Source organism: Channa argus, chromosome 22 (genome assembly GCF_033026475.1).
Source record: "Channa argus isolate prfri chromosome 22, Channa argus male v1.0, whole genome shotgun sequence".
Classification (NCBI taxonomy): Eukaryota; Metazoa; Chordata; class Actinopteri; order Anabantiformes; family Channidae; genus Channa; species Channa argus.
Genome location: NC_090218.1, coordinates 11,102,909 through 11,247,087, shown reverse-complemented (window position 1 = coordinate 11,247,087; position 144,179 = coordinate 11,102,909). Strand labels below are relative to the sequence as shown.

The following is a 144,179-nucleotide window of genomic DNA, read 5'->3' as shown; positions in this document are numbered from 1 at the left end:
CACTTCTCTTCTTGCCATGAATTATAAAATGACATTAATCAATTATGAATGTGTGATGCAGACTCATGTCCTCTTATCTACATTATAATAGGATCATTAAGGCGAATTGTGGAACATTCATAGAGCAGAATGTACTGACTTCCCCTTGTGACTCTTGGAGTGAATATTAGTTTATCATTCTGTACACCTTCACTTAATAACAGTCATTGCACTAATATTTCCATAAAAGGTTCAGCAGGGCACCCTGGAGTTAAGTTGCCATGGAGATAATGAGTGCTGTGTGGTTTTCTTTGCACATGAAGTTAGAGAAGTGTTTTAACGGCGCTTCCATCTGATGGGAAATGGTCTGCACTTCTATGCTGCGTATTTCTACCTTTTAATTTACAGTCGCTTCTTATTCACCAATTCACACACACAGATCAACACAGCGAACAACACCTCGCACTAGAGGCGAACCCTTGGAAAAGTCCTGTGTGGACTCTGTTTACCCTCCTGCTCACCCCCTCCCCCATTCTGCCCACTCTTAAACCCAGTTCTCCCATCAACCCCCACACCTGCACTGGCCTTGCCTGTCTCTCTCCCTCTCTCTCTCTCTCTCTCTTGCTCTTTCTCTTCCTCCCTCTGCGGTTCTACTTCCTGTTCCTGGCTTTTATTTTGGTAGTTCCTCTCTCTCTCAGTTCCTGTTTCCATAGTTCTCTCTGGCAACTTCACCACTCATCGTCAGCCCTGATTCCTTTCAGCTGTGCCCCTGCCCATTTAAACCCCCTGCATTAGTCAATCCCTGCCAGCTTGTCACTGTCTGTATCCCCTAATATGCCCTGTGTCCTGCTTTTCATCTGTCCCTGTTGTTGGACTGTTGTTTACCTGTGTGGTTTGGTTTCTGGTTTAACACGCTGTTCTGTCCCTGTATCCACAGTGTGTTTGGACGGTGTTGTGTTCTCTGGTTTTGTGGTTCACTGTATGTCCCTTCATTCTATGATATATTTTAGCACTTTCATGTTTTACTTCGGACTCCAGCTCCCAGTTTGTTTCCACCAGATTTATTTATATTTGTTCCTGGTTCCAGGATGATTTCCCAGTCTTGTTTATGTTAAGTTCCACTCAACCTTTGTAATATTTCTGTTGTCTGGTTTGGTTCTACTTTTACCAGGCCCGTTCCACTTTACGGTCTCGGCACAAAGTCAATGTGTTATTTCGTGTCTGGTTATTTAGTTCACCTAGTTCTGTCATCTTGCTCCTATTACTGTTTTTCCCTGTCCTACTTGTGTTCAGTCATTTTGTCAATGTGTAGATTTTGCTTTTTTTAGTTCTAGTTTGAGTAGTAAATGTACATAAATGCCATTAAACTTCCCTACATTAAAAGATCTCTCTACTTTTAGCTAAAAAATGTGCCACTTGGAGGAACCTTCAGTTCAGTTTGTAGTTATGGTCAACCTGCTTTTTCAGAGCTTCTCCAGATGACATCATCTGAACTCCTGATTTCATGAAAAACACGTCTGGGTGATGTCCTCTGATTTTTTCAGCTAGAAGCAGAGAAATATTTCAATAAAGGGAAGTCAGAGTTACCTTTAAAATTATTCATGTACATTTACACCCTAAACTAAAGCCGTAGAAAGCAAGTTGAAAATTGGTGAAGTGGCACATTAACTGTTTCGGATAAAAAAAAATTGTGTTTCTGTAACAGCTATTTTGGTGTCTTTGTAGAAGTGGACAACTGATATTTCGCCTGGTTGCAATTACGACATTGAAGCTAATGTGGGTTGTGTGCAAGGGTGGAGACAAATGCCATTTGTGGGCATTTAGGTTGATGAGTTGTTGAGTTATTATGAGTGAGACAAAATGGCTACTAGGGGGCAGTGTTGGTCCCAAACCCTGACTGACTTGCTCTTGCGCTTAAACAAAATGACATAATGCTTGACAATGACCTACTGAGCCTCCCAGCTTGTGCAGCTGTTCTGTCAGGTGGTGCATTGTGAGAGCAACAGCGAGTAGACTGAGAGCGTGATCTGTGAAGTGTAGGAATATATATATATATATATATATATATATATATTGCTGCTCTCGCTGGCTGCAGGTCCTCATTAATCATTAGGAATCACTGGTGAACTACTGATCCCACTATATTTTGGATCAGAGCTGTTTTGTCCCTGGTTCTGTTCCAACCAGGTGTGACTGTCCCTTGGCTGTATCCTGTACTTTATTTTTATCCAGCTAAATAATTTCACTGTATGCTCACTTGTCTCAGGTATGAATCCAATTTTGCACCTGTGAGCAAGAAGCAGTTTGCAATAAACTGCAATTTAAATCCTCTGCTTTCCGTCTGAATTCTTGTTAATCCTCAGACAACAGAAAATTATTAAGCCATTTGTCCACAGCTGTGGTGCTGCAGCTTCTGTCTGTTTACTGTTTGCTTATTATTAAGCAGCACAATAAGAAGTCTCAGTACATCAGAACATATCCAGTGGTGATCTTGCACATAAACTATGTACACGATCACATCACAGATGGCGGATTATTCATTTTAATTATTTCAAGCATTAGCAGAGATAAAATCCTCCCTGGGCAGAATGCGAGAAGCTCTGTTTAGTTAGAACAAACTGAATGTTTTTTTAGAGGGAAAATGGCTGAAAACGCTAAGTGCTCAGCCTAAAAAGACAAGTGAATGAAGGACAATATCTGGGAACCAGCAGGCATTTTCCCGTTTAACCAATATCACTGTTTAGCTGGTTTTTAGTCCATGTTTTAGTGCAGATTTTCTATGTTCAACAACGTTCAATGATATCAAATTCATTAATTGAATCCGAAAATGCACCTGTGTTTTGTTCAAATCTAATTGTTTGACATCACAAGAAATTGTTATGTTTTCAGTGCAAAGAGACGTTGTCCCGTTGCCCTTGAGTCTTTGGTCATCTAATCTCTGCAGACACACGAGATCCACTGAAAGTCAACGCACAAAAGAGTACAGTCGCTCCAAAGACACAGTGACAGGGTCCCAAAGCTTGTTTCACTTCATCATGAACTTTAAAGACCAGGAGCTGTTTGCTCTGAGCATAATGTTCATTTCTGGCTTTGTGCAGGCGTCTCTGATACTTTGTACATCAGCGTATGTACGTACGTATTCAGATGGCACTCAGTGTTTTGAAGGACTCTGACCTCACAAGGGTTGACGGTTGTTAAGCTTATGTTCAAATAGACAGTATTGAAATGACAAGTAGCAATGGATTCAGAGTGAACATGTTTTCTATAGGGACATTGTAGCACAACATCCACTTTTTGATTTGCAGCACTTCATTTATGAAAAAAAAAACGATGCCACAACTATATAACACGCTTCCATTTGTCACATATGTTCAGTTGCAGAAGAGCAAGTTTTGGGTTGACACAACACAGGTATTGGGGCTCTGTTTGCTACTGTTCGCTAGCACCCAGACGTCAAGCAGAACAAAAAGAAAAAAGCCTCTGAACCTTGAGGAGATTCAGTATCTTTTGGTCAGGGACTTTTCTGCAGGGCACACCCAGAAGAACACGACCCTGGACCTTTTTCTGACACGCACGGCATTAATATGGACGAGAGGAAATTCTCCACTCATTTAAAAAGTCAAATGTTAAACGCACGGTTCGGCTGCACTGACTGGCTAATGAGTACACCAGCTGCAACAAGTAGGGCAATGCAAAAATTGGAAACCCTGCAGCTAGAAATTTGTAGATGTTGCCTGTGAAGTCACGGATGAAGTATAAAAAAAAAAACAAAACAACTGGTACCGTACACTGGAGTGAAAGCTGAGCTGCCTCGAGGCCACAGCTACTTCTAAGGAAAACAGCATGCAGACACCCCACATATTCTTGGTTTATGTGGAAATGGATGTTTGTTAAATCAAGAGTGATTAATATTTCATGATAGCACGAGGTGCATCCAGGGATTGTGTGCGAGAGACACAGCGGATGTAAAGAATAGACGTGAATGACAATCAGCTGCACATATTAATACTGTCGTCTTACACAAAGGTCGAGTACAGTTCATCATCCTCAGCAGCTGTTGTTTCCTGGGTTTGTACCACAAACTCTTTCCCAGACGTCACTGCTCCATACGCTTTAGTCTGTACAGGGGGCGACAGCTGGCTCCCAAACGGTGTCATTTCACTTTCTCCTCTTGGATAAAGTGTTGTTTAGCAGATGTGAATAGAAGTGGAGCTGAACACCAGCACTTGTGTCCAGACGCAAAACTTGCTACGATCCTGGTCCTTCAATACATTTTGTCTACATGTCAACAGCTTCACTCCCTTTTTCCAGTCTTCAGTCTGTCTTTAATCTTTCCTGTCTCTTTACCCTCCTCATTAGTGCTGATTGTTTTTCACACAGTTCTCCCCACAGTTCCCTCCCAGCTCGTCTCTGGATGCTTCCGGACATTGTGCTTTCCTGTTTGGACTCCTGACTTCTCTGCTCTGCCTGATTTTTTTGTCTGCACTTTGGTTATTGGTTTATCCCTGTTCACCCGCCTCTGTGTTAGCATTTGATTTGGTTTATCATTTTGCCCTGAGCCTGCTTGGTTTTGTCCGTGCATCCCGTATTTGTTAGTTATTTCCTTGTGTAGATTGTTGGTTGCACCCTCACCTCAATAAAACCCATTTCACCGTTACACCTCCGCTTGCCTTCTCCTCACTTGGGTCTTTTATACACAATATGTCAAAAAACTAGACCCAACTTTAATGTCTTCCGCTGTGTGGCGTTGTGCTGTGTTACCAACTAACAATCACAGTGGCTGAAAACCAGCAGCTGAGATGGTGACAGACAATAACCAACACATGAAATGCAGTTCAAGGTTTAAGCTGAGGTATTCAGCCTGACTCGTCAGTGATTATGAGTAAATACACACAACTGTCGGATGCATAATCCCCAAATCCAATTAGGACTAATTCCCATCTCTTAAAACGAAGGAGCTCTCATTTAAGAGGTTTTTTAATTTTTTTTTTTATTTGATCATTTCGAGCACTAAGGGCCTGTGGAGAGGATCAAAAGTTCTCCTCACTTCCACAAATCCACTTGCTGAGCGTACTCAAGATGCATGCAAATGTATTCAGAGCTAGTGTGAGGGGAATGATTCATTAAGCTGATATTAGTGTGGCAGTTCTGTCTCACAGGTGGTGAAAATGGAACCTGACCATTTGTCTCTAATCACTGCATCAGTTCGACGCAGAACCTAATGGAAGGTGCTGTCAGACCTAATGGCAGAAGGTGCATTCTGTGATAAAACAGGGTAATTCCACTTCACAATAATCACAGGGGTCCTATCAAGCCGATAACTGCATTTACAGCAAATGTCTCTCAGCACAGACTGGGCAATTTTCTCCTCTGCAATCGCCAGAAACCCATTTGACGCAGGCAGAGGAGGGAATTGGTGGGTGCTGAAAGTGAAATTTCCCAAGAGGGCTGGGACATATTGTGAAAATCAGCCATATTGGAATGTGTCCAACACATTGTCACTCGCAGAAAGGTGAATCTGGGAACAATACTGTGTGTGCTCAGTGGAGCAAATGTGCTCCAACGTTGAAAGGGGCAACTCGATGGTAGTTTCTGGAACAATCTGTTGGACTGAGGCTACAGATATTATTAGATTACAGAACTGCAGCGTGGGTTCGTGTTCAAAGAGAATCTGTTTGTCCTGATTTGGATTTATTCTTTCAATATTTGCTTGCTCGGAGAAAATAGCATGTGGTCAATGCGTGATGGAAACACGGGTTTCTGCTGGCAGTGACAGGGATTCTGCACTTTACGGGATCAACAACATCCACTGGAAGTGTTACTCTCAGACCTACACATGCTGACACTTTATTACGCTGTTCAAATTCACTGACCCGACAGATTTGGCACTTCGAAACCCGATGGCTGTAAGCAGCTAGTTTAGCCTTTTATCGATTACTAGAAGTAATCGGTGCACGCTCAGAAAAAAAGTCAAATTATTGCACCTTTAAATAGTGCACCTACTTACTTTGAGGACTAATAATTAGCCCTGGAGCGTCTTGTTAATGTAAATTGTACCTTGGAGGAGAGAAGTGGACTCCTGGAGGAGGAGGAACAAGCCGTTTATATCACCCAGGAAACTGGCGGTACCAAGCCCAAGGGTCCGGACACACCAAGCCACATCAAACACACCAACTGTAGCTCAGTTGGTAAGGCAGTTGTCCACAGGGTCAGTGGTTTGATCCCCGGTCCCGGTCTCGTCCCATCTGAGTCTCCGACCGAACACTGGGTTTCTTTTCTAAACACATCTTTTCATGTGTCAAACCACCAGTTTGACGAGCAGCTCTGTTTAAATCTCTAGCTGAGTTAACTGTGATGTGTGTCTGGCAGCCGACCTCCACATAAAGCAAAGCCCTCATTATTTTCCAGTTCAACCCAAAGGAATCTCAGTTTTAGCCTGTTGTGGTTGCAATCTATGTATCAGATGGTCAGCAACTGTGTTCTGGGCTTTAAGTTTTATCTGCAGTCAAGATAATGTTGCTTTGAATAAAAAAAGCTAATTGTCATTATTTCCCCATATGCTCCTTCAGTGCAACATGGTTGATAAAGCTGCTGTTTGCAGAGCTAAAAATGTATTGTGTGCTAATTTGCTGGTATTTTTACAAAGCCACTGATCAATAATGTAGAAGTTATTTCTGCTTCATAATTCAGAAAGTGTACGTAAGTAAACAGACAAGCATTAATATATTTTCTCATTCTGAAGCTTTTTTAATAACTTTATATTAGCAAATGTACCCAGCACCTAATATTTAATATATTCAGGTAAATATTAACTCACTCTAAATGAATATTTCTGTCATATAACAAAATAGTTAAATTATTTATTAGGAAAGACATGATAGATGTCTTATAAACTCATCATGTGTTTCAAAGCTGCTGCCATCATTTTCTTTTCAATTCAGTAGATGATTAACAGCTTTTTTACACTTCTTTTACCAAAGCTACTCCACAGAGGCTATATGACTCTATTTTTAATACCCAGACAAACTGACATCGTAAAAGTTACTGCTAAAATAGGGGTGAGAATATGTACATCCAAAATCTGTCTACTGTTGTGCTATTTATGCAGAAATTTTGGATTAAAGTGCACAGGGCCAAGAGCCTCCTATACATCACTGTTCAGCTGGCGTCACATGATGTCGCTTTCGAGGTGGTTTGGAGGTAATGATGTCATTTATTTGAATTAGAATAAGAAATGAGGTGAGGCGCTGGTTTGTGGCAGCCTGTCAAAATGATGTCACATGTTTGTGTACACAGTGTAATTGGCTTATGATGTTCATTCATTCTGCTGCATTGGAAAGAAACAAAAACACAATTGGTGACTGGCAGGCAGGTTTCCAGAAAGGGGGGGGGGGTCTCAGGGGGCTCAAGCCTTAGCGGTTAGGGAATTGGTATTTTTGTTGAGTGATGGAAATCCTCTGGTTTCTGCTGCCTGAGTTATTCACTGAGCACGTCATCACATCATCCTGATGAATTCATGGACGAGTTTCATCCAGCATAGTGGCTCTGACGCTCACTAGTTCTCTGCCTTCTTGAAGCTTCCTCGTCTTGATGTCAGTGGCCTCTATCTCCTCTTTGGGCCAGATTTTTATTCCAGCAGGGTACCTGATGACTGGGAGGCTGTAGGTGTTAATCCTTCACCATTCAGCTGACTCAGGACTTCCCTCAGTCCTTGTAGGTCCTTAGTAGTAGCTGCTTTCCTTGTGGCCTCTTAACCAGTTGCCTGTGGGATCCTAAGGAACTTGTAGCTACCCTCAGCATCTTCTACCTTGCCCTGTGGTAGTACAATCTCCTCAGTCCTGACTCCCTTTCCTCTCCTTGTTATCATCCGACCACTTTTATTCAGCCTTTTCTAGGGAGCTGTTTCTCAAGTTAACAATAAAATACTAGTAGGTTAAATAAATTGTCTTGTAATCGCGGACGGTTACTATAAACCTACCCTGTACTGACCAATGCCACTTTTTAAAGGGCGGCTTCACCTATTTTACGCCCTGCACCCTTTGGCTCTGTCTTCGGAAGTATTTGTATATGAATAGTATTAAACTCCTCTCTGCACTTCTAAAACTATTGCTTACCTTTTTGTCCAAAAACTCCCCCAGATGACATCATCCTTAGGTTTTAAAGTTCTAATGATGTCGTCTGGTTGCACCATAAATCAGTAAACATGTTACAAGTTAGGTGTTCTTGTTCTGTTTTAATGTGCATTCATTTTGTTTCATTCACTCATCCATTCATTTCTCTCCGTTACTACCACTCGTGAGCTGATTGCTTAGTAGCCTTTAGTCTTCCTCCTTGTGAGCGAGTCTTAGTTTTTCCCTACTACCTTTTGTAGTGAGACAATTTATGTTCTTAGTTATTGTTTTGTTCTCTGTTCTTTTGTATAGAGAGCTGCTGTTTCATAATCATCCTTGGTGATTGCACTCTGGACATGTGTTGGCTCGTGCATTTTTGTCTGCTTGTTGTGCTTTTGTGAGGAGATGGAATTTGTGCTTGACCTGCTTTACCAAAATGACTTCAGATGACATGATCTTAAGTGAAAAATTCCTCCAGAGGATGTCATCCAAAGAAATATTTCAGCTAGAAGAAGGAAATATAATTTAATAGCGGGAACTTTAACACCGTTTGTATACATGTACTACCCAAAGTAGAAGTTGCCCCTTAAGTTTGATCCCTGCCCCAGAGAAACATTGGTGGATGACGTACTCAAAAACTGTGCTTAAGTAAAAGCACAATTAATCATATAATAATGTACTCTCCTAAAAGTATAAGTACCCACTGAAAATTCAGTTTAAGTAATAGTGAGTACTTGATTTATATTTTACTTAAAGCATTAAAATTAAAAGTAATTAACTTTTTTTTCTCTGTCCTTATTTTCTTCTGTGGGTCAGTGCCGCTTCATCTCTGGTGGGACATTAACTCATTAATTGTAATAGACATAAATGATGGATTAAAGATCAGATGCTTTTTTAGTTTATTTCTAAACTAGTTTAGAAAGAAGAGGTAGGCAACGGCAAGTTCAGGAAGCTAAAGAGCAAAATTACTGCATATAAGTTCACTTTTATTAATACTGATGTGCCATGGAAGGAGAAAATGTTATGAAGTGTAACGTGACGTGATTGTAACGTGCAACGCAGCTTTGATTAGAAATGTAGTGGAGTGAAAAGTCAAAGTAGCCAGAATTAAATCTACTTAATTAAAGTACAGATAGGTAAAACATGGATAAAAGTAATGTGACAAAGACTTCTTCTTTTCCTTTCAGCTGTTTCGCTTCACTGCGAATCATGTGTCTCCATCTAACTCTGTCCTCTGCATCCTCTTCTCTCACACCAACTAACTTCATGTCCTCTCTCACTACATCCATAAATCTCCTCTTTGCTCTTCCTCTAGACCTCCTGCCTGGCAGCTCCAACCTCAGCATCCTTCTACCCATATATTCACAGTTTCTCCTCTGACTTTATCTCCAATACATCTAACATGATCTGTCCCTCTGATGTCCTCATTCCTGATCCTGTCCATCCTCGTCCCTCCCAAAGAGAACCTCAACATCTTAAGCTCTGCTACCTCCAGCTCTGACTCCTGTCTTTTCTTCAGTGCCACTGTCTCTAAGCTGAACAACATCGCTGATACTCTTTAAATCACAACACACCTGACACTTTTCTCCACCCGTTCCAACCTGCCTGCACTCGCCTCTTCACCTCTTTTCCACACTCTCCGTTGCTCTGAACCGTTGACCCTAAGTACTTAAAGTCCTGCACCTTCTTCACCTCTGCTCCCTGTAACCTCACTGTCCCCCTGGCTCCCTCTCATTGACACACATGTGTTCTGTCTTTCTGCAGCTAAGCTTCATTCCTCTGTTTCCCACAGCTCTGCACATGTCCCTTGTTCTTAAAAACGGGCACCAACTTCTCCTCCAGTCCTCAGCATCCTCTCACTCTCCAAGATCTTGTTAAACAAACTAGTCAGAAACTCTACTGCCACCTCTCCTAGACACTTCCATACCTCCACAGGTTTGTCATCAGGACCAACTGCCTTTCTACTCTTCATCCTCTTCAACGTCCTCCTCACTTCACTCTTACTAATCTTTGCTACTTCCTGCTCCAAACCAGTCACCTCTTCTACTCTTCTCTCTTCAGTCCTCTCAGTGTCCCACTTCTTCTTAGCTAACCTCTTTCTCTGTATACACTCCTGAACTTCCTCGTTCCACCACCAAGTCTCCTTGTCCACTTTCCTCTTTCCAGATGACACACCGAGTACCCTCCTACCTGTCTCCCTGATCAAATTAGCTGTAGTGGTCCAGTCTTCTGGAAGCACCTCCTGACCACCCAGAGTCTGTCTCAGTTTCTCCCTGAAACGTACACAACATTCTTTCTTTTTTAACTTCCACCACTTTGTCCTCTGCTCTGCCTTTGTCGTCTTCATCTTCCACCACTAGTATCATTTTACACACCACCATCCTGTGTTGTCTGGCTACACTCTCCCCTACCAACACTTTGCTGTCACTGATCTCTTTCAGATTACACTGTTGGCATAAGATGCAGTCCATTGAAATCTGCACCAATCACCACTCTCTCACCTCGGCAGGTGCTTTGCATCACTTCATCTAACTCACTTCAGAATTTCTCCTTCTCTTCTAACTCACATCTCACATCCAACCTGTGGGGCACAACCACTCACAACATTGAACATCACACTTTTTCCTACATTGTTAGCTTTCCTCTTCTCTCTCTGCCTGCAAACACACCTTCCTCCTCTCCTTCTTCGACTAACAGTGGCCCAATATCCCCAGGAACCCTGTAAGTAAACAGCACCGGTGGGGGTTGTTGTTAACCCGGGCCCAGACCGATCCGGTATGGAATCATTTTCGGTGTGAAAGTCATGATGCACATTTTTAATTTGGCACGTGTTTTACGTCGGACGCCCTTCCTGACACAACCCTCTGCATTTATCCAGACTTTTGACTGGCACTAGAAGACACTGGCTTGTGTCCCCTTGCGGTTGCATTACAAGTAATGTAACAAAGTACTTTGTTACTTTCCACCACTGCTGAAAAGCGGCCTGCACATTTCTGTATATCAGTAAGAGGATGATCCATTATATCCTCAGTTCATGTTGATTTCTTTCCTGGTTTATAGAGTAGTTTATTGATGCACAGGCAAACAATGCTGAACATTTTATGAGTAAAATAATAATTTTAGTTCAGTTATGTGGAAGATTTGTCTTAATATCTATACATGCTAAAGTACACATAGGTGTTCATGTACATTTTGCTCTGAGCAACCTTTACTTGAATGCAACTTAGTTCTAGAAAGTTATTTTATATTTTTTTTCTCTGTGTTTTCTTTTTTTGCACATATTGTTAAGTTGCCGCCATATTTGTTTTGGCACAAGAACAATTTTCTGCTCACGTGGGAATTGGGGGCGTGTCTATCTCCCGGACTTCCAGTCGTTAAGTGTGTTTCCCCCCGGTTTACTCAGTCTTAACGTCCCAGACTGTCAAAAACTTCACAATTCAAACAAAGAGACTAAGATGTTCACGATGACAACACAATGTTTACCATTTTCTCCATCTTGTATAGAAAGCATGAAACACACACTAAGCACTCACTGATATGAATGACAGTGGTTTAGACATTTCAGATATTATCCATTAATGAAGCATCGCCGCACAAAATGTTGTTTTATAAGATAAAGCACGTAAATAATACAACGATTCAGAATCAGTTCTTCTAAAACCCATGTCCCACATGGAATTTACATTAAGACAAATCCAAACAGTGTTTAGGTGATTAAGTTACAGCTTACTCTTCTTTTTAGAAACTTCATTTAGTTGCAGAAATAGATTTCACTGAAAAGTGAATCTAAAAGTCAAAGTGAAGTCAAATGAATATTATTAAATAAAGCTCCAGATCAGCAGTGGCCATCTGGCTCTTGCAGAGGTCCACAGGCCATTGTCTGGATCCGAACCGTGACTCAGCAGGAAGGAGGCAAACAGAGGTCACCCAAGCTCCAGGCAAGGTCACCTACATGACCGGAGAAGTTGGCTCGATTCTTCAAGCAGAGTGCAATCTCTCACACACACACACACACACACACACACACACACACACACACACACACACACACACACACACACACACAAATACACGCACACACACACAGATGGCTAAATGCTCCCCTTCAGCATTTGTCCATCCATCTGTGGATTATTCTTATCATTTCCAAGAAGGTGATGATATTGATTTTTGGGGAGACTTTGGCTGAGAGTGTTTGTGTTTTGAGCGATGCCGCATCTCAGTATGCAGCACATCACCTGTCGGTCAGTGTCAGCCGTCACAAACAGCCACTGTAGAGTCAAACCCTCCTCCAGCTTACAAATAAAAGACGCCGTATTTAACATGTAACTTGATGCACTTTACTTCATATGCAGACAAAGAACAAGAACCTAACAGGACAGATTGAATAAATAAAACATTCATAGTTAAAAATGCTGCTACAAGATTTTTCAACTTGTCAAAAAGGTCAGTTTTCAAAGGAAATTAAAGAGTTATGATCAGTCAGGATTTTACTTCAGACTCCTGTTGGTCTCTGTTCTTTCAGATGACCGTTTGCTGGAATAGGACCCCCCCACCCCCCCACGCACACACGTCTCTCAGCTGAATAGATCACAAAATAGTTAGAATCATTACATTCTAGCTACATAGGTAGGTTGAAGGTCTATGCATGGAATTGCTTGGTTTGGCCTATTAATAATCATAGTAATAAAAATGCAAAATACCTGTTGTGTTTCATCAATCTCCAGTCAGGGGCCTATATGTATAGAGCTGTGACACTGAAATTAAACTCTGGCCTACTGTGGAAATGTCCTTTGCTTTTTGGACTTGTGGATTCACTCATGCAAGAGAAAAAAATTTCTGCAGACGTCATTCAGACAGGGGTCATTGACTGCGTTGGAGCATCTAATTTTGCATAACAAAATAAAATTTAAAAGTGATTATTTCACCACCAAGGTCTCAGATAAACGTTTTTTTTAAGAATACACCCAAACCGTTGCCCAAGTACTAACACAGCTTTAATTCTTTGCTCAAAGAAGCAAATCCACCATGAAAATAGTCTGTGATTTTTAGTAAGTTAGCATATTTGACCATTAAGCATTTGTAGAATTTTATCTGTGCAGAATTCTGTTTTCGCTTTGCTGAATCTTAATAATGACAGATTTAATTACATTTGTGCTGCATGAGCAGCCTGCACCTGAATTTATTTTCTACTCACATAAAAGTTGTTTTATCCAAACTGCTACACATTTCCCCTCCAACTGTTGATTTTTTTAATATACTAATGGTGGTCTATGTGTTTCCTGGTGGTCTCCTGCTGTCTGTACGATCCTGACATCCTCATCTGCTTCAGGCTGTTTTCTTGGTGTTCTCCACTCAAAAATCCCTTTATTTTTCTAAACCAGAAAAGAAAGAAAAAGTATTTCTTCATCAAAAAACTGAAGAAACAGTCAAAACTGTTTTGTTCTTTTCCCCATGAAACATTAGTGTAGTAAATTCGAACTTTCCACTTCCTGTTTAATTCTACTTCTTCAGTAAATACTGGTTTGCTAAATGCTACACTGCCCCTTGCCGGCACATACACTCCCCTGCAAAAGTATTGGAGCAGTGAGGCCAATTTCTTTATTTTTGCTGTAGACTGAACACATTTGGATTTGTGATTACTGGTCAAGAGAACGGAAAGGAAAATGGTAGAATTTGTATCTAAAGCTTCCACAAGAATCTTTTCAAGCGTGCACGTTCACGTGAGTGAGCTTCAGATATCGTGAGTAGGCTGGTTACTTCTGAAAGTTGCCCCTCTGCCTGCACTTGATTGGAAACGAATAGAGGAAAAGCACCATCATAGACACTCTATCAAGCCCATTACATTAAAGGCACTTTACACTTTTGCCTGCCTCAATAAATGAAAACCTTTTTGATCCACAATTTCCCAATGGCCCTCGTGTCTTCAATGCATCCGGTACGGCAGAAAGACATGAATGCATTTTCAGTAATAAGCCTTTCTAAGTGAGTGAGGAAGGAGTTTTATAGAAGAGCAGGCATCCACTGAATAAGTCTGTTACTCAAAAATAAGGGGGGAAAAAGAGGTATTTCATAGCTTAAGTGCAAGCTGTTGGACTGAGATAGGGAATTACAATTGACTTTGAATATTAAATATTCAGCATGTCTCATATATCTTTGTTAATTTGTTTTTAATTTCCTCTGCAATTTTTAATTAATGTCCAATCGATGTCTGAGCATTTCAGGCTCTATCGGTTCTGACTTTGGCCACTCTTATCCTATGAAGCCGTCCTGCCGCACCGCTAACACTCAAAGCTGCTGTGTGGTTTAGTGGGGACATGTATTTGGTGCAACAGTAAAGTATTGGACTCTGTGAAGCTGGTGTCACTGTGAGGACGGAGATGCTAGTTAACCTGCCGTGATGAACTGCTTCAATGCCATTTGTCCAGCAGCAGAGTGTGAAGCTCTGCTTGAGTGGAGGGAGACGGAAAAAAAAAACTCCTCCAGACAGCACTAAATAGTGGAGAAGGTCAGATTTATTTCAAACATACATCACTGTTAGTAGCACCCAACAAGACAGTGGAGCTCAAACGCCCTGAGGCCTTTCTGCAGTGAGAGGATTTTCACTAATTACAGCACCAAGGTGATTGTGCACCAATAAATGTGTAATTCATGGATAACAGAATTATGCTTTTTCAGTGCTTTAATGTTGCACTCAACACTCTGGTGTTAAGAAGGAAGCAAAGAAAATCAAAGCCGATGAGAAAAGGAACAGGAAAAAGCTGGTGTCTGAAAACTGAAAATATGTTGTATAACTATTATGGACAGTGAGAGAATGAACAGCCTCTGCTGATCGTGTACTTAGAGTCTGCTCCTGTGCGGCTCTTTCTGTTTAGCTTTGTCCAGCCACTGGTAGGATTCTTCGATATCAGCCACATCTTCTATCTGACGCTGGTACATACCGTGCAGGGGTTTGTCCTTCCATGAGGATTCCTGCTCTTCTTTCCTTTGCTCGTCTAGTTTCTGCTGCCTGAGGTCTTCACAGAGCAGGTCATCACATGGGGCCACCTTCCTGCTGTATTCATGGATCTTGGTTGTTTCATCCTGGATAGTGACAAGTCCTCGGCCTCCTTCCTTCTGCTTAGTGTACAGTCTCAGGATGCTCGATTTGGGGTGAAACCCTCCTTGCATTGTAAGGAGCTTCCTTGCTGCTCTTTTGGCCAGCTAATTGTGCCAGAGCGCTTAGGTGTTGATTGCTTGGACTTCCCATTCCACTGACTTCTCAACGATTTGTCTTACTCTTTGTAGGTAATTTGTAGTAGCTGCATCCTTGTGGCCTCTTCATGGTTAAATGATCCTGGTGCCGGGGATGGAACCAAAGGGATTGGTGGACGACCGCTTTAACTTCCTGCACCACAGTTGCACAAACCATTTATATATATATATATATATTTACACACTCACAGACGCATATATAAGTTCAGGAATGCCACTACTTGATGCCACCGGAATAAATTTCCATTCCAGCATCAGCCTGTAATGACAAAGGGCTGAACATTGTGGTGCCTTTGGGAATAAGAACAGACTGGAACATTGGGAGTGAGGCTGCTGAGCGTGCAGATTCAGGCAGCACATTCCAGCAACATGGAACCAATGATCTAAAGCTGTAAAGGGCAAATCTGCACAGTCAGGAAATGGAGATAGTCACAAGCAAAGTTTAGAAGAGTGTTGATTGAATTTGTGGCAACAGTCAGTGCTGATTCTAATTTGATGCTCATGTGTATCGTTGGTTTGACTGGAAAGACCAGAGTTTCTGTCTTGGACAGAGTGAGTTAAACATGACTTTCTTTTATCCATAACAGGCAGATTTATGTGGTGTGGAGCTTTCCATGGAAAGGATGGGAAGAGCTGTGTGTTGTTGTCATAGAAGTGATGAATTTATATAAGTGAATGGGAAAGTAGTAACTGATTATGATGATGATTATTATTATTATTATTATTATTATTAATATTATTAATATTTTTACTATTGCTATTATTAGTAGTAGTAGCTTTCCTTTTCCCCCTCACTATCCCTCCTCACTTCTCCAACCCGATGCACCTTCACAAGAAAACGTACACTGTACATAGTTAACACGTCTTAACACGGTTGTTATGTTTTGTATCGTGTGATTTGTACTGTTTTTTGTTTTGTTTATGAAGTGAATTAAAAAAAAAAAAAAGTGAAGGGGACGATCAGTCTCATCATCTTCAAACATCTCTGCTTGCATTGTTACATACACTGTACATCTCATGCTTGTTGCTCACATGAAAATCCAACCTTGTCTTTATCTATTTAAGGCATCGGTGCCCAGACACATACAGTAGCTCCGCACATGGATAATGTCTCTGAAATGATGGATGAGCGGAAGGCAAATGTGTGACTTTATGGACTTGCTGCAGTTGAGAGACACTGGCCTGAGGACAGGCCGGTCTGCAGATGCAGCTAATAAACCACACTGAAACCAATCTTTTCACTTGCAGTACAACTGCAGCACTACTTGTTTTATTTGACCTCCTTCGTCAGAGTGATTGATTTGCCCCACAAAGCTTGTTACTTCGGGCGGAGAGGATGAATACTCAACTGCTCCTTTTACTCTGAACTGTAGGTTTAGAGCTTTGAAGAAACCCCGGATCATGTGTATATCAAGATCATTTTTTAACTAGTTCCAACATGGGGATGGATTTTAATCCTTTAAAGTACAGGATTCATCACAATCCTTCACGGATTTATAATTGTTACACAGATTAGTAATTGTTGAAACAGTTGCAGATGTAGAAACATTGTCATTGTGGTTTGATGTGGTGTAATAAAAAAATGCATCTGCTTATGATAAATTGGATAAAACTGGATAAAAATTCACCTCAAACAACTGGATAAAAATTGGATATATATTGGACAAGATGGTGGCTTACGGATTCAGACAATCAAACTTGAAGCGTGTTACTAATTATCATTTATAATTGCTGCCCTGTGCTTTGGACTGGTTGTGGTGATATTTGTCACTTTATTTTCCAGTTACAGCATTAGAACCTGAACATGGGGCTTGACATGGGGTTTGTTGGGTGTGGGGGGGGGGGAGCTGGAGGACAAACCCTACATCAGCTGGGGACGGGTCAAGCAAACAGTAATTTTGTCTGCATCTACTAAAATAGGAGCTGAGAATAGCGAAAGAAGTGGATGGATGTAGAAAAACGGTCTCACATTAAAATCATTTTCCCTTTTTTCCTGTTTTTTTACACAGACTAGAAATGTCTTTCAAACTAGCTGTGAAAAGACCTTTATTCTGGGTATTTCATGCAGCCTGGCACATGTTAGTGATGGATGGTGTTGTGCAAGCACTCAGAGGACTTTCTGTGCAATGAACGCTGGACGAGTTATGCACCGATTTCAAAGTCATGTTGGAAGCTGTTTTTTTCACAAACAGCTGATTAAACAATAACACAGCCTGTGAGCGTCCACGACAGAAGCTCTACGAAGCAATCGGTGGCTCTTTCTGTTTACTGGGCTGGGTGTCATCTCCACAGCGTTTCTCCGACCGCAATGAAAAAAAAAGCTCCTGTATTTTCGTGAGCAACGTGGCATTTTTTTCCTATGATTCTCTTCAGATTTCCCATGAGACCAGCTCCCTGGTCACAGGGACAAGCAGCCTCTAATTTATCAATTTGTGATGCACTTTTTTCATGGCATTTTAATGCACGTGGTGGAATACATCAATTAGGGCAAAGGAGAGACAACAAATCATTAAGGGTAACTGCCTGTGTTCATTTACCCTTCACTGTCGATCTGTGTAACAGCCACAAACAATAATCCAGTGGTAACAAATTAGAATAAAAAAAAAATAAATAAACTGTTTGGCAACTCTAGGAACAAATACACATTTCCTCGGTGACAATTTGTCATTTAATTAGCAAGCACACAATACCAGCAGTGAGTCATTCGTCGCGGTTGTGCAATCCATCATGAAAATATGCCAACGGTATTGTATATCCATAATCATTCTCTGCAGAGAGACGAGAAAAACAATAACCCCCCCCCCACACACACACACACACACACACGCTTCTCTGTCTCTTCACACACTCAAGGCAAGGTAAAGGTTGGTCCGCTGTTTCCTGTTGCCATTTAGAGACATTGGGCTCCCACTACGAACCTCCAGCAAGGCAGACAGAAGTGAACTTTGTTTCAGCGCTTCTTTCCATCACTCCTGTCACAATCTGCCTTCTTATCTAATAAAGTCGGACTGACATTAACAACAACCTTTAATAACAGCGGTGACCTTTTAGCTGGGAAGTGTGTGTGCGTGTGAGATGGGAAATAGGAGATCATGAGCTCAAGAGGATCTTTCCCTGGCACGAACAATGCATAGCTCTACGAAGAGAGATGAAAACATCAGCTGTGGCTCACTGTAGACGGGTTTTTGATCTATAAGACGCTGACAGCTGTTTACTTATGCACAAATGAAGCTTTCGCAGACGTTGAGTAAGGCAGAGCGTGCACCCTCACATCTGCTCCAGCACGTTCGCTTTCCCACAATTTCAAAAACCGTTTTCATTTATTTTGGTTTTCGTCGCCTGTAGCTGATAATTGTTCACCCGGCACTTTTCAGATGTACCTTTGCACAACCCTCCACATCTGCACCTTATCTCAATGACTTATGCAGATGAGCATCATACTGCATGACACACGTTCGCTTGATTTTGTGTTTAAAGACAATTTTTTTTCTGTATGTGCCAGCTCTTCACAGCAATTCAAGGTTCACACACCAGCAAAATGCAGCAACCAGGAGACACATCAAAAGCATCTATAATGTACAGTAGGTGGGGGGACAATGGACGCCACAACTGCCTCTCATTTAAGCCGCATGTGTCCTCACCTTTTGTTTACTGAAGAAATCTGATTTTGTCATTGCCCTCCCCTCAGGCAGCTGCTATACGAAGTGATTAGCACCATGCTGTTATCCGCAATGACTGACCTCAGGGAGAGAAGGAACCGACATTAGCAAGCAATACAGGCTGGAGACAGAGGAGAAAATTGGAAAATTGAGCTGAGCTGCAGGTTCTGCAGATGGAAAAGATAGTGCAGCAGTGTAGTTTCATATCAGCATGTATCAGTTAATTAAAATACTTTTTAGTAAACTCAATCAAATTGCGTCGCCTTGATCTGCGTAACTGGAGGTTGTGCTTTACAGGATCCAGTTTCAGCCCCTGCTTTGCAGAACAGCCAAGAGATATTTTTGCTGCCCTCAATTCAAACAGCTCTTTAATGATTATTAAAGCTTTGATGGAGTCATTAGGACCCGGCTGACTGAAAGACAAAGACAGTAAGCGGGAGATGTAAACACTGATAAAGAGAGATGGTCAAATGGAGCAATGTGCTCCCCTGCACTCATATTAGGAGCCAAGAGAGTTTCCGCGAACATTTATTAGGGTTGTTTATAGCCACCTTAAAGCAACTGTGGACAAAGCAGCTATCAGTTATCATCAGAGTGACGCAGCAGTTGCAGATTATATCTCCTGATGAAACTAACTTCATTATGGGGGACTTCAATCGTTTTTCGAAGCCGTACAAGACTGCGCCTTTGTTATTGGTCCATCAGAGGAACCTACAATACACATCTTATTCCAAGGCTCTCTAGGCAACCCTGATCATAACACCGTCCACTTAGTTCCAGTCGACCCTGAACAACGATGAAAACGGAGCACAAGGCATCATGGTGTGGTCAGAGGACGAGGATCTACACACCTGCAAATATCAGAATTTTCACAGGATTTTGAACAACTCAAGAGCAGTAGCATCCTACATTGCCTTTATAAGTCTTGGTATTGCGAGCTTTTTTTTCCATAAAGGGAAGTTCAGAAAAGAAAAATAAGTAACGTATCCCTGGAATGCAGAATAGGAGATAATGGATTGTCATTAGGATTCAGTTTTAGCTGTGGAAAAAGACTGTATCACCAATTTGATGGTGGAGCTGTGAATGTTTCAGTCCTATCAAAGAGATGAAGAGTCCAGTCTCCAAGTCCATTCAGCTGACTTTTAATGTTACCATTTATTATCATGCCCATAATTATGCTTCAGCAGTCCACCTCCTATCTATTTATTTTTTTAAGCAAAACCGTCTCCCTATCCCTAACCATAACCAAATGGTTTTTGTGCCTAAACATCCATTTATTTATTATCTCATCTGCTTTTTCTGTTAAGGGTCATAAGGGGAGTGGAGCTGCTTCCAGCTGCCATTTGGTGAAAAGTGAAGTACATCCTGAAAAGTCATTCATCTATTTTAACCTTCACCTTTTTGTTTGCCTACATTTTGCATTTTATTTGTAACCATGAAATTACCATCTGTTCTTGCTGGAAATGGGAATGTGGATGAGGGACCTACTGACCAATATGTATGAGCTGATAAGAACAAATTTTGAATAGAATGATGACATTTAAACCAGGTGGAGCTTTGCGGTAAAGTCCTAAAAAGCTGTGCTAAACGAATCTATTGTGGTTTTAGACGCTTTTATTCTGTTCTCAGGGCCTCTCAAATCTTGTTTCGAGGAAATTGGAAGCTAAGAAAGAAATGATGCATTAAGCTCCACGTCATAGATTATACAGGTTGTTTGTTCTTGAATAAATAAATCAATTAACCAGCGGAGTTTCAGTAAACGGTGCTTTGTCTCGTACATTCTCAGCCAGCACGGGGTGTCCAGGATATTACTAAGACGGGTTTGGGCTTAACCTTCTGGATGATTTTTTCATCGTCAGTGTTCGGCACAATAAAGAATCAAGTCATTTTCAGTGGTCGATGAATGTGTCATCTGGTGTGTGTCAGAGAATACAAAGATTTGTTGACTTCTACAGTAGAAAAATGCTTTTCTTACTCCTCCTATGATTAAAGGGGAGGCCATGTCTGCAAATCCTTGGATCATAAACTACATTTTATGCCGACGTGGATTTTATTTTAAAAATGTCAAAAGGCTCAGGTTGTTTTTCTTTGGTGTCCTCATAAGTTTTAGGTTTTAAAAGTCTCTTTTGAATGGGTTGTGTCATTTCTAAAATGTCATTGGATGAAAATTTAAATGATATTTGCCACCACTTTCAGGTCAGAGCCACACAGAATACACAAGTTATCTTATTCCCTGTATCCTTTACAGTCACTTTAATTTGCTTTTATCAGGATGGAGCTTTTATTTCCCTGGAGATGATCCAGCAAATATGAAGCCCTTCACCAGCTTCTTAAATAAGAAGTGATTTTTGAGTTGTTAACACAGGTGCTTCCACTTTTCAGGATGCTTTTCTCTCACCGCATCATTGAAGATTTTGGTTTCGTGTAGTAATGACAAGATTAGGCTTGTGTTAATCTGTGTGCTGTACTGGTGCAACTGTGGCACAGGGGGTAATCCATCAATCCCACAGTTGCTGGTTCGATCCCCGGCCCCTCTGGTCACATGTCGAAGTGTCACTGACACTGAACCCCAACTTAGTTGCTGCCAGTGAGCGTTGGCCAGCTGTAGAGCAGCTCCCCCATCGCTGTGTGATTGTGTGAGATTGTGAGTGTGAATGTGTGAATGAGAAGCCGCGTAAAGTGCTTTGCAAAGTGCAGAGCATTTACCATTTACAGGTGTACTACTGTCTGCGAGCCAAATTACCTTTTGAGGCCATACTTTTTCATAGAAGACTGAAGTGACAGTCTGAAGGCCCAGGTGATCCAGGTCAGGACACCTGGACAGCCCCACCCACTGATTACCTGTATGTGCAAGAGAAAAACAACTGGGCAGAACAATTTACTCAACAGATGTTCAGACTTCAATAGAACCTGGTAAGGATCAAGGCAACACTGTGGTCTAGATTATCGAAGCAAAGTTAAAGTCACCTTAGATGTTTTTTTAGCTTTATTAACCATGGTCTGTTAACAACACATAATATTCTTATCAAGCCCCATTTCCATTAGATTAATACACTTGTTTTGCTGGAGGCACTAAATAAAGTGAATCGTTGATCTACCTCTATAATCTGTCTGACAGGAAAAAGCCTGAATTATTTAAATCGTCTGACAAAACTACACTAAATACTGAAAATGTAGCTTTCACTTCAATAATCAAGTTTCAGTATGATGTGCAAGACATATCTGATGCTAGTTGTTTGCACCATTTGCAGATGATTTTTAAAAACACGGATGCAAGAAACTATCCATGAGAAAGTACTGAGTCATACAGGCCATTGGATCAGCTAGAGGAGGAAGTGGGACCACAGAGGGCCATAAGTTATAGAACAAGTATTAGCCTGTAAAAAATGTGATTTGTTGCAGGTAGCACGTGTGTCATTAGATGTAGTTGGGGATTTGAGAACTGCTTGTACATAGGGACTTTAAATCGTTGTTCCTGGCAGCACCTGCCTCTGATGGAGTAAATATTAGACAGTAAATGAATCACTGTGGAAGGACTGACGGTGGGGAGAATCTTGTTGAATTAGAGCCCTCAGAGGAACTGTGCAGCCTGCAATCTTCCAGAACAATTGCAAAAGGCTGTAAATTACATGCAAAAGTAAAGACAGTGTATGACAGGACAGATAAGAGTGACGCAGTGAGAGGAGGAGGAGATATAATTCTGGTGGTGATGGTTCAGCTGCCCGGCTTGTTCAAGTGTCAAATCCAGAAAAGAAAGTGACAGCAAAGTCCTGCTTGCTGGAGTAGAGCTCAGTCTGCTGGAGTCTGCAAACATTAATGGCTCAGCTGGTTTGTGATGTCCCCCCGCAGCCTAATGGCTCTGCTTAATGTATAAGATGTAAAGAAACCGCCTACCACCCACCGAAGGCAAAGACTCAAATGTGCTGCCCTCCCCATCAAAGTGCATTCATTTCAACTGAGGGATTCCATTACTGCTGCATCTTAGTATTGCTAATGCAATGAAAAGCATATGCATGCAAACGTTTTTCTGTTCAAGGGCTTTTTTAAGCTCGTGTGAGCTGGATGCTGTTTGGGCCCCAGGTTTGACAATCTGTTTAAAACTATCTTTGTGCCAAGCTGTTTTAAAAAGCACTTTGTTTGGATAAGGTGGTAATTAACCAGCGACCTCCAAAATGCTCAGTGGGAGAGCGTGAGCAGAGGACTGAAAGCCAAGTCAGTCTCACAAAACAAACACTATGCAATTTCCCGTTTATAACCTTTTCTACCAGAGCTTTTCATTATTTATTATTCCCTTACAAACTACAAAGCCAGGTCTGCACTCTCAGATGTACACACCGCAGAGGCAGGAGCTTCCAAACAGTTTAGGGTAAAAAAAACTAAACACCATTTCAGTCTGGACAGACAGGTTGGGGCGCGCTCACAGATTTACCTGCAATGTAGAGATAGACAACCATTCAGGTTCTTACGGACAATTTAGAGTCGCAATTATCTGCGTCTTTGGAAGAAAAGTCATGCGGGATGAGGAGGAACCGCACAGAAAGGCTACAGTCGGTAGGTGGATTCACACCAAGGACCTTCACATCTGTTTCACTGAGATAACCTTCTAACAAATATCATTCCAATAACGGTTGTAACCTCAGGCTGTCACAAGGAGGTGGACCATGCAGGAGACATCTGTATGATGTACTGTCTCCTTCTACCGAGCTTCCACATGCATCCACTTGGACTCAGGGATGAACTGATTAGAATATGAGGTCGTTGAAAGCATCCAGCGCCAAAGCAGTAACTCACAGCACATGTAGTCTGTCTTGATAATAATAAAGAAAAATTGGATGGATTAAACAAAACCACGATCTTTCTTTAACAATAATCAAAGTGCTTTGATTGTCTGAACTTAACAACAAGCATTTTTGGGTCTTTTGGTGTCCGCTGTGCATTTTGTACAGATTCCTCCAAGTACATAGGAACATTGGCCCTTTATGTCCTGACACTTTTCATCGATTACTCGATCTGCTGCCAGGATTTTCAACTTAGATACAGTTAAAGAGTTGCCCCCATTTTCCCCTTTTGTTTTAATTCAATTTCCTTTTCAGCCATGATGCGTCCAACATTTCCGACAACACCATCCTGCGTGGTTTAGGTTATGGGATCTAAACTTTGAATGCTTCGGTGTTATATTTAATTCAACTAATTAGAACATGAAAACATTAGCTTCAGTCTTTGTTTCAATCGTTTTTTGTCATTTTTGTTTCAAGCAGTGACGCTACACACTCGCCCCTGTGTGTTTCACTGGTTAACAGCAGCCACATAATATTCACAGTTCTAAGAAAGAAACGAGAAAAAGCTGGCAGGGAGGTGATCCAAAAGAGTATTAAGTGCTCATGAATAACTGCCTGTGCCAACGGGCAGAGATTACCAGATAATGTTTTCGTGTACCAGCAGGGAGATGCTCACTTTCACTGAGAGCAGGGCTCTGGCTCGACAAAGTGCTGCTGCTGTAGCTTTGAGGCAAAGTTTCAACCAGCTCTGCTGAAAAAAAACCTTTTTAGCCGTTCTACTGAGACTTGACAAGTAACCCTCCACTCTTTAGTGTTTCTCCTCCACAGAAAAACAGTGGAAAACTGTCTTCAACATGTGTTCATACTGTAGAGGGCAGAAAATAAAGAATCAGGGCAGTGGGCAGCGGAGGCCTGGGCTCGTTGCAGCACCGCCCTGAGATTTCCCAGACGTCTCAAGGTTTTCACCCACACAAGAAGCTGTTGTTCCCATGAAACCCCGCAACTCAAAATGTGCCAAATAAAAGCACTTCAGCAGAGACGCCAGGAACAGCTCCAGGCTCTAAACAAAGCAGTGAGTTTAGTGTGAAGGAGAAGAAACATCAGCATGACAAACAATATGTCAAAGGACAAGGTTGAGGGTTTTTTTTTTTCTGGCATTTGTACACAGACCATAAAATGCTGTTCAAAGATCTTGAAAAGTGCACTTTTTTAAGGGTTTCCTGTTCCGATCCTCCCTTTATATTTTTAGACGGCATTTTAAGCCCTTCATAGGATCTCAGAGTTCCATGGCAGGAGATGACTGCAGACTGCAGTACATTATGAATCCATTATTATGGTTTTTACAAAGCTTTTAGCAGCAGCATACAGAGCCCAGTGAAGAAACCATCAGGGGACACTTCCTGCCGTTGGGTTGTACTCTTGTGTTAAGGTCATATATTTACGTTTTCATGGATCGGTGGACTGAAAACCCTCTTTACCCTTTCCTTTCAGCTCCATCACCTTTTCATCACTTGAGCGTTCTTTCATCCGTCATTTTTCAGAATCATAGCTTTTGTTTTTTATCTGCCTCAACGCGTGTTTTTGCACAGTACGGATTGCACTCGGCCAGGAAGCTGTTTGGTTCATTTTGACAATAAAGAAACGGAAAATGTGAGCACAATGGTGAAACGTTTGCATGTCGGCATCAGTTCCAGTTCTCGGTTACGAATTCATGCGTACGTAAAGGAATCTTCGGCCACCAGTGTGCACTGTTTCATGACGGTACAATCAAAGTCATATGATGCCAAACAGTAATTATCACTCTGTGGACAAACTGCACAGTTTCCACACTGTTTGGCTGCTCAGTGATCACACTCTCAGATCTGCTCTGTCAGACTCTCTCTCCAGTCTCTGGGGATTAACACTGACAGCTCAACAGGACGTGGAACAGATAAAGCAGGGTGGTCCGGCTCATGCAGTGGCTGTAGTTTGGCTGTAGCTAAATGCAGGGGTTGTTCTGCAGTCGTCTCACACCTTCTTTATAAAAAAAAAAAAAAAAAAAAAAAAGCTGGACCTTTCTATGTGGAGCATGTTCTCCCTTTGCTTGTGTGGGTTTCCTCCCACAGTCTAAAGCAACACATGAAATTACATCCGTTGGGGGATCATACTGATGCCACAGGCAACCTATAGCGTTACTATTGGACCCTCTAGTAGCGACAGTATTTTTATATTCACACAAAAGCTGAGTTAGGTACAACAACCTCAATGTGAGATTAAGTTACAAGATAAATGACATAAATACAAACGCTTGAGTCTGCTGAGCCTTACTCATCTGAGCATCCCAGCATTTAGTATTCAGAACTGCATATGCTTCTCTGGACTCATTTGGATTACCTCTTCATCAGAATCACATCGAACATGATGGGATTTTATGTTTCCTACTTTTGTCTCGTATATCATCTAAACCAGCACACTACAAGCTTTTATCCGTCTCCTTTATTATGTTCCTTAGTTCCTAAGGGGCCCTTCAAATCCAATCCAATCAAAGTGTATTTATATAGCTCTTTCCAACAAAGTCCAAAGTGGTTTACAGTAAGAAATAAAAGATTGTAATTAAACATAATAATCTACAGAACCATAAATAAATGCTTGAAATATTAAAAGGAAATAAAAATCCATATAAAATCGATTGAACTAAATCGATGAAATAATTGAGCTACTCGGTCTAAATACAAAAAAACGTGCCATTAAAATACTGTAAGGCAGAAAAGAAGACACATTAAAACATAAATAAATGAATGCATTGATTCTTACCGGCCTGTAGCCAATAACATATGGCAAGCGCCAAAGATTGTGCTGCAGCGATCTGAGAAAGGAGGACGAGATCCAAAGACTGTATTTACATTGTTTGATGGAATATTCAGAGATTAAGTTGTGTTTGGCGATTGTACACCATTGGAACAGACACTGTTCTAAAACTGCCAGCCATCGACAGAGGCGCCATTTTGTCACTTCCTAACCTGTAGCTGTGGTCTCTCTCTAATAATCCCAGTCGCAAACAAGCTAACACACCTCACATTAGTGTTTAAGGATGAGAACCACACACACAAAAATTTCCTATAATCACTTAATTTAATTGCATTAGCTCATACACAAATATTTCTATTGGACCTATTTTAGACTCGGTTTCATTTCAGCTGGTGCTGCCTCCCCACAAACTCCATCTATGAGAGTCACACAATGAGTTTTCTGGCTTATTTATCTCAGATGGGATTGTATGAACATTACATTGTATTTGAATCTAATTTTGTAGCAAAAATCTTTTTTCAATGTTCCGTCTTTTTATTTTTCTTCCTACCTGCTCTACATTCACTACATCTGCCTTGCTTCTATTTTGCTTGATTGCAAAAAAGCCTCCATTTTTTTTTTTTTACCTGGTTGTTCTGTAGTTGTGCATTTAAGTTCCCAGTGTGTTACTGTTAACCGTGACACAACGTGTACGGCTCATACGAAAGAACTAAGCAGAGAAATGTATTTTTCACTTCATCTAAGCTGGTTCCCCCAGGAAAGACTCTTCTTGGAAGATAAGGAAGTGACACTTAATAAATCAATGATAGAGAAAGAGGTCTGTCCTTGTTGAGGAACAGGTTTGACTTAAATCAAGTTTAACTTAATTATCCTTGTGGAGAGGTCGCAATTTGTGTCAGACTTACTTTGTGCAGGAAATAAATGTGGATGAGCGTGTGCAGCGAGCAGTGGCTGAGTATTACCCACTTCGAATCACTTAACCTTGTATGTTCTTATGTTTGTGAGAAGCCGGGACACATGCTGTTATATGCTGTTATATGGTGGAATCAAACCTTACAAAACACTTTAACCCAATCAGCTGTTGAACAGAAAGAAAGTGGTTGATTTAATTTCCTCCTGGTGCATCAGTGACTCCTCTTTTATCAGTAATCACATCTTTTATCTTCAGCGGAGCGAAAAAAAAAAACCCCAAAACTCATCTGCTGTCCTTTACTTTCTGTGTGTTTTTGCTGATAAGACCGCTGCGCTACGTTCACCATGACTTGTGCTTTTAATCAGATCTACCTTCCAGCGAATGCGGCTCCCTCATTAGCATTTGCTGCCTTCACCTCGGTGCACCGCTGGCCCGCCTCGTTCCCACTCACAGCGCTGTCTTCTTCACTGTAGGATATGATACATAATGCATGTGCTCCAATGACTCACTCCCTCTTTTCCCGGTCTGTCTTCCCATCCTGGGGTCCACTGAGAATAAAGGAGCAAAAGGACGAAGAAAGGAGGAGATATATTTTTCCTGAGAATCCGGCCTTACTGAACCGAGCTGAAGGCATATTTGAGCAGCCACATCACCTTTGTGAAAGTCTGTTTATGTCAGCTCAATTTAATCTGTGCTGAGGATGAAGTGATGGAGCCACGATGCGAAGAACATCACGAAACTAACATTGTTTAGAAACAAAATGAGCTTTAAATAGCATGAAGCTACATTAATATGTAAATTTGAGTCTTAAATATTGTATCTAATTTCATTAGATATGTCAACTGTGGATCATTATCAAGCTGCAGCAAATATGTCACTCAACTCACATTTTTTTCTGTTCGTTTAAAAGACGGTGAACTGCTGCTTCATTGATCATCTGACTGGTCATAGACATTCCCACGCAGCTCATCTGCAAACTTGATTACTTTCTTTGAGTAAATGTAATATTCTAATAAAACATACTTTTTCAAGGAGTGAGGGGCAGATGGATCGTGTGAATGGCAGCCATTTGCCATGACTCTAGAGCCACTTAAGAATGTGATGGTCGCGGGGACTGGTTGGACCGAGATGGGCGTGGTCCAGGGGCGAGCTGCATGAAGATTGTATCCTTAAGTCACTAGGTCCAATATCAACCAGCTGTTCTTTTTTTTTTTTTTTTAACATTTAATATTTACAACGAACATGGGCAACAGATGGCCTCCCTGATGGAAATTTACTCTCTCTCCCATTTTTCTCTCCCCCATTCACTATGTCTTTAAAGTGCATGCTACCATTTTTTTTTTAAATCTACTGCTTTAATTGATGTTATTATAGGTTTTCGGCTAATAGGCCTTTTGTGCTTGTGGCTGTTGTACAGCACTTTGAGACTCTTGTGAAAGGTGCTTTAGAAACCGAGTCAAGTAATATTATTATTTCCTGTTGCCTTCCTTTTTTGATTTGGCATGAGGACATATGAGAATTTAAGTGTTTGTCTGCGGCTGGAGCTCACTTGGTGGAGGAGTCGGGGAGCACAGGGTCAGTGGTTTGATTCCCGGTCCTCCTGGCTACAAGTCGAAGTGTTGATGGTCGAGTCACTGAATCTCCCATGTTCTCCCTAGTGTCTGCTATTTAGTTGTAAGTCAAGATCGATGACTTTCCGCTTGTTCGGCTTCGACCAAAAAATTGGGGTAGACTAATTTAATAGACTTAAAAATGTGTTTATTTAATTATTTATGAATTGATATGATGGTTTGATTGACACACAGTGTCCACATTCTGACATTCAGCAACAGCACTGATAGTGATAAATAACAACCAAGTACAGAAATGATCATCGTATCAATGATGACACATTTCTGAATGGGCAGATCTGGTTTCTGACTTTGTGATACATGAAGTCAGTATGAAGTCATGTTTGGTGAATCTGGATGAAAGCAGCTTAATCTCTCCTATGTTGGTTTGCTGTAACACTGATAAAGATGCTCCGATACATATTGAATACATTTTCAGTTGAAGCTTTCGGTGCTTCATCCGAAGTGGTTTGTGCACTGATTGAAAGTAACTATTGTCATTTGATTAGCTGCGTTGCAGCTGCATTTTTTTATTTGTTTTTTTTCCTGTGCAGACTTCTCTGATTTCCTCTCACACTGTCTTTTACTCATCCCATTCTTCCACTCAGGAGATCTTGTGTGTGTACCAACTAATTCCCCAGAGTTTGGAAAATCCATTATTTTCCCTTCCTCTTTCTCCGTCTCAGTGTTTCTCTCTCTTTCTGTCTCCCAGGCTTCACAATACTTCTTTATAAATAAACCTCATCAATCTACTGCAACAACAAAGCTCCCGAAGTCTTCAGAGACAGTCCACATCATGCTCGGCTGCACCTCAGACGCCGCTCAGCTCAGGCCTGGGAGGTGAGGATTCAGACACTTCTGAGACTGGCAAAACGATTCCCTGACAGATGACTGAGAGTATTTTTGAGGCCAAGAAACCTCAGTTCAAGGCCATAACCTGCACAGTGTATAGTACCACAATGGAACTATTTTTGAAAAGTGTTGGGGTGATGTTAATGGGGTAAAGAACATTTAAACCAGAGACAGCTTTGTGCTTTGGATTTGCACCAGGCACTTATTCAGTTCAAGTCAACTTTATTTATATAGCACAAATTCACAACAAAGTCATCTCGAGGCACTTTACAGAATAGTCAAGGCTGAGGAAACCCAACAAATCCCCCTTGAGTAACCCCAAGGCCGCAGTGGGGTGAGTGGGACTTATTGGTTTAACTAGTTACGTAATCCAGTTCAACTCAAACCGAGATCTTTTACTCTAAGCATTTAGGCACTTTTGCACCTAAACCTGAAGGATTCCATGTTTATTTCTGGCATGTGGCACCTTTGGCATCTGAAAATGGCCTGTTAAGCCAACTACAGGGTGAAGTTTGTAGTTCCAAAGACAAACGGATACAATCAATAGTCAGTTAGCATTAAGATTATTGGATCAGGATGTTTTTTTTTATTTTTAATTTTTTTATTTTCAGCATTATTTCATACCACAGATGATGATGTGGGCTGTTAAAGAAAGGACTGTAACGCGGTGAACAGGCCCAGAATAATGTGGCGGTTCTTATAATGCCAGGTGATGTGTAACAGACTTTATTATGTGAAGTGGCTTTTGTTGACTACGTCAACTAGGAAACAGCTGTTTAATGTGATGTTATGCAACAATTTCATGAAGTTGGGAACTCGTGTGGGTTAAAACACCAGCTGGGATGCTCTGAAAGACAAACATCTAATTCCTCTGGTAACTGAGAGGCAATTGTTCCGTAAAATCAAACTGGTGCTTTATTGTTATGGGAGAGTCAGTGCCACACATGGAAGCTGCTGTGCCCACTCGCGGCCCTTAGTATTTGAAAATGACTTCCGTGCTGCTCATTAGTATTGACTTCATGCGGGAAGGGAGGAGAGCGGCACATAAACAAAGACCGAATGAATGGGCCGATTGGAAGCAGTTTAGAAAATGAGCTGACAATGAGAGTTTTAGCCGTTGACTGAATCAGGCCTACAGCCTCTCAGAGATCCTGCTGTTTGCACGACGCTGTTCAGAGGAAAAATAATGCCATAATAATAATGAGCAGTGCTGAAGAAAGGAAATGGAAGATTACACTATTAACGTCTAGTGTCTGCTTTTAAAAAACAGCTTAAACTACTTTTATTCAGTGACAGATATTGTGTGAGGGAGAAATGTGTTTTGGTGAGGTTTGTGTTAGGATCATCATCATGTGTCCCCATATGACCCACAGGAGCATTTGTTAAAAGGCTCTGCTAGTGTTTCATCCTAAGATAAAAACCACTGTGGTTACGTTAAGGCACAAAGACAATTAATGATCCCAATTATCTTTCCCACACCGCAACCAAGGAAGCTTTAACCCAGGTCCTTTACCACAATGTGGTAGCTGCAGTATGTGCAACTGCATCAAGAATAATGAGAGAATAAATGTATAAATCACAGTTAAGTATCATTGCCAAACGTCATTCTGTATGACGGTTGCACAGGGAAGACACACACATAGACAGCACACAAAGTCATCCGAGTTATATGAGGCTAACGTGGGAGGCTGCTCATCATTTTCGTGCAGCCAGTCGAGCATCTTCTGAGGTTAAAATGTCCACTGCTCTGATTGACTTCAATCTGCCCCGGTGCAACGATGGCCTCTAATCTTCAGTGTAATCCATGGCCCGGCTGCTTACCCAGCAGCACCATCTGCACCTACCGCCTGAGCCATTTGGCGGCAGAGGAAAAAAAAGCACAGACGTGGCCAAAGAGGCAAGATTTTGTCACTTAGTGCCCAGTGGAGCAGTGCTTTCAAATGCAGTCTGCCTGAAACTTTAATGGCTTCGTCTCAGTTTAAGACCAAATCTCACTAGAGAGGGACGCCACACAATCATGTTTGATGGCGGAAGCGGGGAGCAAGCTCAGGGTCCTTTTCTCAGGAGGGGATAGTTGCTCTAGTGCAGTATTTATTACGATATACAGACATGCCCCCATCACGCACGACATTAATACCACCTGTTGGTTTTAATATAGAAATATGACAAGATGAACCAATACAAGTGTGACTGCATGAGATCAGCACAAACCCAGCTGCTGTTGGACTGATTAGTAACCAGGTTAGAGTTGGCTTCCTTAAGAAAGTGTCATGTAAACGGGAAAGCTGGTTTCAGAAATTGGAGTAGGGGACTAGGGAAACCCAGTTACTGACAAGGGGCAGATTTCTGTTGAACGCAAATTTCTTTGTATATGTGTAATACGTGTAACCACTTTTCACACACCAGTTCCTTCCATCCATTGTCTGTAAGCTCTTATCCTGCACCCAATGTCAGCTGTCATCGAATGAGAGGCAGGGTACACCCTGGACAGGTCTTCAGTCCATCTCTGGGCCACTCACACCCACAGGCAGTTTGGAGTCACCAATTAAGCCAACATGCACGTCTTTGGACTGTGGGAGGAAACCGGAGGAAACCCACACAAACTCTGGGGAGAACATGCAAAATTCTCACAGAACGGCTGCAGCTGGCAGGTAGATTTGCGGGCAGCACGCTGCTCTTTCCCAAAATGTCGGGAGGGATAAAAGTGAGCTCCTGTTGATGACGGTTCAGTTGATTTATAGAACTTTTTTTTTAGATCCATGGCTCCGATGTGCTGTAAACAAAGCCCACAGTTTCTAGTTTCTATCAAGTTGTGCCTCCTGTCTGCACTACAATCGAGCAAATGTCTCTTCACAAAGTCCAGAGTTCACATGTGAAACAGGCCTATCTTGATGACTTTGTGCTATTCTTTTCTTTTTCTTTGTATTGTTTTGTTTTCTTAATTGGTCGTAAACCTGATTTACATTAACTCGTTCTACAAAACTGGCTTGTCCGGTTGAGTTTCCAAATGCCTTATGCGTTGAAGTTTTTCCCACATTTGTTTAAGAGGCACCTCCTTTCTGCGAAGCCCAGGATGAGGTGACATTCCAAGAGCCGTATTTTCATTTGGAAAACAGCTCAAGGTTTATCAGTGAGTTTTAACTGATGCACCCTAAAACCTGAATGGATTAGTCTCAGTCATTACACCGTCTGCCTGCTCTACTTACCAAGATACACGTTTATCTTGGAAAAAGAGAGACGGTTATCAAGCTGCGGGCAAATTATTTTACCCATGGTCCTGGAGCTTTATGGTATATTCAAGGTGAGAGAAAATTGAAATTTTAATGAATTTGTTCTACCTGCTACTTTATGGTGAACAGATTGGTCAGACAGGGCGTTTCGAGATGTGGATAAATCACATGCTACGAAGACGTGCCAGGTAAAGCAGACTGCTGTCCTCTGGGAAAACGTGTAAGACAGAAACTTTGCTTTTAAAACCTCACACCGTTCAATCTGCTGTGAGCACACACCAGATGAAACCCAAATACCTGCATGGTCCCAGAGAGACTCGGAGATAGAAAGTGGACAAATAAATGGATGAAAAAACGAAGGGGAAGAGACACTTTAGTTTAGGTCGAGTATTTGCTATTTGTGAGTCTGCCGAAAGCAGAAAGCCCAACAAACTGAGGACAAAGCAGCAAATTTATTCTGTGAGAAGATGAGACGACGTCTGAAACACAGCGTGGTCTCACAGTGAAACATAACACAGCACCACGGAGCAGCCGCTGCAGGTAGACAGGTGAGTTTTAACGGTCACCTACTGTCACCTGCATATTTATGAAGGGAGCAATTTTCAAACCATGTCTTCAGTGCAGCAAACAGCTTTGCTATCTCAGTTTAAATCTGCTTACTTTGGCCACTCAAGGTGAAATAATCATACAAATCTGCCGCAAATGTGTTAGAAAACCTAAGCTTAAGCCATTTTGTCATTTGTGTCTCACCACAACGATGTGCGTGATGCGTTTACATGCAGAACATCCGGGAACTGTTTGACTTGCAACATAAAGTCCTGGATCGGCTGGACTTTGTGCTATGGAGCCAATCTGTTTAATATTTGCATTTTCTCACGCTGAAAACAGACACACAGCAACACAATCACTTCTTTGCAATTTTTGTGAAATATTTTTCTGGCTCTGGATCAGTTTCCACCAGCTCCTGGAAAAATCTGCTTTTCTGGTTTTTCTAAAAGCTCCACCGGCTGTTTCCTCTTTGGTGCCAGACATGGAGAATAAAGTGCATTTTACAGCAGCTCGTTTGCTGTACAGTAACACAGCAAACGAGCTGTAAAACCATAAACAAGGCTAAACATCTTGTAAAAGCTCCCCAATTGCTGATAATTATTTGAGGTTGCCGGGCCAACTCATGCAGTGATTTGATTAAAATGAAAGGTTATTGGTGAATACGCATTCGGTGGTGACCTTAGATGAAATCGCATGGTTTTTTTTTTTGTTTGTTTTTGTTTTTTTAACCAATAAGATGCTGTTTGCCTGGTTCACAGCGAATTTCCTCGCTGCACGTAATCACGGTTGATAATCTTCAGGAACCCTGTTAAAAGGAAACTCGTTTACTTTATCCGTGAGTCCTGGGAAAGGTGTCACAGAATCATGAAAATATGATTTCAACAAAGGCTAATTACTGTGTGCTCGCACAGACCAGCTGGACTGAATCAAAGCAGGTTCATATGCAATGAGGTTCCTGGATAGAAGCTCTTTGACAGCACGAGCCAGGTGGACAAAGTCAAGTTCACGTTAAAGGCAGTGACTTTGTCCTGAAATAAAGGACACAGTACTCACTTTTAATGGTTATTTAGCATTTATTAGATCTAGTCATTGTAGATAAATAAGAAGACTATCAATTTCTTTCTCATGTATATCCCCTTTTTGAAACGTAAAGTGTTTAAATGTGGGCAGATGTGGATAAAGAGGTATAGAGGTCATCCACCGACCACAGATTCGGCCAATCGACCCCCAGCTCCTGCTGTATTTTGAAGTGTCCATGGGCAAGAAACTGACACCTAAGTTGTTCAGTGTCTGTGTGTGTTAGTGAGGCCACAAGTGGCACAAGTGCATTAGAAACTGCGACTTTTTGTTCCAGTGAAAGCCTTAAAGTAACTGCCCGGCCCGCTGAACCGTAACTAATCCTAAACCAAATTTCTATTTTTGAATTTCGGGGACATTATGTAAAATGATGGTGTGAATATGTGAGTCAGTGTAAGTGTGTGAAAACCAGGAACAAGCTGTTACAGAGTATGTGATAGTAATATGATGCTGTGTACTAGTATATTTTCAAAGATTAAGTCCACATGTTGTCATCAGTGTGATTCATCATCATCCGGCCTCGTTTTAATTAGAGAAGGGATTTTTATGTTGCTCTAATCTCGTTTCTCTCTCTAATTGTCTTGGTATTAATTAATTTAAAGAATGTGTTTTCCCTTCAGGTTTAAACTTTAAATCAGCCACAGAGCACAGCAACACTTATAATGAGCTCCTATAAGTGTGATTGTTCCTGAGCTGCCTGTATCCGTTTCATCACCCAAGAAAAACTCTCTTCTCTGGAAACTACATTTTCCCTTTCTTCAGTTTTCATTCAGCTTCCTCTTTGCAGTTATAGTGGATTGTGACGTGTCTTTATCCTCTAATCTGTCCCATCCAGGACTGGCCTTGGTCCGACTCCATATGGCACAGAGCTGAGTTGACAGCTGGTTCTGCACATCACTGCACAGAAAACACACGGACAAACGCGGATGCAGGACGATGAACGAGTACTGAGGCTTGTAAATACAGAGTCCAAGTCACGTGATGCTTTATTTTGACAGCCACATGTGAAACTCTTTCCTGAATTATGTGAAATGCAGTGTGGGAGCTGTCACTCCTCACTGACTGAGGAGTGGACTTGCCTCAGCCACCTGTCTGACAGACGTGGCTCACCAAGAGGTGGGGGTCACACGGAGGCTTTTTTAGGGAAATATATGGATAAACGCACAATTAGGAGTGAATGACCCCCCCTGCTGTATCTTTCCCGTTTGCCAGTTCACTGTTAACTCACGAGGGCGAATATGGACGGTGCGGATTGTGACTTGTTGTTTCGATTCCTGGCTCCTCCTGACACATGTCAAATCGTCCTTGAGCAGGATACTAAACTCCAAATGCAGGCCAGCTGCATAACAACTCTACTAACAAGGTAGAAAAACGTTGAGTGCAACATCGCTGACATTGCGATTTGATAGACGTTCCAGATTTTCACTACCTCACTTTGTATCCAAATGGAAACTCATGTCCATAAACAGGTGAGGATTTAAAAGCCTCAAAGAGCCTGGATTCCCACAAGAATCACATAACAGCAGTTGTTAGGGCCAAGCAGGAGAAACACTGCAGGTTTACATCATCACCACATTGGCCACAACGGCATCACACACTGTCTGGACAAACTGCAACACGTGACCCAGTGACATCAACTCTATACTTTACACGTTGTGTCAGCAGATGATTCCGGAAACAATAACAAGCAGCACGGTTGGGTCTTCTGGGGACATTTCTGAACCATCGTTGGGGCTGATAATGTTATTACCAATTCCAGACCACTGACCTGTAAATTCAGTTTCAATCTAAAACACATCAAACACGTCTTTTCTCCTTCTTGTTTCTTCTGCATCCTGTTAACTCTGGTAATGGTCTGCAGCAACTGAAATGTTTCACTAAAGTCCAAATGATAACTCCGACAAAAGTCAATATATTATTTGTATATTTGTATCTTTGGCCATGTCATCACTTTTGCTTAAGTTTCTCGAGTCTGGGATGCAGCTTTTCATTCGCTCCCTTCATTTTTTTGGAATAATAGTTTTCTTCTTCGGATCTGTCAGTAGAAGCTGGATTCGTTTACTGCCCTTCACATTGTCTGATCATTCAGTGAAACTCAATTCTGTGCAGATAATTCTTGTGCCAAGTCAAAAGCAATTACCTGTCTGTTTTTCAGTGCACGGTTGAGTTCAAGTGTAGCCACTGCACATTCTGTTACTGGAACCATGACTTGTCCAATTCTTCCTAACTACTGTTGCAAGTGTGTAAATGTTAGAAAGGAAGTGGTTAGAGTTGTCATTATGGGTTTTTATTTTCTACTTTGTCAGAGTCCAGTGAAATGTATAACTTCAAAATGTTGTAGCTGAGTGATTGTTTGGTTTTAAAACCTGAACCATCTTCCTGCTAAACTGAGCTTTGGCTTATATTCAACACTGGAACAATTTGCACTTTTTCCTATTTGAAATAAAAATAAAAAAAAACACACATGGACATTGTGGGCAGAAAGACACCTACACACACCTTTTGTTTGTTTATCCACTGAAATAACTTGTGTAACTCATCCGTGTTTCCAATCACTGAGGGTGAGAGTGATTTTAATGGTCTGGATTCTGAAGTAATTTCAGGTGATAAGTACAGACAGCACTTGTTTGGGACATTTAATTTAGTCTAAAGTATTTCTATGGCTCTCAGTCCCACTGTCTCTTTCTTTCTCTAGACTACCCACTGGATCCATTGTGCAGCCAAATCCCTTCTAGTCAAGCATTGGCTGCCATTGTGTTTGATTCCCCATTGTCTGAGTCGACGAGTGATTAAATGAGTATTACAGCATTGAGAGGGAGATCACCCCAGAGACAGCAATCACTGTTGGTGTGTGATGATAATGAGAAATAATAGACAGTCCGGCTCCTCCGGCTCCTGCTGTGTTCAGCCCTGACCAGCAGCTGTGAGCAACAAAGACCAAAAAACCACCATGGAAAACCAAATCCTTAATAACTGCTTATGCTTGTCCTTGTTCTGGCCAGCAGCTAAACACGCTGACCTGGGCCAAGTCCATCCACCAATGGGGATCCCCCCCCCCCCCCCCCCCCCCCCATTCAACAGAAGAAACAGTTAGTCATTGATGCCAAGCCAAGTGTGTTAATCATTGATAGTTTAGTGACACAGATGAGTGTTGGTCAATCAGCATCACAAAAAACTCTTAATGTGGTTAAAATCAGGTCGCTAGTAAAGCAGCCTGAGTTTTTCCACAAATATAACTTACTGATCGTTGCTTTTCTGCTGTATTCCTACAGCTGGTCATTGTGGCAGCAGGTTTAGCAAGCTAGGCCAAACCTTACTCTCTCCAGCCAAGTTTATCGACGCCTCCTGGGGGGATTCCAAGGCTTTTCGAGGATACATGAGAAATACTGTCTGCCCCAGTGCCATCCCTGGGGATGCTACCAGCTAGACACACCCAAAAGACCTCCAGTGGGAGGTGCCCAGGAAATATCCTACTAAATGCCCAAACCACCTCACTATCCACCCTGCTGATTTAAAGGAGCCGCAGCTCTACTTCAAGCTTCTTGTGGATGTCTGGGTTCCATACCATACCTCTATGGATGAGCCCAACCATCTTACAGAGAAAGCATCTGTTCGCGATCTGATTATTCTGGTCTCACCACCCAAAGCTTGTGACGATGTGCTTGCTCGGTGGTAAATTGTTTCCTTTGTTTGGCGAATTGGTCCAGCGAAAGCAGCAATGCGGAAGATCTATCAGTCAGTCCAAGACCGACCAATCTGGCAGAGAACCATTGTTTTAAAATTTGATGTGCTGACGCTTCTGCAGACCATTTCACATATGGCTGCAAAATGTGCCCAGTGCACGCTAAAGGTTATGGATTAAAGGCGCTAATAGAATCACATCATCTTCAAAAAGCAATTCCAATGTCCATAAAAACCAGTCACATGACGGGTGACAAAGGGAAACCCTGGAATTTCTTTCTAAGAATATGGACTCTCACTAGAATCCTATCATCAGATGGCTTGTAACAGAGCTGGTAGCCCATAGTGCTGCGGTACCCTCCACAAACCCCTCGTGACTTCACCAAAACACATGTAGACTCAATAAACAAACTCCTATTACCCTCCAGGAAACTTCCAGGGTTGAAAAGTTGGACAAACAAGTTTGCTGACAGGCAACATGCAGGTCAATTTTGTTAGGGTTTACTTCTGTGGTTCCTGAAAATGTTGCAGTGGAAAAGGGTCTTATTGGTCTAGCTGCTTCCAGAACACACAAAAGGTCTCTAAACATGTAAACATGATAATGATACACCTCATCTCATTCTCCAACCCAAGACTGAGCCATAGATAACCGTGGTTATGAATAACTGAGGGTTTCACCATCAAACACTGAACTTCAATTTAGGTGGAAATGAGCTGCTCAAGACTCAATAGTTCAGCACAGCAGAGGACTGCATCTTTGAAAATGTTACCGCTGTGTGACTAAAGCATCCCACTTGCAAATCATTTCATACCCCTGCCACAGAGAGTTCCATTTTCATGCCAACAGTCATTTTGTTGGAACAGGCGCCGCATTTTCAAACGGTGAATATCTTACTGTGAAATGAAGCTTTTTGGAGGAGGAATTCGCCATTTGCTCTGATTACACTTGGGTGTCAAACAGTTGCAGCCACTGTCTGATTACTGCTTCGCCATTTGCAGACTGGAAACAAGCTGCCCCTCAGCTTTTCACGCCTGGCTTCCTAAATAAAACCAAGAATAAAAACATATGCACACTTTGATAGATTGTCTTTTTAATGCACGTTTTTATGCAAGTAATGGTCATAAGTACAGACATAAGCAGTCAACACAGAATAATTAGGCTACAGTTCTGCACTGTTAGAAATATGGTTCAAAGCTTCTTTGCCTGGACTTGCTGCTCTAACAGGGCCTGCATGGACAATTTAAAGAACTTCGACTGGATTTATTTACACATTGTTACACTGTCAGGAAAAGTGAGGATACTTTGTCTATAGCATTTTGTTTGCACGATGTTTTTTTAATCTTAAAACATCTCAGTTTGAAGTTTAATTGTGCATGAATGAAAAGACATCGTGAATAAGATATAAAATCTTTAATAGTAGAAAAAAACAGCATTGTAAATATACGATAAATGAACATCTCTACAAATACACACACAAACGATTTTCAGAATTCCTATTTTTTATTTGTGATTATTTTAGAGCTACTTGCCACACGTGCATAGTTTGTGCACTTACATATGATCTCACCGAAATTAATTTTCTATCATCGGTTGAACTTTTGATTTTCCCCCCAAAATATGCACAAATACACTCAGAAAGGTCATATTTGTTATATGCCGGAGCAATGACTAAAGCTGGATTTATGGTTCTAGCCTGAATTCCAGTGTGGCATTAAAGAGGAGGTGAATGTGCAGCCACTTCCACAATATTCAGAAATGAGCCGCTGCTGCTTGATGTTGCAATAACGAGAGAGGCTGTACATTTTCATGTTATTTACACTGCTGCTCTTATCGTGCTTGATTTTCAGGTCAGTGTGAGCAAAATCCCTGTTGAGCTGCAGCATGTTAAACTACTTGTAGTACTTTGATGAAACACTTTATTATAATTGTATGAAAATGGCAGGTGGTTAGGAGGATAAGGAGGTGTTGTTTTATCGGCCTTCTTCATGTTCTCTCAAACACCTTTCTTTCCTCGTATCCCAGTAATCTCCTCTCTCCATATTTTGCCCCTGTTTTCCTCACTAGGCATAATTAATTGCCCACAGTCTGCTGTTTACACAGTCTGATAGTTTGAGCAGAAGAAAGTGTCTCCGAGGCAAAAATCAAACTTCCTCTCTCAGCAGAAACAGGAAAGACTCTGATAAGAAGAGATGAAGAAGAGTTTAACTCCTGCTGAGTCCGGCTTTGGATGAGGTTTAGTCACATGCTTTGCAAGCGTCACTGAATTATAATGCGTTTTATTTTCAATCTTGGGTGTCTGATTGGGTCTGAACATCTGGATATAACGGGGGAATAAAAGTAACTTGTAATATCTCCCATATTCATTTTGTGAAAATTGCTCTGTAAGGGAAACAATGCGCACTAGCTTATCTGCCTTTGTTTGGTTCAGTTTAAAGGTGAATGATGTGCAAGATTTATGGCATCTAGCCGTGAGGTCGTAGGTTGAAAGCATCTGACTAACTCCTGAATACCTGCGTAGATGTAAAGGGCTCATTCTAACATAAAGAAGAACCAACCTTTGTCGTTTTCAGGTAATTACACACTTATGAAAGTACAATTATATAGATCGATTTCTATCAATCTAATAAACTTTCACATTGTACCTTAAAGTTGAACCAATAAAAATAAAGTTCTGCGTCCGGCCAAATAATTAATACACCTGAGCAATTATTTAAATTACATATTTATTCTATGTCACATTTGAAATGTAACACACTTACACATAGATACACACACACACTGATCACCACTGGTGGTCTTAAAACTCATGCAGCAGCCACACAGAACCATAACACTGTAAAATGTGATGTACAAATACTCTGTACAGACGAGGTACAAGTACACAAACTCACAAACTCAAATATAAGTGCAATTATTGCCCTTTACTTAAATGTATTGCTTAGAAACATTCTGCAACTACAAGTACAACTCAAGTAAAAGTACTAAGCAGATTATCTACATAATCTACAAGAAGTACTCCACTGAGAACAAATGTATTTTAGAACTACTGCTTATTGTAACTATGGTAAAACATGTACAATAATAAAAAGAAGTCAGATGGTTACAGTTGGTAAAAGTGCAGCTGATTTTAACCCATAATGATACATCAGCATTTATTAATTTGTCATTTTTTTGATAATAAAAAGTGTTTACATATTTTTTATACAACCCCAATGCAAAAAAAGTTGGGACAATGTGTAAAAACGAAATAAAAAGAGAATGCAATGATTTCTAAATCTCATCAACACGTATTTTATTCACAATAGAACATAAAGGACATATCAGATGTTAAAACTGCGACAATTTAACATTTCCTGGAAAATATTAGCTCATTTTGAATTTGATGGCAGCAACACATCTCAAAAAAGTCTGAAGAGGGAACATGTTTACCACTGTGTAACATCCCCTCTTCTTATAGCAACGTCTGGAGAATGAGGAGACCAGTTCCTGGACTTCAGGAGGGGAACGTTCTCCCATTCTTGTCTGATGCAGGATTCTAGCTGCTCACCAGTCCTTGGTCTTTGTTGCATGGTTTTTTTATTTTATGTCTTTATTTATATAGCGCCAACTCACAACAAAGTCATCTCATGGTACTTTGCAGAATAAAGTCGACAATTCGTAAAACAAACAATTACGATGCACCAAATGTTTTCTACTGGTGAAAGGTCTAGAATGCAGACAGGCCACTTCAGCACCCAGACTCTTCTGCTGTGAAGCCACGATGTTGTAAAAGATGCAGCATGTGGTTTAGCATTGTCCTGCTGAAATATACAAGGTCTTCCCTTAAAGCGACGTTGTCTGGATGGGAGCACATGTTGCTCTAAAACCTCTATGTACTTTTCAGCATTGATGGAGCTTTTCCAGATGTGTGAGCTGCCCACGCTATAGGCACTAATACTCCCCCAGACCATCAGAGGTGCAGGCTTTTGAACTGTCCACTGACAACAAGCTGGATGGTCCCTCTCCTCTTTAGTCTGTCCATGGTTTCCAAAAAGATTTTTACATTTTGATTCATCTGACCACATAACAGTTTTTCATTTTGCCTCAGACCATTTTAAATGAGCTTTGATCCAGAGAACACGACGTCATTTCTGGATCGTGTTCACATCTGGCTTCTTCTTTGCATGATGCAGCTTTAACTTACATTTGTGGATTTCACAGCGAACTGTGTTCACACAGTGATTTCTGCAAATGTTTCTGAGCCCATGCAGTGATGTCCAGTAGAGGATCAGGCCTGTTATTAATGCAGCACCGCCCGAGGCCCCGAAGATCACGCACATCCAGTTTGGACCTTCGACCTTGTCCCTTGTGCACAGAGATTCCTACTGATTGTTCAGGAGGAAAGTATTCCACAAGTTTTAGAAGCAGTTTTTAAAATTTATTAATGAACCTCTGCCCATCTTTACAATCGAGAGGCTCTGCATCCCTGAAATGCACCTTTTATACCCAGTCATGTACCTGACCTGTTGCCAATTAACCAAATTAGATGTCAAATGCGCCATTTGTTTTTGATTTGTGGCAGTCACTTTTCCAGCCTTTTGTTGCCGTCCGCTTCCAACTTTCATGAGAACTGCTGCTGCCATCAAATTCAAAATGAGCTAATATTTTCCATGAAATGGTAAAATGTCTCAGTTCACATCTAATATGTTGTTTATGTTCTATTGTGAAGAAAATACACAAATATTTCTTGGCCAGAGAGGTTGTCACTTACATGTATGAAATAAACATTTGGTTGGGCCATTTAAACAACAAGTTACCTTTAATCTCTGTTTGTGGTTTCTCTCTGCAATGCAGCAATAATTAATGAGTCATTTCTCTCATGCAGCTTCCGCTTTACTTAGTCCCAACCACAACATTAATGCACTAAGTGTTTATGTGTTTGTGCTCACTCGCTGTTTTGGTCTTGGAATCTCGCTGCATGAGAGGGAATTATTAATCAGATACCAGTTTCTCTGACTGCTTCCCACTGTTAGACATTACTGTTGCATCACAAGCTGTTTGTGCAGTTTACGACAGCAGGATGACATCTCCTCTGCGTATTGCTCCTACAAAGTATCTCGCAGGAAGGGAAACGAAGAGCGTTCAAACGGAACGAAAACACGCCACACACCCCCGCAGATATGACCTTTTCTCCTCTTTTGTAGTGTTTTGCAAACAACAAGAAGTTAGACTTTTGTTAAGGAGGAAGAAATGAAAAATAAAAAAATACTTTTCGAAAACCAGAGGATGGCCCCTGATTTTCTGGTCCAGTTTTAGGGATGTCCCACAGCCGATACCAGTATCAGGCATCTGGCCCGATCATGCCTTTGGGTGCCCTGGAACTCTCCTTCTTCCAGCTGAAATATTTCTTTGGTGACCAGAGGGGTTTTTCAGTAATCTGAAGTTATTCTGGTAAAGTAGGTCACCAACAACTACATTTGCTATTGTATGAGCCACCAGATGACATCATCACAACTGAGAAACTCCTCCAGATGACGTCATCTGGAGAACTTTTTCTGTAAGAAGAAGAGCAATATTTTCATATACAAAGAGCAGAGTGGAGTTTAATAATATTCATATACAAATGCTTCCCAAGCCAGAGCCACAGTTGTGTATATTAACTAGAATGTTACCTGAAGTTTTCTTTTTTTTTTTTGCGTTTGTGTGTAGACTCAATAGTCCATGTTGTCCATGCTTCTCCATCCAGGATCTGACCCCAAATCTGTGCTCTGTTTTCTTTCCTTTGTATTCTTTCCAGCAAAGTTTGCTCCGTTGATTAAAACTTGTTCCCGCCATATTTGTTTTGGCAGAAGTTTACTGTGTAGCAACTCATTGTTGAAGCAAAACAGTTTAGTACTTGTAACTGTGCTTGATATAAGCAATTGCTCAAATTAAGTACTAGTAATTGTACTTGGTACCAAGTTTAAAATACCAATTTTAAAAAAAATGGTATCTTTAGTAATTTTATTGTAGGAATCAGATTTTGCCACAAACCAGTTTGAATCAAACATTGTGAGCTTGTTTTGAAACAAACCCACCATCATCATTTTATCAATGTGATTTTATTCTCTGATACCCAGCGATGTGATGTGCGGCAGTGCTTTTATTCAACATGACCAGTCACACACCAGTCAGGAGCACAGGACCACAGTTATCAATTTATTAATAACTGCACATGAAGACACTGGGAGTGATGCGATCACAGTGCACAGCAAAAACAAATGCAATGGTGTTGCTTTTAAAAGTTTAATGAGTCACTCACCAAACCAAACTACATGTGGAAAGTGGCCTTAGCCTCATAAATTGACCGAAATGGCAAATTTCCTTCAGATTCTCTTCAGTGCAACCACGTGCATTTTTTGTAAATAAAGGATACTATCAACCTTCTCTTCTGCCTCAGCAGCTTTCTGGCATCTGACAAATGCGCATGTTTAAAATTTTGGAGTCGAGCACCGATTTGTATCGACATAAAACTCATTGATCCAACACATCTTCGCTCATCCTCATCATCAGGTAACACTGGATGAACTGGTGTTTCGCAATGAAAACACTTTCTTGGCTTCAGTGAAGGTGGATGGACACGCAGTCACTGTTCGATCAAACTCTGCAGTGGGAGCAGTTACTCTGTTAACAATTTATGCTTAAAGCAACAGTATGCTGTGTTTTTCAAAAGGATTTTTATTAGAAAGATGTTCCATAACTCATCTTGTCTGTAGACAAGTGCTGTCATTGACACAGATCCTTCTAACTAATGAAAAAAAAACCAAATCCTGTGAGATGTCACAGTTTGTGACGACCTGACTTGTGCCGTACAGTAGGTGATGTAAGTGCAAAATGTCATGTGAGCCCCACATATGTATTAGCAGCTTTAACTGCCTTAAATATCCTGATCCTTTGGGGCTGTCGTAGAATTAGGGATAACCTCTCCGCAGAGCAAACATTTCCATAACATATCTGCAGTGAAATCATAATCTATGTCCAGAAAATTACAAAATTTTAGCCCTGATTTTAAGTTTTTTCTCTAAACGAGTCACTTGTTTGTTCATCAAATCTGAAAATTATGCCAATACTTTATCACACATCTGATTATCACACACATGGTTACTGTTCAGTAGGTTGCCTACTACTTCATAGGACTATCATTGTCATGAAGATGTGTGGAAATTGGGCAAAGTCTAGCAACTGTAGTAAATATGACATAAGTGGCAAACGTCTCGCAGATACTTGTGTTTGTAAAAAGCCTAAAGTTTGTGCTCTGCCACTTTGTGTGGACGACAGCAGTTTAACACAGGAAACTAAACGCCCTGACTCACGTATAACCCAGTTCCCCAGTCGAAAAATACGTTCAGCCACCCTCCACACACACACACAGACACACACATACTCGTACTGTATTCCTGCCCTGCCCTTACCAATGACCGGTGAGAAGATGAATGTTGTTGTCAGTTCTCCCCAGCACTGCTGTTCTGCCAGGAGGGGGATCAATGTGAAGCCCTCAAGAGACCGATCGGGTTCTTTCTATCCCTGCCACGGCAAACGCACACACAAGCAGTGACCACAGCATGAGAATCCCAGCCCCACTACCTTCATCATTCACCCTTTCAGTGCCCAGACGGTGGAGGACTTTTTTCACCTTGATTTACATGTAAGATTGCGTCAGAGTTGTGCCCCCGTCTTCTGTCCCTTTCGCTTCAAAGCATGATCCTGCTCCGACTCTCAGCTCGGAATATTTATGAAGACACCTTACAAGATGCGACACACCTGCTGGCTGCTATTGATGGAGCGTTTACAACAAAGGAACTGTTATTGTTCTTTGTTGTTTTGTGTACTGCTTAAATATATCTGCGTCATAATCCTCAGGGAGCCCTACTTTTGTGTTTCGCCACGTGTGTCTAGTTTGATTGACTCTTGATGGTGAATTTAAACTGTCATGACATTTGAGGAAATAGCTTTGTTTGCTTTCTTGCAAAGAGTTGGAGGAGATCAATGAGCAGAACGTGATACTGTAAGTGTAAAAGCCACCTCCTAAATCACTGCACCTTAGCTTTCTCAAATGTTGGCGCGTAGCAGCATCGATTGATTAAATGAGGGGCTTTTCTGTGTCTGATTTCAATATAAGTCTATTTTGTTCATAAACAGTTTGGAGAATTTCAGAGAGGACAATTAGTTTTTCATCTGTTCAAGCAGTGGTCAGCTGTGATTGGCTGTGCCCAAAAAGGTCATCAGAGTCAGAGTTCCACAAATGTGACCTTAGAGCGTGGTCAGAGAATATGCTTCATATCCACAACATTGGTGAGGCAGATGCCGTTTTTCACCATAATGTGAACACATCTTAAAGCTTATTAAAACAGTTTGGAAGCTGACTATCGGCTGGAGTGACATCCACTTTCTCAGCACATAAACTTGAGAGAAAAATGCTGCTTTGAGAAGTTGGGATTCTCATTTTACTTTCAGTTTTGTGTGTCATCTTCCTTTTACGTGAGACAGAATCATCCTTGAGACGTAAGGGAGATAGAAGAGAGAGAGCTTCTCTTAAACTGAAGACAAAATTGCAGCACAACACTGACCATCATATTCTTTGTGAATGGAAGGACGTATTTCAAATATATAAAAAAAAAAAAATACTGTGTATTTAGACATTTTGCTCCATATTAACTCTAAATTTACAGATTTTCTTTCCCAAAGGAGACAACATCTCACTTGTATGTCTCAAGGATGAGTCCTTATTGAAATGAGAGACAATTACATGAGGTCCCTCTGTAAACTAATAAAAATATAATGGTGTAATATTTCATATTTACAGGTGCAATAAGACAGACAGAGGAGTAGGTGAGATGTCAGTCAATCCAAATCTGGGCACAGACACAGTCTGCAGATGTGATGAAAACACGTCTCCAGACCACAACAAGCAACTGCATCTTTGTGCAGCCAACATTATTTTTCTGAAGGTGACCTGAACGTCGCTGCTTTCAAGTCTAAAACTAAACATGGGATTTTTATTCTCTTTTTTTTTACATTCAGATGTCTCTTATGTTTCATGCTGGAGGATCTGCTCTCTGGTGTCTTCCCTCGGTGTGTCCTGTTCAGACTTCCTGCTGCATCATAAAAGAACAACACTACTGATGGCAGCGGGCTCCTGACTTGCCTGATGAATAAAAGAAAAACAACTTTTCTCAGCACACAGAATCCCAACAGGTGATTTGTCTTTTAACTCAGCAGCAACGTGTGAAATCTGCAGTTCAGCTCACACCCGCGCTCTTATTAAAGATGATTCTCCTGTGCGGCTGCTGTTTTCATTTTCCCCCACTGTAAAGCAGATGTGATCTCTTTTTGACATCTGGCTGTATATCCTGTTTGTTCTGCAGTGAGGAGTAAGCAAGTAGTCTATTCCGTCTGTAGCTGAGCTTGTGTTATCCTTAACTTATCAAAGAAGTGTGAGGATTCACCCGGTCATCGGCTTGCAGAAACTCACATACAGAAATTAGGGAATTGGCAAAATGTGCTTCACATTTTGTGAAGCAGATTATTTTTTAATGGCAGTGGGCAGAGAAACACCACATGTTCACATATAATCATAGATGGCACAAGCCCGTTGGCCTCCTGACCTCTAGAGCCCTGAGTGCACCCAGTAAGGCCAACATATAATGTCCCTCTTAAAGGGCAACTTGACCAATTTTCAACTTGCTTTCTATGGCTTTAGTTTAGGGTGTAAATGGACATTAATGCTTTTAAAATTTCCTCTGACTTTCACTATATCAAAATATTTTGTCAAAATACTTTGTCTCCTCCAGATGACATCCCCTGGAGGAGTTTTTCATCGTTAGTGATTCAGATGATGTCATCTAGAGACCAGGTTGACCATGATTACAAATTTCATAGTGTGAGCAACAAGATGACTTAATCTGAACTGAAGGTTCCTCCATGTGATGTCACCTGGAGGCACTTTTCAGCTAGTGGAGAAAAAAGAGACACTGTGACCAAACATAGACACAAAATTACAACTAGTAAACACAAAAATGACCAAATGTGTACACAACAAAACTATATTTATTAAAATATAATTTTAAAAAATGACCATAATGAGATTCATAATAATTGAAGATGTGTTATAGAAAGTGTTGCTACAGGAAATGAACATTTGGTAACAGTGCTATAACACTCAGGGCCTCATCACATCCTGACCAGTAGTTGTGTCTCATATCCTAAAGTTTTGGATGCACAGAGCAACATTGCCATCATCAGTGTAAAGTGTAAAGTTCTTATCAGGCCTTAAAGATTTTTTTCCCATGCAAATGAGACATTGAGGCAGCAGAGGAGATAAATGACTCTTTGTTTTTTTTTTTTCCACTGTCAAGTTTGAAAGTGTGAAAAAATCGAAATCCCTTTTGCACTTTAGAGTTTATATCCTCCAGGATACACGTCCAAGCTCCAAAATCATCTTGGATATAATACAGGCTCTTAATATAGCCACGGCCCTTTCAGAGCTGCTGTGACAAGTTGAGAATTATATGACATCCCGAGAGACTTAGGGAAATGGGCCAAGCTGCAAAAGCAATATCACTCCAGCTATGAACACATCAGTGATAGCTGCAGACTATCAGAGTTTATGGGATGCCAAGGGAACTGATTATGGGATTAACATTTAGAGAAAGTGTGTTTTAGTGTGTGACATCAGAGTGGGAGACAATTAAAGTAAAATAAAACCTATGACAAGGCGCGACAAGGGATGGAAATTAGAAAGCTGTGGGCCGCAAACATTCCCAGAGAATGTATTTAAAGATGGCAATCATGTCTGGAATGATGGAAGGGAGCAGGAGGGAAGAAGAACAAACATAAGATCCAACTTTATTCAGGCTTGTTAGACCAAATGTGTGATTAGACATCGTAGGACCATTTCTAACCTGGTTTTCTGAAGACAGCCAGTGTGAGAGTTATCACATGTTGGTCGTGTAGGTGATCTGATACCTACGAGAGCTTTATTATCGGTGAGATGTTTGGTAAAGACATCGATGAAGTCATAGCGGAAATGATAGGAGCAAGAGAGGACACAAAAAAAACACCAGTCTGTGACCTTTTTCTAACATTAGTCTACTCTTTTTTTCATGATGTCACATGATTAACACCCACTGAACTTTTTAACGGTCTGATTTAATATTCAATTCATATATGGCATTATTCATGTCCTGCATGTTTGTTGTATTTCATTAGGACCAAAGCTCTATTAGGTTTTGTTGTATTATATATTAGTATGAGGTATTGAGTACGAAGTGTGTGAAGTGCTTCATAACAAATTAAACTTGGACTTTTGATTCGTCAAATATGTGTGAAAGCAAGTGAAAGGGGAAAAAGCTGAATGCTCTACTACAGATTTATTAATCTCAATGCATGATAATCTTTTTAATTAAATTTAAATTAATGTACTACAATTCTTGTCTCAGACACTTTCTTACTGTAAATATACTTATTGCTCTTTATTACTTCTCTATTACACAATAACCCTCTGTTTCTTTTGAGCTTCCAGACATGAGTGAGATAATGTGAATTGTGCAATGTGAGCTTCGATGAAAGGATGGAGGGAAACAAAAGGGAAAGAGCACAGCCCTAATTGACTTGCAGAGGTCGCAACCCCGGCGGGATTCTATCGATCACCATGACAACTTCACTGATAAGAAGATAAGGACCTGTCAGTCCAACAGCGCAGCCTCACCTGTTCAATCTCTGCCGACTGCGTCCTTGACATGTTTATGGCCGCTGTGCTTAGCACAGGAAATAAAGTCAAACTATAACGTGCAATATAACCAACTCTGTGCAGCAGCAAAAGTCAAGGCTGGGTAGTAACCATATAACCATATAACTAAGTTTCAGTTCAATCCCTAAAAATAATTCCAATATCACACAAAAGTAGGTTTCTTAGAAAAAAAAAAAGACATAGAAAAATAGGACGGTGCATGTTGTGTCTTGGACTGCACTTGCATGATAGATGGTGAGGACAAGAGAAATACATTAGTACAGATATAAAGACCCCAAACCCTCACACGGCATCACATTATTATATGTGTCAGTGTAATCAGTCAGGGTGGAGAGGTCCAGATGGTGTGCAGGGCCACGTTTACGTCAACGTTTAATTCTGTATCAGTGATGCTTTTAATTTTCTTTTATTTGGTAGAGTGCCAGACTGATGGCTGGCTGATTAAACCCACTCATTAAAACACCAAACATCAGTTTGTGTCCCGATCGTTTGGGACAAACATGCACTTAATATAGCCTGACAATGAGCTACTGAGCCTGCTAGCATGTGGTACCTACTGAGCCAATAGCTATGTTGCCGATAACAACAGATGATGGCCATTTAATAGTGTGATATTTTCTCAGGCAAATTGTGAAATGGGGGCCTGAATCGGGTTTTATTACAGAGACCGATTTTCATCACTGGACCAAATACAACCAAACCATTTTTCGGGGGATAAATATGCAGCAAATGTCACCAGCTGGACTCAAACCCAGGACGCTGCAGGTATGTGGCATCTATACAAACCAGAGTGCTCCCTTGCCTCGATTAGTAACACCACACTCCCCGAACGCTTCTGTCCCCTAAAGATTATGTTTCTATTTATTTGTATTGTTTTTTTCTATTCATTTCATAAAGATGTTGACTTTTATCAGAAACGGCAAATTGCAAATAAATCAAATATCAGTAAAATATAAAATGCTTTTAAGCAAAAAGACGCCACTGGCCATCAAGTGCTTTTTATTGGCTGAACTTAACCATACACAGGACTCTGAAGTTGTAGTGGGGTGTGTGCTTTAACACAAATTACACCCTCCCCAAAAATCTAATCATGTTTGGAGTTTAGTTGCTTAGGGACATAATTCTTAGGAGAAAGGCACCAAAGTACCTGCTGAGATCTGGCAAAGAGGCTGCATTGCTGCAGTGAAGCTGTCAGACAATCAGACGACAGTGTGTAAACAAGACCCCAGGGCAACAAGAATGAAACCCAGCGACTGACATCACTACCCTGCTCATGGCACGACAAACTAGAATAAATGTAACCAGAATCCATTGGTTTACAGAACATGTGTTCTATATTAGGTCTGTAACATTGTGATGCAGTAGGAAGTGAGCTCCAGGCTTCATAGGGTTTCATCTCTCCAGCAGAAATATTGGGCCTGTGTGTGTGTGTGTGTGTGTGTAGATAAAAACACTGATATCCTGTGTGCAGACGGCCTGAACGCTGCCACTTCAGCTTCAAAATGCTGTGCATTAAAATATCACCAGGGAGCCAAAGTGCAGCCGGTGCACAGGCTGTTAAATCAAAGAGCTCAGCCTCTGACAGGAAACACTGAATGACTCTGTTTGCATTTCATTTAGGAACAATTTGTAGTTTTATATTTGTTTAAGTGCATGCTCATCCTATTAAGATACAGGTATTGATATATAATATGTATAACGCCGAACAGTTCAGCACGAGGGTGATAATATTTTGTTTTGACGCATTGCCCTCTGGTTTCTCTTCCCATTAGAAAAGCAGCTCAGGAGTCTGAAAAACAATCTCTCATTGCTCTCGATACCTTTTCCAGCAGCAGGCAGATGTTCTGATAAACCCACCATCTGCTTTGAAAGGTCACTAGCTCATCAAGAAACTACAACATCCAGGTTATTTTTGTGTGAAATGAAACAACAAACTTTAGGAGCTGTTTGGGGCTGAGCGGCCACATGTAAAACCATATTCTATTCTATTCTATTATTATTCTATTATAGATATTCTATTTTATAACACTTTGTGTTTCATGGTTGGTTGCAGGTTCGTGCAAAATTGTTGATTTGTTCAGTATTATTGTATTTGTGACTCGTCGTTTACATTGTCAACATATTTCTCATTAAGGGAACAGAAGACATAATCTGCTTTAAATTAAATTTGCAAAAAAAATGTATTTGAATGTAATGATGTATTTGAAGTCTACTTATAATAAACTGTAATTTGTATGACCAGGTTGCTATGGCGATTTGTTGAAAATACTGTTAATTTGGAAAATTAATGCAGTAATGCAAAATATTGTGTCTGTGCTAATGGGTGACTCCACACTAACAGATATTTTGACATATTTATGGGAGACGTGCAAATGCACGTTCAAATATTGTTTTAAAAATATTGTTTTTAAAAATACATATGCAAGTTTGACAGTAAAAACTAATAATGAATGAGAAGATTAATGTAAACAATCTTCTTCTTCTCTCTTTGCCTATGAACCCACCTTCCTTCTCTCCTTCTTTGACCTAACCCTGCATAACTACGCTATGGAAGGCAGATTCCATGATTCCAAGTCCTGATTCGCGTGTTTAATTTGCGGTTTATGTGAAGTCGGATGCCCTTCCTGAGGCAGCCCTCTGCATTTATCCAGACTTGGGACTGGAACAAGAAGACACAGGCTTGTGTAAGTATTTAAACCATAAGACTCACAAAATCCCAAAAGGAACGTAGTCAAAAAGGAAATGTCGGCCACATTTTGCAATAAATTAATAGAACACAATATGAGGGAACTCAAATGTTTAGAAGTCAGATCTCCGGCCTGTAAACACCAAGACAGATGACACTGAAACAAGCTATTAAATACCAGGTAGCCCAGATGCCAGCAGCAAGTCTGAATTAGCAGCTTCAGCAGTGACTCCATGCGGAGGCTGAGGACAGTGCACATGCCAAACTGCCCATATGGAGCAGATGTTCCAATCTAATCAGGTGCCTCTACTGCGGCCTTTTTATTGCATCAATATCTATCAGATTATATGGGCTTAATGGACAGGTGGCCAGAGGAGAGAGAACGAGGGGGGTCCAGGCCACAAGCACTACCTGCAACAGTATGTAGAGGAAGAACTAACTTTCAATCATTATCTGCTGTGTCTCAACATGTTTTTCAAGTTGAAAACATTAGGCCTTATGTGGTAACAGATGAACACTCACATGTGCTTCACATCAGGATCCCTTTATCCTTATATACTCATTATGCTGGGTTAATTGTTTTTTTTAAGCATTTTTAAACTTTATCACCTTTAAACATCACCTGGGGCTTGTTGGGTTTTCTCTATATAAAGGTCCATGAAATGAGTTTGTTATGAATGGTTGCTATGTAAATAACATAGAATTGAATTGAAGTTATCGAATTCCAGCATTTTCGCCATATTCATGTTTGTTTAGTGCTTATTTGCTTATTAGTTTTTGAAGTATTCTAGATACCTGCACAATGCAAACTGTTTTATAGGTGGACTCTCAGTTGAGACGTCACACTAGGAAACATTATCTCAGATAGTTCATATTGACATGAGCACAACGTTGTTTCCCATTCACCAATTCACACACACACACACTCACACACCAATTGCTGTGGCTCCCATGCAAGGTGTTCACCATGGGCGTCTTGCCCAAGGACACTTCAACATGTAGCCGGGGCCGGGGATCGAACCACTGACCCTGTGGTCTGTGGACGCCTTACCAACTGATCTACAGCCTCCCCGTTTGGTGGTATCAGCAGCGTAACGCACATCGGAAGAAGCTCCGTTAACTAGTCAGAAGTGATTGTATGTACAGTATAATACATGCCTCACTTTGTATTTCCAGATAAAAACTACTTTCAACATTCAGCCACACTGCTTGCTGATTCACAGCCAGGAACATACTTAAGATTCTCTGTCAGTAACACATTTTACATTTTACTGCAGCACAGCTGTCGATCATGGAGCCATCATTGATTGGTTTCATGGCAGCAGAAAGCAGAACCTCGCTCTTCACCGTTAATCAAAAGTAAAACATGAAACACATGTTCAGCCACTCGCACAGAGCAGAACTTCCATTAGCAAAATTGCTGTTTCATGTGCGTGAGATCATGTGGGTTTAATGGGGCAGGTGAGCGCTGGCTACAGCATCTGGGATTCTGGGTTATAAAGGTCTATGCACACACACACACACACACACACACACACACACACACACACACACACACACACACACACACACACACACATTCTTTATTAACAAGCCTTCCGGGGAAAGAGCCAACTGAAGGTCGAGAACAGATTCTTTTAATGTATTTTTCACTATTTATGTAAATATGTGTTGGGCTCATAATAATATTAATTCAGCTGCAGTCAGCCGCATTGTCTGCAATGTTTTCTGAGGTTTAGTAATATTAAAATCAAGTCTTTTTGGTGGTATGTGGCTTCAAGCGTCATTGGGTTTGTACTAAAAATTAAGACATTGTTGCTTCTTTTGTTGCCATTAATCACTTGATCTATCAAGTTTCATTGCTTTGTGGAGGTCAGAAGAAAAAAACCCTTTTAACTAATCAACCCATGATTACGAGCGCAGATAAACTACAGTCAAATCCACTAGCCACCGCCAAAAGTTTGACTATTTCAACAGATGCTTGCCTCCCTGGAGACGGAAGGGCCGAACAACCTATACAGGTTGTGTTAAAGTTGTAGGACTTTTTGCAGCAGGAAAAACCAACTGATATTCTGCTTAAACCACACTGACCGCAACTCCAAAACAGCACGTGTTCTACAGAGCCCCAAAACAGAAATAATCCAAATAACACCTCCAAGCAGTGTTGATGTACAGTATGGAAAGGAAATGGCCCAAAGGCCCCATTCCAGCCTTGACATCTCCATACAGAACATTTTCCAACTAATATGAAAGTAGTACTAATCCAGTTCTTTCTCTTGCTGCTTAAGATACCCAGAGATTGAGACAGAGACAGAGAGACAGTTCTCTTCCTCTGTACCAGCCTAAATTGTGACAATTCAATCTGTTTGGTGTCTTTCCTCATGAATTATGGATGAACCCTGCAACCTCTAAATGTGGTGGGGATTTACGTTGATTGAGCAGCCCTTTGCTTCAGAACTCCTCCTGCTCATGTCGCAGGCTCCGTGTGGATTTGAAAGAGGTCGGGGGGGAAAATCCAGGTAATTTGTGAAGCATCAGAGCCGAGCATCCTGTCAGCACCTTTATTCCCCTGATGGCAGACCAATGATTGACTGTTGTGTGCTAAAACCCATTAGCTGCGTTCAATTTGGCATTTAGTGCTTTCTGATGAACAATTAGTAAGCATCAGTCCACTTCAGCTGACAATGTACTGATGGCCAGTTTATAAAAGCCATAGATTAGTGGAAAGATATTTCCATCTATAATCTAATCTAGTATAGTCTAGAGTGCAATTACAAAACATTTCTAAGTGGAGAAGAGATTTAAAATGCCACTAAAAGATATGAAAACAAATATTTGCGAGGTTGTTCCTCTTCTTTTAGCTACAACTGCAGTGTGTTTAGATAAATGGTCTACGAGTCTGCGCCAAACATCTGGATGGATTTTGTACAGACACGACAAGGGAAGAGTTTAGAGAAGGAAGCGGGTCATAAAGAAACATTCTACCATTTGGCGATCACAGTCTTATACTCCCTCCAAAGCAAAACTGTATATGTGAAAATCTCCTCCCTACAACATCAAAAAGATCAGACTGGAATTTACAACCCAACTCCGCTGCACTCCGCCAATGAACGACATCTGGTGGTCCCAGCACAGCACAGAAGACACCAAGTCTTCAGCCCCTTAATCCCACGATTATGAAACAAGCTACCAAACTCTTATTCAAAAAACTGCTGAAAACATAATTCTGCACCTTCAAATGCACTTAACTCTTAACAAAACTTTCTATCTGTTCCTTCTTGCACTTGCATCTCATGAAAGGGAAACATTTCTTCTCTTTCTTTGATGTTTCATCCTTGACTTAGATTTTTGCTTGCCTTGGATAAAAGTGTCTGCCAAAGGACTAAATGGAAATGAAAATAGAAAACTGGAAGACATCTTGTAAAGTCTAGCAGAGGAAGGAATATAGCTCCAGGAGGGATTGATGGGAAATAAGCATTTACAATGGGCAGTCAGAATGACAGCATTATTCTGTAGATTATTAAATGTCAGGTGACACCAACAGATAAGACCAGATCCACACAAACATCTGTGCACCTGTCAAAATGAGATACCACACACACACAGACACATGGAACCATTTAGCTTCAAAAACCATTGTGTCCAGCCTCACAGCGGCACAACTGCAAACGCACTTCTGGACAATAAAAACTATGTTCCAGTCCATTAATGACATTTTCCTGCAGCTCAACAACAAAATACTGTTCTAACAGAACATTTACAAACTGCTGAGCAAAGCCAGTCTTGTGTCCAGGGGGTTAGTTAGAAAACAAAACACAAAAAGCTTGTTCAACCAGATTTTCTTCCAAACCCAGTGGTGCCTCCAACATAGTACAGTTCATTTTCAGCACAATGAGGCTATTAGCACATGTGTTTGATGAGCTTTAAAGCAAAAGAAAAAATCATTATCACACCTCATCAGGGCAGCACGGGAACACACACTGACACAATAATAATCGTGCAAGCATACGAAGACACAGCTGGACATCTGGCCGCCACAAATGTGAACTACAGAAAGACAAAGAAAGAAACAAAAACACCACACAGTTAGGCACAGTTGGCAAATAACCTTACAAACATCTGCAGAACCAGACTTTGTGTCAGCATAAAAAAGTTATTTTGTACTGAGAAAGTGTAAAGAGGGCTGGAAGCTTTGTATTCTTGGTTTCGTTTGATTGAAAGCTGAGAAGAGCGATGTCACTGTACAGTTTGTCGGAAGGGTGACCCAGGCCTGTATGACACGATTCATCTTGAAGAGCATGTCAGTGAGGCTTAACTTTGTGCTCAGTACTTTAAGTCTGAAGTGGTGAAAAGTGGGAGCTGACAGGTTGATTAGATGACAGGTTCACAGGCACAAGTCCGTCTAAAATGACACTCATTTCCGTGCATTTTGCACTTTTGTGTCGTTGTAATTAGTTCCTGTGCAAAAAGGGTCATGCTCCACACCGGACTTCCTTTGGAAGAGGCGTGTTTCCAGTCACATTTCTATGCATTTGCAACAGATTTACCATTAGCCAAAATCTTTTGCATCCATTAGACATGCGGTGCATGTCCTTTCATTTGTTCAAGTTCTTAGCCTAAAGTGGCTCACTTATTTCATCTTCATTAACTAACATTACCATATGCAAACGGAGGGAAATGCCTTGTCCGGCTTATGCTGTCCTCACATAATCCAGCCGTAATAGAGGAATGTAATCTTCACTTAACAAAGTGCGTGTCCAGCATACCACTCTGTGCTGTAGATTTTGCGCTTTGATTTGTCAGCCAGTACCTCTGAATGCTCTCAGGTTATTTTTCACATTTTCCTTTCTGCTCATGCATTTGATGCCTTTTGTTGTGTCAGCCACACTCCTCTGTCTTGACTCGCATTGATTTTTTCCAAGCACTTTTTAAATCCATAACTCTGCAGGTTGCATGCAAAGACACAAAAACAGCTGTGGTGTGTGAGGCTAGCAGGCAGCAGGTATAATATAGTGATGCAACAAAGACTGAAGAAGAGAAAGTCGGCAAGCATTGATCAGGGCGCCACAATAAAAACACAAAATTACATTCTGTTCTCCAAGTCTTGTTCTGTGGTGTTTTATTAAAGTAAGCAACATTAAAATTCTCATTGATGTCCACGGAAATTGCAAACGTTAGATGATGCGTAATATGTGAACTTGCTTTAGATTGTGCTTGATGAGACATAAAATCCTGTAAAATATCCTGTAAAACATGACCCTCTTAAAATATGACTATTGAGTGTAGCATGGTCATCTAGTATAAACTTTTGAGATGAGGTTTGGCTTTAATCATTCACGATGAAACATGAAACATTCACTTTGCAAGGTGTTTCCATGTGAGTGTATGCAGAAAAAGAAGGGGCAGTCAAAAGTTGAAAATGTTTACTCCCTGCAAGCAAAGGCCACATTTGCAGAGGTCTCTGCGGTGATGGGCCGAGAGGTCGGGTTTTAATCTGCAGTGCATGTCTGCCGAGGAGAGGATGATTACTTTTTCATCTTAACTGTGGAACCAAACACCCGCTCTGTCATTGCAGTGACATCCGTGTCATCCACGAACCAGAAAACACGGGAGAGTTTAGTTCTTGTTGCTGTACTCCACACTGCTAATACACAAGTAAATTTTTATTAAAACATTTTTATTGAAGTCAATTATTATTTAAGTCATTTTTTTCTTTGTGGAAATATGTTATAACACACTCACACACACACAAACAGGTCATCTTTAAGCTTTTTCTATCATCATCTGAATCCAAAACTTTCATCCACCAACAAATGTACTCACGCATGCTTTTTAGCCAGAGCACAACGGGCACAGGCTTTTCGTATGCTTACAGAGTAGGTGTGCTGGCGGCTTGGATTTCCATCAGAGACACAATTAGGCTTCATTTCCTCCACCACTGGCTGTGGCTCAGCTGTGCTAAAGGAGCTGCAGAACAAACCTGATGGAACAGATGGCTGCTGATCAGTAAATACCTTCTTCTGTGTGACACACAACTTTCTTTTGATGAAATTTTCAACTTGTGTTGACTATGTTGACATTTCTTTTTTTTAGATTAGTGAAATATTAAAGAAGTGTTAACTGACACGTCCAAGGTAAAACATGTCTTCCTTTACATTACCTAAAACTAGATTGTGATGTTTTAATTGTAACTTGTTCAACTAGGTTAGGTGTTTTGTTAGTAACAGATTTTGTATAGCAAAAGCCAAAAGCATTTTTAGCGCTGAAAAAAAGGAGATATTAGCCCAACATCCCATCTCCAGTTTGACATCTTTGCATGGCTTTGTATGGAGTTTTTATGTGACATCACTGAATGCAGAAGTGACCTTGGTTATTCATGCAGACTGGAAGAAGCCAGAATTTGCCACTGTGCATCAAGCGCCACTAAACCTGTGGCGCAGGAAGGTAGAGCGGTCATCCACCAATCAGTTGTTGGTTCGATCCTTGGCTCCTCCGGTCACATGTCGACTTGAACGTCAACTCAGTTGCTCCCGATGAGTGTTGGCCATCGGTGTGTGATTGTGAGTGCGTATGGGTAAATGAGAAGCAGCGTAAAGTGTTATGTGCCAATAGGTAGAAAAGCCCCATATAAGTGCAGACTTTTACCATTTAAAACGGCAACAAACTGCACATGTAGGTCTACTGCTCCTAAAGATTCACATTGTGCCTACATTCATTCATGGCAACTACTTCACTCTTTAAACTGAGCTTAGACTTAGGTTTTCGGAGACTAAATAAAAACTTAGATTTACTTGTCATAAGAAAGAAACAAGTTAGTGTCAAAGCAAGTTTACCAGTGACAACAAAAACACCCAATAACAGATCTATTTCAAGATTTTAACATGACAGTTAGCTACAGTCAGCTTTAAGATATATTTGTGTTTAGTTAGCACAGAGTCAAATTCCTTTCATTGTACCATGAATCAGTTAAAGTTTATTTATAGAGCACTATTTGTACAGGTTAATGAAATTGTAAGTGCTTTACACGGGACCCAACAGTTAGAAAGAGGTGCGTGAAACAAGAGCAATAAAACAGTGAAGGGGTAACTTATATATGATTGACTACGTCCAAATACAAAAGTACAATCTACAGATTGTATTGGTATTTATGACATGGTGGTTGATTGCGATTAGTGCAAAATTCCTGAAAGGAAGGAAAATTGTGTTTTTTAGATGCAACACATGAGTTTGAGTTTGAGTTTTTCCAAAGTATTAAAATAAATATATAAATAATGTGTATGCTGAAATTATATGTATTTGTAACTTTTGTCCAGTTTGAATTTACTACATATAAAGTAACTGCAGGAAACTGCGTGTATCCTGTTTCCGAGGTGATTTAAAGGCAGCACAACTCGTCAGTAGAACTTTTCTCGAGGATTTGGTTTCGTCTGTTTCCGGCTTCCTAGCGACTGTTACCGAACGATAATAAACAAATCAGAACCAATCGGTTCGTGTTAAAAATATCCTTAAAAACAAAACTGAAATAAAAGCATTGTTTTTGGCCAGAACCCCAACCTCGTTGCTCCCACCCCCGGGCCGAGGCCCCGTGGTTCGCTCCCTCTAGTGGCGGAACTCGCGTTCGCGGAGCGTCACGGGCAGCGCCGGCGTCCGTCCCCCTGTCAGAGTGAAACTTGTCTCCGCTTGTGAAAGCGGAGCTTCGGGACTCGCTGGCTTCCGTCGCCGCTGCTGCTTCGCTCGCTTTCTCCCGGAGACATGAGGCGGAAAGAGAAGAGGCTGCTGCAGGTCGCCGGGCTGCTCATAGCGGCTTTGTTGTTCGTGCCCAACGTGGGGCTGTGGTCTTTGTACAGGGACCGAGTGTTCGACAACTCGCCGGACGCGGCGGACGGTCCGGGCGGCGTTCCCCAGATACAGGTAAGGGCAGCTCGGCCGCGGGTGGCTCAGCGTAGCGGTGAGCTCCTCGCGGCTACCCGCTTATTGTCGCTTGTCTCTCCGCGGAACAACTGCGAGAGATACTTAAAAATGTGAGTTTGGTCGCTTGGTGTTCGGCTGAAACGCTTCCCCTTCTCCCTGTGCTGCCCCTTAACACACCGAGCTTTACATTTTCATAGTGTGTGTGTGTGTGTGCGCGCGCATGGTGATTTACAAGATGGACCCTCGTTTGGCTCCATGTCAGGCCGGCGGATCGTTAGTTACACCGGGCAGGATGCTCAGAGAGCCACGTAGCAAACCCGGAGCTCGGCGTCAGGAAGTTGTCAAACACTGTTGAGCAGGAACAGGCTGCTAATGGTGCAAGACTTCACGATCGTGCATTGAAAAAACAGCGTCTTCCATGTCATCATCACTTTGCATGTGCATGTTTGTGCACAGGTGTCCGTGCAGCACCCAGGCCTGAGACGGATCTTTATATAAATGATTGTTCAGTTGTTGACTAAGATATTCTAGACATAACAGTAGGTGATGGAAGCATCAAGATATTTTCCATGATATGTGATGATTCAGAGTATTATGTGATGTCATTACGTGAATAATTAAAATTGGTCAAATGTGTCTAAAACTGTCCAAAATATAGTGCATGTGAGCAGTTTTACGCTTAGAAAACATAAGTCCGTTTCTTTCCTCGTACTTGGTGCAGTTTTGAGGACATTTTCAATGCCCCTCGCACTAAAATTGATGCCAAGGTTTTAGATTTCTTTGCTCATTTCACCATGTTCAGTCAAAATATACATGCTATTTTCTTTTATTTTGCCATATTTGCAAAATATATATTTGCTTATAATAAATTTTTCTTGTGTCATACAAGACTACTTCCAAACCAGGTTGGAAGGAATTGAATTGCACCATGAAAGGTGGACAGAATATTTATGCAGAGAGCTTGAAAATAACTTCATAAGGTTTTCAAGGTTCAGTGTCTGTTTATTCCTTGAAGAAAACAGGTGCTTGTTTATGTGGTTTGAATTGAATCATCAGCGCAGAAGTCTTCAAAGTAAATAAAAAAAATGAATAAATTGATGTGTTGTTATCTCCATCCACATAAAAAATTCAGCAGCCTCACCAAAGCAAACTATTTGGCAGACAATAGTAGCTCCTCTAATTCAAATGAGGCAAACTCTGCTGAATGGAGGCTTTCATGGATGGTGTGTGTGTGTGTGTGTGTGTGTGTGTGTGTGTGTGTGTGTGTGTGTGTGAGAATGTTGCACAGCTGGTGTTTGCCCAAATTCAAAAATGTTGTTTGACTGCAATGATAGCAGGTTTTCAGACTGGGAATGCAAAGTTTACTCATGATACAAACTCCCATCAAAAGTCCACATGAATGAACTGGCTGTCAATCAATCATTCAATCCAAACTTTATTTTTACAGCACCTTTCATATAAATGAATGCAATTCAAAGTGTTTTTACAGATGATTAAAAGCTGATGATGTACCAAGCAAAGACAATAAATGCTAAAAACAGTGATATTAGTTCCAAACAACATGCAAATAATTATTTGTAATTCCAGGTGAACCTCAGGTCCTTTACATAACAAATTTGTCAAACTGTCCACTGACTAGAATCTAGACTCTTCACAGGATTAAATGAGAGGCATGGACTGAGTCACTGGGACAAGCTGCTTCCACAAATGAACTGCCTTCTGCCATCACCTGAGCAAAGTCTGACTCATCTAATTTTGCAATCAACACAGTTACGAGGGCTCACTCGTTAAAGTTGAGGCCTTTTGTGCAGGTTAATGTTTGTATTTCAGCAGAGAAGGCCATGCACAGCCCTGTGCACCGTGTGCGCAGCCGCTTTCTGCTACTGTCGTGCTTAAGCGACAGGTTACTTGGGATTTAGTTTTTACAGCCTGGTGACAACCACTACACTGTGCGAACACAAGGGCATCAACTACATCAGCCACAAGTGGTGTAAGGTGTAATCATGTGCCCGTTGCATAGGATGTCTGAATGAGTATTTCAAACTGCTCACAGGGCTTCCCCACTGTGACAGTGACAGAAAGGTAATTTGTAAAATTTCACGTCTCTTCTTAAAGGACATCTGTTGAAGAAGTGACAGCTCAGCTTCCTCCTGCCTGCTCCAGCAGCTCAGGTTAAGTGGAGGCTAGAGGAGATAAGAGCGGAGCGTAGAATTAAAAAGGAGGCCACATAGTTTTGACCTTGTGCCCGCTGTGCTACTCGCAAACTGTCTGACTGTCTGCGGTGACTGAGACAAATGCATGTCCAGACACAAGCTGGGCAGATTTGTGCAAATGGCATCACCAAATGTGGGAATTCAGTTGAGCCCTATAATGTCTCAGACATTTTAAACGTGTTTCACCGAGACGAATGAGAGCTTCTGGCTGGAGTCAGCAGGTTGTACTGCTGCTCAGGTGTGTTAGCAATGCATTGGTTTGGTTTTCCACGAATGTCTTTTAGTCACGTTCAGTTGTACTCTGGTTAGTGGTGCTGTTAGTTTGGTTACGTCTGAACACCAAAACACCCTCGCAAGACCCTCTACTGGATGTGGGAGGTCCCAAACCAACCACACCCAACAAAAACAAACCAACTCTGGTTTGTTGTTGTGGTTTTTTTTATTGTTTTTTTTTTGTTGAGCACTGAGCTGATAACACATCTTCTTTACAAAGTATGAGGAGGTGTTGCGTTTCAAAGATGTGTCTATGAAGTACGATGTATTTAGCATAATAATCACTATGGTTATAAACATATTCTAATAGTGCACTCATTTAAAAAGTTCACCGGTACAGAATGAGATCTTCTTTTTGTGTTTGATTTCATGTATGTTCCTCAGATATGTTTCATCAGATATATCATTATCAACAAGACTGTTGTGTGATGTTTCGTGATGCATTTTGGTTCATTTGGATTTCTCTGCGTGTGAAAGGAAACCAAACCAAGGGGGAACTGGATGAAGTTTACAAACTGGTCCATTGGTTTAGACCAGGAGACGTTAACTACAGGTTTGAAAATGACCTTAGTCACTTGAAAGATTCCAGATCTTTGCAGGCCAAAGAATGATTAATTGTAAGCCAAGTAGTTTACTCTCTCTCCATGTCTAATTTACGTTTCCTGGTTATCCCAGACTGTGTTAGAGGCTATGATGAATCTCTGAGCTCTTCTTTGTCGCAGCAACATATTTTTCTGTGCTTTCTTCGTATCTTAGTTGTTACTGTTTGCATTGCATCTGAAGAACCAACTTTCTGTAAATCACGTCGCGTTACCAGGTCAGTCATCAAGGTTTAGCTGTTCGCCGACATCCTAGCTGTGGCATAACTGCATAGTTAACGAGGTTTTTACTGAGGTGGTTATTCCTTTGTTGATGTCCTAAAGGTGCTGTCCACTGGCAGCTCGACTTGCATTTATAAGGTTGGAAGAGTTCAGTGCTTTTTGGATGAGGGGTGAAACATCTTCAAGATCTTCAAGCAGGTCCAGCTGTCACCGAATACCAGCAGCCAGATAAGCATAACCTGGATGACACAGAATCCTTATAGGTTCCACAGAAATTTGTGGAGGGTGGAACTTATATGAATGTATGAATGATTGATCTTATATGTCTGATTGATCAGTCCACCAAGAAAATGAATGTTTTAAATTGCATTGTCTGAGATGTGAGGGCTTGCTGCTATTCACTTACAGTAAGATGAAACTGGCCTCACTCCTGCTTCTGTCTTTGTTTTTAATTTACTCCTGTATAATCGGCTATGTAAAAAAATATTTATATATTAGAGTGTCAGACATTGAACTTAGCGGCCCATGTTGAAAATATAGGTCATACTACTGTACTACTACTACTGTGCTCCTACATACTACAGTCTTCTGTTTTCAGGTCAGGTTCAATTTTGCTGGATGATTTTCCTTCTGCTAGTTGTTTGTGATCAGCTCTGATAAAAGTCCAGAAGATAAAGTGGGCTCTTGAAGGGAAAGTTGCACGAGATTCACAGCCTTGTCACACAGAAATGAGAATCATACAGGCTTCTCTACACTCGAGGCTACATTTAAGAGCCACACACTGTAGACAGGATTACTGGTCATTCATCATTGCAGGACCTTGTGCGTTTCGCCTCTGACACACAAGCAGTACGCTCCCTCAAACACGATATGTGAGGCCCGCACATATACTTATGTTTTTATATAAATACTGTTTTTGCAGCCAGATGAAGGTCGGTCAGCAACGCCCTGGTCTTATTAATAAGCAGACCTTGAAGTAAACAAGGAGTGTATCCTTGTATAAGTGTATCTCGGGTCAAGGAGAAATCTTAGCTGAAAAATATTGCAAAAACATTTTTTAATTTTTAATTTCTGCTTCAGATGCCACAGATTGTCAAAGCGCAGCATGCCAGGGTAATTATTACTCTGCAACAAACTGGTTTTTAAGAATAAATACCCCCAGTGCTTCAGTGTGATTGTGAATTCACTGGCTGTGTGCTTGATGTATTCCTACCCACAGTCACAATTTAAATTTACATTTTACTTTTACGTTTAGTAATTTGGCAGATGCTTTTACCCGAGCAGACTTACAAGTGAGATACGAAGCAAACAAAAAGCCAAGTGAAGGAGAAGCCATTGAAAGCAAAGTGCCAGGAGAGAAACGGCTTCAGTTTATGTCCGATGCAAGTGCCAGTTTTTATTTATTCATTTATTTTAAGTTTAAATTTTAAGCGACAGAAAGTTGTAGAGGTGTTCTGTCTTGGACAGCTTTGTTACAGTTGGCCTGAGGTTGCTGGGCATTGAGAGTTGTGTAGCTCATTTTACCTTGGTGGGACCCCTGAACTGAGCACAAGCTGTTGGGTAGCAAAGTTGGAAAGATGGGGTCGGATCTTTCTGATGTTATAGGGAGCAAATCTGCACGCTCAAGATGGGGAGGAGAGGTTACTTAAGCTTAGCTGCTCATCTGGTTGACCCCCACATTTGGGACTTTGTGTGAACAGCCACTGAAAGTATGCGCAGAAATGCACGAGTCAAAGAAGGTGTCTGGAGGAAGGCACAGGAAGAGCTGTGTGAGCGGATGATAGAACCCTGGAATGTGAAGTAGATGGAGAAGGAAAGATGGCCAACGAGCAAGCCCTAGGGCACTCAGTGGAGAGGCAGGGAGGGCTGGATATTTGCCCCTGCCAAGATACCTCGATGGAAATCTCTACTCGAGATGCCCAGCAGGGCTTGACTCTGTCCGCTTGCCCAGGGCAAGTAAACCCTATGTTCGGGTTGCTGTGTTCCCCAAACATTGATTTCATATTAGTTGCCCTCCACAAATTGGTTGAAATCCTGTTTCAGTGTAGAGCTGCACACAGCGTATTCAGTCATAAAGTGTCCACGATCTCTGATTTCAGTTTTACTAACTTCATCATAACTTCATGAAGAATTAAGTAATTAAGTAATTATTCTTGTATGCATTTGTGTTTACGTACTGTCACAGAACTAAAAGGTGCGTCGACAAATGCACAGACAGACTTAATCTAACATCTCACAATGAATAACACCTCACTTTTTTCGGACACTGATATTAGTGGGAGACTCTTTCTAAAAGTTGAGCCACAGTTGCCCCAACTTAAAGTTATTTTGGAAAATGTTATTGAAAAGTAGGTTTAGGTAATTGTTTATTATTATTATTATTATTATTATTACATGCTTGTATTATAATATAATAATTGTCCAAATCCTTTTATTTTTTTTACATTTTCATAGCCCCCACAGGTTTGAGTAAGTTTGGCTATAATAAAACCATCAGGGAATCAGTTCTGATAAATATGAGGAGTTGCTGAATGAGTGGTTTGTTTTTTACTAGTTTAAAGTGTAAGGAATTGTAAATAACTAAGCCAGATTTGACACATGATGTCAAGTCTAGATGTTCCTGATGCGGATGCCCCTGTACAATTTAGACCTGGTTCCTGCTTTTGTGCAGCGCTGCAGCAGTGTTGAACGGTTTGACCTGCAGCTCCATAGCTGTTGCCATTCTGATAAACATTAAAGTTGGAATAAGAGTTTAGCCTGTGGTTCTGCTCTATTGACATCCCGTGGGAGAGAGGGAATGATGTTTTATACCAGTAGCAGGCAGTAATTTCAGAATGCTCGGTCTGCTTGAGGCTGCACCTACAGGAAGCATGAAGCCAAAGTACAGAGCACAGAAACAAAACTGAAATAAATGGGTTTAGGCTGCTGTTGCAAAACTGCTCCTATGGATTGCACGGCACATGCATGTCTATAGAGCTCCGCTTCCTCAAGGCACGTTCTGAATTTGGGAGTAGTTTTAGGCTGCGGTAAATTCACTATTGTGGAAAATAGGAGATCTGTGCAATTACAGAAACCACATCAGCTCTGTGAATCCTGAGAGGTTAAGAGTAATTAAAGAGGCTGTGAGTGGGATTAAAACAGTTTAACATGGTTTATGATAACAGTTGTGAGAGTTCATTAGAGTTTATTACGCTGTTGTCTGGTATTTTAGCTATTTATCTATTGTTATGGGGCAACTGTGGCGCAGAAAGAGAGCGGTTGTCCACCAATCTCGCAGTTGTTGGTTCAATCCCAGTCCTCCGCTCGTATGTCCTTGAGCAAGACACTGGACCCCAACTTCGTTGCTCCCGTGTGTGTGTGTGTGTGTGTGTGTGAATGGGTGAATAATAATATGAAAGGAAAACCCTTTCACTTAAGTTTCTCTGACTGTTAAGAGGTTAGTAACTAGTAACTGAGACCAGAGAGAACAAGGAATGATTACAAGGTGTCATGCTGATGTACATAACAGGGTCGTTTACTTGAAACCCTTAACCTAATGTGCCAAATCATATATATTTTTGTATTTACTAATGTTTTTATTTGACTGTGGTTGTAGGTAAAGTTAGGGTAACCTGGACCTCTTGATTAGAAAGCAAGTCCCATATTGACAAGCTAAGAAATGAAACAAAGCAATTCTGCTATGTCTGGCAATAAATCTGGTAAAGTATTACAACAGCAACTCAGCTCATGTTCAATTATAATGTAGTTGTAAATAACAAATTTAGCTTAGAACTAAAACACATTTACTTTAATACTGACTATTAGCAAGCTGTAAGATTTAATAGGCTTGCAACTGGTCACAAAAGTAAGGGATCGGGTGATATTTTTTTTGAATGATAAAGAAAGAAATGCAGTTTATGATGAAATTAAAGATCTCAAGAACTGAGGAACTTTTACCCATATGTATCAGTAAAAATAACATCTTAAGATGTATATTAAATTATTAAATAATCAGTTTCCAAACTTCAGTGAACTATAAAGCATAATGATAGGCCTATGTGTCTCCTTTTGAAGTAAAAGGACAAGTATTTTTAAAAATGGAAATATATCTAAAACAAACCTATATCTATTAGATTTGTTTAACATATAACTATTATTATTATTGTCTGTTTGGAAAACAGTTGACCTCTTTGCAGTCAGGGTGTCGCCTACCGTGTTTCTAGGAACTGAAGTTCCAGGCACTGCAACGTAGCGTCTAGCCATCATGAAATAGAAAGAGTTCTTATTTATTTTCATTTCATAATGACACATACCTTAAGGGCTACGCAGAGCATGAAGGACAAGGATTAAAATAGTGCTATAAGTGCAAACTTCCACAAAATGTTACTGCGACATTTTTCAATTCACATACTGAGGTGTCCGTCCCATTTCAGTGCTTAATAGCTTTCTTGCTTTCCTATAGAAGGAATCTTTAACTATTGTTAACATGAAACGTCACGGTAGCATCACAGTGAGACAGCTTGCTCCGAAATTTCGTGGCCAGCAGCAGAGCTGTGAACGTCAGTACCTGATGCAGTCTCAGTGAGCTGTGCTGCTACTCCGGGAAATGAGATTTCATCTTTAATGTGTTAAGCCTCTGGAAACGAGGGAGACTGAGGGGTGAAAGTCATTTGCAAAGACAAGTGGAGTTACTTGCTGCAGACTTAAGTTGTTGCACTTTATCACTGAGAGCTGGGAGAGAAAGGGAGGGGATGAAACACCTCAGGAGAAAAAGGCAGAGCGAGGTAAAAGAGGTGTTTGTTCACAGGCTGACTTTGTTGGAGAGTGTTTCCTCCCCAGGTTCCTCGCACAAAGCAGACGTTGAGTTGCTGCTGGCTATGGCACAGACTGAGCGTGTGCAGGAGCTGCTCTGGATGCCTGTCAGGGATCTGCTGACCCAGATCAGTGCAAGGAGCCAAATGAGGGACAGGTGCAGCAAACAGCCTGTGGAATACAGGCTTTTAATTACAGCCACGTGGGTTATGAAGCTGCCTATTTTAATGTTCAGATGATTAAGCTAATCTCTGGTTGCTAATTTAAGGGCAGCTCGGCTTCACTGTGCAGAGCCTCGCAAAGAAATAAATGCGTGTTTTATGTCGAGTGTATTTAGTGTGTTTCAGTAATGTGTTGATGTTTTCTGTGTAAATCTGCTTCAGCACACACAGAGTCAAGCTAACCTGGGGTCATAAGGATATTTCTGGGCTGCAGACTAAATCTGTTGGTGAACAAGTCAGAATTTAACCTATTAAGATCAGTTTACTTCACCTGCCCTGACTAAATAAAGGTATAATGGTAAGGTGCTGCAGACTGACTCATGTGCTGTGTCTACAGTCACAGCATTCAGCTGTGCTACTCACTGCTGTGTGATGGGCCTCTCATGCAGTAGATACTCGGAAACTGAGTAGGAAGATGCACAGCCTTCTTATTGGTTGTTATCGCTAGCAGCACTGGTACATTTAAAAGATGACACTAGTTTAAGTAGTGGATACCTGGCACTCACTAGTCCAACTAGACTTACTAGTTAACCAGTGACACGTAATGCAGTGGTTCTCAGGCCTGGTCCTTAGAGACTCCTGCTCTGCTCGTTTTCCAAGTCAGCCTGCACTACCCACCGCTGATTGCCTGGACGACATTCAGAAACCGGAAGATGCCAATTCTCTCAGTCTTCCGCCTTTTACATGTTCATCTGAGATTGACTGAACGTACCTGATGCAGGTAATCATCAGTGGAGTGTTGAAAGATGGATTGGGAGAGTTGGAAAACAAGCAGAGCATGGGTCCTTGAGGACCAGGATTGAAACCCACTAGTTAATGCAACATCAGAGCTGCAAGACATATCAGCCTGCTGTTGGCACAAGAATGATTTAAATTCATTAAAATGCATCACGTCGACTATATATGCAGATTAATAATTCAATGATATCTGACTGGATAAGTGAATACTTTGGTTTGCTTGTGGTACTAGTTCCTATTCTGATGCAGTTCTGAATTTGGAAAAAATACCTGACCATTGACATCAGCAGCAAGTCAGATCTTTCATGTTTTCAGTTGAGTCTTGCCATTCTCTCGCTGTGACACTAAAGACCCTGGCACAGAAAAAAATATATTAAAAAAGACTGATAAACGTGATCCTGTTGTTAACTATATTTATGTCGATGAAGCTGCTGCAAAATGTAATATTTGCAGCAGAGCCGGAAGGCAAGAACTTGTGTTATTTGTTTTTAGGACGTGACCTCCGTCTACTGCTGATGTTTGTGTGCACACAAAGTGACCAGTCTGATTTTATAACTTGTAACAACAAAATCACTTTCAGCCAAGCTTAATTGCATTGTTCAACAAAACATATTCACTGGATGATAAAGTAGAATAAATATCTTTTTTTTTTCCCCACTGTGTTGCTTTTACTTGTGCAGCACATAGATTTGATAAGAGACACATTTGGGTTTACGGGTTCAGAACTGGATTCTTTGAAATTTCTTCTGAAACCCATTCATATCCTCTGCAGACAACAAATGTACAGAATTTCACTATAATCCATCCATATTGTGTTTGGACATATGTAAGAGTAGGTGGACGGCCCTTCCCATCCTTTGATCCACGCTGCAACAAAAGAACATGGCACCAAGAAAGATAATTGACAGATAAGTATGAGGTGCCTTGTTAAGAAAGGTGAAGGGGAGATATATATATATATATATATAGATATATATAGATATCTATCTATCTATCTATCTATCTATCTATAGATAGATAGATATATAGATATATAGATATATATATCTATATATCTATAGATATATATAGATATATATATCTATATCTATATATCTAGTCGCCGGATTGATACTGTCAAACTTGACATGAACAGAACCATAAATGAGACTTTCTCTCTAATGTTAAGTGACGATGAAAGTTTAGCAGTAGGAACTACAAACTTCTTACATCATAGATCTTTGTTCTGTTTTGTTGTCAGCTACCGATGTGTGTTTTTGCTGTGTGAACGCTGGCTCTGACCTTTGCTCTTCTTATCAGCTGCTGTCTTTACCAAGCAGGACTTCAAGTGCACATATTGTTAACGGCTGTTATCGTTGCTGCTACTTATCAGCTAAACTCTGGACCTGAACCTTAATATGATTAAGAACATGTTTTAATAACTGTTGGCTGGTTGTAGAAACGGGCCTGAGCTCTTCACCTCAGGTTATCTTTGTGGTATTCAGGTAAACTCCTCATAGGTCGGGTACTTTATCTTCATGAAGGACAGTGCAGCAGTGATTGTTGTGTTTTCCCTCTTTGTGCAGCACACTTTGATGTGGGACGTGTGTCTCTGTTACTACTACTCATGAAGCCAGCAGCGTTCCTGCTCTGAGCTTTGTGCATATGACATAAAATGCTCCATACGTGTGCTGTGTGTGAGTACAAAAGCCAAAACTCTAGACAATATAAAGAAATAAACATCAGGTGATAAGACGCTGCCAGTTAAATGAGCTGAGCCTCATGGAAAAAGGACGAGCAGTTTGTCCACAGTGGACGAGCAGTTTAACTTGAGGCACGTTGCTGCAACTGATTGTTCTTCTAACTCAGCCATGTCTACTCACACTGGAGCAGTACTGCTGAGTACTGTGGTGTGTTCCTATGCTCTTCAATAATGTGGTTTTGCTCCTTTCTGAACAGCGACCACTGAATGTCGGTGTAAATTAGTAACATGTGGACACAGACTGAAATGGATCTTTGTATTGTGTTGGTTAAGATGGTTTCCTTATTTTTTCTTTTTAAATCGAGATTTAAAAAAGTCTCAGCACAATGGAACAGTAGGATGATGAGGCTTAGTTGTCTTACTTCATTTCAACCCAGGACACAATTTAACCTAAGTCAGTATTTTAATGTGATTTCTCTGTCTTTCCTGTATAACTTGTGGTGTCACTCTTTTTTTATTTTTTTTTATTTTAATTGAAAAAACAAAGCCTAGGTGACAATTGTGTTCAAAACATTGGTAGTGTTTCCTACTAGTTCTTTTTTTAAGTAGCTTCTTAATTCTGAGGAAAGATGGTGAAATTCACCATATTTACCGTCCAGGGGGTTTCGTTCCTCCCAGGACCCAGGATACATCTGTACATTTGTATTCTTCAGGCAAAAAAGAGTGTCATTTACACAAACACACCAAAAAAAAGTCGGAGAGACGTCGAGATTCAAGAATTTGTTTCTGTGAGAACTGATAAAAAATCAAAAGTCAAATTCAAGGAATTGCAAGAGGTGTTTATGCTTTAAGGTGCTGTAAAAAGCACAGTGTGACTTCTGCAGCGTACGTTTTGTGTTAGTTCCTGCCTCATGCGGACTCTACTCTAAACCAGAGGATTTTCAGTAGATGCTTCTCACATGGACAGTGCTGTGTTGTGCGATACACTTGTGAAAGGGCAACTCTGGACAGTGTTCCTCTAAACATTGTCTGGACCACAGCTCATGTCTGAAATCCAGTGTGTTTATATTCATTGCAAATGGCAACACTCAAAGGTGGCGTGTAGAAGCAGTGTGTTTTTTAAATAGAGAGTGAAAACTATCTTCTGGCAAACATTCATAGTGTTGCACTCAGTAGTTCACATTAGAAGTGACAGAAATAGTTATGTCATACTTGTGGAATATTCCACCGCTAGAAAAGCGTAATGCAAATGTCCTCTGACACGACAGCCTGGAGACAACCAGTCACACTTATTTTGAGTCCCTCCTGAAACAGAAACACAGGGAAAACAGATTTTCATGGCAGCTTTTGTTCAGTTCTCTGTGATCCCATTTCCATTTGCTTTTACATCTATTCCTGAACAGGAACAGTGAAGCATGGAGGCACAATGCAAATGGAAAAATATTGTAGTAGCAGGAGATGAACAGAATAGGAACGGCATCGTCTCTCTATGCAATTTGCAAAAGGTGGAAGTTGTGCCACTTCAGCCAGGTTAATTGATTCTAGGGGTTTGCGAATGTACTAACTGAGCATTTAAAGTTGGTTATGTTGAATATATTACATCTTGTAAATTAATTTCAGTGAATCAGAAGTGCAAACATTTGCTATCGAGCTGGTATAAGGACAAAATCCAAAAAAAACAGTGTATGAATATGCTGCGCTTTGCTCAGTGGCACAGTTGCAGTTGTAGTGTAAAAGCTGTGGTCAACTTTTCCACAGTTGTGAATCAAACTAGCAAGGAACCTTTTTTTTCTTTCACCATTAGGCCACTGCCGTCCTCGCTTCCCTGTAAAGAGAGACTACGTCGTTTGATTTTGACAGATCCTGGTGCAATAGATGTGTCCTACAGCTCAGAGCTTCAGAGGAAAGGAAGAGAGGTTTGAACTGAGGCAGTTGGTCCCGTTTGCAGCCTTCAGTTTGCAGCACTTCAGAACAGCTGTTTGAAGATTGACGTGCTGTCTCTGGAAGAAATTGCTGCATTTTTTGCTCCGCTAGACCGTGGCCTTCCTTACCGAGCTACCTAAAGGAACAGCAGGTGATATCATTGTTGGCATGAATGAGACTTTGATCATTATAAACACACACACAAACACGCATCATACCCCATCTGTCTTCATCTTGGATCATAGAGAAATTAGCTGTTCTCTCTCTGTCTTGTAAAATATTTTCATTGGCGTTGATGAGGGGTGTAAAACGGTAGCAGAACAGACAAGCTGTGTGGCAGAAGACTAACTAAATAAAATAAGCTAAAAACTCAGGAAATGGCTGAGGTAGTAGCTGATGCAACATTGTACCAGTCTAGTGTAATTTAACATGTGAGGGAAACTTCTGGTGTGCCGAATGCATGAATGGGTTTTTACGGTTTGATTTGGCAGTGCTACGATCCAACACCTGAAGTTCTGTGACTTTTTTGGTTTCCTAGAAATTCCAACATCTACTGAATCCTTGATTTAATAACACTTAACAGCGTTTTTTTTTTTTTAACCAGGCCAAAAACGTGGTTATGAGCAAATGCTAATTGTTCAGATGCTCCACATTGTATTGCAGTTTATCACTCATAGGAATATTTACTGGTACACAACAGGATCTTCCTCCGTTTACTTTTGTGTTCCCACCCATGGATCTTGTGAAACAGGATCAAAAGTAAAACAAACTTAACTAATCCACTCATTTAGACCGGAGTGTATGAGCTACAGGTCTGGAGGCTGCGTCAGATGCTGTCAGTGCACCCATCAATGGCATTTCAGCTATGCTAACATGTAGGAGCAAATAAAAATTGCAAAGTCTTTGCCAGTTTTTTGTACAAGTTATTAAAAATCCAAGGCAACTTGTTCCATTCAGAAAATAACAGCGTGTTCTCCGAGTGCTCTCAGGAACACACTGTTTGTCCTGCAAATAGGGAAGCACACCTCTCATTTTGTGATTTATATCACATTAACTTCAACATTAACCGTGCTTACTTAATCTAACACACCACGGTTCTTTCAGCACTTGCAATAGATCTAGATGCAGGAACCTCTGTCACTGTGATTTGTCTTCTGTGTTCATTATATGCAGTGCACACAGAACATAAGGAAAGTGCTTTGCACAGGTTTTAGCAGTCTTGCTTGATCTTTAACAGTCATTTTTCAGAAAGGAAGCTCCAGGAAGTTTATGGCATCCGGGAAATCAGATATTGCCTCTCTTCATATTGTAGGTTTAATTTTTCTTTTTAAACACTTACACCAACTAACATTAACAAGCTTTCATCAGCAGCTCTGTTGCACCAGGGACAGTACTGAATGCAGAACAAATCTGTGACAAAGTTGCAGTTACTGGACAAAATGACAAGCTGCACGGTGCGTGATTTTTTTAGCAAGTTTCCAAGTACCGTGGTCAGTAAAGTGAGAGTTTGATGAGAAGGTTAGCGAAGCTGTTTTGATGTTTTGTCAGCTGTGGATCAGCTTAATGTGCATTGAGCTTTAATTTGTAGTATCTGTGAATTATACTTGTGTGATGAAGCTATGTGGTCTTTACAGTTAATTTAAATAGAAATTGTGGATTTTAGCCTTCTAGGAATTGTGACAAACACTTCTAATTGGTGACTCAACTTGTGTAGCTGCTTCTGGAAAGGTTATTGGCAATAGATGTTTTAAACGTCTGATGTGTGACCCACGTAAATTAAGGTCATGGTGAACATGTCACACTGTAGGAAAATAACTCTGTAAATGTTAAAAAAATTCAACTGTGCTGCAGTTGGAGAGACTCAAGATGACACCAGTGTTTACAATTTTCCCATCAAATGAGCAGCTATTTAAACTTATAAAATAGGAGACATCAACAAAACATAACATTTGGATGGGAGGAAGTTTTTTTCCCCGTCTGGGAGCAGAGAAGCTATTTGTGGTTTTTAGGTTGTATACACACTTTTATCATTGGATTCAGTTGAGCCTCTGTTTTGCACGGTTATTGAGAAGGCAATAACCCCGTTGTGGTGTGTAATACTGTGTCCTGCCCTTGTTGGACAAATCAACTCTTGGATGTGATGGTACGGAGTTCTGTGAAAGCCCCCAAAATTGATCAGTGTTCACCTGAAGTACAGACTGCCCTGCAGAGAAATGTCCTATGTCTCTTAAAGCCGCGTTACACCCCGATCATAAAAACACAGTATATGTTTTGTCATTTACTTAAAGTTGTACATAGCCATGCAGAGACCCGTTTATGTGCCAAGGCTCTGAAATGTCTGTGCGAATCCAGTATATTGGAGGACAATGCCGTTTCATTTGTGCCGCTCAGAGCGTTATTGGAATCGCACAGGAAAACCACAACGTGTCCCCGTGTAAACACTTTCATATGCTATTAAATAGATTTAAAGGTGGTTCCAATGAAATTTGTCCTGAGCAATGTCAGCATGTTAGCAGAGTAATCAATCTATGGCCAATCCCACAAGTAAGTTGACCTTTAGTTAGTTTATAAAAGCTGGAAACATTTTCATTTATATTTGTGATACAACAACATTTTCATTTTGAGCACCACAAACCAAATTCTTCTTTCCTCTACTGCACTGGGAGAGCAGCAGAAATGTAACAGAGACCAAGTAAAACCATGGTTTGATACTATGGGAGGTGATGGACATAATATTAATGGAGCGTTCAAGGACGTGGCTTCTTTGTGTATCTTAATCTTGACTCTGATGACTCATTTCTGCTTCTGTTGTGAGTCTCTTTACAGCTGAAGTGAACTGGTGCTTGTCATTGTGTCTGTACCCAGCATTAATGCGAGGCAGCAGGCTGAAACTAGTCGGTGCATTTACAGCATGTTATTCTATTATGAACCAGCCACTGAATAGGGGTCTTTCTAACAATGCATTGCCTCTGCCCACTTTGTTTCCCATTATGCTCTCATATTGGACTGTTGTCTGTTGAACCCCGAGCTATCGTCCTGTGGCCTGATTGCCCCCTCACTGACGAATGCTGATAATTGCCTTCCAGTGGAGATGTAAAAGCTTTCCCGGCTGTGCCCATTGAGTTGCTCTTCCTTCCCAGTAGTAGGATGGAGCAGGGTGCCTCGGGCATGCTGGCTCGGCACGGCACAGTAAAGCTTGGCACAGCAGGATGAGGCAGCCGTGGAGGGATGGTAGCAGGATTAGGGCTGCGGAGCTAACTGATTTGCTGATTATTATATAAGCCACATCTGTCCTGTCCCTTTGGTGGTACTGGCCTCCCACACTGAACGCAGCCAAAGCTAGCAACAACATGAAGAGACAAGGTCCTTGAGTTCTGCTGACAGAGAGTAAACCGGGGGAAGGGTGGTGGGGGGGGGGCATTCTTTTGGCTGCTAATTGAGGAAAAAAAAAAATGGTGATTGATGGGGCAACTGGAACATGGTGTTTATGTAATGACAGACAGGGTAACCAGCCAAGTGCTTGCATTGCAGTACGAAAGCATCCAGAAAGATTTCACGTTCTCCTCAAATCTGAAGAAATGCTGTATATTATGACTGGTCTGCATTGAACAGCTTGTTTTGTTAATTAAAGGCCTGTAAATTGTTGATAATGCAGAACCTGTGGAACAAGTAAAAAACAATATTTCCAATGAGAAAATGGTCTCATTTGAATTTGTCAGTTTTGACAACCTGACCCTGACACAACAACTGATTTGGCCATTGTGATTCCCTCTTAGCCCATAATAATCAATCACTACGTGATCTACTATATCAAGTTGTTATTGTGCACTGTGGTATAGCTGCCCATTGCTGTCACGGGAACAGTATTAAAAGCAGACATACGAGCATCTTAGGTTTGAAAATTTTGCATGATTGGGTTTATAATCACTCTGATCAGGTTTAGAGAAAGATGCTGATTTGCAACAGAAGATGTAAACATGCTGGATTATAGCATGTGTAGTTCCTAGGCAGGTAACGAAACAGATAACAATTAAAACTTACAAATGGAACAGGTAACAGAACAGCACAATGAAAGTGCAACACAGGAAAATGTTAAGAGTTAAAAATGATCCCAAGACTGCTTTGCTTTCAGCCACTATTTGAGATGAGTTGTAAAAGTGGGAAATGTTCTCTTATTGTGAGCGGTAGACTTTTTCATATTTTACTACCTTTCATAGAGAGAGAGCATTTTGTCCAAGGCCGTTCTCCTATGAAGCAATTCACAGTCCCCTCTGGAGGATGCCCTCATCCTGATGCCACTGCAAGTCCTCGGTTTAAAAAAGTCAGACGAGGGCGGTGGGGCGCATCCCTGTAACACCTTATAAATGAAGCACGCATAGTCTCAAAGCTCAAAATATTAAATTTAATGAAACTCTTACAATGGCGAAATGAAAGTGTTTGTTTTTTGTAAAGTGACTCTGTTATTGTAATTGCGTTTCCACCTGTTAGAGAGCAGCTTGTGATACAGTACTCAATATGTGATGGGATCATAGATGGCACCGAATGTTATAAATGGCCTGATCGGTTTAGAGTTTTGCAGATTGGATTTCACTGTGTTTCATATGCTTTTGACATGGCTCTTGAAACTTTGTGTTAAATCCAGTGTCACACCACGATACTTGAAATCATTTACAAATTCTAGTTTCTCTCCTGTTTTATGTTCCTTGGTTGTTTGGTGAACATCATCCAAACTGTTGTTTCTGGTATTCAGTAATGGGCATGATTTGAAAAGCCATTCATTTCCAAGAACCAGACTTTGCAGACACCCTATCCCAGCAAGAATTACAGCAGCCTACAAAGGCTTCAAGTCTCATTGTCTGCATTAGAATCAAGGACTAGAGAGTGGTTTTGTGTTTAGCTGTGACAAGTAGGAAGTCACTTTTTGAGCTGGTAGCAACAGCGCTGAGCACTTAATGGCCACCGTACACAATTTCCCTGCTTCCTAAGACACTTACTTGAACAGCACTTTGCTCAGATCGGTTTGGACTGGAGCCAGTGGTGACTGGGATCATGGCAACAGCAACATAAATGCAAATTACCAGTGGATCCGTTTTTAAATTTGAATTTTTATCTTTAGTGTGTGTTTGTGTGTGTGTGTGTGTAATGTTGGCTGAGTTGCCCAAAGCACATTATCATATATAATGTTGTACACGTCTGTCCCAATTTTTGTTTTGTTACTACTGTACTTGTCTGGCACATTGGCTCTAAAATTAAAGGAGGTTTTTTCTTTTTTTTTTATGCACATCTTGTTTGTTTAGTATTTAAAATGTGTCTCTGTGGTAAAGAATTCGAAAGATAAATGTTGTGCTACTAAAGAAAGTCTCTTAAATGCTGCAACAAAATATATATTTTAGTAGTAGACTGTTGTGGCATGAGCTTGTTGGCATTGCTGGAAGTTGAGAGAGACACTGACTCACTGTTTTTTTTCCCCCCTACTCTATAAACATCCTGCAAGGCCTGAAAGTGTTCATATGAACATGAAAGTCTGAAAATTGCCAAGGTTTTCCTTTTTTTTTTTATTTGCATCTGTATGTGTGTATCCATGAATTAAGCAGAGAGTTAAGCACTGCAGAGAGGCAGCCATCTGTCATGGCCTTTGTCCAGGCCTCTACTTGGTATCTCTGATCCAAGCAGAACTGTGGATAATGACTCCTGTTGGGAGATGAGACGCTGTGTGGCAGCTCTGCTGGATTCTTCTTCCAGGGAGGTCTCAATGCTGGAGATTCTGAACTTCATCAGCAAAGAGCAGTGGAGCTTGAGCACAGGGGGAAATGCAGAGATTTGGAATAGACCCGCAGTCACAACTCCCTACTGGCTTTTCCATAACTCAGTATTTATCTGAGGATTAAGAAAAATGCTACAGCAAACAACAGAATGAGTTCAGTTAGGAAGTGACTGCCAGTAGCTTCTTTGTATCATGGTGTCAATGGGTTTTTTTTTCAGGAAGATTTGTTTTGCTTGTATTGTTTTTACTCATTCTCCTGGAATCGCCACGTGTTCGAAATAATATGATTCCGAAAACAAAAGTTTCCTTTGCCAGTCTTCAGCTTGCCAACGAGACGAGGCCGAGCATTAGGTAACATTAGGAAATTATTGTCGTTACTTGTGCTGCTAAATGAAAAGGCTAAAGGTTTTAAGTAAACCACCTTGTAGGAGAAATTATTCATATCAATAGCTAGTTGGATGTGCGGGCTGGTGGTTGGTACAGTGGGCTATTTTTAGAAGAAAAAGATCGGTAGCTTATGTTTGTGTGTGATGAGTCAGGACAGCAAGAGCAAATTGACTTGTCTGTAAAGTGGTTGAAGAGATGAAGAGGTGGAGGGGGAGGAGCAGTGGGTGAGGTGGAACAGAAAAGACAGGTAATTGCGTCTCTGGGGGTCAAGGTGATTCAGTTTGTGATGTGACGGAACAGGAAGCTGAATGGAAAAGCCTCCACCTCTCACTCTGAGCCACTGTCAATCCTTGCAGGAGAAGAAACACAAAGGGGAAGTATTGACCCAAAGTGATCTGATTTCTAATGCAAGAGAATGAATAGTTTTGCCAGACAAAAGAATGTGGGTATAAATAAATACATTTTATTTATATATATGACTGACACACCCAATATTAAGACTGAATGCAAGGTGCTACTACTTGGGATTTAGTGACTTCTCCATGGAACTGGGTTTCAAACAATTGACTCTTCAATTTGTGGATGATTTGTTTCACATCTACAGCCAATCATAAAGAGGATGTTGTGGCCATGATTAGGGAAGTAGTCATTTTAACACAACCACAATTGTTGCACCAATGCTAATTGGCTTTTCTTTGTGCCTAAACTCAACCGAGTTCTTACCGACAGATAGGTTTGTTAATAATCGAGAAGGACATTTAACACATCCCACAGCTTACAGACGAGCAGCTGATACCAGAGCGTACAGAAGCACCCAACATTAGGGTTTAAATCCAGCAGCAATTAAAGCAAAAGCTTTAATTCAAAAAGCGGCTCCTATTTAAAGCAGTCAAGTCACCCAGCAGCAAGGATATAATGCCAGAGAGACGGGTTAGGTGACTCAGAGTAACATGGGTAAAGTAACTAAACTTCATGTGTCAAAAAGCAGCCGTAGTAGCAGTCTAATTAATATCACACACACACACACACACACACACACACACACACACACACACACACACACACACACACACACACACAGATGAAGGGTAAAATGAGAGAGGCAATGACCCACAGTCAAAATAACAGTGGGACTTGGTGCAGTGAGGGGACACGCCTGGTGGGGTGGGATCCTGCTTCCTTCTGCATCCCAACCCGATGCTCTACCCATTGAGCCCCCCCCCCCCCCCGCAAGCTCTCACCAGGAACATTAACCATTTTAAAGAGGTGAATCCTCATGTAGCAACATTTTAAATACTTCTTCCACTGTCTTAATTTTCCTCTCTGTAGCATGGAAGCAGTAGAAAAATCAATATTGTGAACTGGGCCTTTAAGGCACTGCTACTCCCCATCTATAGGAGAAATTAATGACAATGGAAATTGTATTCAGCCTATAATGATATTCTACTTGCTCGGCCTAGGGCATTAAAATGTCCCTTGCAGCCCCCACAGACGTGCTAGGGCTGGTCTAACAGTCAACACCTAATAAGAGACCAGTCAGAAAACCAAGAAAAAACGCATGCATGCTTTGTGGTTTTGCAATAGACCAACTTGGTAGCTTGCCTTGAGCCTGTGTTGCAGGTGTTCACACTACAGTGCATTGTTTAATCCTAAATGTCATGCAGCAGGCGAGCAAATGAATTAGTAAATGAAAGGAAGGAAGGAAAAATCCCTTGTATTACTCTCCTGAGCCCATATTTTTCTGCTGCTTTTCATCAGCACCTTTAAGGCGATCATTCACTGCTGACAGCGATATTACCTGGGCACTGTACTAAATGAAAGACCACTCTACAGACACTCTGGCATCTGGCTGGTATTTGCAGCTGTCTCGTCCCTTGGGTGGCACCGAGATCTCTGCACAATGCAGCCAAAGTGAAATCGAAGGCAGTGTTTGGTTCAGCTTTCTTGGCAGACAGACCAAACATCAATGATGATAAAAATAGTGCCACTAGATAAAATCTCAACTTGAATTATTAGGGCTTTGTGAAGAAAGACACCAGTGGACACACAGGGCAAACGTAGAGACGCTGCAAGAAAAGCATCAAAGGGGATTGAGAGGGTCACAGCAAGACATACACAACCTAACTCCGAGAGAATCACAAAGTGTGCCTGGTGGCCAGCCGGCATTGTATTATGTCCAACAACAGCTGCTGGGAGCCTAAATTCACAGCAGCAGTACCAATCCCACCCTATCTGACCCAGTAGCAAGCATAATCTGCTCTTGGGCAGATTAGCAGAAGACCACAGCAGCATGAAAATAAGGTTAAGCAGCCAGCGTTTCAGAGAGGTTCATCATAATTCGCTAATCCCTCCATCGAGGTCACCAGCAGGAAAACTGACGGACCAATGAAATTTCGTCATCTCACTGCCTTGATGGTACATTAAATTTCATCACATCATCACCACAGAAAGTGGAAGCGTCTGATTGGTCAAAAGATTTAATTATGTAACGGCACATTTCACCCCATAGTCCTTTAAACTTCTAATCAGATTTATAATATTGGCTTCTAACTGTGGGGGTGTATCGGTACACAAACATGGTTTTGATGTCGTGAAGAAAAGGTTTCTTTTAAATAAGACCTTAACTTACGAGTCGGATGCTTTGGAAAAGTCGTGTCTTGTTCATAAAGTGCTGGTGTGATCGACAAGTGTGTTCTCAACAACCGAATATGGTCGTAGATCCTTCCAGAGTTTTGCCCTTCTTTAAATGTTTGGTCAAACACATGCATTGCATTGCGTCTTGTTGGTTCCTGCACAGTTTTGACTGTTTACTGCATTAACCTTAACTAATGCTAATCCATGCTATTTCATATCTATGCAAACAAACCTGCATTACATCCCTAATAGCAACAATATTCCAAACAGTTCCAGCTTTTTATCATTTAAGCCAACTCCTATCTGTGCAATAACCCTAATCATAGGTTAAAGCTGGGTTTTAAAACGCGCACACCCACTCAAACAAATCACCTCCTTCTCTTTCTATGAAACAACGCCGTGGTTCCTGAAACAGCGTCACTATGGCAGCAGGCTGCGGTCATGGTTTGGTCAGGATTATCCACCAAACAAACAGAAACACGAATTGGGAAACTGTAAATATTTTTGTACCATACATCAGACATTTCACTGGTCCGGTGGACAGGCCTCTGCATGGTGCACATAACACAGCCAGCCACACACTCCCCAGCTTTGTCTTTTAACCTTTTGCAGATATGCAGTTTATCAGTGCATGAACCACTGGCTGTTAATGCCACACATTATACCAACCTGGTGCTGTTGACATTTCACAGCTCCCACTGTTAACTTAGGCAGACTAGCTATTTACTTGCTTTGTTGGCAGCTTCCTGCTCTGTAAACTGGTGTTATATTGAGTGTTATGAGTTGGGGAGGACTGCCTGAATGCACCATCGATTTTAGTTTCTGTAAGTGGGAACTGGCAGTCAAGTTATATTCAATGCTTTGTAGAGTGTTGATTTTTTTCTTTTTTGGAGGAGGTGTAGGTTCAATATAATCGTCTACACAACTGTGAAGGCTATAACTTTTGGAGAAGGTAGCTTTTGAATTTTGGAACAGCTGATGTCTCATTTTTGATCCATCAGGAGAGGAGCACGAGTTTTTTCTTTTTTTTCTGTTTTTTTTTTTTTTTTAATTCTTTGTTATGCAATGCAAATACACACAAACGCACACATTTGTTCCGTGACACTTTCAGTCTGGCCTTTGTGAATCTGTGTGCAAACACTGACACGTAGCCTTTTGTCATTAGTTAAATAGACCACTAAAAGGCTACATTAAATTTAATGAGGGATCACACTACCAGGTGACAAGTTACATCCCTGTCCTCTCATCTCTGTTCACTTTTTCACATCTTCACATCTTTTAGCAGAATGGATGTTGGGTTTTAAAGTAATTCTGTTTTGGTGTGTCACTTACCACACACCGCGGGGCCTGTCGGTTAATAAAAACATACTGGATGGAGACGAGACAGCCTGTGTGGACTGTGGTGTCATTCCTCCAATGTCCTATCAACTGTGTTTGTGCTGTCTTGAATATTAATAGAGCGGAAAAAGTGCCCAGAGTGGAATGAGTCTGTGGCAGCATCGAGGCTCGGCTTTCTGATGATGCTGATTAGTACCGTAGAGCGAGGCTACACTCAGCTGTGTAGTACAGCAGACAAACAGATGATGCTGCTTTCACTGCTTCGTCAGGGCTGGCGTGTAGCGTTGTCTTACAGTATAAACTGGCTGTGGTTGGATTGCATTCATTCCATTTAACAAATGTGAAAGAGTTTTTACTGTAACATCTTAGCAGAATATATAATGGGCATCCTTAAGAGAAAGTATTACTTTCTCTTCCCACCAAAGTATTACTGACTGTAGGCGTTATTCATGTGTGGATAAAAAGGTTGAACACAGACGATTGTGGTTACTGTGCAATTAGTCATAGTAAATTCTGAAAGGACTGAGGTAAATTCTGACACTGTATACCCCATGGTTATTTATCAAACTGTACATTTAAGATCAACATCTGATCAAGATCTAGATTTCTTCTAAACCTAAACACTGTTTTGAACAAAAATATAAATGGTGTTGTTGGAAGTTGGTCCTTTTTCGTTCCATGTTCCTCAGGCGTTCGTGCCAAAATCAGCTTTGCAGTAAAATAACACGGCATCTGGGACATGTTGCTTCAGCTACCAGTGAGACATCTTCTCATACAAACTCCTCACGAGGTCTATAGAAGCCGATGTGGACATTGTCCTGAGTTGCCCTCACATTTCTATCTGAATGTTGAGTTATGGTGGCAAAACCTTTCAAAGTCCAGTTACTTGGATAAATAATCTGATGTGTATGACTGAGCATTTTCATAAACAGACCCACATGTGTATCAGACAACATGAGACTGTTAGACATGTTCTAACTTACGGGAAACATTGTTTGATTTAGGTACTGGTGGCATTTGGGAAGAGCATGCAAGAGGTCTGACATCAATCTATCAATCAGTCAGTGAATTTCTTTTATATAGAACCATTTTTACAGGTTAATGCAATTCAAAGCACTTTACAGATCGCTGAAAATTTGCCAAACACAGGAATAACAATTTAAAAATTGTTTTTTTCCTCAATCTAATTAAGCATATTTGAGCACAGAATAATGGTCAAATAAAATTAGCATGTCAAAGTCTACTTGCAGCAGTACCTGCCTGACAAATCTGTGGCCCAAAAACATGCATATTAGGTGAATTGGTGACTCTACATTGAGACCTGTCCAGGGTGGACCCCTCCTCTTGCCCAATGACAGCTGGGATAGGCTCCAACCCCCTGTGGTTACAGGTGATGGATGGAAAAATGCAAGAAATAGTGCACATGCAATATTTTTATTAGAAATCACAGTAAAAAGATGGGGTTCAGGTTTGCTTTTAAAAACCATCCACCATTTCTGTTGCTCTGAGATCCTCAGACAGACTGTTTTGATGACTCTTAGCATAAACACTAAAAACTGCCTCACCAAAAGTTTTTGTCCTGCACTTTTGAACAATGAAAAAAGACTTGTGCCTGAGGATCTGGGAGAACGGACTGATTCATACACTAAGAGCATGTCAAAAGGCTGGTCAGCATCATTGGATTTAATCCAAATTTGTATTAAAACAAGCTAAAAACGTTTATATGAATAATACAAAGGCCTGACCTGGCTCCGAATTCATCAGGGTTACCAAGGTTTTTCCGCAGGGGGCCTGGACTGGGTTGAACATTGCCTGAAAGTAAGTGTAAAAATAGGGCAAGGCGTTTCCGTCTAACAACATATTTGGACATAATCTCATCCTGATTTGCAAGGGAAAGGTTAAAGATAGAAGTTTCAAAGATTCTAAAAGATTTTCTCAAAATAAAAGTACAGATTGAGTGAAGCAAATTAGTACGAAGGCGATGATTTAAATCTGGCCCACAGTGGAACAACTTTATAGTAAAGTATAGTACTGGATAATTCACCAGAAAGACCCAGATGGTGGCGTGTCACATCACTGTGTGGACCACCACAATTTTGTGGTAAAGGTCCAGTGGACCAGAACGAAAATACCAGGAACAGTGCGAGAATCAGGGTCATTGTTACTGTCTCGAAGGATAATTTGATGAGTTGACAGAAGGATGTGTTGTGGACTTTCCATTGCAGAGTCCTTTTCCCTGTAGCTCAGTTGATGAAGGCAGTCGTCCATGGACCACAGGGTCAGTGGTTCGGTCCTCGGCCCCGGCTATATGTCGAAGTGTCTCTGGCCAAGTCACTGAAAGGCCCATTCCCATTCCCAGCTGTGCAGGGCTGGTCCGGTAGAAGTTGGGGAGGGTTGCGTCAGGAAGTGCATCCGGCAAATCAACATGCGGACAATGATCCGGTGTGGTGACCCTGAACCCACGGGATAAGCTGAAAGGGAAAAAAAAAAAAAAAAAAAAAAAAAGGATGCATGGGGTCACATCCCCCTTTCAAGATAATTCTTTCTCTGAATTCTGTCTTTGACTGTCGGTCTCATTTTACCTCCTTTTGTTTTAGCCCCCGCCCATGTTCTGCTTCCACAAAACCAAACGCGCTCACATTAGCTGAAAAGTTTTCCCCACTCCTTGTCTTGTTTTTCAAGGTCTCGTTGAGCAGCAAGAAAAGCCCCAGAGGAATATCATGGCGATGTGCGCTGAAATTTTAATCAGGAGGAAATGGGGCGGCACAACCTTGCTTCTTTTTAGTATAAATTTGCACAGATGGACTCTTGCTGCTTGTCATATCTTTGTGTAACACTGAGACCGTCTGCCTGTGACAAAGGGAGGAGAATTGTGGGGTTAGAAAGGAGGGAAGAAGAAGAAAAGAGTGGAGGAGTATGAGAAACTAGATGATTTTTTATATTACGCTCCTACACCTCATCTCTCTGTCTAAGCAGAGGCCAGTCAGGATGGAATAATAGGTTACAGATACATCACAGAAACAGGCTGTGTTCAGAGTTTTCTCAGTGTCAGGTCGACCTAGACAGTCAGGTACAGCATGGAGATCGATGCAGAGCTACATGTAAAAGCTTTTATCGGAAGAAACTGAATAATTAAATATGTCCTTAAATGGGGCATCCTGGGATTTAGCCTTAAATACAAGCACAAACCAACACATTTTAAATTGATAAATTGACATTGTGCAAGTGTGATCAAATTCAGATTGTTTAGGTATTTAAGTTATTCTGTACCATGTGCACATGGGAAATACTTCAGAAGTTTAAGATGTAGCTAAATCGTCAGCAGTGCTAGTTTCCCGTAGCAGGAACCTGGTTCCTGCAAATCTGCGTTGGATTTAAAAATGAGGCATTGTTGATCTCTCCTTTCATTCAGCTGCGTGTTCCTGTGTGCAGCCTTTTGTTACACACACATGCACAGTTTGATAAAGCTGATTAGAAACCTGGTTACGTGTCTACATGGCAGAGAAATCTGTGTTCTCCAATAGAAACGTACTTTGGCAAAACCAGGTTTCCTACCCAGATTTTGGAAACCAGCGTTCCTGTTTACATGACACTTAAGAAATCCACCCAAGAAAGCCGACTGTAATCTGGTTACTTAAGTCCATCTGAACGTCAGTAGTGGCATCATAACCATGAAATTAGTGATTTACGCCAGACGGCACCAGACTCCTCACAGAGTTGTCTTGCAAATTGATTTTTCTTGTCACAGCATGGTGTCAAGTAACACACTGCTTAACCTGAACTCTAACCAAGTTCCCTCTTAATCAGACATTATAAGACATGAGAACCAGTCGTTGAAAAGTCTGAAAAGATAGAAATACTTGCACAAACAGCAACATTCCGTGAACAGTTGAGCATTATACTGTACAGTATACTTTGTGATTCCATATCATATTTCTCTAAGCCCACACTCCTCTTTAATAATTCCCCGGATTTCGTGCAGTCACTGGTGCCATTTATACTTAAAGTGTTTCGCTAATTGCCTCCTCCCATTGAGCTAATTATTTATCCATTGTGCTGTGATCCTTTAATTCACGATGCCGAGTCACTGAAAGTCACTCAGTGTGCAGAATGACTAAATGGAAAGAGAAACAGCTTCTGCCTTTGTATGCTGAGCTGCAGTGCATCTGTCTGTATGTGTGGGGTTGTGTATATAAGGTCTCCATGGAGCTGTGCATCACAACATTGATATTCTCCTCACAGGGTTGTCAAGCATGAAGTAGAAGAGACGACTTTCTGTGGGTAGACTCTCACAGAGCGCTGCTGGATAGCAAGAGGCTCGTGCTCTAGAGAAACGTCTTAGGTGACACTGATCCTGACGGAGTACTGGGGGAAAAAGTCTTGTTGTGTGTGCCGCACTATTGTATGAGTGCGATGGCTTTTAAAAGAATTTTACGAGCGATTTCTGCCAAAATAACAAGCTTTCCATTTTACACATTACCGCTCACCATTTCTCTGAGCGTTCCACTAGTTAAAATGCATCTGTGGGGGCTGAAACTTTGCAGGTTTTAGGTGGGAGGTTGTGAGCTGGCGGGGAATGAACACATCCAGCTTGTGACATTCAGCTGCCGTTGAGTTTGGAGCACAGCTTCTTATGGGTGAAGCTTTCGATTGCACAAATACGCAATTTAAATACAGTTAAATTAACGTTTAAAGCCATTGAAAGGAATCCTACTTATGGGAAAATGGATGTAAATACAAAACGGCCACCCATAATCAAACACAATTACCAGCCCATTACAATTCTGTCAGCTATTGAGGTGGTGATCTGCACTCTTACCCAATTTTGCATACGTTACGTTGCAGTTGGATCTGTTATCATCATTTCATCTGCCCCACTGTCTTTGCCCCAGCATGTGTCCACTAAACCACGTCTTCATCCCCATAGAATGTTTGTGGCCAGAATGACTCCCAGAGAAACATTAGATTAATTGAGCCCCTTTCAGACATGCATTGCAATCCTGAGTTTATCTGGATTTTATCCAGAGGTGCAGTATGTGAGAACACAAACACCCATCATTTAGCCTAGAAATGCAGATTTTACACAGCCAGCTCCCTAGTACAAAGTCTGCAGTGGAACTTATTGCCCTCATTTCTTGTGCCTTGTTGACAACTTTTCTATTATTTCAATTATTAGTATTACTATATTTATTTATTTGTATTTATTACATTTTATTGCTTAATATTTTACTGTTTCAACCTTTTGTCTTTGCTTGGTCTTTTTCACTTTGTATGGCATTAAATCTGTACGTAAAGTGCCCTATAAATAAAGTTTTATTGATTTGAACTTCTGCAGGCATTAAAATTGTGAAACAAATCTGGGGAACAGCACCAAACAAAACCGTACGACACACTCCAGCCCTTGCCCAGACCAAATGCACACACGTTATCCCCTGATGTGCACACAGTTCTGAAACAGCCACTTTGTAAACTCCTGTGAACTTTTGGTGGTATTCTGGTCGGTAGATTCTTTACAGGCACCTCGGCTTCACAGCCAGTGTGTAATGTTAAAATGGCAACGGGGTCTGTTTAAAAATCGCATCCTTTTGGTGCATTTACAGACCTGTTTGAAATTTTACATATCTGCAAATGGAAACGCAACCAACTACGGATGGTTATTTTTTTTTAATTGCAAATCTGCTTATTGTTTTTCTCATAAGTGACTACTTTAAGTCACTGCATTATAGTGTTTGTACTGATGTACTGTATTTTAGAATGCATTTTAGACTACAAACAATAAGGTCATCTGTGGACTTTTGAAATAATTGTTTTGTTGTAAGTCACTTGATAATCTATAAATCAATGCGTCAGTAGAAACAGTCAAAAGAAAATGGCCTGCCAATGACCATGTCCATGTGTATGACAATATCCACAAATATACCTTTGATGTCTTTGTGTCTACAGGGGCTTAACAGGATAGGGAAGGACACTCAGGTGGGACGCGATGGTGTACGGCGGAAAGACTGGCACGACCATGAAGCCATCAAAAGAGACCTCTCTCGATCTGGTAGGTGCAGCTCACCCTATAAATATGCTGTGAAATGTACATGACAGTTGTATATTTAACCTGTACAAAATGTTTCAAACGTACAGTTTACTACAGAATTCATACAGTTATACACACATATACTTTTCTTCTTCAACATGAACAGCTCCTGTGTCTTTTCTGCCCTGCTGCTCTATAGCTCTGCAGCACCAATATACATTTGTGCTTGGAATGCAGTCCTGCTGTCACAAACACAGTTTATATCTGCTACATTATTCACCAGCCCAGTTTAATTTTCTGTTCAGGGAAATCAGCTTCTATACAAACAGTGCAAATTAGTTGTAATGGGTTTTTCCCTGAAATGAGCCACTAAAGTCTGAAAGTTATTTTCCACACTTGTTGCCTTTACAATGGAAAGTGGATATCGTCTGGTTAATGAAGCATGTATGTCTGTAAATGATGGTGTTTTTTTTGTTTTGTTTTTATTTTCTCCGGGTTTCCATAGATCCCTGATTTTCCTTTTAAAATTTTTGCATAATACAGTTTAGTCATCAATGTGGATTTATTTTTTTATTCGTTTATTTAGGATTTCTTATTTTGGATGGTTCTAGCTTTGATTCTTCCAGACAAAAGTTGTAAACAAATGAACAGCGTTTGAATCCATTTTTGTTTTTTAGGCTTTGAACTTTTGCTATTAAAGTTTAGTTTCTGGCTTAAATGGGTGACACACCTGAAGACTGAGGTTGGGTGTGGGCAAGACAGTGGTCGGTAATAACTGGAAGTTCTAGACAAATCCAAACAACATCTATGGGTCATTTAGTTCTTTATTCCAAAAACATTTGTTTGAGAAAGTTTTAAAGCCGTTTGCTTCAAATGCGAATCACCAGTCGACCTTGCACACATACAAAGTTAGATGTTTTGTTTACAATTTGTCTGTGAGGCTCTCAGTCATCCAGGTCATGATTATGCTAAAGGTGCTACTCATTGGCAGCAAGACTGAGGTTCTTGGAAGATGCTCCATCTCTCACCTAAAAGGTTACTTCAGTGTGCCAGGTATTTTACCCCTGTGCTGTTGTAAAGAGGGGTTCCCAACAAGAGTTGTTCAGGTTATATGGGGATTGTTCTCCAAGCCCACCTTTATGTGTGTCATTAGGGTCATGTGTCAAAGTTGGAGTTGAAACTGTTCCCATTTGAAACAAACAAAAAAATCACTGAATTTCAATTCCAACAAAGGCTGGATATGTGCAAGTGCATAAGCAGCTTCCAATAATGCAAAGATCTCAGCTTTTCCATGTGTGTTTCTGAAAGATCACTACTGTCACAAATGGTCTGGGTGGTGGTGGTGGTGGTGGTGTACTCAAATAAGATGACAGGAATGAACAAATTAGCAGCACATAGAGGTATGAGAACAATAAAAGAGTAAGTGTTATCTAAACCTTGGATCCTTTTTTATTATTATTTTTTTTTTTACATTTTGGATTGTAAGTAAGTGATAGTTGGCATAACAGGCCACCTCCCCTCTTGGCTAATGGGTTGATGTAGATGGCCTGTTTTACTTTTTATCAGTTTTAGGATGAAAGGCAAATTGTCTTCAAGTGTGTTAAGCAAGTCGTGCTTAAACATACGTGTGTACCCTGGTTAAAACCTTTCTTTTTTTTTTTTTTTGGTGCAGGTAATGGTGAACAGGGGAAGCCTTTTCCCCTGACTGATGCTGACCGGATCGACCAGGCCTACAGGGAGAACGGCTTCAACATTTACATTAGCGACCGGATCTCCCTCAACCGTTCCCTCCCTGATATCCGCCATCCGAAGTGAGTCCTTTGTGTGCGCGTGTGTTTGGGGGCTTTTTGTGTGAAAATAAGAATCAGCTTTATTATTTGAGAGAGGAAGTATTGACACACATCAGAAAATTTCAATTTACAAGAATTATAGAAGTGGTTTTGGGAAACCTTCCCATTTGTGCCTTTTTAACAGTAACTCTGTGAGATTATCTGTCACACGTGCAGGGTTTTTGTCGAGCACATTCCACTTCTTACACGTTTCTCTCAAGACTGTCCCACTATGTACGAACGTGGAAGAATATACCTCTTCCCTTTCAAGTCAGTGTCCATAAGCAGCAGTTCACAGTTCCAGAGACTCCTGCTGTGAGTGCACCTCGGATCTACAGCACTAGAATTAGTGGCATGTCAGCATTTTTGCAACAACATTACTACCATCACTAGTTAAATTACTCCACTGGTTGACTCCTTGGTGCTTCTCATTTTCATTTGTATTAAGCTGATTGATTTAAAAAAAACATACAGTACTGGACAAGTAGTTTGGCCTCATTTTACAGCATGAATTTATCAGTATAATTGTGTTATTTTATTAATTCAAATAATTAGGTTCATTCTTTAATTTCACCTTTCTATCAGCGCAAATTTTCATCCCATTTCAATCTTCAACATCAGTACAACGGGCACTAGACAACTCATCCTTTGAATATTTTCTCCACAGTACCCTCCCAACACAAGCAACACAAGCCTTTTCTTTTCTGAAAATAAATTCTGGATCAGTATGGACAGTATGATTTGAATAGGGGCAGGAACTGGCCATAGAGGGCGCAGGGTCTGCAGGTTTTCATTCCAGCCCAACGCTGCAGCAGGTTATTTCACAGACTGGCACTCCATCAACTGGAGGGGAAAAATGAATTACCTAGTCCAGTCTTTGCTGAAAAGCTGCATACTCTCTGCCTTTTGCAGTAGGTTGTTTTTGTTTCTAAAGAGACAAGTAGGTAAAGATCTGAAAGACTTTACAGTCGATCTTTCCTTCCCTTAAAATACGTCCAGCATTATTTAAACTTAAATGATCTTATGTTGGCTCTTTCCCAACTCATTACATCACACCCTGTTTTGAACTATTGTTCCAATTATCAACCTGCCCAGTCTATTCACAGGAGAGCTGTAGCTTCACATAGACAGCAGCTAATTACACAGCACACATCACCTTTGTGCTTATAAGCCACGTTCTTGACAGCAGTTATCAGTGTCATTGATGTCCCCATCTGTGCCGATGTGTGAAGAACTGAAGACAGATGTGTCCTTATTTTTAAAGTGGATTTGAGTTTTAACACCTCGGTATCAGCCGGGGAAAAGCCCCTGTAATCATGCAGATGCTACTGCTGTAGTATATAACAGTTGGATGGAATAAGTGACAAAGAGATGATTTAGATCATCTGTGGTGATTAAAATCCATTGGGTTCAGCACTTAGGAAGCATGAATATAAAAAGTGGGAGCATTTCCTGGCAATTGACCTTTTTGCAGTCTCATGTGCAGTGACGCAAAAAACTTTGATCATTTTCTAAATTAATCGCCATAAAATGTGGAGCGGTGTGTCTAGCTGGTATGTTTTTAATTGGTTTTTGGACAACAACAGAGGTCCAAAGCACGGACAACCAAGTTAGTCCAGTTTGGTGACTGACAGAGATTGCCTTTGAGTAGAGGAGGCTTATTGTAGGTTTTAGATCGTTAAAAATATGATTAATTTAGAAAATGACCGACGTTATCCTTTAAGAGGACAAATGTTGTCATGATTTAGGAGAATTTTCTTGGAGATTTTGGCCACTAATTGTTCATTTTGTTCCAGTGATGGTCTGTCAGTCAAACAGCAAGGTCCAGGAATGATTTGACATTCAATTAAATTAGCTTCAGCGGTTCATGATCCTAAATCCTAAAATAAAAACTAAAGATTTTCCCCCCTGATTATTCCTTTGGCTTTTTCATCTAGTCCACCAACAGATCCAAATTTTCACTTGCCAAGCACTTGAAAGCAAACCTTTATAACTTGCTGCAGTTCTGCCAGAAATAGACATGGTGGCTTTACGGCTTCTGCAGACTTTCTATTACGACCTCCGTTGTAGAGATTCATGGAAATGAGAACTTGTGTCAAAATACTGAATATCCAAGGAACCAGTTTAAATATCGTCTGCTAAACAGCTTAAGACCTGTTGAGACAATTCATCACAGAGCAGCCTTCAGTGCATTTCCTCCACCTGACAGGACTTTTCCTGACTCTGCCGTCACTTTCATAGTGAACCCTTTTTCAAATGGTTTTAACCAGCAAAAAGCAAATGTTTTTGTGCAATGACTTTTAATTGAAACCCATCAGAACCACATATTTTAATGGGCCACTCTGGACCTCAGAAGGAAAACTAGCTACCACCATCACAAGGGTTGAAATGGTTTACAAAGTGGAGATAAAGGTTTGGGTGGAAGTGACAGCAGAGTTAAACCTGCCAACACCGTTCATTCATTCATTTTACTCACACAATAACTGAATGATAAACAAGAAGAAGAACGAGAAATTTAGGCCTACGTAAAAGACAAGAGATACAGTAATTACTGTCTCTACTGCTTCCTCCTGACTTTTCAGAGAGAGTAAGAAAGAAAAAGAGAGGAATGCAGGAAAAGCCAACAGGTGATGTGCTTCATTACATCTTATTAAAAGAGTAACACGTTGTTCAGGATGGGCTGCTTGAGAGCACTGCAGTACAGGGAAGGAACGAGTAGTCGTGTTTTTTTCCTAGAATTTAAAAGTATAAATAAAAACCTCAGCACACAAGCATGTAACATTTTATAAACGTATATGTCTAAATTACAACATCCAGTGTGTTAATGTGTAATGTTATTTCTGTTGGTGCTAATAAAGAGAGCATTTCTCTTTTTCCTCTATTTGGCAAATCAACTTTGGACATTTCTTTTTACTTATCAAAGGAAAAGTGGTAAAAGGACAACCGATTTGATTTTTGATTCAAATCTATTAAAGCCGCAGCGGACTTAACATTGCAACATAATACACTGAGCAGAATTAAGTCCCATCACTGGGTTAAATGTCACAACCCCACAAGCAGATACTGTATTGTAGTGTTGATGCATTTTCTACAGTGTTTATCACGGATTCATATCATCTTTTATTTAGTTTGCAGTTCTCAGTTTCTCACTTCCTGTTTATTCAGTCAGGCATGTTAGCAGAGATGTTACTCTGTGAGTGTAGTTAGCTGCACAGCTGACGGGATTCTTTGCTGTTAGGAAAGTGGAAACAAACACTCATCTGCATGTAGCGTCACAGGCCTCCTGTAGCTGCCAATAAAAAAAGGATCAATGTCTCGGCTCGTCCCTTCAGGGGTCGCCACAGTGCAGTGTGTTCTGCACATGGATTTGGAATGAGATTTTATGGCGGATGCCCCCCCACAAGTGCTTATTGAGAAAAGCAGTTTCTGCAGAAACTGTTTCCCATTCAACGATCATTTAATGTTTGTATGCACTATATAAGCCAATACTGTTTAGGGACCAGGTGATGGTACAAAGATTAGAGTCCAGTCTGTCTGTAGTCTCCTTCTCTGGTGTCTGGCTTAAATATTGCGAAAGGCCTGTTGAGGAGTAGATCTGTCATACAGTTTAACAAGAAGAAAGCATCAAAGTCCAGTCATTTCTATCACATTTCTATTTGAATATCTTGCACGTGTGGGCAGTACAATGGTCCCCTCTTGTATCTTTATGTGATTATATGAAGTTTGTAACATTAGACTTATACAATTGCTCCTTTTAAGCTATAACTCTTCATTAAATTCTATATGTGGGGCGGGGGTACCACACATGCCAATTAAAAAGGAACAAATCCATCAGTTGTTGGGATGTTTCACTCTGGTTCACAAAGTTGGACCAATTAACCAACATTCCCTCCCTAGAGCCAGACTGCAAGCGTGGCTAAAACTATGGTTATTACTTAGCAGGGATGACGCACGCTTGTCTGCTTCTGCCGCTTCTTTATTTGCTTTTTTGTGTGTGTGTTTTGTGTGCAGTTGTAAACAGAAGCTGTATTCAGAGAAGCTGCCCAACACCAGCATCATCATCCCGTTCCACAACGAAGGCTGGTCATCGCTGCTGAGGACTGTTCACAGCGTGCTCAACCGCTCCCCTCCACAGCTCATCGCAGAGATTATCCTGGTGGACGACTTCAGCGACAAAGGTAGAAAGGACACACACACACACACACACACACACACACACTCAATCTATGATCTGAAACACACCTGCGACACACACCCAAGCTCAGCTGCAGTTTTTTAGGGCTTGCCTGCAATAACTCAGACATATATATCTGCCTTTTAGCATTTCCTTCCTCTTTCATGCCTTCGCCCGCAAGCACGCACACACACACACACACACACACACACACACACACACACGCACACACACACACACACACACAAACCCTTTAAGTAATTTGTAGTGGTGACTGTTGCACATATAATTAGCTGCTCAGACACAGAAGTATTAACCAGCTTCTGCAGAGGCTCAAATGTGATCTACAGACTCACCTGATTCTTCATAGCATATGCAGGCACAGAGTAGAGACACACACACACACACACACACACACACACACACACACACACACACACACACACACACACACACACACACAGGTGAGCCATGATATGAGGAATGTATCTCACTGGCCCAATTGGTCTTTTATTAACCTGAGAGCAGCTGGCGTTACTGAGCTCACCGCTCTCTGCTGACTCTGTGTGTGTGAACTGTGGATTCACTGGGGCAAACTGTGCTGCTTTTAATTACCGGAGAACGACTCGTCAGTGCTCGTCATTGCTCGTGCCTTTATGATTTCATGGATGTTTGTCTTTGACCACAGCTAAATAAAAATAGTCTTAAAAAGCATTCAATAAAACATGCAACACCTTCAATAAAATGTACTTGCTCGCATGCTAAAATCCATAGCATCTTAAGTATATTAAGCCTAGTGATTTAACCTACAGCACCAATCGTAGCGACTCATCTTGCTAAAGCTATTAAAAACACTATTTATTGATCTACCACAGCAGCACGGTGAAAATCACATCAATGTGATCAATTAAAACTGCAAAACAGAATAAATCTAGAATATTATACAAAATTACAGGTTACAATATGTTAAACAACAGAACTGTCCCTAGCCGGCAGAAACTACACACAACAGAAGAGGGAGTAGTGAGTGGAAAAGAAATCCGAGCGGACTACATTTACACTACACGTTCAGGTCATGGGAAACTCCGGACACCGTTCATTCAAGTCGCTGCAGTTTTAACCCACCTTCTGCAAACATCCCCAGGCTAAACTTTACTTGATTACTCTGCTTGTGATGAAGATCATGTAATGGCAATGTTTTCTCTTCATTTACCTTTTTAGCTGACTCATAATTAGCCAATAGTACATTTTTTTTTAATTTATATTTAACTACTTTACCTTCTTGTTTTGTTTGCATTGTATTGCAAATGTAGATTTGATTTCAATGGAAAGTGTCTTGCTTTGTCACAGGCTACTTGGAAATCATATACTGAGGGCATGTACTGCAGTTTCCTTTGAACTGCTAGTGTTAGTGGGGCAATTATCCAGTTTCTCATGTGGATGGATGTTCTCACACAGTCGGTCCAATCAGTCCGAACTCTGGAGTTAATGTCCAGCTTTGAACCTTCACATAATGAATCAGGGGACAAGTGGAATATGATCACCTGGGTCTGAGTGGAGGCAAGAAGATGATATTCAGCATGAAGCCTGTTCCACTGCCACTGTGTGACACATAATTTCCTGCTCACTTTTCCATTTCCTTAGATATTTAATAATGCACTAAAACTATATGGAGAGAGAAAAGAAAGAAAGGATGTGAAGGAATATTTTTACTGGATGTTCAAAGGTGAAAGTTTCAGGGGGACCCATAATGTTAAAGGGTGAAGCAGACATTTTATAAAACCCTCTCAGTCACTTTGCTTGATGCTAATTAGCAATCTCTGCATGCTCCATGCTTGCCTGCAGTTATACTGATGCCCTGTTACATTAATTGACGCTTTTTGTTTTGGTGCCTCAATGCCGCCATGAGGAAGATAAACAATTGATGAGATGTTTTTTTTTTTTCAGACTGCAGTTGTATTTTCTGAGGTGCTAATTAGTACCTGCTTTCTGTGTCGTGTAATTATAGCCTCGCTGCAAAATGAGGTGTTCCTGGAACAGCCTCTTCTCTCCTTTTAAAAATCCAAATTATTACAACTGAATATTGCCCTCAGAGGAGACCTGTACTTGCTTTCCTCTGCTGTGTTTTCGTTGAGGCAGAAAAAGTCAGTCACTTTAAACAGCTTCGGCTTCTCGTGATATCATAACGCGCACAACGTGTGAACTCTGGCTGAAGTTGTGCAGTGCTTTTAGTTCTCCAGTGTGTTTGGGCTACACAGGAAACACGAGGAGCTGAGTGGGAGCTGTGAGGGGCTCTGATGGCATCGGTTGGGAGACGTTGTGCATCGAGGATCATCATTCTTTTCACTCTACAGTTGACAGTACATGCCGTTTTAAAAGTTCTGTTGTTGAAAGCCGGGCTGCTGCACTTGTTGCTATGTGTTCCAACCTAAAAGAACAAGGTGTTTTTTTAAGCTGTTAGAAGTTATGAATTACTGGTTTGAATGTAAAAATGGGCTGGTGAGAAAGAAACTGCCCTAACTGCATGTAAATGGTGGCTACTGCAAGCGCTCATGTGTGAAACGGTGGCACAACCGTTGTGCAGCTGAATTCTGTGTATTATTGTGTTTTATGCTTAGTGGAGTTTCGCAGCTTGGGCTGCATATGGAATTCACAGTTACATACTGACTTAAAATATCTAATCTTGTCACATTTGAAAAAGCATCAGTGCCACTTTGAGACTGTGGGAGTATCTACCAGGATAAACATGCTTATAAAATGCTAAAAGAAACACAATAGAGTAAATTGGATGACATGCTATACGAACTCCACAGAAGCTACGCACTAGAGCCCAGTGCAAATCTTCCAATTATGTCTTTTGCGTGTGCATGTGATGCCAACACTAATAAAGTGGCAGAATCTTCACCCTCGAAAGATTTTATTTCCTAACTGTCACAAAGAAGTTTACCCGGGCGGAACCAGACTTTGACAAACTTGGAGTCAATTGTCGTGCCCAGTTACTATTTGTGCTCAGTGATTGAACAGCACAGCCATGTTGTGTACCAACAATCAGATTTCTTTCTTCCTTTATAGGATAGCAACAGTCCTCATCTTAAAATGAAGCAAATACAGGAACCAGCTGTGTAATTGATCAGCATCTTTATATAATACATTGGTTGATTGCAACATATTTGCAGAGCTGAACAGAAAAAAGCTGTCTGGACAATAGACCAAAAAGTGGACTGGATATGTCCTCTCTGATTTCACTCTGCAGTAATGGTGGCAGGACTACAAAGTTGAATCGCTGAGAGTTTTTCACCTCCCCCACCTGCCGTGAATTACAATTGCTGGAATAATTTCAAATGTGGAGGTTTTTCACTTGGAAATTACTAGTGAAACTCATTATGACTCACTGCTTTCCCTGCTGTAGCTTTACTCATAGTGCGGTTGTTGCAAACAGTAAATTCAGTTACTCAGTGTCAGTCAAAACACATGTTCTATTTTTCTATTCTCACTCCCATTCGGTCATCGTAAAGGAAGACATCCAGCACTGATAAGGCAGAAAAACCTGTTTTACATTCCACCGTAGCCTTAATAACAATACCTGCTGCATTTCTGAGTATGGTTTACAATAATAAATAAATACGCTGGCTATTCATGTTGTTACCTTCATCTGTATGCACGCCTCACCCACTTCACCATAGCTTTGGACTGATGTCAGCAGGATGAATACTTCCTCTACTGGGCAGCCACTTCCTATAGTCACATGACAGTCACATTTCAGTCAGCTTTTGCATCAGATAGAAGGCTGATCAGCTGTTACTCTTTAAGACATGCAAAGAAAAACATTGGTTATAAATTGATAGTCTTCACCACTTGGTTAGTAGTAGTTTGATAACATCCTATGACCCCATTAAATGGCAGTTAGGATCCCTGTGGAGAGTTTTTGTTATTCAGGTCATGTTTTTTCTAAAGTTGCAACTCATTGTTAACTGTTTGCCTCTCATCTAAAAGCCTTAAGAGTCTCCTGCAATATAACCTTTTTTAGGTCTTTTTTTTTTCTTCTTCCTGAGTGCAAGCCAATCAGATAAGTTCAGATTTGTGTGTAAGATGCTGTTGCAAAAGGGTAACTTGCATATCTAGGAGACACTTGTGTTGCTGGCCTGGTTGGATTGATTTATTATTGATTCTGAAAAGTTGCATAATGTAACTTTAACCTTAGTGGAGTCATTACGTCTCCCAGTGTAAATGGGTGTTAATGAGCCTGGGAAAGAATGAATATTCCAATGTGATGGAAGTGACCGTTTCTCTGGCCAGAATGTGGACTTTCCATCTTCAAAGAAGTGGGTTTTTGTACATGAGTTGAGGTTAGCATTAACTATCATGCTCGTAAATATGCTTCAGGGGCGTCAAAATACAGAAGGTGCATATCCATAACTACCTAATCTCTACTCGGTAAGTTGTTATTTTACTGCTTAATATTTAAACCTAACAAAGCTGTTTTGTGCCTGAACCTGGCCTGCTTTATGTTTGTTATTGTATCCATGACGATGAAGGAGGTTGACTAAGAGGCGTAGTCGGTTCTTACTTCAGAAGTATCCAACATGGCTAACACTGAACCACACGGCAGTGACCGCTCACTGTCTTGGCTCCTGCTCGACAGTGCAGTCAATTTGATAGCTGACTGAAAAACAGTTTGAATACAAATCTATATTTTAATATGAGAGAAATATCAGGGTTTAAGGCATTAAGTATCCAACATGATGATGACTCCATTCTCAAATGTTTAGGGATATTTTTTATGATTAAAATTGTAATTAGTTCTGTATACTTGGCTGCCAATTTGTTGCTTGCAATTTGAGACAGTATGACATGTTTTGTAAGGACAGTTATCACGTTTTGGCAGGAAATATGAGAGTGCAGTGAAGTGTGGAAGGAGATGATACATGGGCATGCAAAATAAATTTACTCAGTGAGAAATTGAACAATCAAGATGCGTGAAAGAATATTAAAAAGGTGGAGGAGGCTGGAGATGATGTGAAAGACAATGGTGAGGCAGAGGTTTTAAAGTTTTATCGTTTAACTTATAACTTTAATCAACCCGAGTCATTGAGTAATGTAGACATCAATGCATTTGATGGTGGCTAGAAATAGAAATGTGAAAAGGTACCTTCACAGTGAAGTGAGTGAAATAGTTAATTAGAGCTGAGATCCAGCAGTTGATTCATTTGCTAAAAAGTTCCTTGAAAACTAATAACACCTCGACCAGATTATGTCCCTCACAGGACAGTCTTAGTTTGCATGAAAGCAGTCTCACCAGGTTCTCGCTATCAGGATGGGTAAATAACGAAGATGTGGTAAAATGGTGTCATGAAACACACTAAAATATGTATAAAACACTGCTTTTGATGACTGTTGGATTTAATGTGTCGCTTGCACCAGACGTACCTGAGCTTTTGCTCTGCCGCTGTGAAGGAGCCACCTGCCAAGCTCCCAGACGCTGGGTGTTGTTGATACTGTTGCCAAAGGGTTGCAAATCCAGAAGTTCTCTTACTCAGTTACGTAAAAATGAACTCAGAATGCAGCTTTTGCATTCTGCAGTGGCCAGGGGAGCTCGTAGCATTGTACTTGCTTTGTGTATTTGTGAAGTGAAGCTCCTTTGTTGTGTTGGCTCTCATTACTGTTGTGGCAATTGGCAAACTTTTCTGGTTACATTGTTTAAACTAAGCAAAGGCTGAAAATGGAGAACATATTGTATAAAGGTTTTCACACAGAACATTTTTTTTTTTTGCAGTTAGGTATGTAATTGGCGCATTTGTCAAATAATTTTGTGCTTTAGCTGCAAGTCGATTTAAACAATGCTGACTTTTCAGGATTATACGCATTTAGGATAAACTGTGAAAATGATTGTCCCATGCATCCAAGTGAGGGTTTCTCAAAATTACAATTAACTGATCATTTGTAGTCTCAGAGACGTATTCTGCCAAGGATTGTCTCTGATTAGCGTATTGTAGTCAAGCAGTAGTCCTACTAGTCATCAAACCTATACCATCATGATTTTGCCCTGGAAAGATTAAATGAGTTAGCCTCCCATCAACATACTCCCTTGAAAAAAGAAAATTACATTTGCACTTCATTTGCATAGGAATGCAATTTTATACAAAAGACACGAGATTGGGGAAAAAAAATCATAATATTGATTTCACTAATACTGCCAAGTCCCTCTCAAAACAGGATTTCCGTAAGTTTTCTTTTAATGCAGTATTACAAAATGGACTAAGTATTTGCCGGAACTCTGTAAAAACAAAGGCAAAGATGGAGAGAAAGAGATTGAAATTGTAAAATAACAATAGGTGAGGAATTTGGTTCAATAATAAGTGGCTGGAGTGAGACAAAAAGGCCTCACCAGTCTTTGGCAGCTACGGGAATCTAACTGGTTTGACTAACTACAATCCATAATGAGCTTCAGCTGGAGCTGAGAGGAGGGAGGGAGGAGGGAAGGATGGAGGGAGAAGGGGTGGCGAGGGGAGGTCAGCTCACTCTTCATTAGGCTGTAATTGAATTTCCGCAGCCCACGCAGGGAAGATGTTCAGCCCTCGCTCTGCCTGCAGGGGAGTGTTGGCTCGCTCCGGCTTCTCAACCTCCCTGTTACTTTCAAGGTTAGTTCAGCTAATAGGCTACTTTCACCACCGATTCCTCCTCCTGCCATATGTCTTCTGCGTGTCTGACCGTGTAGGTGCACAGGTACGGGTCCAACATGTGGTGCTGCTGAAATAAAGGAGTAGAGACCATGTTCAGAACTGACGCAGACCCATTCCGGGGTTGGCAGCTGCGCATGAACACGCACACTGTGGCAGTGCCGAAAAAATGAGCCGGCGCTGTTTCAGTGTTAAAGCTGACCATGCAGGTTTGTAATGACCTTAATGGATATCATCAGTAAATATATCAGCTGCAAATCTATCTTGTGGAAACCACATTTTCACATTTTGGATATGATATTTACGGATTCAGAATGGGGTCACTGGCAACATGTGGCCTTTTCCTGATCTGCTGCTCTGATCATTTTTCGCATTCTGACAATTCTGTTTTCTTTTGACTGGCTGTGAATAGTTTAACCTACACAACAGTGTTTGTACAGTATATGATTTAGTAGTGAATGAATGTTTTCATTGTTTTTTGGCAGCCTCTCTCAGTGGGTAAATGTTAGACATTGCCAGTTCATGAGATTTAGCTCACAGCGTTGGTTAGCTCAACACTGAGCCTGTTAATTGAAATCAGTATGTCTTGTATGAGCAGTGTAATTAAAATATTACTGATGCACTGTTCAAGCGATAAATTGGAGATACAGTATAAGATTAGCACACTTGCTGACCTAGTTCACTAAGGTGTTAATGTAACTTGATGGACTTCAGTGCAGCATCAGCTCGTTGTTGCAAACTGTATGAGTGACTATCCACATCAGACGGACAGCTCATGTTCGATGTGTTGGAGATAAAGTCAAAGACCAGGTCGAGGTGGTTTGGACATGTTCAGAGGAGAAACTGTGAATATATCGGTAGAAGGATGCTGAGGTTGGAGCTGCCAGGCAGGAGGTCTAGAGGAAGAGCAAAGAGGAGATTTATGGATGTAGTGAGAGAGGACATGAAGTTAGTTGGTGTGAGAGAAGAGGATGCAGAGGACAGAGTTAGATGGAGACACATGATTGGCTGTGGAGACCCCTGAAAGGGAAAAGTTGAAGGAAAAGAAGAAGAATAAACCAAATCCAAAGACATTTAGTGTGTTTTTTTTGTTGTTGTTTTTTTTTTTTTTTTTTACTAAAATATGAAAACTTATTTTTGGATAAAAACTGTATTTCATAAAGGAATGGGAAATTGAGTTGTAGTCATTTATATTGCAGTTATTTTACATTTGAGTTTTTCTCTTTTTATGGACTTTGCTTAAAACCCCCCTTTTTGCAGGCTGAATACTGCTTTTTTTTGGACCATCGTCATGCTAAGCGTGTGCTGAAGTTGCGGGGGGATTTGTGTGTGTGTGTGCTTTGAATGCAGCAGGGAGCCTCATTTTGACACTGTTAAACTGCATTAGTGGGATTTCCCCCCCCCCCCCCTCACTCTGCCTTCCTCTTTAGACACAGTCTGGTTTAATTTTTGCTAGCTAATTTTGTTCCCTTTTAATGAAGCCGTGTTTGCAGGGCCGAGGGGTAAAAGGTGGTGTTTTTACACGAGAGGCAGCACAAAGTAGAGGAGCACGTTAGCTGGTTGTTTTAGCAAGAGTTGTTTTTTTTTTTTCCCCTCCATTTTAATTGGAGTGTACTTTACAGATGAGAGCTGTTCTCCGGCAAGGCTGACTTCATTAGTACCTGTAAGTGTCCAGACATGCAAGTGGGAAGGGAAAAATCGAGGAAGAAAAAAGACATGTAAGGAGAGTTGTTTTTAATAACCACTGCTCAGAGAATATTTGGATGTGATGTCACATGTACTGAGTCATATGTTATCTAATATCCACTTCCAAGACAAAAGATGTGCTTCATTTAAATTTTGTTGCAAAGTTCCTGTTGTAATCTTAAACCATCAAGTAAAGCAGACGTCCACAGACCACAGGGTCTGTGGTTGGATCCCGTCCCGGCTATATGTCAAAGTGTCTTTGGGCTAGACACTGAACCCCTAACAGCCCGTTCCCAGCTGTGCAGTGCCGATCCAAGCCAGGTCTAAATTGGGGCGGGTTGGGACAGGAAGGACCAAAACAAATCAACATGCGGACAATGATCCGCCGTTGTGACCCTGAACTCACAGGATAAGCCGAAAGACCTAATAAAAAAAAATAACAAGTGAGATTTTCACATTCAGTGAACCACAAGTATTTTGATGGCACACTGGCTTTTTGTAAGACAAATTGTTCTCTGTCATCACAATAGCTGGTCCTGATCATTTAGATATGAAAATTTTGAATACTGTACTTCTCATAAGTACTGATTTACAGCACAGCATAGTTTAGTATTATCACAATACAAGATATATCCATGCAATAGACTGTTATTTGTGTTTTCTTTGCCACCAAAGTTTCACTTTCTGACGAGGTAATTCAAGTTTTGGAAGGTTAAGTTTGTTGGCTAGCTGTACTACTTTTGTTTGTGGACAACTCATTCTCTAGTTCACTCAATAATGAGCAGCCAGTTGAGGTTTCAGACAATTACTAACAGTTGTCACGCTGCATCATCATTAACAGCTGTTTGAGGCGCGTGACGGTAATTTTCTCATCTCTGTAAGGGAGAGTATTACATTGTGGGGTAACTTGAGTGCAGTTTATATTGGATAATTTTACTCACTCAAGCTTCACACACTACTTTGAAATGGCGAACACACTATGTAGCGAGTAAGGGATGAACTTTTGAGCCTTTGACTCTGGCAAGATGAAAATTGGCTGAGAATATATGTTGGTTGTAAGGCCACACAGTTGTGTTTGTGGTTAGCACACAGTGTATTGGATGGATTGTTACAGAAACCTAGGATTACATCAGTGTCACCGTCACATTTCTGTCAGTGTTACTATTGGATGGAACAATTTAAAAAAAAAAAAGGAAATAAAACCCAATAATATGACTGTGACAGTTAGTATCATTGTTTGGCTTCTGACCCTTCCTTTAATGCTGGTCTAATGGACTCTACCTACTGACATATTTATTAGAGCAAGGTGTGTGGAACATTGTACACTGTGAATTATGTCAACAAAGTGTTGTTAGGGAGCTGGTTGGGGTGGACAGCTGTCTGACAAAACAAAAAAATATATAATATTGACAAATTTAGCTCGCTACTATCTGGAGCAGGTGCCTATTGCTGATAGCAACTGATAATGGCTATTGAATGGTGAAATTAATGAAAGTTCACCATCGAGCATAAAGCAAAAGAGGAGGAAATGTAAAGACATTAAAGGGCTTTAGCTTAGGGTGTAAATGTACATTAATGCTTTTAAAATTCCCTCTTACTTCCCTATATTTACATATTTCTCTGCTTCTAGCTGAAAAACTCATGACATCACCCAAAGGAGATTTTCATCATTAGGAGTTTAGATTTTGTCATTTGAGGGATTTCTGGAAAGGCAGGTTGACTATGATTACAAACTTCATAGTATGAGTAACAAGATGATCTGAACGGAAGGTTCCTCCAAGTAAAGTCATCTGGAGACTTTTTTCAGCTAGAAGTGGAGAGATATTTTGATAAGGAGAAGTTAAAGGGAAGTTTCATGGCATTAATGTACATGTACTACCCAAACTAGAAACAAGGTAAGGTCAAAATCCGTGAAGTCGTCTTTTAGCGATGATGAAATGGGGACAGAGACCTTGAAAAACAGCACATAGTTAAATGAACGAAGATGCCCTGATAGAGGTATTAGTGTTTTGCTGAGAAGCTGTAGCTTCTCTCTGTGTGCTGTATATATGTGTGACAGTGCTCAAAGACAGAGACATGAAATTGTCCGTCCTGTCCTCCTCCTTATCAAAAATGCTGCTTTCATTTTATTTTACAACGCGATGGCAAAGTGCACATCTGTAATGCATCTCTTATCATTGCCTCAGTAGCTATTTAAGATGTGCGTATTTTAAGTGAAGGGGAGGAGGACGGGGTGCGTGCGCTTTTAAAATCCCCTAGACACTGGATTATATCATCACAGAATCTCCCTCGGCATCCCTTTCCTTTTTTAATGGTGGTTGCAGAAAAGCAGCTTCAAATGTTCGCAGCCTGGCACTCTGCAAAAAGTGAGGCTGCGTGACGGAGTTCACATGAGCAGCCGAAATATTTTGGAGGAATAAATTAGCGGCTTGGCTCTTTGGTGCTGCGCCAAGACTTCTGGGAAGTAATCCAACACCTTGGAAAGATGAGATTTGGATGTCATATTGGATCCAATGTAATTTGAGGTTAATTGAATTGAAAATCCTCCCCCTGCCTCACTGAAGAAAGGAGAACAAAATCAAGACTGAGAAATTAAACTCCAAACTGCATGTTGGGAGCAAAATATCTTTTTTTTTTTTTTTTTACCTTATCGTTTTTTGCGGTGATGTGCAGCCGGGTTTCTAACCAAAGCTAAACTGCCAACACGTAAACAGGATATTACCATAATTGAATACTTCACTGTGTCTTCTTTGCTTAGTTTTAGTGTTTTTGGTCGGATTCTAATTATTGTCTGAGAAGACGTAGTACGCTCCTGCAGCAGAAACAGATGGAGGGCAGCAAATGTGCGGCTGTTTGCTAAATGGGGTCTGTGGAAGTGACCCAGGCGTTGATGATGTCTGAGCCCTCATCATGTCCTAGACTTCACATTCTAATAATGACTAATGTGTTAGCTGACGTAAGCCCGCTCTCATTAGCGTGATTTATAGCCTTGGCGATTTTCAGTCAACCAGAGGAGCCGTTATTCCAATTTATTCAGGTCAAATTAACCATTCATAATTAAAACGTGGTAACCTTTCCCGCCCCCTTCTCCTTCACTGACTGTGTTGTACATACAATGCAAATGTTCATTGTTTAATCTCAGTGCTTGTCATTAAGGAGGTTATGGAAGAATCACCCCACACAGGGGAAAAGTTTAGCCTGAATCACTCACCCAATAGTTATTAGTCAATGGGCTGATTTATTGGTGTTTTAGGAAGGTGAAGACTCCAACGTTCCTGTAAGGGTGACACAGACCCTCTGGTGTCTTTGCTCCAAAGTTAGAACCCTGCAGCATTTACTATTGTTGTTTTGAGTCGATTTATAAAAATTAGAATCATAATGAGACACATATTTTATAGACAGCTTACCTATCTGTGACTTGGATAATTGGGAACAGGGGATTTCAGTTGATATTATAAAGCCAAAAAAAAAAAAAGTTTAGCACACTTTTATTATCTTTTGTTGGTATTATTCTATAAAATGTTTGTTAAAGGATCACAAAACACACGATAAATAAAAAAAGATTTCACAGGGGGCCGAACGCCCCAATGGTAAGAGCATCGGGTTGGGTTCAATTTTTTTTTTTCCCCCACAGTTTCAGTTTTAATAAATGATCAATCAGATTTTGGCAGTACCTTTTCCACATCCCCCAGGCTAATTTGAGCCAATCCAGGCATGTGGCACCCGAAATAGCCCCTTTGGGATTGACCAGCAGAGGCCTGTGTGACAGAGTGATAGACAGCACTTCTCACTGTGGTCTTGATTAGTGCTCTGTAATAATTTGATTTGCTAATGTCTGCTCAGATCTGGCCTTATTCAGACACTCCAGTCTAGAACAGTATGTCCCTGAATTTGATGATGGAGTTTGATGCTGTTGGACATGAGGAGACAATCTGTCATTTACTCAGCCTTATTAAAAAATAAGTCACATGAGAGAGAAAGGAAACCAGGGTGAATGGAGAGACTGAGCGGACAGAAAGACAGATGGGACGACCCGCTTGCTCCAGGTTTGTTGGTTTTGGCTGGTTGTCCCGTCTTTAGAATCTTAGCTGTCTGTTTGGATCAAGACAAGAATCAACTGCTGCCAAAAGGCATTAAATAAGAGATGAAAGATGATGGGTACGGAACAAAGGAAGAGAAATGAAAAAATGCGGAGCACAGATAAAGAGACTGTCATTGTAGCCAAAGCAGTTTATCCTGTGAAGGTTTGAAAGTAGTAGCCTGCTGCCTTTTCTCTGATATTCAGAATCCAATTAGCAGATGTGTTGGAAGGTGTTCCTCAATGACAGGGCCCCATTTGGCTTGTCTGCTTGTAATCTGCAAATAACGGATCCATCTTTCCATTTTTTACAATCTTATGTGATGTTTACAGACAGATACAGAGAAAAGACAAAACTTCTAAAGCCCTTATCATAAAATTGTATCATACGTTTGATACAGCGTCAAGGCCACCATTGCCTTCACAAGTGGAAATAAATGTGTGCACTCATTTTGGTATTTTGGTCAAGAAGACTGATTGAACAGCCGCAGTCAGCAAATAATTGCATGAAAGCATGACTGTTGTATGGTTTGGATGTGGATGGGTTTATGCATCACATCACCTCCAGACTCTCACGCATAAACATTTAAAACCACTTTATCCTGGATTGAAGAATTAGTATGCTGCTATTTATTTATTTTTATTTTTAGTTATTTTTACTATAAAAGTTAAAGTATAACCAATACAATATTACATTAAATGGCCACTTAGATGGTGCTTTACAATGTTTCTTCTCGTTCACCCATTCACACACACTTACACACTTTTTTTAACCATTCTTTTAAAGACTGTAAGAATTTTGTCTCGAGCTATTTTTTTATTCATTAAAAGGAACCAACCCAAGCTAAGTTGTGTCTAAACACAAGCTGCAGTAGTAGTAGTAGTAGTAGTTGTAGTAGTATATTTGACGCTTATTGGAAGCCATGCAATGAAAGAAACTAATGGCAGCATGATTTACAGCAGCGCTTTAAATGGGCAAATTGCTCTACAGACCGAGGCAAACAAAGATAGTTCACACTGTAACATCGCTGCACAGCCACACACACGAAACTGAGTTACAACACATCCAGCAGAGGGATACAACTTGATTTTAATCCTATCGTTATCAGTGACAGAAGTCACAATCTCCCAGTCACACTTTCATTCATATCATGTTAATATTGTCTCATCAGTATTTGGATCAACTAGCTTATAAAATAAGGCATGTTTATTCATGTCATACAGCTGTTGTCTCAGTGTGATCGATTTCAATGTGGGCGTCAGATTAAAATCAACAAATACCTGATAGGAACTTAGAAAAGTACTTTTTCCCCCCCAAAAAATAGCAGTAAACATCCATCCTTCCATCCATTGTCCACAGTATTTGAATTAAGATCGAAGAATTTTGTAACACAACCGGGCAATTTGATGATGTGTTAACCTAAGCATTCTACAGCAGCAGGTCTCTATAAAGTCTCAGTTTGCAGGAATTAGGAAGATTAGTCTACTGTGACTCTAATGCATTAATGAAGGTGGACAACTCAAAAACTACCAAGTAGCCTTTTTGGGGTCCTCTGGGCTGGGGGCTTGCAGTATGACATGTACTGAACGCGAAGTGCAATAATTGCAAGAGCAGACATCACCAGCAGTCAAGTTGATTTGAGCGTTAGTGCTTAGCAGCAAGTGTATACAGTTACGAAAAGCCCCAAAGGACAAGCTTGTCAATCAATCACAGTTCAAACAAGCTTGGCTTTGTCACATTATCACAAGTTAAGGTTGTCATTCTTTTATTTATACAGTATAATTTGCATTACAAAAAAAGGTGAGTTACATGGGAGATGATGAGAGCTTTAGTCCTGTCAGTTATCCAGAAATGCAGCGTGAGGTTTGAGAGCTAGAAAATAAACTCATCGTTCACATTTGGTATGTTTGGGCATATAACATGGCATCCAACACAACTGCATTTAGATATTTGTTGACCACTGACTGTGGTGTGGTGTAATTGAAATGAAGTGGCAGTAGCTTGATGTGATGATGTGGAAAATTGATATTGTAAGTATAAATATCAGTGCTCAAAACTGTGACGTTTGGACTCATTTTGGGAAGCAGTTTACACGAGTGACTGGGATTCCAAGAGAGAGAAGACATGAATCAGCAGTGGGTTTTTTTTTTTAACTGTCTGGCATAGACACGCATTCAATCTTAACTTTTTTTTTCATCTACATCTGTTGTGTGTGTGCGTACCCAAGGTGGGTAGCATTTTGTCTGGAACTGTTCCTGGCCTGCCGGTTGGTGCCATATGGCATTTCATCAAGACGTCCTCAAATCAAGATTGTATTAAATGCAAATGAATTCCAGCAAGATGTCGATTATTGGAAGAGAAAAAGTGGGAATGATAGATGTTAATAGACAGATGCCTTTATACATATTTAAGGCTGACAGATTTTTCTAGATAAGGAGCAAACAACATGTTAGTTTGCATAAACTAGAAGCTGGTTTGTTGAGATAAACCACTGATGGCATTGATTTTCTAGTCGGGCGCCATTAAACCAACGCAGAAAAAGATATAATTAAAGCCTCTTTTACATAAGGAAGATTCACTGCACCAGTAAGACAACTTATCGTTGTGTTTAAAGGGAAGCATACAAGCATCAGGGGACACAATGTTGACTCTCCTTTAAGACTCAAGCCACCTTGAGTGTGTAGGTGTGATGGCATTTTATTACAAGCTATAGGTTTTTTTTTTCCCATGTACATTGAAGAGAAACTGCATTTGCAAGTAAAGTTGTCATGCAACTTTTGTACAGCAAGTTAATGGTTCCAGCTAAATTCAGTTTCGCTGGAGCAACATGTTCTAGGAGTCAGACAGAGACGCTAACTTCTTACTTCTACAGTCTCTCTTCTCCCCCTGTTTTTTATTTCTTCACATATGTTGTCATTCTTAGTCACACGTGTTTTTGCTTTAATCAATACAGCAACCCGTTCTCGGCCAATAAAAACGTGAAATGGTAGATGGTCATGAAAGAGAAGAGGCCCGTTGATTTGAAAAACATGCAGTGCTGTGGTTTTGCTGACCTTCTCCCAAACTGTACGTTTTTAAATATTGATATTAAATATTGTTAGTCATAATTTTCACATTGTTTAGGGTATAAAACCAGCTTGACCAGGGGTGATGATTTGTGTCATGATGTTCCAGCTTGGACAAAAAAGTGGAAGCAGACGGACAGTGAAGGAAACATGGCCGGTTTGTTTTGATAGACCTGTCAGAACTGACTTGACATTTGAGCAGGAGGCTCCATTTAGCTCAGAGCTGATCTTTGTCTAAGGCAGATCCAAGGAAATGTTGAAGAAAAATGTGAATGTATAGATCTGTCTTTAATTGTTTGCTTTCTTTGATTCATCTCCCAGTATATTCAGTATATTTGCAGTTTTTCTGTACAGCAAACGAGCCTCATTGTTCCTATCTTCTCTGTTCAGATTTGATGTGCGGTTGCAGCTTGTGTAAGACAATCGAACAAATCATTAGATAAAGCAGTATCTGTAATTTCCTTGAAATGGCATTTTAAATTTTGTCTGGTGAAATGTTAATCACCACCTCAGTCTTACGACAAACCTTTTTTTTTTTTTTTTTTTTTTTTTTTGAAGAAAGCTTTATGAGCGCACGTTAGGAGAAGCTGATTTAATTCCCTTTTCATTCCTCACTGCTGGCTTCTTTCTCTTGAGGGTAAAATTCTGACTAATGACTGCAGTAAAGGTACTAAAATAAAAAATGTAAAAAAAATCGGCGAGTGCAGAAAAGCAAGTGAAAATAAAAAGTATCATCCCAGTATGGATAATGTGTCATGATGTTTAGGCCCAAAGGGAAACATTATAGTACAGAGCATGTGGCAACGACAGATGCCATGTTTGATGGTGGCAGATAATGGTTCACTTTTCTTTGATCTTTTTTTTTTTTTTCTTCTTTTATAAGTGAGATTTTGCCATTTGCCAGCAACTTCAAGAAACCTTCCTCTTTCATATTAGTAGCACTTTTACATCATGTACCGGGATTTGAATCGGTTGTGTTCCTCATGTGATGCCGATACCAGATTATATTATTCTGTTGTCTCTTTTTCTGCAGAGCATCTCAAATTGACACTAGAGGAGTACATGGTGCGGTTGCCAAAAGTTCGGATTCTGAGGACTAAGAAGAGAGAGGGGCTGATCAGGACTCGCCTGTTAGGGGCCGCTGCTGCTAAAGGGGAAGTCATCACCTTCCTGGACTCTCACTGTGAGGCCAACGTCAACTGGCTGCCACCACTACTGGGTGAGGAACACTCGTAACCTGTCGGGACTACACACCTAAAGTCAACCTTCTCCCCTGGTTCAGACACTATCCCTGAACTAAACCCTTATAAACATGTGACGAGCCACCAAATTTACACCGGAAAGAAAATCTGATGCTCACAAAAAAGAACATCTCAAATCATGTCTTAATCTTCTAACAGAAAGTTGCATTGACCACTATGAGAAAGTAGAAATCCGGACACGCGGGTTGGGATACTAGACAGTGTATCTAGGTTTATAACCATAAAAGGGTTTGTTCTTTATTTAGCCCAGAAGGATGCAACACATGATGGCTTGATGAACCAAGAATGGTGCCTGTCAAGGCATAGACACCTGTCTGTCCCAATAATGTCTTGTGAGAGTGGGTCCTTTCTTGGGTTTTGAGTACAAGTAGAAGGGGTATTTTTAGAGATATGTCATACTTTGGTGTTTTTCTCCGTGCCGATATGTATTAAATTTGGATGGTTCATCACTCTGAGTCCTTTCATCGATTCTTCAAAGATGCAATAACGCTCAAATAAGGAAGAGGAACATTTTCTACGACACCGCATACAACTTAAGACCATTTCGCCAGGTCATCTGCTATTGTTAAGTTGTTGTACATACTGTCACTTCTCATTTAATTCAGCCGAATACTGTGAACAAAGGAGCTCTTCGGCTTTTTGTCAGAAGTCGTCACAGTTTGTAGTGCATGTGAGGAATGTGTCCACATATGCCTTCCAAATACTAGTATGAATAGAACCACGTATGCGTCAGTCTGTCAGTCACTTGGCTTATCCACTAATACGCATTGTACAGGGGATGGTAATAACATGATTCAGTTAGCAGTCAGTCCTCATGCCACGCTACCCCCATTATCTTATCCGTTATCCTTCACTATAAATCAATTCATCTCTGCCACGGCTGACAGTTACTGGAACCAGTTCATCTAAATTTGGGTAACGAGGCTTTTTAGCTCCATGGGTGGAGCGGCTTAGGAATAAGAGATGGGCTACAGCTGCAGCTGAGAAACCTATCAATCAAATAATAAATAAAACCCCCAGTTTCAGCCGCAATGCCATCATCAATCTGCCTGCATCTGCTGTTTTGTAATTTGGGATAATTGGTGTTTAAGTTGCGCTATTAGCAGGTAAATGTCACTAAACTGAAAATCATTGTGTCGCTAGTGGAGACCTTTACACAGATTAACGCCAGTGATTTCGAAATCCCAGGATGACATTGATAAATCTGAAGGGTCACTTGATTAATAAGATAGTAGAAGAAACATTTCTTCTGCACAGAAATGCTCTTCGGTTGACAGTGGAAGATCTAAAGTAAAAAGGGTTTGGAAATACTTTTTTACATGGTCTGTTCATGAGGAACTGTCTATTAACCCCTCTGCCTCCTTCTGTGTCTCTCAGACCGAATTGCACAGAACAGAAAGACCATTGTGTGCCCGATGATAGATGTGATCGACCACGACAACTTCGGCTATGAGACGCAGGCAGGGGACGCCATGCGAGGGGCGTTTGACTGGGAAATGTACTACAAACGAATCCCCATCCCTTCCGAGCTGCAGAAGGACGACCCGAGTGAGCCCTTCGAGTGAGTGCAGTTATTCTTGACACATTTGACCATTGTTGGCGAACTGTATGCTGCTATGAGTGCTTAAGTCGGCCCAACTGGTTCGAATTCTGGAGAATTCAGTCCAGTGTTCTTTCGGATAAGACACCTTATAACCCTGATTATTTACTGCTCTTTGTCAGCATTGCCATGCTTCCACATTTACATACTGGTGCTGCACAGGGCAGTCAGTTGTGGCTAATAGTCCCTATGACAAATGCTAAATCTGGACCTTTTGTCCACAGTAGGCTGAAGAATCTCACATTAAATATCCAGCTTTGTGTTTTGTGTTTTCCAAGCTGGATAAATGCCAAAATACTGGACATGTTTCTTTTTAAACTGTTGCCATTTACTTACAGTAAGGCCAAGACCGCTCCAAGACGTCTCCAGCTTTCCTAGTGGCTGCAAATTTCTGATTGAGCAAACATTTTTTTTGTTATTGCATTATACTAGAACCGTGAAACCGCAGATAATCTCAGTGCAGTAGCGCAGGAATGACTTGGTTTTATGTGTTAATTAGAATTGATGCATAAAAGCAAGAGTGTTTTTTTTTGTTTGTTTGTTTTCATAGGAATATGCTTTTAGCTTTGTTCAGCTTAGGTTTTATTTCATGAATTAGATTTTACTTTATTTTAGTTTCAGTAATTTTAGTTGAGGATTAATGAAATCGAGAACAAGCGTGGTGTGAAAGTATCCACTGATCAGGAAGCCTCAACATTTCAACACTACACCTTATTAAAATAGAGACTAGAATAAAATCAGACTGGCAGATCTTATTGTAAAAGGCAGCCGTGAAATATTTGAACCAAATGTGCTCAAGGCTTGAACACGGGCATCAACAATTTTTTTTTTTTTTTTTTTTTTTTTTCATTTTCAATGAAATTAATACAATTTCAGATGAAGCTTTGAATTCTCTGAAAGCTTATGTGTCACATAGCCTGGTTGGCCTATTATTTCAGTTTATTATTATTTCAGTTTATGAATAAAAATTTCAAAGCCATTATGTTTTCATTTTAGTTATACAAGATGTAATAAAATTCCCCCTTCTTGTTCCTGAGATATTGCATCGTCAAGAATGTGACAAACATAAAGTCCACATGGAGGTTTTAGCCAGGTTGATCCTTCAAGTTGTTCCTGAGACGTCACGTTAATGAGAATGAGAAGTACATATCAACAACTGGAAAACATAGCTGTCATTGGTGGAGACACTCATACAAGTACAACTCAGTATTGTTTTGTTGTACGTTTTTGTGTTGAAGAATTATGTAGACTGGAGGATAGTTAGCTGTCAGGTTTAAATTAGTGATTTCAAAAACATTTAAATAGGACAAATACTACACTTTTAGTAAAGGTCCCAATATAAGTAGCTTAAGCACAGTATGTTTAAATTGTCCAATGGACAATTGTAGTGGCATTTGTTTCTATTACTGAAAATTGTTTTCCAATTACAGAAAATGACACATGCGTCATTTATCGACTAAAATGCCAAACATATGCTGGTTCCAGATTCTTTGTGTCTTTATAATCCTTGTAATTCTTTTTAACATTTAGGCAAAAAAAAAAAGCTAAACTGAGAGACAGACGTAGGTGTTTGTAAGGTCAAATATTTCTTGTGATGCCAGACACAGCAATTTTGAGCCTCGAGGGATTAGTCAGACAGCATATCTCTGTATTTGGAAGCCAAAGACTATTTGGGTATCCTGAAAAATACTGTAGGTATCATCAGGCCAGGCGTCTGTGGTGCAGGGAGATAAGAGACTGAAAAAGAAGAAATGAGCAGCAGAACAATCAGAATCAATCCTCATTTTGTGAATTAGTCTGCTCTTCTTGCCCAATGAAATGACCTTCATCAGTGCAAATCCAATTTGCGTCGCAAAGATTTTCATTTTCATTCTGACTGACATTGTCAGCGCGAAGAATGAGGCACGGTGGGAAGGCAAAATCCATCTTGGAGGTGCGTGTGTGGGAATATGATTTTATCCCTGTTCTCATGCCTCTGTCATTGTCTCTTTTGTCAATGCCATCACTTCTCCCTTCTCTTTATTTCTGCCTCTGTCATCCCTCCTTCAGGCATCAATGTGTCATTTAGCGAGGAGCGCAGGCCCTAACTCACTCCTCCTCTCTGTTCAAGGTCAGTAGTCTAAAGTGGATAGTATCAACTTGGGCATTTCTAATTAAATCTAACTTGTGAATTGGAGTATTTAAGGACCACTGAAATATATAGTACCTGATCTTTGAAAGTTGAAAGAACAAGCGAAGAAAACTGCAATGTAACCATACAATTAGTTGATGCTGCAGACAGATTTCAGCTGTACACAAAAGGAGAATAGAAATATGTTTACTACCTTTTTATGCATATACAATTTGATCTAAATATACGATAAATATTTAATTTAAGATTTCATGACCATTTTTAATACCTGAGCTACGCATACGAAGAAATGACAAACCCACTATTTTCTTAGTATTCTTCTTTAATCTTTGTCTTTTTCTTTTTTTGAATCTGTCGAGGTCAGTTCGCCCAATGCTGGTCAATAATAATTCAGTGCTGCACAGAAATCAGCAGTAGTACTGTTCAAGTGCAATTTCCCGCCGTGTTAACAATGTGATTTCCCTCTTTGAAAAAAATAAATGCAACATCAAAATGCGGAAAAGGTAATTGCGGCCACTCAGAGCCACACAGTTCTATCTTTACTTTGTAAAACTCCAAGAATATAAATGTTCCACAAACATAGCTTGATATGTTTGTGTCCAAGCGGACTTTGTACCTCGGTGTGTTTGAACAGTAATAAGAACTCTGCATGGAGCCTTGATATTAACAACGAGCACAATGTGTGTCTGTGTTTGTGACACTGTTCAGCTCAACAGTAATCGCATTTTAGTAGTGACTGAAAACATGACTCTACAGCCAACATAAATTTTTGATTTGCGTGAGAGAAAGTAACTATCCCTACCAGCAGGTGCTCGTTCTTGAGAAGGTGAAAGCAGATACAAAGCATTTGCTTACCTTTCCCACACCACTCTAGCTGTGTCGCCAGTGTATCCCACACAGCCATGTCACTATGAAGATGTTAGATGAAAGCTAAGAGCAGATATTCATGTGTGACCTTTGGACTTGTTGTTTGCTCGCTTTTCTTACCTCAGCAAATCCGAGTGGACTCGTTTTCAACCAGTGCCGCACCTGATTTAACCTACTACCTTTGTTAAAAAGCCTCTGACGGGGGTCTGACTGAACACCCACACCATCGGCCTTGTGTATCATGGTGCTAGCATGGCAATGATTAACAGTGGTGATGAGTGAAAACATTAACCTAAACACCGGGTGCATCAGAAAAAGTTCTAATTCTACAGCTGTCCTCTTAGTAACTGTCGATATGTTTCAGTTTGGACCAAGGACTGCGAGGACAGACTCGGAGACAGACATTGCCATCACAGGAGTCACGCTGCCAGTCTGTCTGAACGAGTCCTAAAATGCTGTTGATCTAAGCAATATGCTGCTCACATCGTACTCGTTATTGATTGTTTTACTGTTCTGCCAACACGGTACCTTGTTGCTTTTATTAAAATTTATGTAACACACTATAGATTTTCCTGCCTATTGTTTTAAATGCCTTTCAGTAAAACCAAACAGCTGCTCAACAAAGTAGTTGCTAAGCAACAGAGGAGCAGTCAGTTTAGTGGTGACTTTGGGTCAGCACATTACCATTTTAAACAAAGTGTTGTGCAGGTACAGGTGTGTTTGTCACGTTTACAATAGTGAACATTGTTTGACAGAATGGAGACCGAAATGTTACTGTTTTGTTGTAGTCTGATTCAGCTTCAGTAAGTTATTCACACACAGTTTATAAAAAAAAAAAAAAAGAAATATCTAAAAATGGTCACAAAGTTAAGACAGACTAAGTCTCTGTATGACGGCTGAGCCTGGTATAGTTACAACTACTGCATGAATGTAGTCGAATTTATCTGCTAGTGATCAAATGCAATTCAATACAATGACAACAAAGAGCGAACAGTAGCTGAACATTGCTCTGGTTGTTATCCTGCTAAAGTAAACTTGAGCGTGTTGTTATTAAAGCATCCTAGCGTTCATTAGCTTCATCCGGGTTGGGACATATCGCCTGTGCTAAAGCATGTGTCTCATGCCACACAAGTGCACAGAGGCGAAGTGTGTTTGTGTTTTTCTCCCTCCGGCGAACAAGAGCGAACAGTCTCCACCCCACAAATCAGCGCCCACACAGTGTCTCTGCTCTCTTTGCTAAGCTCACACACTCCAGTGGCCGTGCAGCAGTTGGCAATCACTACTCTTTGTGCAGTCAAACACACAGCATGTCTCCGTCCTCCCTGCAGCCACTGTTGTTTATCCTTTGTCTGCTGATGAAAGTCTCTTCTCTGTTCTCTGTATTTCATTCAGAACTACTCCAGGAAGTCTGTGTGTTGGCTTTGTCTTATCTTAATTTTTCCTCCACCAGCATACACTGTCACCCAGTCAAGCGTGTCGAGTCAGTCAGTGTAAAAAGTATATTTAAAGGGTTGGGGGGCAACATTTGTGCTTGTGCCTGGGTCTCCGCTCGATCAGACCAGTTCAGTGGAGCAACAATCGCAGTTTGCTACAGTTTTAAAATCCGCCATTTATTAGAAATGATCACAAATTTATTAGAAAGAATTACAAATGCATACAGTCACTTTCATAAAACCACTTTATTCATCCTGATGCAAAGTTGTTGTGTAAACAAGCTCGGACGAATTAGTAATGTTGGTTTGCAATTTCCTGTTTTTAATGAACTGTGATCACTCGTGATCTTTAATGTCTTTAATGACACGCCCATTAAACATACAACGTGATGGTGGGAAAAGCAATGGCAACACTAAATAAACGAGAATACAGGTGTGGTTTGGAACAACTTTGACTATTGACATGAAAGACCAGGACTGTTTGATTAGACATGTTGTGTTTGTTTATTTGTGAATTCGCTAATGATCAGATCCTACTTCGTTACCAATTTATGCAGAAAGCAGGAAATTGTTAACGGTGCCATTTTTCTATTTTCTTTAATGTTGACGATTGTTGAAAATACATTTTATGATTATGATTTATTTACCTAAGGTATTTAATTTTTAAGCCCTGTAATACTGAACATGCCAAAAACAGCTAATCAAATGACACTTTGTTGGACAAATGATCAGTTAACCCACATCACTGTGAAGATACTGTGAAAGGTATCTAACTGTAATTCCAGCCTGATCCAGACTGGAAACTCCTACTCCCTTTGTTATTTGTCTCCACTTTCTTTGCAGAGAATTTTTTTTTTCCCCCTGTAAGTTTGAATTCATACGTCAAACATTTATTACTCAAGTTAAACAACTCAATTCTTAAAAAATACATCTAAATAAATAACAATTCTTCATTGTACATGAAGTGAATGTAAGTATGAGAGGTCAAAACAAACACCTCTTAAAATTATGGTTTCCATGTGAGAGGAAGGAACTGGCAGGATGAAGCTTGTAATATTATATAGTCCAATACACAGAATTCTATGGATAAAAAAAAGTTTTTCTTTGCCTTCTTACTTCTCCTGTTTTCTATCAGTTGACATTGGCGTCTTGACATGAAGCGGCTCAGTACGTTGCATTCAGTTCCTCTCCAGAAGCAGCTCCCACTGCACTGAGCGGAGGACTATTATGCTGCTCGGCACTGCAGAGCTTGTCACACCAGTCAGAATTCACAATAGTTCAGTGGGTTAATTGGTTTTGCACTGTGCTGGGTGTCACTGGGTTGCACACATGCAGATGCACACAACAGTCAAATAACACAATTCTAAAGCAGAATGGAGCCTGAGTCATATCAGAGCCTGTGAATTGTCATATTTATTTAATCCTCCGTGGTTAAAAACACGTCCTTTTGATTTTAAAAGTATGGAGGATGTAATGGAGCAGTGCAACTGTACTTTGACTGTAAAATGTTGATATTATAGTCTGATATTTTAATTTGTTCATGGAGATTTCCAACTAAATAACATGCAACAAAAGCATAAACACATAATTTATCAGATCAATTACGCATTACACATTCTATCCGAGCAAATCACTGTTATTTTTAGAAAATACATGATGACATCATTCATGGGGATAATCAATACAATTCTGAGTTTAAAGGTTTTATTGAACCTGTTGTTTATAGTTTGATCCTTTTTGCTATAAAACTTCAGATGAATGACCATACTTTGAATCTGAGCTGTAGCTGAGTTGGTTAAGGCAGTGGTCCACGGACCACATGGTCAGTGGTTCAATCCCCAGCACTAGCTAAGTGTCTCTGGGCAAGTCACTGAACGTGTCACAGTGCCGGTCAAGCCCGGTAGAAATTGGGGAGGGTTGCGTCAGGAAGGGCATCTGGCGTAAGAACTGTGAAAAATCAACATGCGGACAATGATCCGCTGTGACGACATTGAACTCAGGGGACAAGCCGAAACGGAAAAAAACTTATTTACTCTCCACCATTTCCACTTTTGTCGCCACCCTAAAACATTTTCACTATTTGTTCACTATTTCTCCCCCCACAGGTAGAGTTGCTAAATTAAGTTCATTTTAAGTTTCCAGTAGAAACAAACCTCCATTCATTGAATTGTCCTCTATACCTATTTTGAGCAGCCTTGCACCTGGAACATTAACATTATGTCACCCTTGGAACTTAAAGCTGAGTACAAAATGAAATAATCTATAATCTATTCTGTCTTTAACATTGCATTTGCACTACTGGTGAAAAAAAAACTTTAACCAGTGACAGCTGTCCTACATTGTCAACGGAAACCCAACATCGACTCCACTGTGACAGACTGCAGACCAGAGCCAATCGGGAATGTCTGAATTTCAGCAGAAACTGAAGCTGAAACACTTTACTACCTGACAGGAATGAATTTAAATAAATATTTTTTTTAATATTTGTGTGGGAATACTGTTACTAAACGTGAGTTTTTGGGAAAGGCAGCCTTACACATTGCAACAGTTGGGAAACACAGTGTGTTCTGGATGCTGCAAATTTAAAAAAAAAAAAAAAAAAGAAAGAAAGAAAATTGGGATACTTTAGACCCCATTGATGGCCTTTTTTTATAAATCGTTTCACTTTTACTCTGTGAAATTTCTATTTTAAAGAAAACCATACAATTTATTCAACCAACCAGTGGACTTGGTCTGTACAACAGCCTTAGACTCTGTATTCTTAGACGTTCAGATCAGATAATGAAAACGGGGAAGAAACCTCAGGAAGAGGAGCAGAGGAGCGACTGAAAGGAAAGAGCAGTCTCATGAACAGCAGAGCAACAAACATTCCTTAATAATTCTTACAAACTTCTAAAGAAAAATCCCCAACATATTCAATTGTGATAGGACTGTGGCACAGGTGTTGCATTGATCATTGCATCTCACGGATTTACTGATGTCCCATGCTGCTGCATATCTAACAAAAGGCTGCAAAGTGATCGCACAAAAACCCACAATCTCTTATCTGTAGTTGTGCTTGACTGTGTGTCTTCTGCATCTTCCAGGTCACCAGTGATGGCAGGTGGACTGTTTGCTGTGGACAGGAAGTGGTTCTGGGAGCTGGGAGGATATGACACGGGTCTGGAGATCTGGGGAGGAGAACAGTACGAGATCTCCTTCAAGGTAAAAACAGTGAAACACACTGTGCTGCACTGCAGTGTGGTGTAGAACATAATCTATAGTGTCACTTTGTCCTGTATGTCAAGTTCAATGACTGTTGACTTCGAGTAAGTCCCAGGGGTGTTGTTGGTTTTCTGTTACAGAGGTCCCAACGGTTCAAACCTTTGAAGTATTTTATTAGAAAATATTACAAGGACTGAGACATGCACAGCATATTTTCCCATCTTAACCCCTTGTTATGCTTTTTTTTAATTTTTTTTTTTTACATGTATCCAAAAATATTTAGAAACTTTGAGATTGAAGTTCTGTTCTCCTCCTGCTTTGTCAGTTGGCCATTTTCCCTCATAGTGACGGGGGTTATTTTCCCTTACTAGACATTTTTGCTCCGATGATCATTTTCCAATTGACCCAAGTTAAAAATAGCCTGAGCTGGAAGGAGCTAAATTATAGCTTAGAAACCCAGCAATGCGAGGGCTGATATTCTGTAAATTGTCTTACAACTGTGTGCTGTTGTTGTCATTTTTCTATAAAGCCATATGAGACTTTCTTCCAGTACAGCAGCTGTTTTTGGGGAATATAGCAAACCTTGTCTCAGATGCTTGAACTGGGCTGATGCTGTTCATATTATACACAGATCAACCACCACTTTACCACTGTTGCTCTTAAAAATGTCATGGATGTCGAGGGTCAGCACGGGCAGTCTGAGCAGTCTACTCAGACCCATGTGCCTTTATTAGTAGAAATATAATCCATAACTTTGGTGCTACTGAAGCCTTTAATGACATAGATTTTAAAAGCTTTTTAGAGAAGAGTAATTATTTCTATTTGATATTGACCTTTTTTTCCCTTTATTAGTTATTTTCATGTGATAACAACTACTTAACGGACTGTGCAGAGTGTAACAGAGGGTAAAAAGTGAAAAAAAGCCATACAGTATCAGTGCTGGGGGGGCAGCGGTATAAACAGAGCAGTGGGTTTGATTCCAAGTCTTAACCCCTTCACAGATTCCAAAAAATGCCTTGAAACCCAGACACCCTCCTGACCAATGCTTAGACTCTTGACACCCCCCCCCTATCTACCCCTCAGTCCCTCTATCATCCAGATCATTCAATTCTGATCATGCACAATTCATGGGCTTGTGGGTTTAACATCTACAAAGGCATCTTGGGCAACTCTCCTGAAACACAACAGTGACAGCAGCTTTCCAGTGTAGTAGATGAATAATAGAACAGTTTTTGTTACAATTAGCATCAGAGAAATGGACCAGGACAAATGGAAATGATAATAAAATGACTTTACACACGATACACTATATCAGAAAAGTGTTTAATTTGGACACGCTGCAGTAATACATGGTGTTACTGTGACCTGCTAAAATGGACGGCTGTGCCCTATTGTATCATCATACTGTTCTATCACCTCAGACACAAACCGCACCTGTCAGCATCTGTAAGTGAAGAATACAGAGTGAAATGATGTTGTCATAATGAGTCATTTTGAGTGGTGAACAGAAGTGTAAGTGTTTTTCCATAGTGCCCATTTCTGTTAAACGGTAAAATAATTTATTTACTATAATCTATAGTTTTTGAAATGCCCAGCTCTTCCCAAAAGGCATAGATATTATCATTTAGTCTGCTCGTATTGCAATTTCATTTCACTGGATCTTTGTTCAAGTTTCCTTCCTTTTAGTTAACAGGCAGTTACTGATGTTGAGCTCAGATTGGATTTTCCTTTTAATAGGTGTCTCTTAAGTGTTTTATATGTGTATCCACAGGTCTTCAGCTAAATGGCTAAAAGACGTGCTGAGTAAATGAGACGTTCCTCATTATAGCTTCATCCCTTGTTTTAGTCATTTGAGCCAAACCGTCTCTTGCATCAGAGACTCTCCACATTAATCATACGCAGAATCACATATTAGATTACGCTTTTGTCTGGTGGCTCGGCATGAATTATTCTATAGTGTAGCCATACGTGCATGCAAATTGACCAGCATGTTAAAAAAAGCAATCTCCTGCTCTTCTCTGTTGCCTCTGTCACTGAGCTCTGGACAGACATCACTGCCCGTCACAATAATTGAATTCTGCATTGAACGAGTAAGGACTTTTGTCGTCTCACTCAATTAAGCACAAAGTCCACTGCTGAGTAGTTTGATTTGATTGGACATATGCTGCACTGTGATACTACTGTGGTTGTTCCGTGGAGTAGAATTTCCAGCACAGCGGTTGTTTATAAAGATCGAATGCCCAAATTAAATTTACTGTCGAAATTGTTTTACCTGCTGCTGCTGCTTCTGCTCACTTATACTCAATAAGAGCCAATGACTATACAGTGGTTTCAGAAAATATTCAGACTTACAATTTGGTTGTAGAGTTGATTTTGAATGGATGCAATTCAATGTTCACTGTGACAAAGTGAAAATTAAAAAAAAATTGTAATGATTGTAAATTTTAGTCAGACGTGTGGACACACTGAAGGATTTAGCCTTCGCACAGTGGTTATGTTTCACTCATGGATTAAAACAACAATCAAAAGGTCCTAAATTTCTTTTCTTGTCAGGATCGTCAAAGTGAATATTAATAAGATGTATTTATTGCACGCAAATAATTTCTCTTGTATGTCTCACTGGGGGCCTCAATTAAAGCCCTCTGCGATGTTCCTCTTCTAACAGGCTGTTTAAGCTGATGGCCATGTTCAACCGAATATTTCTGCCAATCCTGCAGCTTTCAAAGACAATGTTAAACTATTTTTCATAATTATTGCTAAAACAATTAACACTCTCCTGTTTCAAACATCCCATCAACATATGTCTTTGATTTACGTGTTTGTTCTCACTAACTCCCTCTCTTCACTCGCTCACTATGTCGCTCTACCGCTGCTCTCACTTTTACCGAGCTGGGTAGGAGGAGGCAATTAAATTGGTGCGTTTAAGGACAGCGACGGACAAATAATATGATGGTGTCTGTCTCTTTGCAATGGCTGGTTCTCATTTTTCCAGCAAAGAAGGGAGTGGAGTGGATGTTGGATTGGGCACAATATTTACAACAACAGTTTAAGTCACTAGATGTTACGTTCACGAGCTGCCGTGCTTGTACCAATGTAGACGAATCACTGAATGAGATAAAAATACTGTCCAGTGCCATGCTGCTGAGGTGGCATTTCTTATAGAAATGGTAAAGGTGAGTGATTAGACTTTCTGAAAGCACTGGAATCAAGCTCTTGATCCCTTGTGTAGTGAGCCACCTCTGTTGTTAAGCTCGAATGTTTCAGTGTGGGGATGAAGAGGATGGTAGGAATTGACACAGCAGGTCGGACCTTTCCTGCGGCAGAACGTGGAGGGAGTGGATTCAATCTGTCTTTGCCCTCCGACTTTCGTCGGGAGTTTGTCCAAGCTGGAGTGGTGCATCAAATTTGACAGGGAGTAATTGAATTGGAATAGCAGCCAGCTGATGTCCACTTTGGAGAATCAAGAGGGTGGAGGATGCAGGTATCAACCAACTGACTGAAAATGACCAAATACATTTTAGAGGAACAAAAACAAGGGTACACCAGCCTATGTCCTCCATCCCGCATGTCCTGGAGAAAGACACTGAACTCCAAAATTGTTAAGCACTTGGGGTTTCAAGACTCTAACTGAGAGATTTTAGTCGTGGCGAGAGTAGGAGTAAACTTTTGAGGTTTGGGAGGATGTGGAGGACGGTGTGCTGTGTGAGGTGTCAGAGGTCAAACAAAGTATGAATAACTCAGCGTGGCTGCGAACATTTGGTGCAGTCAGAAGAAGTCTCCTGCTTCACAGATTGATTTTTCTTTCAAATGATGTACAGTATTGGACACAGAACAGATCCTGCAACGTCAATTCAAAGCATTAAATTGGTAATTTGTTCAAATGATTGATCATCTTTAAAAAACATATATATATATATATATATTTGTTTCTTTAGGATTAATTAGCTGGTGCTGAACTGAACATAAACAGCAGTATGTTTCAGTTTTGGACTGTTCTGGGTCACTGGGAGATTGTCAGTGGGCTTTCTTATGGTTAATTCATTATTAATTTACTAAGAAATGAATCCACCTCATGACCTTTTGACTTCTCTGAAATGTGTAAAACACCAAATCTCTTTAAAAATTCAAACATTGTCTCTCTGCAGACTTGAAAGGTTCAGCTTTTCCTAAGTAGCATAACTAATCCAATTTCCGTCTTTGTCATTTAGCTGTGTGATTGACTTCTCTTACTCTCTTTGATGTAATTTTCTCCTCTGGTCTCTGTGCAATCTAGAAACACATACATTTGAGTAATTTGCTTTTAAACAGTTTTTGTAACATAATATTAATGTCTTTGGTCTCACTGCACAGTTTACTTGTATTAGTCACACTGTCTCCCTTCCCCCCTCCAGGTTTTATGATGCATTTTGTTTTTTTTATCTTCATCATGTCTTCCCACGCTTTGTCTTTCTCACATTGTATTGATATCATCTGCGGTTTGTTGACCTCGTCAGCTCATCTGATATTTGCACAGTCCAGTTACGCGAGCAGGTTTTTACCAACCCCCTGATATGATCTGCATCACTGCTGAATCTCTCTGCTTCTCTGTGTCTCCCTGTAGGTGTGGATGTGTGGTGGGCGGATGGAGGACATTCCTTGCTCCAGGGTAGGACATATCTACAGGAAGTACGTCCCCTACAAAGTTCCTGGTGGGGTCAGCCTGGCCAGGGTGAGCATATTAAAGTGTTTTAGCAACAAATCAGCCTAAAGTTTTCTGCCAAGTCGTCTTTATTTCCATTTCTGCTGCCTGATAATGTTTTAGTACAGAATGTATGTGTACAGGTTTGATGGTTTGGATGCCAGTGTCAGTTCCATGTGGCTTTTTGGGATTGGTCGCTGACCTATAGGGGCAACGGTGGCACTGGAAGGTAGAGCGGTCGTCCGGCAGCTGTTGGTTCGATCCCCGGCTCTTTCTGTCGTTGAGCAAGACACTGAAGCCCAACTTAGTTGCTGTCTGTGAATGTAGGCCACACCCCCACCGTGTGTGTGTGTGTGTGTGTGTGAATGTGAATGGGTGAATAAGAAGCACCAATAGGTAGAAAAGGGCTATACAGGTGCAGACCATTTACCATTTACCCGAACGCTTAACAACAAGGCCTGTCGATGGCCAAAACGCAGATTGGACCCTTCTCCAGGAAAAAGACATTGGAGATTTCAGATGTATGTTTTGCATTCGGGCTGGATGTAAACCAACACTTTTACTTTTCCAGTAAAAAGTTTCTCTTTTTTCCTCCACGTAAGCTGTAACATTTTGACACAGAATCAGAACTGTTTAGAAAATTTTCATTTGGCCTGTAGCTGAACGCTATTCATTATGCATGACTCAGCCCCAGCCTGACACTTGGCTTAGAGGAATATGTAATTAAACCTCTTGGCCTCTGTTTTTGTATTGTGTGTCTGACCATTAGCCCCTCAGTAAGGCTGCATTGAATGCTGATATCAAACAGGCAGCAGGTTTAACAACACTGAAATACTTTCTGCACCTCCGGCTGTGACGGATTCTGTTTAGTCCCCTGTGTTTTTGTCTGCAAAGTCGTTTTTAAAGAATGAAACGCATAAACAGGCATTTTTCATACAGCTGGTTTGATTAATTTGAGTGGATAACGGCTAAGGCTGTTTGTATTGCTAAGGAATAATACCAAAGGCTGTTTGGTATTAGTCCGGAACCACAGTCATGATAGCACTAAATATTGATTAAAAATACATCAATGGTTTTTTTTATATAATTTGTTTATTTAAGAGCTTTTTCTCCACCACAGAAGACGAGCTGAACACAGTGACAGTTTAGAATGCGTAAATATGAGGTGAATATGAGACAAAAGTTCAGAATTTCACCATTTATTTGCTGGTATTTACATCTACATATGTTAAACCATAGAACGTAGCATCTTTTGTATTAGTTCACCGTTGTTATAAGTGAGCAGATGTATTACAATAATATTACTACATAGTTGCATCTCACTTGTTTGCTGTAGCTGCTAAAACCCACAATTGTTGGCTTCGTCTGTTGATTTCTGTTGATTTCCTATTCCAGACTTTTACCGCAGCCTCCTTCAGTTGTTGTTTGTTTAGGTTGGGTAACTAGCTTGGCTACTCTAAAACCATGAGACCCCTCCACCTTCTTGCTATCATGACGTCCTTTGTCGAGTTCTATCATCAGTGGAGATCAGTGTTGTTCCAAAGCAGCCACGCAGCCCAAACCATGACACTAGCTCCACTGTGCTTCACAGATTTAGCATGTTCAGTATGGTTAGGATCAGGAGCAGATCCTTTCACTCCAGAGACGTTTGTTTTGGTCTCATCAATGTTTGCGGATCATTCTTATATTTTTTCTTTTCAAACAAATTCCAACCTGTCTTTGTGAGTCTCACTGCTGGTGAGGGGTTTCCTTTTGTGCCTCGACCTCTGTATTTCTGCCCTCAGCATGCTTTTCTCATCAGCTGTTGTTGTTGTCCTTTGCTGACCTGTTCCGTGTGTGTTTCTCAGTGCACCAGAGGATTCTTTCTTTTTCAGAGAATTGCTTTAGTTGGATAAATAAAAAAGGATAAATCCCCATGCAAACCAGTCTTCACAGATTGATAGTGATTTACAGTACAGTACACAGTTTGACCCATCACTCTCTGAGGACACACCTGGGTAAAAATTCACGGTCTGCAATAGTTTTGTTGTCTTTAAATTTGGTTACAAAAGAAGCTACATTCTGTATTGTCCAATGCATTAAGATGTAACCACAAAGAAATAAAGGGCAAAATTCTAAATTTTGGTGTTGAATTCTTGTTTTTAAATACAGATGAATTGTCCTTTCTACTTATGGGGGCAAATCTGTTGGCAGACAGCTTGGTCTGAGGTGTGGAGACGCTTCCTTTAAATCAGGAATTTCCCAAATGTGCCGAGTTGCAAAACCACTTGAAAGATGTTATAAAGAATGCCAACCAAAAGGAAAAGGGCAAGAGGCTTGACACTCAAACTAAAATGGTGTAAATGCAAGAAAAAAACCTTGTTTGGCAACTTGAATGGGAGGAGATAATATCTCTTTTTATTTAATTTAATCTTTCTGATTATAGACCGTTTAAGAGCAAACCAAGTTCATTATCCTGTATTTTCTAAGAATCCTTTACGTTGGCAAAACAGTGGTTTCCCTACACTATACAGAAGTACTAATTAAATGCAACCACAAAGGGGCACAAGCCAGTGTCGTCTTGTGCCAGTTCAAAGTCTGGATAAATGCAGAGGGCTATGTCAGGAAGGGCATCGGACGTAAAACACATGCAAACAGGTGGCATATGCAAGCAGGTTTTGTCAGGTGTGTTGTGTGATAAGAGTATCAGCGAGAATGAAAGGAAAGGTTTTCAAGACGGTGGTGAGACCAGCGACAGCAGACAGACGGCAATGAAAAAACTATGTAATGAAGTCCGTTGTTGGCCAAGGAGGATTCTGGTTGGGTAAGAAGTACGTTAATCTAAATGAAATGAACACACACACAAAATCCACTGAACAGCCAATATTATTCCATTATAACAAACACAAGGCACGAAAGGAAAATGCTACAAAATGATACAGAGTATGAAAGCAGGAAAGAGAAGCAGTGGGACTGTATCAGTGGGAAGGAAAGAGAAAGTGTGTGAGAGAGCGCAGAGAAAGGATTATGAGCCTGAGGCAGGAAACTCAAGGTTCCAACCAAGTCTCATATAAAGTTTTACTATTCAATCATTTAGAATCCATTTACACACAATCCCAACAATGATTTCCCACCAAATGATCTGCTTTTCAACTGCGTAGCTTGCAGCTAAAATTAAGCGGTTGGAGCAGCTAATGAATGGTGGATTTTGAAAATGTGGGGGGGTCTGCTAGGCAGCGAGGGTGCATGGCCCACCAGTGTTAAGGAAATGAGGAAATCAGTTGCTGGAGTTTGATTGGAAGTTTTCCTGGTGGCTCCCTTAGAGACTGTGTGTCAGGTGCCGTTTGCTTTTCAATGTCAGACTCGCTGCTTGTCGGCCATGTAATCGGACCATCAAGCTGTGCCAAAAACATTTGCACAAAGGACATTTGTACTCTAACTATTTTAACAAACAGCACAGGAGTGTGTGCCTTCAGCAGGTACAGATACTGACAACAAAGCTCTGTCACACACATCCATAGACATAGTGTGTGTGTGTGTGTGTGTGTGTGTGTGTACCCCGAGTCCAGTCACCATAGAGGGAGAAATGCTGAAATCCACTTCCCCTGGAGAGCACAAAGACTGTGTTTGGCTGATACTGTGTGTGTGTGTGTGTGTGTGTGTGTGTGGCTGCAGGGATTTTTCCACTACACCTGTACCTCCAAAGGCTGGAGGATTTGTATTTATTCTTTCCTGGGAGGCTTACTGAACCCGTATTCTCATTCATTTCACCATCCATACCTCCAAGACTGCTGCCATCTGTATTCTCAGACATGCGCTGGTACCGCAGAGGCTGTCAAGATCTGTGTTTCGTTTTTTGTACTCTTTTACACCTCGGAGGCTTCAGGTGGATGGATTTCCCATTCAGCTGTAAATCTTTCATGTTTGCAATTGTCTGAGCTTAAGGAACCTGCTGAAGAAACTGTCATTTCACTCCCAGTTTGTATCAGTCATCTGCTTCTTTTTTTGTATTTCCTCTCCGCTAGTGTTCTGTCTAAAATTAGACGCTTTCAGAATAGTTGCATGATGCAGCATATGGGTATTACTTTTTCATGCATGCCACACAATGCATAATTTATTGGGCTAAATGCAAACCAAAATGTGCATTACGGCTGATGCCAGTGTCCATAATCTAGTATTTAATTTTGTTATGGTTCATTGACAACACGTGACATGATGAGAGCATTTTGATTAAGATTAGTTAAACAGTTAAACAACAAAAGTCATAAAATTGCAGTTAAGATACCAAACCTATTGGACGTCTCACCGGAAATCTGCTCTGAAAAATTATCAGTGAACAAATCCGGACTAACACGATCTACAGTTACAGTAAGTACAGTAGGACATGCTGTATAAAACAAAGCGCTTTCTTGTTTCTGTCAAGATTCCAAAGATTGTGGGACGTCTGTGTGTTGAAAATCTGATGCTGTTACTTTTTACAGGTGTATAAATAAGAGAGAGAGTGGTGGAACGATGCAGGTACAAGGCACAGAGTTGATAAGGGTGGATGAGTTTAAACACCTAGGATCAACTGTTCAAAGTAATGGGGGGAGAGAAGTGAAGAGGACAGTGCAGGCAAGGTGGAGTGGGTGGAGAGGAGTGTCGGGAATTTTTATTTAGAGTGACTGGGACGAACAGGATTAGTAATGAGTATATATTGATATTAGAGGACGGCTTTGGAGACAAAGTGGGAGAAGCGCGACGTAGGTGGTGCAGTCATGTGCAGAGGAGGGACTCAGCGTATATCAGGAAAAGAATGTTAAGGACGGACAGGAAGAGAAGACGGAGACACAGAGGACCGAGTGAGATAGAACTGGAAAATCCGCTGTGGCGTCCTCTAAAAGGAGCAGCAAGATTTTCCATAGTCGAGAACATTTTATTTGGCACATTGTTTTCCTTAGGTTTGACCTTTTCGGGGGCCTGACAACAGACACGCAGGTGGCTCAGTGTTAAAATGAAACAACCTGCTTCATAACGTTTCCCTTTTGCTGCCAGGCTTTTATCATTGCTGTCAGTGATTCAGGTTCTGTCACAGTGAAGATTTGTTTTAAAGCCACTGTACAAGATTACAGCGTTCAAAGACAAAATACATACAAGAGGGGGGGAAAAAAGAGAGTGTTGTATCTGATTTTATTACCGAATGAAAGTTGCAGCTTAGTCCTGTACAATGGCGGCTTTGATCATTTCGTCACATCAGATCCAAACCTCAAGAACAGCAGGAAGCACAGTCGATGGCTCAGTGTGTCTTTAAGAGAAGACATACAGAAACAGAAATATCAGCTCCGCTTCATTTCTTGTCTAATAGACAGTAAAGAATTTCAACATTACCATCATTGCAGGCCTGAAGTCTAATATGTTGAAGGACCACCAGTTGGACATGTCCCCTCTCTGCTCATTAACACAGTGGAGAGAAATATGGCAGCGTTTGATCCGTGTGTTTCCTTTCGAAGTTGTTCAAGAGCAAAGCTGAACTAAAAATGATAATGCTCATGTTGCTCCTTAGTGTTGTGATGCCATCATTGGTTGGTGGGCCACAAATAATCTCAACAATTATGTTTATTGTAGGAGCAAAGGTAGAAGGGAATTTGGGTAAAATTAAGAGATAAACGGGTTCTATTAATTTTCCAGTTTCTGGAGGCTTTTGCTGTGTGGATGTAAAGCTCATTAAGACACATTTGTGATGTATGATATATAAATAACATTTACTTTTCTTCTGCACAATAAAAAAGGTTTCATTAATATCACATATTTACCCCATTTATGAGTTTTGCTCCTGGAAGAAAGATTTATTTTTCTCTGAAAGCTGCTGTTTGGCTAAATCCGTAATCAGAGGGTTTCGCTGTCCTTTCAGAATCTGAAGCGTGTGGCGGAGGTGTGGATGGACGAGTACGCAGAGTACATCTACCAGCGTCGGCCCGAGTACCGCCACCTTTCAGCGGGAGACGTAGCACAGCAAAAAGAGCTGAGGAACAGGCTCAGCTGCAAGAACTTCAAGTGGTTCATGAGCGAGGTGGCCTGGGACCTGCCCAAACATTACCCCCCAGTGGAGCCTCCCGCTGCTGCCTGGGGAGAGGTAGGCTTCTATAATCCAGTCTTCTGATAATGCTGTAGCCATCAGACTAATAGCAGTTTATTCTAACTTAACCCAAGAAGCTGTAACATTATTGTCACATCTGCCTGTCGGGCTCATCTGCTGTCTGGATATTTAGGCTGATTGCACTCAGAGGCCTGTGAATCTGAGTGTTATACAACTCTCATGTGTAATGTGAGATTCGTAGAAAGTTATGCAGAAAAACCTGCAGCCGTGTGAATCTTCCTCGTTGGCTAACAGCTGGACGCTGTGTCCCGTTACCTGTGTTTGTGTTGCAGATTCGTAATGTGGGCAGCAACATGTGTATGGAGAGTAAACACTTTGTGTCGGGGAGCCCCATCCGCCTGGAGAGCTGTGTGAAGGGACGTGGCGAGGTGAGCTGGGGCCACGGACAGGTGAGCGACAAATTTCCTCCCCTAATGTAGAAGTAATTTTTCAGTAACACCCGATTAGATGGACTTCAGTAGAAAGTAACGCAGCCCCACGGGAAATGTACTGTGGAGAGCTGTCGTGCAACTGACAACAACAACGTAACCTGACATTAGCATTTTCTACACTGTCCAGGTGCTGTGCTTCTTCATTGGGCCACTTGGGGGACAGTAGTCCAGAGATTGTCAGACTTTGTTGATTGTCTCCTTGTGTCTGTATTTCTTCTGCTGAACGCACATAAATGTCAGATTAACTTACACTCATGCATCAGGCAGCTTCATTGTATTTGCATTGTTCTTCGGGAGTCTGTTTGTTCCTACACATCACACTCAACAACCTTTAAATCAAGCTCATAATACAACCTTAATGGATTGAATGTCGCCTGTGGTTTCCATCACTGAGACACTGGGCCTCAGAGCTCTGACAGTTTAATTGCTTTAATCTGAAGATGCATTGAAGTTTAATCTGTGTCCCAGTAGTGATCTGTATTCAGCGCAAGCAAGAAATGGATTTGCTGCAAATCACCGGAGGCCCTCTGGCAGCTGTCCTTGTCAGGGCTTTTTCAGCTGGTACGACTGGAGCAAAGGAACTCATTCAGAAAATCTGTGTGTGGTGGAAAAGTCGTTTGGATGCCACCAATATTCAAATATTGTTTGAAAATTAATAAAGCGACATTAGGTACTAATGGCGTCACAAATAATCCACTACTTTCCTTGAAATGTAATACAATCACATGATTTGACCTAAAACAGTGATTTACTTCCAGCTTTCTTCTTACATTTTCAGCGAGAAGATGCAAAACACTAGTCTGCACCACTTTATTCGACAGATGCAGATTGTTACAACAAAAGTAATAAAAAAAAAAAGGGACAACCAATAAAGACGGCATCAATCAAAGCGTCATGAAAAACTTAGCCGAGTATAGTGAGTCGTCGTGATTTATTTAGACCAACAGACAATGATGGATCAGAAATTGCTCCTTTGCTCCATAAAAGGGTGAAAAAATATGGATTTAAATAATGTGTAATCAAAATGGTAGTTTTTCCCCGATGATGCCCACAGTTATGAGCAAAAGCCGCTTGTGCAGTCGCTTCGTTTGTTTCATAGCAGTTTTTCACTTAAAGGAACGTTGATTCATACAGAACTGACTCTTTTCCTCGTGTGTACTTTTGTGTATTTGGTCCGAGTTCCATTTAACCAATGAGCAGACAAGATCGTTCTTGCATGTCTCCCATCAATGTGTTGATTTTTTCATGAGTGAAAGGAGAAAGTGCATCAACCGACAGTTTTAAACATTCCCTCAACAACTTTAGTAAATGTCTTTAATTATTTCCTGCCAGTGAAACTGAGTGGAAGGGTCAAAACTGGGAGTCTGAAGGGAAAAATGAAGATAAAATTTATGGATTGAAAATGGCAAAGTGCAAGTTACTTACTGTGAACTTTTTCTCCTTCCTCAACATTTTTACTGTGTATTTCCTTGCACAAATACACTAATAGGTCTCGTGGGGTCTTTTTAACTGGAACAAACAGAACCTGTTTTATTCTCCTGTGGCTTGATGTAATTAATTCAGATTTCCAGACTTTTTACAGAGCTACATTTTTACATGCACATTGTTACTGATCAGTCGCTTCAGTACTGGGTTTCTCGATGATTTAGAAGTTAGATTTTTCCCAATTTGATGACAAAATGTGTAACGTGGGGTTTTCCTGCAGGTGTTCACATTCGGCTGGAGAGAAGACATCCGGGTGGGCGACCCCATGCACACTAAAAAGGTTTGCTTCGATGCCATCTCCCACAGCAGCCCTGTCACTCTGTACGACTGCCACGGCATGAAGGGCAACCAGCTGTGGCGCTACAGAAAGGTACATCTGAAAAAAATGATTGCTTCAACATGACTGGTTTAAAGTTTACTCGAACTTTCCACTGAGTTTGTCATTTAAGCAGGTTCTACTCTGAAGTTGATGGATCTCATTACGCTGCTGCTGAGACCAGTTATGAAAGGCTGCATTACAACATCTTGGTTGTAGTAGTAAATGCACAAAAGCCAAAATCAATAAAGCTTGTTTGTATGACTCCACCATCCAGTAAATTTGTAGTTTAAAATACGAGACTGGATGCACGAATACTGATTTCATATCCATATACAGTTCATCCAGAAACTATTCCCAACGCTTTCCACATTTTGTTATGTTACAGCCTTATTCCAAAATGGATAAAATTCATTATTGTCCTCGAAATTTTGCAAAGTTTGTTTGAAATCTTTGCAAACTTAGTAAAAATAATGAAAAAACAATTCACATGTACTAAGTATTCACCGCTGATCAGCAGTGGAAATGTCTGGAGGAAACCAGGCACCGCTCACCACCTGGCCACCATCCCTGCAGTGAAGCATGGTGGTGGCCGCATCAGGGTGCGGGGATGTTTTTCCGTGTCAGGAAGTGGAGGACTAGTCAAGATTGAGGAAAAGATGAAGGCAGCAATGTACAGAGACGTCCTTGATGAAAATCTGTTCCAGCGTTCTGGACCTCAGACTGGCGGTTCATCTAAGCACAACTCTGTGAATGTCCTTGAGTGGCCCAGGCAGAGAGATCTGAAAATGGCTGTGCAGCCCAGCCCCCATCCAACCTGATGGAGCTGGAGAGCTACTGCAAAGAAGAATATGAGAAACTGCCCAAATAACAATCTGGTAACATCATACCCGAAAAGACTTGAGGCTGTAATTGGTGCTAAAGGTGCATGTGATACATGTGATTTATGTCCTTTTTGTTATTTTGGGGTTTGGAGTTTGTCGTTATGGGGTATTGTTTGAGGAAAATAATGAATTTAATCCATTTAGAAAGAAAGCTGTAACATAACAAAATGTGGAAAAAGGTAACTTTCTGGATGCACTGTACTTTACAGTAAAAAGGCAAATTATATTCACCAAATACATTTGTTCTTTATATATCACACAAATCTCAACAATCAGTCACATTTTGAGGGCTTGAATGGGAAATTGCTCAATAAAACTGACCATTCTTCCTGTTTCTCGACGCCTTCCTCCTCCAGGATAAGAGCCTGTATCACCCGGTCAGCAACAGCTGCATCGACAGCAGCCCGAGCGAGCGGCGAATCTTCATGAACACGTGTGACCCCTCCTCCCCCAGCCAGCAGTGGCTGTTTGAGAAAACCAATGCCACCGTGCTGGAGCACATCAACCAGGGCACCAACTGAGGCCCTGCAGCATCTGAGAGAAGAGAGTCCAGTCACAGGCAAACGATAAAGTGCTGCTGCAAAAAGGGGATTTACATTTAGTCTGGTTCACCCCCATAAACCAGACTCAGATGACAGCTGTTTGTCTTTGGGCTGCTCAGACTGACGCAGGGTGGGACACCGTGGGGGACACCGTGGGGGGGACTTAAAGGACAGACTGAGTTGAGCTCTGATTGATGAGTTTGTGTTTTAAAGTGACTGCGTGTGGAATGTGTGTGTTTTGCCACAGCAGTGCTGTGGCAGTGGGTCTGTCTACTTCCTGATTATGTCGTTGATTAATTCTCACATTCCTTGACTTTCATTCCTATTTTAGATTTCTGTGTTTGTCTGTTGTCCTCCTTTCAGTCACTTTTCTTTTCCCTCTGTCTGTCCACCTTTATCCTCCTCCTGTGTCTCCCGCTCCACCTCTGACTGCACGTCCGTCTCCATCTGCCAAACCGTCACCCACCTTCTCGTGTCCCTTTCAAATCTCCTTATGTCTCTGCAGCTCAGACAACCCCCCCCGGGGTTGGTGGGTGTGTTTGGGGGATGAAGTCGGGCAGAACCACTCTGAAAATCACCTAGCAAATTGATTCTTCTTCACCACCCTCATCCTTCATTCTGTATCTTGGCTTGTGGCGTCTCCTGGTTTGTTCTCCTCGTCTGTGCAGTTGATGTGGGAGGCGGCTGCTTTGTTGCCAGCAGGAGAAAGCTGACGAGGAATCTGTAAAGGGAAGGCAACCTTTTCAAATTCCTCTTGCTACTTTTGGCCCCAGGTCTTTTCTTAGAGTCTCTCCTGCCTTCTCTACGCCATCTGCTGCTACACCATCAGCTGCCGGAGCAGCCTGGTCGCAGACCGCCGAGCATGGGTTCACATCGTAGCGCGAACCATCACAAACGGAACGGCTGTGTGATTGGCAGGGCAGCCGATGCACAGCGGAGCCGCCCGATTGGCCGGTTGCCGAGCTGACACATCACTTTAGGCCAGAGTGTGAGCAGGAGGAGAGACGGATGGGGGAATTACTTTGGATAGGCTCACCGAGGCAGCTCTGGGAGGGAGACAAATGTGTGGTTTAAAATGCATAAAGCGCTTGTGTAACGATACGTTCGAATGAAATCTTAGTGCCTTGTATGAGGAGTTCTAGCTGGTGGTGGGTGCATGCACAGAAAGCATCTAGAGAAACATAGGAATCAACTCACTGAGTTCAGGAAGTGACTTTTCTTAAAACGGAGACTCCCCCTCATTTCTCCTGAGTCCTTTCAGAACTGAACATGGATTTACCTGGACTCTGGTGCAGGACATTGAAGGCACTACTGACTTTGTGACTGTCCGGCTTTTCGAATGAACACATGTAACTGCTGGCTGTGAATAGAGCTAAACAGACTTCCACCATATGATGATGATACTGCCTTTTCCCACCTTGTTCAATCCAAAGTCTTTTTTTATGAGAAAGGGATTATTGTTGGTTTCATTTTTAATGAAATGGTCCTTCATGCTTTGTTGTGATCCTGTGAATTGTTCGACATGCGATGATCCATTTTATCTCTTGCACTCCGCTTCCTGAAGCAGAAACAAATGTAACACTGTCTAGACCAAAACTAAAAATCCTACCTTTTAACCTTTATTCACAAACTAATGTCATTTTAAAAGGGGGTCTGTGTTAGAATGGGCGTCCGTATTAACAACATCACACAAAAAAATTATTTAACGGAGCAGACTCTCTCTGGACACTGGCACACGGTGTTTCCAGTGAAGTTCACAGAGAAGCGCTGCAATAAACATATTTTAATATACATTTATAGAGCAGCTCAGAGTTCATAAATGCAGTGGATGTTTTTGAACGCAGCTTCATACGGCAGCACACGCCGCCGACGGCCACTTATCGCTTCGTGCTCATAGGGAGGCGTTCGCATACACAGCGGAGCCTGTTGTGCCTGTGCATAAAGGTGCTTTCACAAACATCCACTTCATCTGCATCGGTGTTTGGAATCAGGGTTAAAGGTGGCGTTTCAGTCCAACCCTAATGAGAGCAGAGTGGACTGGAGTCTTTTCACACACAGGAAGAAAAAACTTCCTGTGTGTCCCAGAATAAAATATAAACCTGAAATTATTTATATGGCCTCTTTAAATGTAACTCCAAATTCAATATTGCTGTCATGAGATTATTTAAAGCTGAAACTGGGAAATGCTAAGTGACATTAGCTGATCAGGCGTGTTTAACCATTCATTCTTTGGATTATTGGAAAAGTAAATCCTCAGCGCACTCAGCTCTGAAACGAGTTCTTTAGCAAGTCCTGCACAACTGAAACAAGATTCACTGCACACCGGTGCATTGTAGGGGCCATACACCTACTGTAGCATTTAAACCCACCACAAAGTCACACAGGTGACGTCTTATTGTTCGGGGCATGTAAGACAACTCCTTCACATTAAAAGCTGACAACTGTTGGCAGCGTTTTTTATTTCATGCACTTAGAAATGTTTTATAGACTTTTTTTTTTTTTTTTTTATTATTGGCAGCTGCTGCATCACATCGATCTAATTATTATTTAGCCCTTAGAACATAGCAATTTTAAATGTAGTTCATTGTTTGGGTTTCTGTTCGGACCAGTCGTCACACAGCACTCAAGGACATTGTGAATTGACTGGAAATAGTTTGCATAGCAGGACCAAACTGTTTAAAATGAAGTCCTGTTCCAAACATGTGATTTTAAACAGTGTGCAGTGTAACTGTACACTGTGTGTTTGGGAAAAGGGTGGATACACAAGAATGTTTTCTTTTCTTTTTTTTAACCTTTGTACCTGTTGTTTAAAGTCTCTTGTTTTTTTGGTCCACATCCCTTGTGCAGAACAGTTTGATGTCATTGGTAGTGACCCGATTAACCTAAACCTGTACACTGAAGCCAGTTTCCGGCACTAAACCTTCAGCATCCGAATCAGATTTGGAACTAACGTGCTAAGCGTTTAAACTCACGGATCACTCTCACATCAAAATCTAAATTACTAGAAGAAAGAAATCACCAGGAATGTCAGCGTCTTTAACCCACAGGGCACATTTGATGTGCCATCGAAAGTCACGGTTGTTTCCACCCTATAAATCCTCTGTTTTTAATAAAGAGCAGACAAGTAAGATCAGTAGAGTTTTCTCACACTAGGTTCCTTCAGGCCTCAAAGTGAGCTTAGGCCAAATAGTCAGAATCTAAACTTAAATGTGGACCCAACAGAGATGGGGTCTCTGGAGCAGTTTGCGGTGAGAATGTGTTGTCATGCAAACCAGGGGTTGAGCCAGATGTTGTAAACCTTCAGGGCAAAGCCCAAAGTGTAAGTTATTGTCATATAAAATTCCTCATGTTTGCAAAAGACCAGAGTAAACCAACTATACATTTTAAAGCATTGTTGATCCTTTTTCCACTCGGCTAATAACTATAGTGAGTATGTGGGCAACTTACCAACACAGGCAGACTGCTTCAGAGACGGATTGGGATCAGGCCAAGACCACATCCAGATAAGGTTCTTGGTGCACAACCGAGTGATGTCTATATTCTGAGCTGCCCAAACAAACCAGAGTTCAACTGAACTGTACTATTCAAGGTAGAAAAACCCATAAGGGGGTTGAGTTTGGTTAGTTTCCAAAAAGGTTTTATGGGGAAACACCCTGCTCAGACGTTACACCGAGCTATGAGGCACATGAACATTAGTCTCTTAAATGATTCAGACTTATCTTTATTGGGTTTTAATGTGGAGAAAACAATATTAGTAGCACTTAACAGCTTGGTAATAGCCAGTATTGCAATATTTTAGAAATAACTTATATCTGGTAATAACACAGTACTAGTAGTACTAGGTAATATATTACCTGGGGGTGTGATATTTCTACTACGATTTAACAGAACCCTGAATGAACCTGTTTCCCCTCGTATCCACAGTACGATCTGTGGTGGTAAACAGAGGACGTGACTTTGGACGTTGCCGATGTAACAATCCCCACCTCCTCCAGGTAATTACTGTCCTCTTTGTGTTTTTAGCCTCCTTTTAACTGGTTAATACTTTCGAGCTTGAGAAAAGGGACGAAAATCAATCCATTTTCTGCAGAAATGGAGGTTCAACGATCTCCCTGCTGCGACTCAATAATAAGAATTGGCCAAGAAAGTCTGGATTGAAGAAGGATTTTTAAACATGCTTTCTCCCATCACAATACATTGTACTGTTGCACATATATAGTATATTTTTTTTCCATCACGCTGTATCTGGCACTGAGTCTTAATAGTTGCATATCCCGTCTTCAACTACTGTGGGCAAATATTTACACTTGTGTCTCCTCAGTACCACACACTGGAGAACTTTGTGTTTAAACTGTATATGCAGTACTTTTCCCATTGTACATGTGCTGCATTACGTTGCAATATTAATATGCATTTTTAGGTGGTAGTGGTCCCCCCCCCCCCCCAATGATTTTATGATCAGATGAAAATGTTTTATAAAAGCAAAAACTTTTTAATGTCAATCTCCAGCATCAGCCAGTAACACAATGTTGTACATGTGTGAGGTAGGAAGTGTACATTTTTGTATCTCACGAGAAAAAATCCAATATTTTTTTCTACTGATATTGAAACTGTAAAAGTGTATTTAGATATTTAACAAACTGTACAATTAAACTGGAATTGTATGATATTTTTTGCTGACAATTGTAAAATAAAAAGGTTTCTATATTTGGATGAAAAGCTGTTTCTTGGGGTCTTGATGAGAAAGTGACACAGATGGTTGAGCGACAGCCGTCTTCCTCTTCGGTACACAACAGGTGCACTGTCTCAAAGTGTTTGTCAATGATGCATGTGTATTTGTACTACAGTCGCCACGCTCACATCTACTCCATTTAACCGAAAGAGTTTTGAAACCAATCAGATGCACCAGTGATTATTTAGGTGAATACATCTGCATCAGTCGCTCAGTTGTACGTTCATTTTTCATTGAGATTGAGGTCGAACATGATTCATTGCTGTAACTCTGTGACAAATAGGTAAAAATCCTAAACGAACAGGCTGATTTTTATTAAATGAATAGATGCTTTTACACCAGAACAAATGACATAACGTGTGTGTGTGTGTGTGTGTGTGTGAGGCAACGGCCTGGTCACAGCAGACATATGACCCAGCATCAGGTGGACTGAGTGGCTGCTCGTTCCAGTTTGTCTAAATATCTTCTGCCTTGGCGTCTGCTGCCCAGAGCTTTTTCTAGTTTCTCGCTGTCACTAGTTGTAGGTGGTTTTGTATTACTTTAATCTCTACTGTGACGTGTGGTGCAAAAAACATTAATCCCATAATCATTTTGCTTGACAAAGCCCTGCTGTGAATGATAGTTTCCACGTTCCACTGATTTATTCCCGGCTGGAGTGATATTTGCTTTGGCAAGTTTCTCGTCACAGCTACTCTGAAATAAACAGTTGTGTTCACTGGAAAAACAGCCTAATGTTACGGAATCTTTTAGATAATCACAATTCACCAGTAAAAATGCCAATTAAATCATATTTTAGATTTTCATTTAATGCATTCAAACCCTGGTTTTACATTTCTGTGTGTGAACTGAACAGATTATTTGTAGAGTCCGTTTCTTCCTGCATAATGGTTTTTGCCATTCATATTTATTTCCAGTTAATTAGCAAATAATCAGCATTCCCTCTGACTCGTGAGCTGTAAGTGGGACAGAGATCAGGCTATTACATTAGCACATAGTTCCTCTGAAGAGATCCATTAAGTCCCTTTATTGGGCTCAGCCCCATTATAAAAAGGAAAAACGCAGTCATGTCCCTATAATTCACTCATACCCTCACTCTCTTTAAGCCCACAGCTTCGTATAATTAGGCAGAAACATGGCAAGATGGAAAGCTGTGCACGAGTAAAACACACTGAAACCTTTCCCGAGGGTCTGTGTGGGGGCAAAAATCACATGATTTTACACCGAGGTTTACTTTTGTGACGTGAAATCATCAATTTAACCTGCTTCCATGACACAATCTGAGTCAGGGACAGAGCTGAGTGAAGGGCTGGCGGCAGCCTGTGCAGACGGCTGCTTAGATTAAAACTACTGCAGGAGCACAGATGTTCACAAGACGGGGAGAAAAAAAAAAAAAGCTTGAGGTGAAAGTTAATGTTTTGACCTGAAAGTTCCCATCACCCACAGCTGCACTGTTTTTAATCCTAATTAGCAACATGTTGGCCTGTTGGCATAGCAATCTGCATAGCAAGCACACGTTACACCTGCTTAACATCCGCATGATGAACCCCGGCCTCCAATAAACGGGGAGTAATTCAAGCTACATTATGGAACTTTTAGAGGAATATTTTATTCATACGAAAGTGATGTTGCTGACGCCTCCTGGGACCAAGACATACAGAACAGCTCTGCAGCCAGGTTTACTTTTTAAACCAAACTGCAACATTTGCACAATTGCAATCCACTGTTTTTGCCACCATTTGGATGCTATATTAACAAACAGCATCTGCCTTTTTCCACATACGACAGAACAGGGACAAATGACCTATATGGGTTCCAAGGTTGAAGGACTTGTTGGCTCCCGTGGGATCCACTTCCTCCCAGTTTTCGAATCTGCTCGTAGCCCAGGACACGACAAATGGTAATTGATTTACTGTGAAAATGTTTTTAATCTGTGTTGCTTAGACAAGATACTGATGGGCCAAAATAAATGTGACTGTCACATTCACCTGTATTAACCTGCAGAGCTCCACAGGTCCAGGCCTCGGTGACCCTGAAGAACTGACGTAAGTTTGGTTTCACTGGCAAAAGGAAACCGTCTGTGCTGTGATGCACATGATCAGACAGTCTGGGTGTGAGGTGAAAACAAATACGAGACAACAAGAAAACACCAGAAGAAGAAGAAAGCAACCTTTGGACTAAATTCTATTGTCTTTCTTCTTGTCTCTGCTCTACTGTCTTGTTATGTTGGCGGAGAGTCAGCGAAGGATAATGAGCCTCAGTCTGACAGATGATACATCACCGACCAGGCTTCACTTTAAAACAAACTAACAAGCTCGGCCGATGGACGGGTCGTCCATGAAATTCTGAAGGACACAGAGCTCGAGCTGCAGCAGCCTCGTCCTCATCGATTCTTTGTTAAGAAAAGCGGCCGTAACAAGAAAACACCACGACTGTTTTTCATTCAACCTCAGCCAAATGCTGGTCTCTTCTTCTAGTTTTCTGCAGCTCGTACATCTGTTTGCTTTTCAAAAATGTTCAATTAGAAACAAATGAACGATGATGGGAAATGCACGAAATGAACCCAAGGCCAACTGCACAGCTCCCTCCCAACGGCTGACGTCACGTCAGTTTGTGAGTTTTTATTTATCCCGCTTTTATTCAACCTTTTTATAATGGAGAATATTTTCCACCCACACTGTGGCATCGTAATACAAAACCACAGTTTGGCAGCTATGGAGTTTGGTTCATTATTGTAAATATACAAATGAAGATGAGGCCTGTTTTTCGCACCCTGCCAATGTTGCTTCAAGATCCTACTGATTGTTTATCCGTATGCTCTCATACGACCCATTGGAGCATCTCTGAAGACTGGACAGTTCACACAAAACAATGTTGCCACCAAATATCACAGGTCTTTGACCACACATCTGTAAATTTGGGGCAACACACTGAACGGCTGCTCGTTCTGGAGGCGGATACAAACCAGGAGGGGGAGGGAGGGAGGGTGTTCTTATGCTAAAAGAAAGATGGCAACAACCGGGTGAAAACGCAGCAAAACGATGGATGTCAAGGCGAAACGTGGACAACAAAAACCAAAACAAACCAAAAAAAACCAGCAGCTAGCTTCAGGCACAGAGACCACACAGTTAACTTTAATAAAACAAATGTGGTTAGTACTAACTGTCAGAATTCTTACAATAAACACTTGGCTCAATGTGATGTATGAAAAAAAAACTTGAGACTAAATCACTGGTTTCCTTTTTTAATCCATCCAGCTCAACCTCGTAAATGATCTTGCATAGCTCTTTATTCATGGACAAAATTTGCTCTTGGACTCTTGTGATCCTCCACCACAT

At 40.8% G+C, this 144,179-nt stretch overlaps 1 protein-coding gene and 1 long non-coding RNA gene across 2 annotated transcripts; one reads left to right on the top strand and one right to left on the bottom strand.

Annotated features, from left to right (window-relative positions):
* The first annotated feature begins 60,341 nt into the window (after positions 1 to 60,341).
* LOC137107847 (polypeptide N-acetylgalactosaminyltransferase 10-like) lies at positions 60,342 to 136,141 on the top strand. The gene is made up of 12 exons (XM_067491905.1): positions 60,342 to 60,845; positions 89,573 to 89,675; positions 91,327 to 91,465; positions 95,495 to 95,661; positions 112,198 to 112,383; positions 113,804 to 113,987; positions 121,544 to 121,661; positions 126,262 to 126,369; positions 132,209 to 132,430; positions 132,727 to 132,843; positions 134,591 to 134,740; positions 135,927 to 136,141. Exons 1-12 carry the CDS (start codon positions 60,687 to 60,689, stop codon positions 136,089 to 136,091), a joined length of 1,818 nt encoding a protein of 605 aa, XP_067348006.1. The 5' UTR covers positions 60,342 to 60,686; the 3' UTR covers positions 136,092 to 136,141.
* On the bottom strand, positions 115,011 to 117,254 carry LOC137107848 (uncharacterized). The gene is made up of 3 exons (XR_010912090.1): positions 117,145 to 117,254; positions 117,013 to 117,065; positions 115,011 to 115,763 (listed from the first exon to the last, which is right to left on the bottom strand). It is a non-coding gene; the product is annotated as an uncharacterized lncRNA (long non-coding RNA).
* Positions 136,142 to 144,179: the final 8,038 nt, after the last annotated feature.

What these genes read in the sequence shown, in the direction of transcription:
- LOC137107847 (XM_067491905.1), top strand. Translation starts at nt 60,687, where the DNA reads ATGAGGCGGAAAGAGAAGAGGCTGCTGCAGGTCGCCGGGCTGCTCATA. An exon ending in GGACGACTTCAGCGACAAAG is followed by an intron (nt 95,662 to 112,197) that starts GTAGAAAGGACA and finishes CTTTTTCTGCAG; the next exon opens with AGCATCTCAAATTGACACTA. An exon ending in CTGGCTGCCACCACTACTGG is followed by an intron (nt 112,384 to 113,803) that starts GTGAGGAACACT and finishes TGTGTCTCTCAG; the next exon opens with ACCGAATTGCACAGAACAGA.